Consider the following 144,179-nt stretch of genomic DNA (forward strand, 5'->3'; position numbering starts at 1 on the left):
CTTTTCCACAAAGATGCATTTTCTCTTAAATGTTTTCAAATAAATAGAAATTTAAAGGGTACATTTGTTAGGGAATTTGAGCGTGAAACCGAGTGTAGTTTGATCCCGATACAAAAAAAATTCGAGGTAAAAAACCCCGAAAAGTTGTTTTCAAGTTTTTGGCAGGTGGATGGGTTTGATTTATTGTCACGGGGTAGGAACTGTTACACAAAGGGATGGAGTTTTTTATGAAAATTTGTTTGGAGTTTTTATTTTAAACTGTAACGGAGGTTCGGAAAACATTACGGTTTTCTAGGGAAAACTTTTCTAAATAGTTGGAGAAAAACCCCGGAAAAAAAAAGGGTTTCTTTTTTAAACCTTTAAATGGAGGGTTAGAGGCGCAAAAATTAAATTTTTTGAAAAATTAAGCTTCCCCTACATATTGTAAAAATTTTTCAGAAAAACCTTTTAGTCCATTTTTCATCCCCTTTAAAAAAATTGGGTTTTTTTTGGGAAAAAGGGAACCCGCGGGTATTCACGGTATTTTAATGAAAAAAAAAATTCTATCTTTGGAAGATTTTTAAAATTTAAAAAACATGTTTAAAAATTTTTAATTGGAAAACATAAAGATATGGCAACATCTTATATTTTTAAGGAAAAGAAATGCACATAGTTTTAAAAGGGGTTTTCGCCCGAAGAAAATTTTTAGAAATTTTTTGAGTTTAGGGAGAACCCCAAATTTTTGCTGTTTTGGGAAAAAAAATTAACAAAAAGCATCCCAAATGGGGGCAATATACATGAATGTAAATTTGTTAAGATTTTTCAGTTAGGGAAGGGGCCCCAAATTTGGGAAACTTTTTAAAAATGTTTTATTTTTAAATTTATCTTTAATATAAAAAAGGGAACCTCCACTTTGGGGTCTTTTTTTACCCGGGTTTGAAGGGATTTATAAAACTTTTATATAGGCAATAGCAGCCCAGGCATTATACTAGTTTTTCCCAAATAAATTTCGTTTTAAATTTATACATTTTTCTACATAAAGCCCAAAAAAAATTCCCCACCCGGGCCCAAATTTTGACCTCAGGGTTTTTGGTAAAAGTTTTTTTTTTAGAATCACATTGTTTTCCACTTCCCAAAAAAACTAAAAATCTGGGCTTTTTTAAGCTACAAGGAAAAAATGCGTTTTTCCCGTAGAATTGGTTGGAAATTTACATATAAAACTTAAATTTTTTTTTCCCCATAACGATATTGAATAAGCTCCCCCTGGTGGTTCCAATATTACCCATTAGCCGATTTAATACTTTAAATTTTGTGTAGTTGTTTGGTACAGTTATGTTTGGTGCCCGAAAGGGTCTATAAGGGATTTTCCAAATTAAAGGAAATTCGTTTGGGTTTTTTTTATTTCGGTTTTTATAAACATAAAATGGGGTCAATACTGAAAAACCCTAGGCCTCAGTTTTTATCTTGTCTGATAGATTAGTCATTTTTACTTTTTTACAATTTTATGTAAAATGTTCCTATTTTCATTTGGGTTATTTCCCAAAAAAAGGAAAATTGTTTTGTTCGTAGATCTTCGTCATCTGGGAAAATTAAATTGGGTTTAAATTTGGGTCGGGGGAAACCCCGGGCCTTTTTTTGGGAAAATTTTATATTTTCCCCAGAATTTGAATACAATGACCTTTTTCGAAATTAATTTGGATTCCCAATGCAAGACATTCTTTTTTTTGTTTTCATAATGGAGATTGCACAGGGAGGTTCGAACTAATGATTTTTTTTTGTTTGTTTTGAAAATTTTTTTAAAAATTTTGCAAAACCACCATTTCTTTTAGTTTTTGTTTTGAATGCGAAAAGTGCGTTGCAGATGTGCGAGACTTTACATTTAAAATTGGGTTTTACTTTTAAAGTTTTAAAAAGTTTATTACTTAATATTACTTTTTTTTTGTTTGGGCTGTTTAAACCCCCTTTGAAATTTTGGGGGTTAAGTTCAATTGCTAGGGGCATCTTTTTTTTGTAAATGTGAAGCCAAAATTTATTGGGCTAAACCTTTTTTATTTTTCAACAGTTAAGGGCAAAGGGAAACTTCGGGAAAATCGGGGCAGTCCCCCCCATGGGTATTTATTTCTGTGGCCAATATATTAAACTGTTTACAAGGGGAAAATTTTGTATACATACTGTTTCTGTACTTTGGGAAACATTTAAACTTTTACTTTTTCCCTTTCATTTAAAAAAAGTTAAAAATGACCGATTAAAAATTTTAAAAAAAAATTTATAGCATTGTATATTATCTTTACTTTTTTGCAAATTGAACTATTTTTTTTTGCCCCATAAAAGGGTATTCCCAAATTTTCCAAGTTACCAAGTGCTCCCTTAAAAAACAGTAAATTTTTGGTAAATGAAATTACGGTGCAAAATTTAAAGTTGGGAAAAAGCATTGCAACATTTCAGGTCGTTGGAGGAAAACAAATTTTTTGGGAAAATCACTATTTCAGCGCCCCAAAAATGTATAGGAAATGAAAATCCCCTTTTCAATTATTTTAAGGGGCTTTCATTTAACACGACCCCGGGGGGTTAGCCCCCCATCCCCGCTTAACCGCCCGTGTAAATGGTAAATAAAAATTTTTTAATTTTTTTTTTTTTTTAAAAACTGGACAAAACCTTTTAATGTTTTTAAAACCAGTTACTACAAGAAAAAAAATTCCCCCATGAACGTTTTTAAAACAGATTTTTTTCTTATGGGAAATTTTTTAAAAAAAATTTAAATAATGTTTAAATCCCAGATATCCCACTTTTTTTCAGGGGGGGTTTAAAAACCTGGGGATTTTTTTTACCCCCCTTGGTATCTGTGATTTTTAACGAAAAATTTAAACATCTTTAAATTTTGAAAATTATCTTAAAAATAAAATCAAGTTAAGCTAAAGGTTATAACCAAGCAAAAGCTAAAAGCTATATGTTTTTAACCAAACCCCCCAAAGTATTTTTAAAAACTCGATTGCCCAAAACTTTGAACTAGCAAAACCATTCATTAACTTTATCAAAATTTAAATTTAAATCGGGCGAAAAATGGAAAAATGCGGTTTTGACAAGCAAAAAGAGTGCGGCTGATTTTGGCCCTCCCTTGGTTTAAGCAGGGGTATACTCATTTAACGGCGGGTTTTGGGGGTTTAAAATTATTGTGCAGAGAAATTGCTATAATTTCCCTTAAAAGCGCATCCCTCCAGTTTGGCCCCAAAATTTTTAAAAAAATTTAAAACTTAAAAAAAACCTTACTAAAATTTTGAAAAAGTAAACAAATTAAAGATTCAAGTGAAATTTATATAAATTTAAATCGTATTGCTTTAAATTTAAACTGTTTTTGTAGTATTTATCCCCTTTTTTCTACTGCTTTTAAAACCCAGTGGGGCTATTTATGCATTTTTTTGACCTTTTTGGTAATTTAGGGTGGATTTAAAGGGGTCCGATTTTTAATTTTGTAAAACTATCTTCTTTTGTTCATTTCATAATATTTTACCTTTAAACACATTTTAAAAATTTTTTCTTAAAAAAAAATAACGGGAAAGGGCGTGCTGCTTTAAAGAGACATTTTTTTATGAATGAAAACCTTGGGGAATATTGCAGTGAAAACGAAAGAAAGGGAAATGTATTTTTTTTAAAGCATTTAAAAAGGTAAAACATACAAAAACTTTCCGGCAATTTTTGGTTTTTGGGTTTGTTATGTAAAATTTGAACTGATTTTTCCACTGTGTAACTTTTCAAACTCTATACCCAAATTCCTGTAAAACGAAAATTTGGCCAGAAAAAAATGAAATAGCCCAAACCCAAAAGGTCAACGAAATGGAAAGCATAAAAAATAAATTGGCCGCATTTTGGTGTTAACACTCGTCTTTTTAAAATTAAAAAGGGTTAAGGGGAAAACTGTTTTCAAAATTAAAGGCCCTTTGTCTAACAACTGTCCCCAAATTTCATTTAAAAACAAAATTGTGCCCGCCCACGGAAAAAACCAACAAGGGGTTTGCGCCCAGTATGGTTTCCAAACCCAGCCGTGCGCCCGCGCAGTCTGATCGGGAAATTCCATGCTTATCGCATCATTTTTCTCAAACCTTGCTATGGGGTTTCCCAAAGCAAAAGCATAATCCTGATCAGACTGCGGGGTTTGCGCGGGGCTGGTCTGAACCCATGTTTGGTCCCCAAACCATTTATTTTGGGTTTTTGTCGTGACGGCTCAAATGCTCCCCCGATGACAAGTTTAAACGGGAATGGGGAAAGGACTAAAGTTATTTGCTTTTATGTGAAATTTTACAGCCGGGTTGAAAACACCTATATAAGAACCCCCCCCCATGTTTCTGAAGCATGTTTACAGTTTCCCCCTTAAAGAACCCAAAGTCCCGGGCCCGGAAATTAAAACATACGGGAAGAGGGTTTTAAGTGATTAAATTAGTATAGTAATTTTTCCCAAATTTTTTAAACAGTGCCCTATTAGGGCTCCTAATTGTTTTGCTTTTCAACCTATGTATTGTTGAAATTTTCATTTTGTTTGGGGAAAATACCAATTTTGCAAGAAAGAATTTTAAAAAAAAAGGGTGATCCCGGGAAACCTGGTTGGTACACTAGCATTCCCCTTCTAGGAATAGAAACAGTTTAAATAAACTAAAAAAGTATTTTAAAGGCAGAAAAGTCTCAAAACCCTTACTATGTTTTAAAAAAAATACTATTGAAGTTTTAAAAGGCTTTGACGGAGCTATCCGTGTTATAAACTGAACACTGGTTTTAAAAACCAATTTTTTTTCGTTTTAATTTTTTAATATAAGTTCAAAGTAAAAAATTGGGCATAATATTTGGCATAATTCGCCCCTCAAAAAAGCTTTTTGAAATTGGATATGGAAAATGACAGTATTTTTGGGGTAATATGAAACATATTTGATTTTTTGTCATTTTAGTGACCTTCAAAATTATCCTAAATTTACATGCTTTCACATTTTTTTGGGTAATAAAATTTTATTGATGGTTTTGAAAACCAAATGACATTTATAAATTCTTTTGTGACAAAAATTTTTGGTATCAGAGCCCTTTTTTTATGCTTGCAATACAAAAGTTCAAAAATTTGGTGAACATTTGTAAAAAAACTTTAAAAACCCCCCCGATTAAGTTTTTTCAATGATTTTAAAGGGTTTTGACCTTAACCTTTTTCCCTTGGTTTATATACGTAAATGGTTTTCTGATGGGTGGTAAAATTTCTAAAATTTGAAATTTAAAATCAATCCATTTTGCTCCGGACAAAATTTAAAGGCGCCCGCCCGGCCACCAGACATTTCCAAATTTAGGTGTTTCTGTTTGAATCATGCGTAAAAAAAGCTTGAAAATTGTGACATGTTTAAACGGGGTTTGAGTTAAGGGGTGGTGGACAAGTTTTAAAATTTAATTGAAGGGGTTTATGCAAACTGGAGGTTTAATAGGTTTGCGGGTTTGAAAGCCATAGAAAATAGACTTAAAAATTTTTAAAAAGGGGTTTGGAAAACCTAAACCCAAGGGGTTTTTAAAGGGCCAAAAGCAGGGGGGGGGGGGGGGGGCACTAGGAAAACCCCTCACATGAAAAATTTCGAACAAAATTTGCAAAAAAATAAAATGTATATACCTGGGGTTTAACTGTTTTAAAAGTTTCATTACTTCAGTATATTTGGAATTTCTCGGAGTTTAATTTCCGTGGGTCTTCTACATATTTTGACCTCTTGATCAGCTGTTTAAAATTTTTTTTCCCTTCTCGTGCATGCAGGGGGACGGCAAAAATTAAAAACCCAAAGGGAAACTTTAAAAATAACTGTTTTTTTTTAAATTACAAGTTTCAAATTTTTGGCAAATTTTTAAAAACCTCAAGGACCCGAGATTTTTTTATGAACTTTTTAAACTGACCTCCCTTATTGTACTTTAAAATTGAAGAAATGTTTTCAAATTAGAATTTTTTATAATTAAATTTTTTTCAAATTTTTTTGGGAAAATTAGTTTTCCAATTTTAAAAGGTGAAACAAAATAATCACATTTAGAAAGCTTTTGATTTTTCCCAAAATTTTCAGATTTTTTTTAGATCAAATTTTAATTTAAGCACGAAATTTAATTTTTTAGTTTTGTTACAAACCAACATATTTGCTTTTTTGGGACCAGCCAGGATCCAGACCAGCCGGGGAAATTTTCCGCCAGTCTAAATTTCAGGAACCATTTTTTCCTACCCTTTTTTCTTACTTGTATAGGGTTTAAGCGAACAGCTTTGGCCCTTTTGATCAGACTGCCGGGTTTCCCGCAGGCTTTTTCTGGTCATATTTTGGTTCGCAACCTTTTATTTTTTTGGTCATAACACGGCTGTTTTTTTTTTAGATTCTTAAAAGTTCTGATGTTGTTGGTTTCTAGGGTCTCCATGGCGGCAATGGTAAAATAGTTCCCTTTATTTTTCTGTTACAATTTTTTCAATGAAAAGGGTCGGATTTTGTTGACCTGTCAATTATGAGTACATTATAGCCTAATTTTAAACATTCGATTTCCCCCTTTGTTTTTGTCGTTTTTTTTTCGACATTACTTTGATTATAACTTTAAAAGTTTGGAAAACTCCCCCTTTGCTTTAACATCCGCAATAGCAGTCGGTTTTAAATGTACCAAATGTTGAAAGGTCCCAGGTTTTTATTCTTTTTATTGACATTATTTTTTCTTAATTTTTTACCATTTTTTTTATTTTTTTATTTTTAAGGTTTTTTATAATAAAATGGTCAAGGGGCTTTTTTAAAAATTTTCTACCAGGTTCGAAAAAACGGGAAACATGAATTTCACGTTTTTACGTGTTTTTATTGAAAAGCTTAATTTCCCAATGAAATTTTTAAAATTTAATTTTTAACAATGTTATTAATTTAAAAAAAAGTATAGTTTTTACATTAAAAGTGCCCAAAAACCCGTTTTTACCTAACCTAAAACCTAAAAAAATAGAAAGAAATATAACTTCAAATTTTAATTAAATTAAATTTTGAATAAGAAAATCTGGTCGATTTTTAAAAAAAGTAGGAAAATTTAAAGGGTTTATACCCCTATTTACCCTTTGGGACTATATAAAGGTCAGTAGAAATTTCCCCCCAGTATTTGGATTAAAAAGAGAAAAGTGAATCTCTAAAAACTCAAAACAGAAACATTTAAATAAATTTCAGGCTCGGTTTCTACCAAGTGCAAAATACGCCCCCACCCCCCAGCCGGGGTTTAGTAAAAATAAAATTTTAAAATAAATTTTAAAATGTTGAATTTGGAAAATCCGGAGATGTGTTTTATACGGCAGTTACGGGGTAAAATCTGAGGTTTCCACAAAAGGGTTTATACCTACAGGGAAGGGGACTGGAATTTTACATGTGTTAATTCCCCCTTCTGGTTAGGGCAACGAAATTTTTTCCCACCCCCCCAAGCAGTATATAATATCATCTACGTGTTGACCAGCTCCCGTATTTTTGGTAGTTTTACTTAAATTTTGACCAGTTGCAAATCTTTTTCTATAGTTTTTGTGAATATTTCTTGTATACTTACAGCACAGTTTGCCGAAACCCGCTGGGGGACAAACTTTTACATTACCCGTCAAAAAAAAATGGGTGTTCGAGTAAAATTTGAAAACTTCTATAGTTGCTGAAGTTTTTATGAAGTGCCGGGTTTGTCAAACAAAATTTGATACTTAGGTTTTGGGGGATGTGGTACACCTGAAAAAAAACATCAAAATACATAAAACATTTTTTCATTCCCCTTTTTCTATTTAAAAACCTTTAAAAAATATTTGTTTTTTTTTTGCCCTTTTGAAAATACTGGATCCGGAAACAACATTATTTTGGGCCCCCCTTTAACGAATGCAAAAACTTAAAAAAATTTTATTTACTTTTAAAAAACCCCAAAGTTGGGTTCGTCTCACCTGTGCTTCACATTCTAGACTTTTTTACAAAAATTTGCAAATTTTTTTTTTGTCAGGGGTTTGGTTTTGTGATTATGATGATTAAACGATGTATTGTAAAAAAAAGAGAATCAATAATCACATGTGGTTGCCTCATGAGGGCCAAATTTAAAGGGTTGGGGACAAGTTTTGTGGCAGACGGAAAAGACAGACGGAAAATGACAACTAGACTTGGTACTGACATTTCCCGTAAAGTTTGGATACACTTTTCAAACCCAATTTGTTTATGAGGGGGTGTCTGGGATCTGGGAACACAAAAGAAAAAAACCTTTTTTATCAAAAAGGGGCCCTAACTGGCAAAAATCATTTTCCGGAAAACCCCGGGAAAAATGCCGGGAAGGATTTGAGCCTTTCAGATCAATCGTAAAATTTTTATTGAAATTTTTTTAAGTGGGATAAAAAGAAATAGTCCCGGGCAAACTTTAAAAAAATTTAAAAAGATATGTTTTGTAAAACAAAGTATGCCCCCCATCAGCAAACCAATTATTCATGTGAAAAGGTAATTTTTGCATGGGCTTCTGGGCCCAGTGATAAAAATTTAAAAGGGTTATCAAATATCCCACTGGTCATTTTACCTTGACCTTTACCCTTTACCCAAAAAAAAATAGGGGTTTTTCTCTGGGGCAAACAAATCATCATACAAAGTTTTTAAGTTCTAGGCTAAGGTTTTTACTTTAATTTATCAGAAACCCTTTTTTCTTAAAAGGGCCCAAAGTGACCCGGGCCCTTTTACCCTTTACCCCAAAAACAAAAGGGGGCATTTGCTGGTAGATAATTTACCAGCCAAGTTTTAAATTCCCAGGCCCAAGGGGGTTTTTTTATTATTTTATCCGAAAACCCTTTTTTTAAAAATTTCAAGGTAAAGTGACCCTTTACCTTTTACCCCAAAATTTAAAAGAGGTATCTGCTGATCATGAAAAAATCACTATCCAAGGTTTTAAGTTTTCCCAGGGCCCAAGCTTTTTTATTTAAATTTATCCGAAACCCTTTTTACTTACAAAGTCAATGTTACCCTTTTTCCTTTGACCCCTTGACCCAAAAACAAAGGGGTTTATTTGCTGGTCATGGAAAATCACCCTGCCAAATTTTGAAGTTCCCAGGGCCCAAATGTTCTTTAGTTTTGAAACAGAAACCCTTTTTTCTTACAAGGGCAAAGGGACCCTTTACCTTTTACCCCTTTATCCCAAAAAAGAAAAGGGGGAATCGCTGGGCAAAAGACCCAAACACCATACCAAATTTTAAGTCCTAGGGGCCCAAGGGGTTTTTAATTTTTGATCGGAAAACTTTTTACCTACAAGGTCAAATTACCTTTCCTTTTACCCCCTTTAAACCCCAAAAACATAGGGGTATCTGCCCCGGGAAAGACCAAACCATAAACAAATTTTTAAGTTTTCCCAGGCCCAAGGGTTTTTAGTTTTTGTCGGGAAAAGCTTTTACCCCAAAAGGTTAAGTGACCCTTTTTCCTTTTACCCCCTTTACCCCAAAATCAAAGGGGCAAACTTCTGATCATGGACCAATCACCATACCAATTTAAGTTCCCAGGCCCAAGGTTTTTTTAGTTATTTATCGAAAATGTTTTTACCCAAAAGGTTAAAGTGACCTTGACCTTTGACCCCCTTTACCCCAAAAAACAATAGGGGGCATCTACTGATATGACCAATCCCCAATATCAAGGTTTGTTTTCCCAGGCCCAAGGGTTTTTCGTTTTGATGGAAACCGTTTTTTTCCACAAGGTAAAGTGACCCTTTCCTTTAACCCCCTTTAATCCAAAATTTAAAAGGGGGCACTAATGATAAAGCCAATCACCATATCAAAATTTTAAGTCCCCAGGGCCCAAGGGTTTTTTTTCGTTTTTATCGGAAAACCCTTTTTTTCCTACAAGGTCAAAGTGGGCCTTTTACCTTTGACCCCTTAACCCCCAAAACCAAAAGGGGTTTTGCTGGTCATAACCTCCCCCCAAGTTTGGAAATTTCCCAAAAACCCTTTTGGGTTCTTTTGTTTTTGATCGGAAACCGTTTTTCCAAGAGGGCAAAGTGGGCCCTTTACCCCCGACCCCTTTACCCCCCAAATTTTAGGGGGTCATTAAATTTATCATGACCAAACACCCTAAACCCAAATTTTTAAGTTCCCCAAAGGCCCTTTGGGTTCTTTTTTTATTGATCGGAAACGTTTTGGGTTCAAGGTCAATGTGGGCCTTGGGCCTTTTTACCCCTTTACCCCAAAATTGTTAGGGGGGCAAACTACTGACCCTGACCCAAACACCCTACCCAAATTTGAAGTTTCCCAGGCCTTTGGGGTTTTTAGTTTTGATCGGAAAAAAGTTTTTTTCTTTCAAGGAAGGGGACCCTTTACCTTTGACCCTTGACCCCAAAAACAATGGGGTCTTACTGATATTTACAAAAACCATACCCAAATTTGAAGTTCCCGGGGCCCTTTGGGTTTTTTAGTTATTTATCGGAAACTTTTTTTTTGCTTACAAGGTCAATGTGACCTTGACCTTTTACCCCCGCCCCAAATCAAAAGGGGTCATCCCACTGATTTATGAAAATTCCCATACCAATTTAAGTTTCCCAGGGCCTTTAAGGGTTTTTTAGTTATTGATCGGAAACCGTTTTTTTCTTTCCAAGGGCAATGTGATGACTTGACCCTTGAAAAAATTATTAAAGGGCCATAACTCTTACAAAAATCATTGAACCCGAAAATACTGACAATATGCACAACTAGACTAGGTACTGATCATTCCTGTAAAGTTTTGATGAAATTGCATCAGTAGTTTATGAGGAGTTGTCCGGACAGGTTTTGTGACGGACGGACGGACAGACAGACAGACGACGGAGAAGTGATCCCTATATGTCGCCACTACTCCGTAGAGGCGACACAAAAACCATGTTAAATGTAAACAGAAGATTGCAGTACATGATAATATAGAACTGCAAATAATGAAATGCCTGGTATGCATTTAGCTTCTATTTCTTACAATTTGGTTAACACCATTTAAAAGTACATGTAGTTATGTTATATGCAATATAATTATATGCATGAACCCATACCTTAATAAATTTACCAAATTAGCCAAGGTATGTTCGTACCAAATACGAAATAATCAGTCGAAAGCTATAAGCAAAAGCCAAAAATATACAAATTTGAGGAGTGGCAGATTTGATATAAACTTCAGGGACTCGTTTCTACACTCGAAGTACCGACCATATAAGGCAAGAAGTTCCCACCCACCAAATGTGAAAGACATTTAAGTAATAAGTCGAAATAAATCAATACTGAACATTTTCTATATCTGACCTTCAAATCATGAACTTATTGACCATATAATCTAGAGACTACCAATGGCACCACCTAAATATAAGGGCTGTACATAAAGTGTAAAAATACGTTTTTATCACCGTGACCTTTACTTTTGATCAAAGTAACCCAAATAGCCTTCCAAAATTAAAGTGACTCGCTCCACTGAGGTTTTTGACATGGGACTGGAAATATCTTCCAGTATTTGTAATAACCATTTGATGTAAGTTTAGGCCAATAATTGGTGTGAAAATTCAGATAATTTCCTCATTCCATTTTCCCAGTAGAATCATATTTATTGTGCTAAATAACAAATTGAAAAGCGTTATTATTATGTTTGTAATAAACCGATCACATCTTTCAACTTAAAAATGATTATAAAAGTTAATGTCTTATAAGAGTCATTGGCAAACAATACAATCCATCACAAATGTAGTAGTTTCATGTAAGTGAACATTTACATTAAAATAATGAAAGGGTCAATAAATGTTCATTTTTAATTTGTATGCGACTTAGGCTAATGGAACTTTTGTGCACAACATAATCTGAAAAATTTAGAAAAATAAATCCTTCAATACATGTAAATTCACTATGGCAAAGTGTAGTACAATGTCTGTCGGGTCTCATCGTGTTACCTACACGTTTGCCTTACAATGTCCGTTGATGAATGTTGCCCTCGTGTAGTAAAATGCTTTTCACCACACGAGATGTCGCCCGCCAATACCAAAAAAAAACACCTTTTTCTCAAACTTGCATAATAAAAAGTTCGGTTGGAGGAAGGAGGGGGGGGGGGTCGTATAACCAATGACCATATACACCACTTACCCTCCAGCAGTAATCAAGGAGAGGGCTGTACCAGTCGCACTTGTACCAGCATATGCACTACAGCTAACAACTTGCAGACTGTAAGAACCTGTAATGTAAAAAAACGGTTTATCAATTAAATATAATTAAGGTCTTTAGATTTACATTTCAGCACTGCAAATACATGTATATCAAGATTAGGATGTAATTTAACTACATTGAAGGACTAGATGTATATAACAGTTATATTTCAAAGTTCGCGCCATTTTTGTACCAGTGAAATAATCGTTTGTTTTACCAAGGATTACTAGTATAAGTATAAAGGTCAAGGTATTTTACCTCTGTAACTGCCCTGTTTGCTGCTATACATAGTTATACATGTAAACAGATCACATTCTGATTTACAAAGCATTTATATGTATTTTTTCACAACTTATTTTGCGATATTCACAATTTGAATTAATTTCAAAGTATTAGTTTACTGAAAAATAAACATCTACATGGCTTCTTGACCTTTGAAAGTGTGTTATTCTGAACTTGTAACAACTCATTGGTAAGGATGCAAACTGCATACAGACAATTTGACATCCACAAAGAAATACAAGAGCTTGTTGAACCGGGTGATGTTTCCCGAATAGGTCTTGGACACAAAAGTATACCTCTTGTTACAGTTTCAGAGTTATGTCCGGACAAAGTTCAAAGTGCAATAATTCCAAACGTGGACAAGGCAGAGTTACTGTTCTTTGTACAGCAGTTCTACTCAATGAGACCGACCTACAAAGTGTCTTGTATATATCTATTATACTTTCAGAACTATGTCCTGGAAAATGTTCAAAGGGTAAAAACTAACAAGTTGTTCATTAAATTTAGAAGTAAAGTTTATTCTATGAATTATATAATAGAATCAAAATTTTTATTGAGATATTTAATCTAATGGTAATAAGTGCGAATTTACGCAATGTTTGTATAACAAATTACGTTCTCAAAACATGTTATTGTTATACCATCTTTACAGCCGCAAAAGTTGTATGGTATCTTCAATGTTAATTTATTGACATGTTTTTGTCGAGTCTAAACGTAAAGTATCATTGAAACGCGTCAAGGAGACAACTGGAATAATGCTTAAGGTTTCTTACAAGGCTTGCAAGTAGGCTTGTTAAGGGAAGTGTGTAAGTTATATTCAAGAATTTAAAGGTAAAATTTAAAAATATACGGATTTAATTAAGTTTGCTCAATGCAGTTATTTTATAGTAGCGTGTGTATTATATATATATATATATATTACAGGTATCAAAGACCATCTCAGAATAAAGAGAATGTACATAAAGGCCACTTCCTACTAAAAAAAGCAATAAACTTTCGACCAATTTGTTTGTATTTTCCTTTGGTGGTTTTTGCAGATAGGTTTAATTATTTCTTTAATTAATTATTTCTTTAATTAATTATTTCTTTAATTACTTACTTGGATAAGATATTGTCCAGGTGACGTCGGCGCCAACAGTTACAGATGATGGACTTAGAGATGACGTCACAGAATATGTCGGTTGAGTAGAAGGGGTTGCATCAATGGACAAACTGAAATAAGGTAAAAACTATACAAGTTGACGCATAGGCATTCATGAGGAGACAAGTATATAATTGGATGTAGTCCCGTTGCTGGTCTTATAGTTAATGAGGTTTTACTGTACATGTATGAAGGTAATAAGTAGATTGAAGATGAAACAGACGGGCTTCATAACACTTCGCATAAAGAATTTTGTTACTTGCCTATGTCTAGTACAATTTATCTATCAGCAGTGTTTTAGACATACAAATGTAAATAATCGTCATACTAGAGATGTTCTGTTACCCTTCCTCCCGGACAATTCCTATCAATTATTTAACCCAAATCTTGACAAGACGATTCCACTGAGTTTTTTTTCCATGGAAGGTAATACACCTCTCCTGTTATTCTTAAAGGGTGGACAAGTCATGTAGATAATTTACTAGTATGGTGTTTATGCAATTGAAACCTACTTCTGTTGTGTTATTTTAAGAATTACTCCAAGGAAACAAGTAACTATTTTATATAAAGAATATTTGCAAAGTTCCAAGGGGTTAAAAACCCTTTGATAAATTTATCAATGAGTTGCAAGTTTATTTTATTCATCCCATTACTTTTTATACTTTCAAACATTTAATTCACAGTTAAAATAAAAAAATATTAAAAGAATTTAAATATTTACGGCAAAACGTATGGTGATCTAGTTTTTTTAATCAAGATTTTAACTTTCAGATGATGTCTGTTGCTATTTACCAGTAATTACTGGGGCATTTACGATGTTGATACTAAACCAATTATAACTTGTTTTGTCATTAAAATACTAATGAGGATGTATGATGGAGTTGTCAAAACCTTCCAGATTTAATTAAAGACAATTCAGAATTAAGTAAAGGCAATTCAAATTCTTGGGAGTTTTTTGAAAGCACAACGTATCTGTGATTCGAGTGTCCAAAATCATTCCATTGTACTACAGATTTAGCATCTGATGTCAAACTTGGTGTGGCATAGAATAATCTGAATAGTTTGACAAATCATTTTGTTGTATCATAGTAAGGAAAGGCTTGAGATGGCATGGCAATATCATATTATATATCAACATTTTTTTGTTATGTTATATTTGTTATGTTTTTGTAATGTTATGTTTTACTGTCGGCAGATAATGAAACTTGCCCTATTTCTTATTTAAATACACTGCTAATGATTATTTCTACTTCTATAAATATTGGTACTGCCCGTCAGCGGATTTTGTTTTACTGATATTCAAAGTTGAATGAATAACCCTGGATTATGAATGTAAAAAGAGAGGAATTAACACCACATCTGAAAACATGCCATTTTCATGAATTAAAAACTTGGGATGTTCTTGTAATTGTCTTGGACAAGTATTATATTGCAACATTTTCTGAAACTGAAAACTTGTATTGATTCAATTGAAGACTCGGATGACTGAAGGCTCGTAGTGGACGAAATGAGTTATTAATAACGTACTTACCTGGCTGTAAATGCATTTGTAATGGTATGGGCTACTCCAGTTGCAGCAATCTCGTTACATGTTATTTTAAACGCATTGACAGTTGTACCGCCATGTAGAGCGTTTGTTTCCATGTCTGCGTAGGAGCCATATGTGACCAGTATTTCCGAATCCTGCGAAAGGAAACCTTCAGATTTTCAAATTTACCATTTTATTTTCCTTTGATAATTAATATAATCACTTATTATATGGAACGCAATCTACATTTACCAATATATTTTTAAAAGCTTTATAACTTTTCCAGTTTTCTATTTGAAATACCCTGATGGAATCAACAAACTAGACCTGAACCCGACTTGATTGGACCTGACGTAACGACATTATGGACTTGTAACCAAAGTTACGATAATCGAATTTCAATTGTAGAAATTGTGTAAAAATCTGCAAATTGATTCTAAATTATTTATGATGCCGATTTTGCTTTCATATATTATGAGCTTGCCATACAACCAAATGCGCACTTTCTTGAAGTATACAGTATATTGGTAAGGCCAAGCGGTTCACAGATATGAGACTTCTTATGTGCCGCGTCACGACAAAACAAATGTAATGGGTTTGCGACCAGCATGGATCTAGACTAGCCTGCGCACACGCGCAGTCAGATCAGGATCCATGCTGTTCGCTTACAAACCCTTTTACAAGTAGTGAAACTGATAGCGAACAGCATGGATCTTGATCTGAAGGCACATTATGCCTCAGAAATACATATTGATCAAATTCTTTAGAAATGTTAAACATGTTTAATATCGTTATAAATGTTCATAATTGATTTAGAACATGCTAGATGTTTAACAGCAAAAGTAGAACCTGCATTGAATGTGCAGTAATGTCAAGTAAATGTAGAAATGTGTAAAAGTATTTCGACTTTCATATAAAACACGTACACGTATTCACTAATATTATCAACTGAAGAAAAGAAGCAAAGATAGTTCATCTTTATGGCAAATTTGTAATTTTTGGAAACTGCAACAAGATAGCAAAATAGAAAGACTGAAATATATCAGAAAAATAGTGTACATAATGTTACCTTATTACAACCAGTTATTGTCAGCGTGGTACTAGAAAGGCTTGTTGAACACGTTGTTGCACCTTGCTTGGCAAAAAAATTTGTTCCAGCAGTGAACCCAGTAACTGTTACGGTATTGTCTGGGTCACAGGAGTAAGCTGAAAAAATGTCAAATATAAAGATTTATGTTTCATGACAATTGTAATCTCACATTGCATGTGAAAATTGGCTGTGTTCAATGCAAGAATTATAATGCAGCTCGATTAGGATTTAAACCCTGAATCTTTGGTTAAGAATGTTCAGGTTTACGTCACTCATCGGGCATAACTAAATATCCCTTAAATTTTCTACCAATGTTCTTTACAGAGATAATTCCACTATGTATCACAGTAAAATGTAACTGTTAGTTAATGTGCATTATTGAGCAGGTAGCAGCTTAAAGCCTTCTTGTCGCAATACTGTATAAATTCTGCACTACAGGTAATAGATATGCGGCTGGAAAATCGTGCAAAAATATTATTCTACCGTGTAATTTGTGGTCTTAAGAATAGAAAATGATATTTTAATCAAATAGGAATGGTCTGGGTGTGAAATATTTGATATCTACCGGTCAATTTCATTCAGAGAAGTATCGCACGACATTAATGTGTGATAGCTTTGCAATTAGCTGATAAGGTCTGTGAGATGATACAGTAAGGAGTGTTTAAGTTTTAAATTATGATCAATCGCAACTTTTATCTTCAGATAAGTACATTTTGATGGAAAAAATCAAGATGATCCGATTAACTGTCAGATGATGTCATAGCACATTTTTTTTTACTTTTCATTTCTACGTCCTATATCATATTGTGCTTAAAGACGAGATTCAGAAGGTTGTTTCTTTATTTAAAGAAATAATACATTTATGTTGCTTTATTTTACTCTAATGATTTCGTAAAATCAATATTCAAGAATTACGTACGGATATCTAAAATCCTATCGAATTAAAAAGTACTAAAATTCCGTTGAATACAATTAAAATGATAACTTAGATATCTGCATGAATGAAAGTTTATAGTACGTCTTTTCCATAAAAATATACTGCAAAAATATATGAAAAAAAAGCTAGTACAGTAAGGCTGGAATCACAGACCTCTTATTTAAAGGCAAATGCTATTGCAGATGTGATTGACAACTTAAGCTTAAAAATATATTCTGGAGTTTTCATATACACATTGAAAAGTTCTTTTCAGAGTCGTTTTTAAGAGTTAATAAGAAAAAGGGGTTATAATGTCCGTCAGAAACATAATGAAACAGTTTTCACAAAGTCAAGGGCAATAAATCTGACAAAAGTGAAAACCCAAGGTGCACAACTTTACATGCTGAGCAACATTCCTGTAAAGTTTCATGACTAGGTCAAATACTTTGAGCTGCGACACAAGTTGAACATGGTAAATTTTTACTAAGTCAAGGGCAATAACTCTAAAAATACTAAATATATCCACAAGAAAATACCCAGGTACACAACTACAAAGCATGAAGAACAACATTTCTATAAAGTTGAACGACTTCAGGTCAAATAGAGACTGAACGGACGGGCGGAAGGAGGGACGGATGGACGGACGGACAAGGGTATATCTACATGTAAATGCCCCCTAAAGTGAGGGCACAAAAAGAGGTGTTTGATTATTCTAATAGTGTAATTACTTAATGTACTCTCCACACCCACTGAAACTGCCACTGTTAACAACAATGCTTGCAAAACCTGTCTAAGTGTCGCCATCATCTTGAAAAACAGTCCTGTGGGAAAAAAAGAATATCTTTTTCATAAATTACAGCAATTCAAAGCTTCCAATAATTCGTTTGTATATATTCCGTTTAGATTTTAGCATTGGAGGTAAATGGAGTCATAATGAGAACACCATATTCAGATGAAACACATCTACAAACCTCGAATATGAAATAATCTAAAATATATAGATTTACTGCTTAATGTTTATATTATTTCGGACTAGAGACATAAATATTTACAAAATACGTTGTAATTGTTTTGGTAGTAAACTCTCATTTTAAACAGCTTTCCTCGTCATTTTGGCAAAAAAAGTACATTGCCTAACCTCGGGAAATTTTGCGTCCTTAAATGTCTTAATAGGGAAAAATATTTGGTACCTTGAGTTGAGAATCCAAAGTATCTACATGTACTTATTTAATCAGGAATTTACTCAATCAGATCATTTACCTTTTTCTTTTAAACTGCGGTTTTGAATTTAAATAAAATTTATTGTCTTCATACTTATGTCAGAAGATCAGCCAATAAGTATGATAATGAAAGGCCTAAATCAGACAATGTATAAAAGTTGTATTTCTTAAACGAAAGTTTACACGGGTTTACCGAGCTTAATTAAATATTATTAAGGGAGATAATTCAAAATTCAAGCAAGGTAGATAGATTCTTTATTTCCTCCAGTTATGAAGAGCAGACACTGACTATATGTAAATAAACAAAAATCTGTTTGGCAAAATGACCAATCAACGCGTCGAACACATGGGAATTGAACTAGCCTTTTGAAAAATGGCTCAAGTCCTGGAAAGTATTCAATGTGCAATAATGAACTCCGCTGGGGAAGATACACGGACACGCGTTAAAGGCACATGTCTCAGGAATGTAAAAATAATTCGTTCTGTTGTAACGTTTTCATTTTATAAATAGTCGTTTCAGAGCATGTGAGCATGAAGAATGTCTGTAAATTACAAATTACCAAAATTTAAAACGTACGATGTAATATTTTGACTTCCATACAAAATACATAGTAAATCTTTATAATTGTACGAATTGCTGAAAGGCAACAGAAGCAAAAGGGGTTTTATTAAATGGAAACTATAACATAGTAAAAAGCTTTTGGGAAAAAAACAAGCGTTTTCGGGCATAATGGGTCTTTAAGACACGTCAGATGGCAATTTTACAGGTGGATATCGTGGACAAAAAGATAAGAAATTTACTCTTGTAAATGTAATTATAAATGTCAATTTATCCGATTTAAAACAAACAACTACTAAACAGTGTATTTTTTAGGAAACCAAATAACATAGTATTACTGTAATACACGATAGTAATGCCAAAGGACTTTCCTATATATCAATATAACCTGCTAAGGAAGGAAATCCTTTCGATGCAAATGGACGTAACGTATCCAAAATCAGGTGTAGGACTTCATGATATTTATGGACTGTCCGTAAACTTATGGATAGTCTAGAAATTTAAAGATAATTCAATCCATATAACATTAACAGATTCAATGTGAGATTTGCTGCGTTTAGTTTTACACTAGTCTAAAATCCGCAGTTTGACAAGTTTTATTGATTGTTTATATTTACAAAGCTAATGGGTCAGTTTCATCCGGGTATGATGATTTCGAAATTTGTTGAAAGTGAAACTTGAAAGTCATCAAATTGTTCTAAATCTTGCCAGACTGTTACTGTAATACATGTAATCATATAAAACGTAACGTTATTCATTTTAACAGGTGTTTGAGTTTTAATGTAACTTGCACCATTTCTTATCTCATGTCTGGAAAATTACAAAAATCTGTAAAATTATGGATTGTCCAAAAATTTACAGTCTGTCCGTAAATATGAAATCCTAGACCTGATAAAGAGGTGATAAACTTAAATTGTAGTGTTTTGATAACATACGGACTAGTTCTGGCTTCTATAACTTTACATGTCGCCTTTATTTTGACGTTCGTTGAAGCCTCTTAAACTACATATGAACATGAATATATAACAATCATTGCAAGTATTCCATTATAATCCTGCGAAAATTAAAAATACTAATTTCACAAAAAAACGTCCACGTTAAATAGAATATACTTAAAATTATTGTTTATTGCAGAGAAAATCGAACTTGGACCTTATTTTAATAGATATACGTATAAAGGTGTACTTGAATTCATGCCAAATACAATCAACAAAACTCATCAAAAACCAAACGTTTACAGACTAACAGACAACGCCACACCGTAATACGTCCCAAAATAGTATTCGGGCGAATAAAAAAAAACCATGCACAAACTCAACATTCTTTTCCTTAAAATTTAAAATGCATTTAAGAACGTTGAAAACAAGTTTCTTTTTACAATGTCGAGATCTGGCCTAACAAATAAAAGAAAAATGTACTTACTGCGTTTATGTCTCAAACTGAAACCGTCCTGAATGATTTGTGTATGTCGTACCCGGCGTATTTATACTGCCCGCCCAATACATGCACGATTTTCACGTGAAACATGCAGAATAATTGTTTAACTTGAAATAGGCAGTATAAAAGAAATGTTTTGTTAACAATTACATATCATATGTGCATGTCACAATAATCAGAGCGTGTATAGCAAATAACCTCAGAATTTAACATTGAAAACAGCCAATGTAAATCCCTACATACTATAAACCATTAGAAAAGAAAAAAGAAGAAAAAACAACAAATAGACGTTGCAGATGAATAGAACGATGGATGCAAGATCGTTTGAGTCATGTGATGATCGTTTTCGTCACGTGATGGTCGTTTTTGTCACGTGATGGGTTTTGAGATGTGATAATCGGTTGTTTCATGTGATGATCGTTTGTGCCACGTCATGGTCATTTGTGTCATGTTATGATCGTTTGTCGTTTTAGTCACGTGGTGAACGTTTGTGCCATTTGACAATCGTTTCTGTCATATAACGATCATGATTATCATTTATTATTTATTATTATTTATTTATTTTTATCATGTGACGATCGTTTGTGTCATGTGATGATCGTTTGTGTCATCGTGATGTTTGTTTGTGTGTCGTGTAATAATCGTTTGTGCCACGTGTCGATAGTTAACGTCCCATGATTGTCGTTTGTGCTATGTAATGATGCAGTGTCCGTAATTACAAATTCCTCAATTTCGTAAAAAATCTGAATTTAATTAATTCTCTTCCAAATTCAGGGCTAGAAACAGTTTTTGACGCGAGGCATTAAAGAGAGATCAAGTTTATCCGTTACAAGGTTATATATCCTAAATGGATTTGTCCATCTTTCAATGTGGACAAAACCAGCACTATTGTACCTGTATTTCCATTATAAACATTGTTGTAAAATAATCGTTATCAACGCAATGTAAAAGCCGGCAAAGATTGTTTTATTCATTTAATCTTCATGTTTTTTTACGTTAGTTATTCTCATTCTGATTATTTTGTTGTTGCTGTAAAAAACGGACGAGTTTCGCCTTGAAAACTAATAAAATAGCCACGGCCTTTCCAATGTGCTTGCAATTTTGCATGCTATTTTCGTGAGAATGGGTTTTGAAAGGCGGGAAAGGCTATCCAAATTGTTAACACATACATGTACACATATATGTACATGAAGCCCAGCTACCATGACTACTCAACGAATTTTGAGGCCCAGATGCCGTGATTAAATCACCGAATTGTCAGGCCCAGCTGTCGTGCCTAAATCACCTTATTGCGAGGCCCAGATACCGTAGTTAAATCACTGAAATGTGAAGCCGAGATATCGTGAGTAAAAAACCTAATTGTGAGGCCAAGCTACCGTTATTTAATCATTTAATTGTCAGGCCCAGTTGTCGTGACTAAGTCACCTTAATTTGAGGCCCTGCTACCGTAACTTAATCAGTTCTAAAGGAACTACGATTTCAGTAAAATATTTAGACATCCTTGTAACTAAATCGTTGCCAAGTGTACAAATATTGTGATTAATCCTAGATTTAGGCTCTTATGACTTACAAAAAAGCTGTACAAATAAAATGATTTGACTTAGATTAAGACTCTTTATATTACCAACAAAAATAATGGTGCACAAATAAAGTGATATAACCTAGATTAAGACTCTTTTTATTACCAATAAAATGTTATACCATTACAGTGATATAATCTAGATTTTTAGACTCTATATAACCAACAAAATGTTATACAAATAAAAAGATATTACATAGATTTTAGACTCTTTATATTGTCGCAGAGTTCAGTATTTCTGGTGGAACAGAAATAAACTCTGGGCGTAGGTTCGATATTTTGATTAATCCAAATAAAAAATGTCTAAAAAGATAAGAAAATAATTATACATCATATAAATACAATATACACAAAAAACAAAATACAATGAAATAACAGTATATACACAATCGACGCGGAATAAGTAATACAATTAATAAATCTTAATCATACGATTTCTTACAACAGCGTCTGTTATTCAATGTAAATTGTAACAAGTAAACAACAATGTAGTATACGTAGATCTTTTAAATAATATTCAACTTAAGAACGTCTGACCAGTTAAGAGTAAGCGGGACAGGAAAAGCAAACAGTGTGCAGGAGTTAAGAATATTTCAAAGAACCAATGAATATCTTTCTCACAAAGGAACATATACAACAAACAAAACAACTGAACAAGTACAACACAGAATGAGTGACCAGTGTTCACGATATTGCACGGGTGAGCTCGACAATGTACATCAGTGATGGAAATTGTCGAATTTCACCGACTCAATACATAAGGTAATCAAAGCACAGGAGGCGCTGAATTTGTTTGGGTCTCAATTTGTCAGAAAGGTGAAGGTTGTGAGATAATAAATCAATTTGTTTTGGTATAGTGCCACCAATGCTTTCCAGTGTTTTAACTTTAGTAAATTGGCTATAAGACTAATTGCAACAATGATAGTCAGTTCAATGTTTATTTGACTTAAACCATTAAAAAAACAAGAACGTGTACGTTAAACACAAATGCCCGGCTCCGATTCTTGTCAGTAGCAGTATTTCAAAAAATGTTTACTCATTCACTCAGTTATGGACAATAACATTGCCAAAAAATTGTAAACACAAGTTATATAGCTTGACAGAGTCATGGCATTTTGTAATTTTGAAATATATATGCTGCCAAGTCATTGCTATGACTTGTGAAGTGATAAATATTCAACTTTATCAAATATATATAAATGTAAGAAATCTATACTTGGCACCCTTGACCTTGACCCACTTACACCTATAGAATATCATGCAAGTTATCTTCCTACCAAATATGAAATACACCTGTCAATAAATAAAGGCTGTATGAGCAAAAATGTTAAAATCTATTTTGAGCATTGATGACCTTGATCAAACTGACCCCTAACTCCATCCAAAGGAAGAATACCATGCAAGTTATCTTCCAACCAAATATGAAATAAATCTGTCAATAAATAAAGGCTGTATGGGCAAAAGTGTAAAAATCTATTTTTAAGCACTTGTGACCTTGACCCAACTGACCCCTAACTCTATCCAAAGTAAGAATAACATGCAAGTTATCTTCCTACCAAATATGAAATATATCTGTCAATAAATAAAGGCTGTATGGGCAAAAGTGTAAAAATCTATTTTTAGCACTGGTGACCTTGACACACTGATCCCTAACTCAATCAAAAGGAAGAATACCGTGCAAGTTATCTTCCTACCAAATATGAAATACATCTGTCAATAAATAAAGCCTGTATGGACAAAAGTGTAAAAATCTATTTTTAGCACAAGTGACCTTGACCCACTGATCTCTACCCCAATCAAAAGGATGAATACCATGCAAGTTATCTTCCTACCAAATATGAAATATATCTGTCAATAAATAAAGGCTGTATGAGCAAAAGTGTAAAAATATATTTTAAGCACTGGTGACCTTGACCAAACTGACCACTTACTCCATCAAATTTTATGTTCCTATCAATTATAAATGACATCTGTATATAGGTTAATACACCTGTAAAAATGTAAAAATCTATTTTTAACATTAGTGACATTGACCTTGACCCAAATGACCCCTTACTATACCCAAAGAAGGAGGACCTCCTTTGGCATGTTTGTATTAAACATGAAAGACATCAACCAAAAAATTAAAGGCTGTATGAGCAAAAATGTTTAAATTTATTTTCTTAACAAGTGACCTTGACCTTGACCCTAGAGACCACTTACTCCACAAAAAAATAGAGGACCATTAAAGGTATCCACCTACCAAATATGCAAGATATCATTAAATAAATTAAGCAACTAAGAGAAATTTAAGATAAATCCAACTTGCCGGAATAGGTTAACCAGACAATGCCCTATTTTCAAAGTGGAAAAAGGGAAATAACTGAGGAATATGGATAACACAGTTATATAACTTAGCAATATCATGTACTTTGTATGGATAAGTAAGTGTGGAAATTATGAAGCCATTAGTATAGATAGAACTTAAGATATTTCAAACTTGCCGTTTTAGGTTAACCATTATTCATTTTCTAAGTGCTGAAAAGGGCAATAACTTGGTAAATATGGAAACCATAGTTATGTAACTTGACCAGATCATATACTTTGTATTGATTAGTAAGTGTGTAAACTAAGAAGCTATTGGCACAGGTAGAACTTAAGAAAAATCCAACTTGCCGTTCTAGGTTAACCTCGTACGGACAGACGGACGGACGGACAGACGGCCGGACGAACGGTTCAATTACTATATGCCCGGGTGGCATAAAAAAATGAGTTGCCTCAACCGGGATTCGAACTTCAGACCTCTCGATTCATAAGCGAGCGTGCAAACCCCTCGGCCACGGTGAAGTTATAATTATGTTAACGGCTTGAAGAAAACCGTATTATTCTAAATTAGGGTTTGTAACTCTTATTATTTCGATGCTAAACCTGTTGTTTAACACAGATGTAAAAAATCATGAAGCTTACTGAAAGCATGCATATCTATAAAGAATGAAACAATATTCGAAATCTTCGACCATTCGGGAACTACTTTGCTTAAAAATTAATGCGCCTGTCATTTGACAATCTTTACGCATTGATCTCCCCTGAATTTTTCGGTGTTAGTGTACATATAAAGGGAAGTAACAGCTTCAAAAAAGTGGACTACTTTAGGTATTTGCAATTAACAGCATAATGCACCATTATTTGTTTGGTCTGACGACCCAAACAAATAAAAACTTAACGCAACCGAATAAAAACACGCGTCCGCAAACTCCCCGCAGCGGTTACTTCCCCTGATCAGTTCACAAACAAATCCGTGTTATTTGTGCTGTGTAACACCGCACTTTGGGGTCTAACGCACTTTGGGGTCAAAATCGAGAAATTGACCCCAAAGTGCGTTAATATGCTACATATCAACGCACTTTGGGTTCCAGAGGTCTAAAGGTGTCATCTGAGCTCTGCTTAAATACTGAGTTCTGACTTATTTTCGATCTGCGACATTGAAATATTTGAGGTGGAGTTCAAGATGGCGGTTAATACTTTGATGATGCTTGAGTGATAAAAGTTTCATTAATTTTACCACTTGAAATATCTAAATAATTTCCATTTTTGGAATCGGCCCAGTCGTTTTCGGCCGCGCAAGTCTGGTTTCGGCCGACCCTTTTCGGCATATTTTTTTAAATTATATGTATCTTATATAATTATTTTTTTATTATTATATACTATTATATTAGTGTCTATTTGGAAAGGGCTGTTAATTGGTGATCAGTTATTTAAGAAATAATATATCCCAAACAGTGATTTTATCGCTCAATAACATCACTGTTTGGAGTTCGGATGCGAGGAATTATATCACGAGGGCGTAGCCCGAGTGATATAATGATGCGCATCCGAACGACAAGCAGTGATGTTATCAAGCGATAAAATCACTGATTTGGATATATTATTTCGATTCTAACACGACATCAACAAATAAATGTTGCCGTACTTGATAGTTAAGCAAAATTGCGCCTGATTTGTTTCCGTACTTATTTTCAGCGCGTCGGATTTTTAGTGGTTACGTCACGTGTTTAATGATTACGTCACATGTCTAAATATAGAACGTTAACCTGTGCATCTGTTGCATAATAACACACACTTTCTGTTCTTCTTTGTTCAATAGGGAAAAATGCGGGTCGTGTTAGAATATTCTATGAATATGCACCACTCAACCCCACCCCCTGAGAATAACGGGGAGGAGGGCATTTACTTTAAACCAAGCCGACCACTGGTAAAATCTTCGCCCTGTGGGGGATACTCAGATAATAACATTCCTACCTTATGCCCCGGAACAGCGCAAACGTCAAAACACGGTTCTTTTTTTAACCCACACACCCCCGGGGGCAAGGAATGTGGTTACAAATGACTGGTGTATTACAATAATGCACAATAAAAGATCTAAATAGGTCCTTATATTCCACTGATTTAGAAAAAATGCTTAAAGTTTCAAGGATTATTATGAAACTTGGGTCAATTCTTTAGCACATCCAGATAATGTGCAGAACTTATATGCCAGGTGTGCCGGCTCAATGTCGGGGTCACACCTACAGGTCAAAGGATTAAGACTTGAGTTTCATGTCCGCTCCTTATCTCCTAAACCCAATGAAGGATTTTCATGCACCTTGTGTCAAATGTTAACCACATCGAGACCATATGCAGAACCTTTCTTTGGGTTACCGCGGACTATATTTAAACACTAGAAAGTGTTATTTTTTTAAAACTCCAAAAATGAAAATGTTGGTATTTGCAAATGGCATTTGCAAATGGGGTACTGTAATTTACAGATGGCGAAGTGTTTGCAAATGGTGTTTTACAAATGGCGTAATTATCCAAACCTCCACTTAACATATCATCATATGCAAATATGTACGAAAAAACAAAAATACAAATGAACAAAAAACAATAAAATGTGTTACTTGTATGCAAAACTATAATAAAATATGTATGCAAAACTAAAAAAAAAATATGTATTCAAAACTAAAAAAAAAGTACGACAAACAAAAAACAAAACAAAAAAAATGTACGGAAAAAAAAGTATAAAAAAGGCAAACGTCACTTTTATGCCACAGTTCAAAATACTCTAGTACAGAAATTGTGTATTCCTAAAATTAAAAGATGCTGCGAAAAATATCCCGTTCTGTCAGTCATTTACTTTTGGTGCCATATTGAGCCCCATTTTAAATATGTTGGGAATGAAATAAAATGCAGTTAATATTTTTTTCCGAAGAACTATAAATATACTTTATTGCAATGTTCTGGTGAAACATCAAGTTTTTCGATCGGACTATAAATATATAGTGATTTTTACAAATACATTATTAAACTTATCAACATACTTAAGGGTTTTTGTAAGCTCCGTAACAACCGTTCGCCAGAAATCTTACATACTTCTTTAGAAAGAGCAAACATGAATTTTAAAATGTTAAAATAATGGTATCAGAGAAATGTAAGATGCTTGTTACCTGAATAAAGTAGCTATGAATGTGAAATTATTTGTCATAAAAGTAGTCAAAACAATGTAGTATTTGATTTCCATATAAAATACTAATTCACTATAACTGTACAAATCATTGCCAAAAAGCAACAGATGAAAAATATGGTTCAGGTAATTGGCCAATGTGTATTTTTTGGAAAATATATAAGAACATCAAAATAAAAAAAAAACTTTTAAGAAAAACAATTAAAAGCAAATTAGGCCTTTAAAACGTTATTTTTAACCCTCGGAGGATCGATACCCCACAATCCCCTCTATACCCCATTGAGAATTTTACATTATTCTGAAGCTCCCCTCTAAATGTGCGACTACTTCATTAGTTGATATTTAAGAACTGCCTGTACGGACTACTACTTAAAGCCGCATCTACACCTAGTCAAGTTTCTTATGTGTCACATTTAGCTAAATAAATGGCTATTTGGTTTAAACATATTTTATTCGATATATTTACATTATGATGAACAATATTTACACAATACATTTGGGATTGGGTAGAAAGCTATGAAAGCTTATGAGTGTCCTGTCCCAGTTTAAACAATTTACATATATACAGTTCATGGCATTATCACGCACAAAATTCATTTAGTTGAAAATATATCAAAGACATTTTCAAAAAATATGTATTTTGCAATTAATAAACACTAAATAAATGGTCATGAGAAAAAAAAAAGCAAAAGAAAAATGAAACAAAATGGAGGTGAAAAAATAAATTATTATATGACAGAGATTAATTTAGTTAGAAGTCGCCGTTTAATTTTCACCTAGGAATGTGCAATCGAAAAGACAACTGTTTATTAGCGGAGACAAAAGAATGTAATAAGAATCTTAATTGATAGTTATAAAGTACAATTATGCAATTACGAAAAAAAAAACAAAAAAAACAAACAAAAAAAAACAAAACTACCCGCTAATATTGATAAAAACATTGAGAAAGAAAAGAAGAGGTGGATGAACAATAATAAAGCAGTAGGAGTAAACAAAGATGCATAATATATTAACTATGTATGTTTAGATGTAACAAGTGTAAGTAAGGCTTGGGGTACGCGCTAAAAGCGCTTCGTTTCTCGGATGTATTTTTGAACAGCTGTGTAACACCGCACTTTGGGGTCAAACGCACTTTGGGGTCCGACCCCAGAGTGCGTTACGCACTTTGGGGTCCAATTTCGACTCCAAAGTGCGTTAAACAGGTACATATGCATTTTTTAACATCAGGCAAACGACCGCACTTTGGGGTCATAGAAAATTAATGTTCATTATGTTTTAAATAATATATTGTAGTCAAAGCGAATGGTAAACAAAAATCAAGTATTAAATAGACGCAAAACATGTGCCCTGGATTATAGTAGAATCAATAGGGATTTAAATGGTCTTGATTAGTAAGTGAAGAACTTTCACCAAATAAATCACCTAATAAAGAATCTGTTTCAATTATTTAGCTTAAAGTATTTTTTTCTCAAATTGTCCATTTGTTTTAAAAGAATGTACACCGTTCATTAACTCCATTGTGTTTAGCTAAATGGATTATTTTCCCGTTTTTTATTTACACATTTTATAGAAATATGATAGTCTTAGCATAGACAAAGGTATAAATTCTGGGCAATCGTAGTAAGACATTTCAGTAAACAATGTGCCTGATAATATGTTGAAAGAGCCATTTATTAAGCTAAATGTGACATATAAGAAAATTGACTAGGTGTAGATGCGGCTCTAAGTAGTAGTCCGTACAGGCAGTACTAAAAATATCAACTATTTAAGTAGTCGCACATTAAGAGCGGAGCTTCAGAATAATGTAAAATTCTTACTGGGGGTATAGAGGGGTATGTGGGTTATCGACCCCCCAGGGTTAAAAATAACGTTTTAAAGGCCTATTTTGCTTTTATTTGTTTTTCTTAAAAGCTTTTTATTTGATGTTTTTCTATATAATCCAAAAAAATACACATTGGCCAATTACCTGAACCATCTTTTTCATCTGTTGCTTTTTGGCAGTGATGAGTACAGTTATAGTGAATTTGTATTTTACATAAAAGTCAAATACTACAGTGTTTTGACTACTTTTATGACAAATAATTTCACATTTATTGCTACTTTATTCAGATAACAAGCATCTTACATTTCTCTGATACCATTATTTTAACTTTATAAAACTCATGTTTGATCTTTCTAAAGAAGTATGTAAGATTTCCCATTAAAAAAAGCCTCTTGCGAACGGTTGTAACGGAGCTTACAAAAACAATTAAGTTTGTTGATAAGCTTAATTATTTATTTGTAAAAATCACTATTTATAGTCCGATCGAAAAACTTGATGTTTCACCAGAACATTGCAATAGAGTATAATATTTCATTCCCAACATATTTAAAATGGGGCTCAATAAGGCACCAAAAGTTATCAAGTAAATGACTGACAGAACGGGACATTTTTCGCAACATCTTTTAATTTGAGGAATACACAATTTCTGTACTAGAGTATTTTGAACGGTGGCATAAAAGTGACATTTGCATTTTTTTTAAACATTTCTTTTGTTTTTCATACATATATTTTTTTTTGTCGTACATATTTTTTTTAATTGTGAAAACATACTTTTTTAATTTTGCATACATATCTCTTTTTAGTTTTGCATACATATTTGATTTTGGTTTTTTGTACATTTTTTTTTTCGTACATGATTTACATGACGCCATTTGCAAAGTAGAGGTTTGGATAATTACGCCATTTGTAAAACACCATTTTTAAACACTTTGCCATCTGTATGTGGTTAACATTTTACACAAGGTGCCTGAAAATCCTTTATTGGGTTTTGGAGATAAGGAGCGGACATGAAACCCAAGTCTTAATCCTTTGACCTGTAGGTGTGACTCCCGACCTTGAGCCGGCACACCTGGCATGTACGTTCTGCACATTATCTGGATGTGCTAAAGAATTGACTCAATTTTCATAAAAATCCTTCAAAGCTTTAAGCATTTTTTTAAGCATTTTTTCTAAATCAGTGGAATATAAAGACATTTTTAGATCTTTTATTGTGCACTTTTGTAATACACCAGTCATTGGTATCCATTGCTGCCGAGGGAGTGCGGGTTAAAACAGAATCGTGCTTTGATGTTTGCGCTGTTCCGGGCCATAAGGCAGGAATGCCCGGCCGAATATGCCACCGTAATTTTGTTATATGAACACAATTTTTAGATATTTCAAGTGGTAAAATTAATGAAACTTTTATCACTTAAGCATCATCAAATTTGACCGCCATCTTGAACTTCACCTCAAATATTTCAATGTCGCAGATCGAAAATAAGTCAGTACTCAGTATTTAAGCAGAACTCAGATGACACCTTTAGACATCTGGAACCCAAAGTGCGTTGATATGTAGCATATTAACGCACTTTGGGGTCAATTTCTCGATTTTGACCCCAAAGTGCGTTGGACCCCAAAGTGCGGTGCGAAGTTTAACGCACTTTGGGGTCGGACCCCAAAGTGCGTTTGACCCCAAAGTGCGGTGTTACACAGCTGTAAAGATAGATACATTAGACTCGTAAGATAAAGAAGTGTTTCCAGTAAGAAGGACATTTAAAGAAGGATTACAAAATTGGGAAATAGCCGTTATTAATTCTGGTCGAAGGTTAGTATATTTAGGGCATTCCAAGAAATAGTGATAAGCATTTTCTCTCGCACCACATTCGCAGAATGGAGATTCGATACTATTCTTTTCAAATAGATCGGCAGAAAGCGAACTGCAGTGAGTGCGTAATCTTGTGTGAAAAATTTGAAGTTTGCGATCACCAGAAAGAAAATAAGCAGGCACACTTGGCAAATCATTATTAAGAAGGCGCTTAAAAGAAGCTAAGGTTGAGGCAGTTTGCGTTTGAGGTTGAAGAGAATTAAAATCTCTGATAACAGAAGGCAAGAATGATTTATAGTAATAATCTGTATTTGTGTGAATATTCTGTGTGTCGTTTGAGTTCCGGAGTGGGTACCGATGCTCACTACCAACAGACGAAGGGACAAGGTCAGAGAGGTATTGAGGGGTAAGACTATTTTTCATTTTAAAGAAAAGAATCAATTTATGTTTGTAACGCCTTTTTTCCAAGGATTCCAACCCAACTTCTTTCATGAGTTTATCAATAGACACACGTTTAGTTGTTCCGGTAATTATAAGAATTATAATAATTTATAATAATAATGAGTGAGACTAAAAAAAGGATTGGAGCACCACACTAAATACCGTATTCCGGTATATACCGGGCAAGGCGCCTGAATCATAAAATGCTAAAATCTTGCCTTTTTACCCAACGGAATGAACTTTAATAGGTCTAATTCATCTTTTCTCACCGATTTATGTATGATAATGAATGAAAAATGTGAAAATCGGCAAAAAAAACGATATTTGTCTATGTTGTGATCATGATTTCTGCAAGCGTCTAAAGGTACTGCTCCAATCCTGTATTGAGTTAAATCCATAAATAATGTGCTTATGAGCAAAAACAACCATTTTCACAGATTTTTGGTTGCTGCAAAAATTTCATTTCTTCGTTTTGAATTTTTTATTCATTCATCTGTAAATGTCCTCAAAATGAATACACTAGGCAGTCACAGGAACAAAACTTTTCTCATTAAAAAGAATAAAATGGAGGTTTCCTAACTTGACCTACGTGGGTTCGGTTGGAGCGTTAAGATTTATAAATGTCGTTACAGTGTACTCTTGAAACGTTAAAGAACATCTCAAATGAATGATTTAGGTTCGTTTCAATCATACAATTCCCACAATATTTGTAATTGTAACTTGCTTGAGTATCCCTTTAACACGTTTAACACGTTCATACCGTTTTATGAAATGGGGAATATAACCCATAAAGACCTCCTGATGGTATCCCCAGTGATATTTTCTTATTTGTGTAATGTTTGTTCAACAAACAACAAAGTTTAGAAAACGACCTGTTGTAATCAGTAAATTAAAAAAAAAACCCAATCACTTCATTATTGTGGCTGATTTGGTACACCTTTGTGCGTCTAGTTGGCGCTAGCGACAACACGACAAAGTGCCAAACCACGCGTTTTCTGACTTTTGTCTTGTCGTCCTGTCGTCGCTTACAGGCCAAAACGCCAAACGGCGCGTTGTCGCACTGTCGTCCTGTCTCAAGCGAAGCACGCCAAACGGCGCGTTGTCGTGCAGCGCGTCATCGCGAATAAGCCTTGTCGCTTGGCTTATAAGCCAATCCTTCGATTTGAACCGAGCGACAATGTGACATTCCGACAACACGCCGCACAACAACGCGCCGTTTGGCGTGCATCGTTATCGACAGGACGACGAGCGCCAACTAGACGCACAAAAGCGTACTAAATCAGCCACCATACTTCAGCAACGTATCATCACTTGCGCCGGTAACACGGTGTGAAAATGTTCAGTTACTCAGCATTAAAAATGGAGATGCGGTATTACTTTTCTTACTTAAGTTTTTTTGCCAAGTTGGTAACATTACGCACGTCAGACAAAGCAATACATAAACTATCTGATTTCAAGATCTTTCAGTTAAGGAATTAATGGTTGACTTAGTAAAAGATTTTAAGTTTTCAACTTGTGGCACATGTAGCCCTAAAAATATTTGACCTTAAGTCAAAAGATTGACAAAACATTTTGTCAGTGTGGGGGCACCCGTGTCCTATGGTCACATTTCTAGTTCTTTAAAAAAATCCAAATTAAATGACGATATAAGAGATTCGGGAAGCAAGCAAACATTTCGCCTGTTTAGATGTGCATGTTCTATTTTTGCGTAATTCAAGAGTTTATTGGTGAAAATCATTTTTAATTCAAATACGGATGTTTGACTATGAAACAGTGGTACATATGTCACTACGTACTTTTGCAATTTGGCGACTTTTGGAATCAATAATATAATAATGTTGTATTTGTAATGCTGATAGTAAAGGGGCTTTTGTCGTATGGGCATTTATTAGCAACATTGTAAGTTCAAAGATTTAATTTAAACTGGGATTAATTATAAGGACTCTCATTTCATAATTTTCCTTCCCCAATTAGTATATTTGCCTTTTTCAAAAGAAACCATCCAATTTTACGTAAGTTAGAAATTCGTAACTATCATTGAAATAAATGTACAAAGTTAGATTAAGTATTGCTGACAGACAATATAACCCCTTCTTTTTCTTATGAACTCTCAAAAACGACTCTGAAAAGAACTTTTCAATGTGTATATGAAAACTCCAGAATATATTTTTAAGCTTAAGTTGTCCATCACATCTGCAATGTCATTTGCATTTAAATTAGAGGTCTGTGATTGGAGCCCTAATGTAGCTTTTTTATCATACAATTTTTGCAGTATATTTTTATGGAAATGACGTACTATCATCTTGTATGCATGTAGACACGATGTGGAGATATCTAATTTCTCATTTTTAATTGTATTCAACGGAATTTTAATACTTTAAATTCAATAGGATTTTAGATATCCGTACGTAATTCTTGAATATTGACTTTACGAAATCAATAGAGTAAAATAAAGCAACATAAATGGATTATCACTTTATATAATTATGTAAATATAAAAAGGAAGACACAACCTTCGGAATCTCGTCTTGAAACACAATATAATATAGGACGTAGAAATAACAAGTAAAAAAATTGTGCTATGACATCATCTGACAGTTAATCGGATCATCTCGATTTTTGTGCCCCCACTTTAGTGGCGGGCATTTAGATTTACCCCCTTCCGTCCGTCCCTTTTCTTTTGTGTCGCACGTAACTCGAAAAGTATTTGACCTAGTGTCCTGAACCTTTACAGGAATGTTGATCAGCATGTGTAGTTGTGCACCTGCGTATTTTCGTCTGCATTTATTTAGTATTTTTAGAGTTATTGCCCTTGACTTAGTAAAATTTTGCAATTTTCAACTTGTGTCGCATGTAACTCAAAGAATTTGACAGTCATGAAAGTTTACAAAAATGTTGGTCTGCATGCATGTGTACTTATTCACCTTGGGGTTTGCTTGTGGATTTATTCAGTATTTGTAGAGTTCTTGCCCTTTACTTAGTAAAAGATTTTTAGCTTTCAAAAAATATTTGACCTACAGTCATAAGATTGACGGAACAGTGGCGCGGTGGGGGCACCCGTGTCCTATGAACACATTTCTAGTTTCCATATAAATGTCCTTATGGAAGATAAAAGTTACGATTGATCCAAATTTAAAACTTAACCACTCCTTACTGTATCATCTTACAGACCTAATCAGCTTATTACAAAGCTATCAAACATTAATGTCGTGCGATACTACTCTGAATGAAATTGACAGGTAGATATTCAAATATTTTCACACCCAGACCCATTCATATTTGATAAAATTTGTATTTTCTTTCTTAAAAAGACCCACAAATTACCACGGTTATAATTATTTTTTTTTGCACGATTTTCCAGCCCCATACGACATTTACTGTAGAAATGGAATGCCAGAATCTTTATACAGTTTGGACAAGAATTTGCTTTTAAGTGCTACCTGCTCAATAATGCACATTTGACCGCGTCATTGACAAAACCAACAATAATGGTTTCGATCAGCATGGGATCCAAGACCATCCTTTGCGCCTCCGCGCAGTTTCTGAATTCAGGATCCATGCCGTTCGGCTTACAAACCCGGTATTACAATTAGAGAAAATGATAGCAAAAGGGCATTGAATCCGATCAGGACGCCGCGGAATGCGCAGGCTAGTTCTTGAAACCATGCTGGTTTCGAAACTCGAAAGAAAAACCGCATTTATTTTTGGTTTGTCTTTGGGCGCGGCAATTTTTAACAAAAACGGTTACTTTTTAAACCTGTGTTTACATGGGGAAGAAATTATGTAAAAGAAAAAATTTGGAATAAAAAATTTTTAAGGGCCGAAAGGGTGACATAAACCTGAACATTCTTAACCAAAGATTCCGGGTTTAAATCCTAATAGAACTGTATTATAATTCTTGCCTTGAACACAGCCAATTTTCACATGCAATGTGAGATTACAATTGTCATGAAACATAAATCTTTATATTTGACATTTTTTCAGCTTACTCCTGTGACCCAGACAATACCGTAACAGTTACTGGGTTCACTGCTGGAACAAATTTTTTTGCCAAGCAAGGTGCAACAACGTGTACCTCAACCCTTGATAGTGATAATACCACGCTAACAATAACAAATTGCAAAAAGGTAAATTTATTATGTACACTATTTTTCTGGGGTTATCCACGTTAAAGGCGCATTATGCCTCGGAATCGTTGTCATTTTTATTCCTTAATCTGTCGTTTTTATGCCCCGCCATGTAATGGCCGAGGCATATAGTGTTACCCTATTCCGTCCTTCCGTCATTCTGTCATTCCGTCATCATCAGTTTCCGTTCATTATCTTAGTAACGGTTGAACACATTCAACTCAAATTTGACATATGGATATGTCATGAGAAAATACAGGTCAAGTTTGAATTTGGTCATGGTTCGATGATTTTTGGCAGAGTAATGCCACTTTTACTTTAAAATAATATGAAATTTTCAGTTTCCGTTCATTATCTCCCCAACGGTACAACACATTCAACTCAAACTTGATATATGGATATGTCATGAGAAAATACAGGTCAAGTTCGAATTTGGTCATGACTCGATGGTTTTTGGCAGAGTTATGCCCCTTTTACTTTGAAAATAATATGAAATTTTCAGTTTCTGTTTATTATCTCCCCACCGGTACAACACATTCAACTAAAACTTGACATATGGATATGTTTTTGGAATGCCCAGGCCAAGTTCGAATTTGGTCATGGTTCAATGATTTTTGGCATTTCACTTTGAAAATAATATGAAATTTACAGTTTCTGTTCATTATCTACTCAACAGTGTTACATATTCAACTCAAATTTGACATATGGATATGTCAAAGGAATGGGCAGGTCAAGTTGGAATTTGGTCATAGTTCGATGATCCATGCTGGTCGCAAAGCCAGTTTTGTCGAGATGCGGCACATAAGAAGTCTCTGATCTGTGAACTGCTTGGTCTTACCAATATACTGTATACTCGGACAAGAGTTGCCTAAGAAAGTGCGCATTTGGTTGTATGGCAAGCTCATATATGAAAGCAAAATCGGCATCATAAATAATTTAGAATCAATTTGCAGATTTTTTACACAATGTTCTACAATTGAAATTCGATTATCGTAACTTTGGTTACAAGTCCATAATGTCGTTACGTCAGGTCCAATCAGGTCGGGTTCAGGTCTCGTTTGTTGATTCCATCAGGGTCTTTCAAATAGAAAACTGGACAAGTTAAAAAGCTTTTAAAAATATCTTGGTAAATGTAGATTGCGTTCCATATAATAAGTGATTATATTAATTATCAAAGGAAAATAAAATGGTAAATTTGAAAATCTGAAGGTTTCCTTTCGTAGGATTCGGAAATACTGGTCACATATGGCTCCTACGCAGACATGGAGACAAACGCTCTACATGGCGGTACAACTGTGAATGCGTTTAAAATAACATGTAACGAGATTGCTGCAACTGGTGTCAACCATACCATCACAAATGCATTTACAGCCAGGTAAGAATGTTACATTTACAGCCAGGTAAGAATGTTACATTTACAGCCAGGTAAGAGCCAGGTAAGAATGTTACATTTACAGCCAGGTAAGAATGTTATTAATTAACTCGTTAAGTCCACTTCAAGCCTTCAGTCGAGTCTTCAATTGAATTAATACAAGTTTTCAGTTTCAGAATATGTTGCAATATAATACTTGTCAAGACAATTACAAGAACATCCAAGTTTTTAATTCATGAAAATGACATGCTGTCAGATGTGTTGTGTTAATTCCCCTCTTTTTACATTCATAATCCAGGGTTATTCATTCAACTTTGAATATCAGTAAAACAAATTCCGCCGACGGGCAGTACAAATATTTGTAGAAGTAGAAATAATCATTGGCAGAGTATTTAAATATATAAGAAATAGGGCAAGTTTCATTATCAACATAACAAAAAAATGTTGATATATAGATATTGCTTTGTCATCTGAAGTCTTTCCTTACTATCTAGAACAAAATAATTTGTCAAACTATTTAGATTATTCTATGCCACACCAGGTTTGACATCTGATGCTAAATCTGTAGTACCATGGAATGATTTGGACACTCGAATCACAGATACGTTGTGCTTTCAAAAAACTTCAAGAATTTGAATTGCCTCTTTAATTAATTCTGGAAGGTTTTGACAAGTCCATCATACATCCTCATTAGTATGTTAATGACAAAACAAGTTATAATTTGTTTAGTATCAACATCGTAAATGCCCCAGTAATTACTGGTAAATAGCAACAGACATCATCTGAAAATTGAAATCTTGATTAAAAAAATCTAGATCATCATACGTTTTGCCGTAAATATTTAAATTCTTATGATCTTTTTTTTATTTTCACTGTTAATAATATATGTTTGAAAGTAAAAAAAGTAATGGGATTAATAAAATTTTTATGTAACCCCTTGGAACTTTACAAATTTTCTTTATATAAAATAGTTACTCGTTTCCTTGGAAGAGTAATTCTTAAAATTACACAACACGAGTAGGTTTCAATTACAGAAACACCATAATAGTAATTATCTACATGACTTGGAATTGTCCACCCTGTAAGAATAACAGGAGAGGTGTTTACCCCCAGGGAAAAAAACCCCGGGTAGAATCTCTTTATGTTTGGGGTTTTAAAAAATAATTGTAACCGATAAATCTCGGGGTTATAAACAATTTTTTAAAATTTTGGGTAGGGTTTTAATCACCCCGATAGATTAAGTATAACATAGGCAAGGATTTTTGCAAAGTGTTTAAAACCCCGTCGGGTTTCATTTTCCCATTACTTTTTTCCCTTCATACATGAAAACAGAAAAAACCTCTTTAACCTTTAAAGCCCAAAAAACACTACATCAAGTTATATATTTGTCTCGTCATGAATGCCTATGCATCAACTTGTATAGTTTTCACCTTAATTTCAGTCTGTCCATTGATGCAACCCCTTCTACTCAACCGACATATTCTGTGACGTCAACTCTAACTCCATCCTCTGTAACTGTTGGCGACCCCGTCACCTGGACAATATCTTATCCAAGTAAGTAATTAAAGAAATAATTAAACCTGTCGGCAAAAACCACCAAAGGGAAATACGAACAAATTGATCGAGAGTTTATTGCTTTTTTTTTCAATAAAAGGTCAGTAGGAAGTGGCCTTTATGTACATTGTCTTTATTCTGAGATGGTCTTTGATACCTGTATAATATATATACATGTATATATAATTATACACACTACTATAAAATAACTGCATTGAGCAAACTTAATTAAATCCGTATATTTTTTAAATTTTACCTTTAAATTCTTGAATATAACTTACACACTTGCCTTAACAACAAGCCTACTTGCAAGTCTTGTAAGAAACCTTAAGAAATTGTTCCAGTTGTCTCCCTTGACGCTTTTCAACGATACTTTACGTTTACACTTGACAAAAACATGTCAAATAAATTAACATTGAAGATACCGATACAACTTTTGCGACTGTAAAGATGGTGTAACAATAACATGTTTTAATAACGTAATTTGTTATACAAACATTGCGTAAATTCGCACTTATTACCATTAGATTAAATATCTCAATAAAATTTTTGATTCTATTATATAATTCATAGAATAACCTTTACTTCTAAATTTAATGAACAACTTGTTAGTGCACTTTGTTTATTTTTACCCTTTGAACATTTTCCAGGACATAGTTCTGAAAGTATAATAGATATATACAAGACACTTTGTAGGTCGGTCTCATTGAGTAGAACTGCTGTACAAAGAACAGTAACTCTGCCTTGTCCACGTTTGGAATTATTGCACTTTGAACTTTGTCCGGACATAACTCTGAAACTGTAACAAGAGGTATACTTTTGTGTCCAAGACCTATTCGGGAAACATCACCCGGTTCAACAAGCTCTTGTATTTTTTTGTGGATGTCAAATTGTCAGTATGCAGTTTGCATCCTTACCAATGAGTTGTTACAAGTTCAGAATAACACACCTTTCAAAGGTCAAGAAGCCATGTAGATGTTTATATTTCAGTAAACAAATACTTTGAAATTAATTCAAATTGTGAATATCGCAAAATAACTTGTGAAAAAATAGATATAAATGCTTTGTAAATCCGAGTGTGATCTGTTTACATGTATAACTATGTATAGCAGCAAACAGGGCAGTTACAGAGGTAAAATACCTTGACCTTTATACTTATACTAGTAATCCTTGGTAACACATACAAGAAACGATTATTTCACTGGTACAAAAATGGCGCGAACTTTGAAATACAACTGCTATATACATCTAGTCCTTCAATGTAGTTAAATTACATCCTAATCTTGATATACATGTATTTGCAGTGTTGAAATGTAAATCTAAAGACCTTAATTATATTTAATTGATAAACCGTTTTTTTACATTACAGGTGTTTACAGTCTGAAAATTGTTAGCTGTAGTGCATATGCTGGTACAAATGCGACTGGTACAGCCCTCTCTTTGATTTCTGCTGGAGGGTAAGTGGTGTATATGGTCATTGGTTATACGACCCCCCCCCTCCTTCCTCCAACCGAACTTTTTATTATGCAAGTTTGAGAAAAAGTTTTTTTATATATTGGTGGCGGGCGTCATCTCGTGTGGTGAAAAGCATTTTACTACACGAGGGCAACATTCATCAACGGACATTGTAAGTCAAACGTGTAGGTAACACGATGAGACCCGACAGACATTGTACTACACTTTAACGTAGTGAATTTACATGCATTGAAGGATTTATTTTTCTAAATTTTTCCGATTATGTTCTGCACAAAATTAAAGTTCCATTAGCCTAATTCGCATACAAATTAAAAATGAACATTTATTGACCCTTTCATTATTTTAAGTTAAATGTTCACTTACATGAAACCACTAAATTTGTGATGGATTGTATTGTTTGCCAATGACTCTAATAAGACATTAACTTTTATAATAATTTAAGTTGAAAGATGTGATCGGTTTATTACAAACATAATAACGCTTTTCAATTTATTTAGCACAATAAATAATTATGATTATACTGGGAAAATGGAAGGAGGAAATGATCTGAATTTTCACACCAATTATTGGCCTAAACTTGCATCAAATGGTAATTACAAATACTGGAAGATATTTCCAGTCCCATGCCAAAAACCTCAGTGGAGCGAGTCCCTTCAAGTTTAGAAGGCTATTTGGATTACTTTGATCAAAAGTAAAGGTCACTGTGCTAAAAACGGATTTTTACACTTGATGTACAGCCTCTATATTTAGATGGTGCCATGGGTAGTCTCTAGAGTATACGGTCAATAAGTTCCATGATTTGAAGGTCAACGGTATAGAAAATGTTTAGTTTTTATTTCGACGTTATTACTAGTCTGTCATATATGGTGGGAACTTGCCTTATATGGTCATTACTTTGAGTGTAGAAACGAGTTCCAGAAGTTTATATCAAATGTGGCGCTGCTCAAATTGCATATTTGGGCTTTTGCTTATATCTATCGCTGATTTTTTCCTTTAATTTGGTACAAAATCCCTTTGGTTTTTATTTGGTTTATTTTTTGTTTTTGGGGTAGGGGTCATGGTTTCCCTTAAAAAAAAATATTTTTTTAAAAGGGTTGTTAAAAAAAATTGAAAGGGAATTTTAGGCACTAAATTCCCCCATACCGGGAAATTTAATTTTTTTGCAGTTCTATGTTTAAGTGCTGCAATCATTCTTTTTAAAATTTCAGGGTTTTTTTTTTTAAATTTACATCGCTTTTTATCACCCCATTTAAGGTCATGACAAATTTTTGGAAAAAATTTCCCCTTTTCAAAGTCCCTAAAATTTGTAAAATCACGGGTTGAGACGAATGCAACTTAGGGAGCTTTTTAGTGAATAGATATTTTTAAGATATTTTGAAGTTCGTGTTCGGCGGCCAATGTTCGTTTTCCGGAGGCCAGTATTCTTCTAAAAGGCAAAAAAGACAAATACGTTTAAGGACTTTAACCCTATAGATAAAAGATGAATAAATGATTAATGTAAAATGTCTTATTCAGGTGTTCCTTATCCGAACAACTAGTATCAGACTTCAATGACAGCGGTTCATCTGCGGTAGCAACACTAGAAGCTTTCAAATTTTACTCGGTGAATCATGTATTCTTGACGTGTAATGTCAAAGTTTGTCCCGCAGCTGGTGCGGCAAACTGTGCTGTAAGTATACAAGAAGATATTCACATAACTGATATGTAAGAGATTTTCCCGGTCTAGAATTAAGTGAACTACCAAAATACAGAGCTGGATCAACTACGTAGATGATGATTATATACTGCTTGGAGGGTGGGGATACAATTCGTTGCCCTAACCAGAAGAGCATTAACACTTGTAACATCCAGTGTTCTTGCCTGCTGATGTATAAAGCATTTGTGGTACTCTCTTGATTTGACCGCCGTAACTGCCGTATGAACACATCTGCGGATGTTTCTAAATTCAAAATTTTACCATTTCATGTTATGTTCTTCTGCTTAAGCCCATGCTAGGGGTGTGGACGGTAGTTTGCTCTTGATAGTACCGAGCATGCAACCTTTCAATGTTTCCGTTTCGAGCTTTCTTTAGAATTATTTTTTCTATTTTGATTTCCAAAAAAACTGGTGGGAAATTTCCCAATTTTTGGGGGTAATTTGATTTTATTAAAAACCTGTCCAATTCGATACGGTCAATTGCATAGAAGCAATGAATGTAAATTCCGGTGGAGATGTACACAGTAAGATTATGATTAAAATCCACCTTCTTCTCTCCAAACAGTTTATAGGTGCCCAATAAGGTAAACACGGGTATATAATTTTAAAAATGTCCTACGTGTTGTAATATCAGAACAGCGTATATCCAGGTATTTTTCGTGATCATTTAATTAAGTTTTATCTTAACCAAATCCGTTGAAAGTTTATAGTTCTTTTCTATTAAAAAAGGGGTTTTCCCTTTTTGTAAATTACCCCCTATACTTTTTTTATATAACTTGTTCAAGAATTTAATTAAATTAAAAATTTCATTCGGATTTAAGATTCAATAGATGTTCATTTCAGTGCCGTAAAATACAATACAAACGCAACAATTCAGTGTTTCCCAGTTGTTTCGTATCTGTGTAGATAATTTTGAAAGCACTTGACCATTTTCATTATAATATACTTAAAAATAAAGAAATGAAAAATTAATTTTTTTGTCTAAAAATAAGTATAAAAATGTCAATAGAAGGGATCAAACCTCGGACCTTTCATACATTTGGTAATCACTTAACCGCCTGTGATATTGCGGATGTTATAAAGCTAATGGGAGTTTTCCAAACGTAATAGTTATAATCATATTAATTCTCGTAAAATAAACGACAAAACCAAAGTGGGATCGAATGTTTAAATAAGCGCTATAATGTACTCATAATTGACAGGTCAACAAAATCAGACTATACATTGAAATGAATTGTAACAGATAATGAGAAGGAAGCTGATTCTACCATTGCCGCCATTACAGACCTAGATCCAACAGCACATCGGAACTTTGCAAGAATCTAAAGAAAAATTAAGCCGTGTCATGACAAAACCAACATAATGGGTTTGCGACCAGCATGGATCCTGATCAGACTGCGCAGATGCGCAGGCTGATCTGAATCATGCTGGTCGCAAACGCACTATGTTGGTTTTGTCATGACACGGCTCATATGGGCTGGTCAAATATTATAGATCTAGTGAATCTGATTGTGCATAATCAATGCTTTCTAAATGTGATATATTTTGTGCACTTGTAACATTTGAAGACTCATTTCCAAAAATGAATCTTAACTAATAAATGTGCTACATTTTTATTAATCTTCTATTGAATCGTTGCTTCAATTTTAAATGCAAAAAAGGGGGTAGTTCAAAAAAATTTTATAAATTGGGGTCTCTGGCAATTGAAGTTTTTAAAAAATTTTTCCCCAAAAATTTTTTATTTTTGTAAATTTAAAAAAAAAACAGTTATTTTTAATGTTACATTTGGCTTTCTTTTCATATTTCTGCAGTCCTCTCATGCAAAAAGAAGGAAAAGAAATTGATTTCAGCTGATTTCAAAAGCGGTTAATGATGGTGGAAACGACGGAAATTACATCTCTCCCGAAGAAATTCATTTAACTTATACTGACATAACTGATCCCTTCAGAAAACGTGCCTAAATCAAGGGTAATGTATTTAATGCATAAAATTTTTATTCGAATTATTCTAATGAGGGTTATCTTAGTGCCCCACCCCCCACCCCCAAGCGTTGGCTTAACCCCTTGTGTTCAGTTTGCGTACCACATTTAACATATTTAAGTCTATTTACATATGGCTTTTAAACTGCACACTTATTAACCATCACGCCCCCAACCTATAAACCAGACGAGGTAACTTTAATCCGAGTTTTTTTGAAAAAGAAATTGTGCCCCTTTTTTTAAAAAATTAAAAAGTTACCCTTTAAGTTTGCCCCTACCACCCAGATTTTTTTTAAAAGGGGGAAACAACATTAAGGCAATTTGGGTTTTGGGGTTGCCCCACTTGTTTTCCCAATTTATAAAATCAACCTGTTAAAAATTCACATTTTTCCCAAACTTTTTTATACGCATGTTTCAAAAAAATGGTTACATATTTGGAAAAATATTCTGGGGGCCGGCGAAACCGGTGTTCAATTTTTCTCGGAGATATGGAAAAATTTTTAAAACAAAAATTATTGAAAACCCTTTTACCATTTTGAGAAGCCATGTCACGTACATAAACCAGGTATAGGGGTCAAGGTCAAACTTAGAGGTCATTGAAAAAACTTCATCGGGGATTTGGGAAAGTTTTTGCACAAAAAGTTCACCAATTTTGAGACTTGTAATTTCAAGCCCTTTAAACCAGGTCCCTGCTTTCCCCCAAAAATTAAGTCCACAAAAAATATTATGTCATTTGTGTTTTTAATCCATTCCCACAAATGTTTAAAGCATGTTAATTTAGGAAAAGATGATAAAATATTTCCCGATATGTTAGCATTTAAATTTCCCCGAAAATCTATTTTATATCCCCTATCCTTGTCAAAAAGCTTTGTGAAAGGGCCCCCAATTAAAAGCGCAATAATATTTATGCCTCAATTTTTTCCCTTTGAAAATTATATTAAAAAATTTAAAGATAAATTTCGAGTTAAAAAAACCGGGGTTCCCAAAATTTTTAAAAAAAAAGGATCCCCCTCCCTCCCAAAACCTTTTTAAAACTAAACAGATTTTGTATATTTTTAATTTATTTGTAAATTTTTTTAGATTTCTTGCCTGAAAATACTGTTTACTTCATTTAAGCTGTACTATTCCTAGAACAGGAAATACTATTGTACACAGCCATGTGTCACATTTTTTTGTAAAGTTCTTGCTTGCAAGTTGGTATTTCCAAATCAAAGTGAAGTTTCAACAATACATGGGTTGAAACGCAAGACACTTAGGAGAATAATAGGTCACTGTCTCAAACATTGATTTTTGGCCGAATTAGGGCCCATTTTTTATGCTCCCCGAAAAATTTGGGGGGAGCATATAGTCGCCGCCTTGTCCGTCCGTCCGCCCGTCTCCTTTTCTTGTCCGGGACATAACTTTGAAACAACAAGAGATATCAACATGAAACTTTGTAGGTAGATAGATCTCATTGAGTAGGTGTGCAGTGCACAAGAAACGTAACTCTGCCTTGCCTAACTTTTGAATTATCCCCCTTTGTTTATTTTCACACTTTGTCCAGGACATAACTCTAATATCAACATGAAAAATTTGTTTGGTAGGATAAAAACTCATTAAGTTTGGTTTCAGTGCAAAGAAAATGTAACAAATTTTCTTTCCCACTTTTTTGGGGTTAATTTTCCCTTTGTTCATTTTGAAAACTTTGAACTTTGTCCGGGGCTTACTCTAAAAATTTTAAAAAAATAAAAAACAAAAAAACCCTTTTTAAAAATAGGGAAAGGTCTCAAATTTGGGTTTGAAAATGCAGGCTTAAGAAATTTAATTTTCTTTTGCCTTGCCAATTTGGGGTTTTTGCCCTTTTTTTCATTTTTTTTTACTTTCCTGTGTTCAGAACCTTCTCGGGGAGCATCACCCGGTTCAACCGGTTCTTGTTGAACTTGGTAAAACAAGACTGAATAATGTGGAATTTTCTATAGAGTCGAGCACTTGTCGCACTGACAAATATTTATGCCCCACTAACCATATCAAAAGTATAAATAGCAGGCTTTTGTTTCTGTCTAGGAAGGTGTCAATTGGGATGTTACTAACTTCGAATCACTTAACCCGTCTTCTGTATGCTCATTTCCTGCCGGGGACTTTGGATTCTTTAAGAAGCTGTCTAGCATGCTTCAGGAATGGCACTGGTTCTATTTAGGTGTTTTCACCTTGCTGAAATTACACATTTAACTGCACCAACCGAGTCGTTCCTCAATTTTAGTTAAGCTTCGTCATCGTGTAGTCAGTTATTCAAACATTTGTTTTAACATAAAACTTTGGGTACAGTTGTTAAACAAAGGGCCATAATTCTGAAAGCAAGACAGTTTTGCCCCTTAACTTGTAAACTTTAACATACGAGTGTTTACACCACATGCGAGACGCTCTTATTTACGATTTTATGCCTTTCCATTTCAGTTGTACCTTTTGGATGGACTATTTCATTTTCTCTGGCATTTGCGTTGTACATGGAATTTGGTAATAGAGTTTGAATGTCTACACAGATGGAAACAAATTCATTATACATAACAGCTCCTTACCAAACTTGCCGGAATGTCTTGTATGTTAACTTATTAAAAGCTTGAGAAAATACATTTCTGTGCTTGTCGTTACACTGTCAATTTTCCCGAGGTAGCATTCATAAAACAAATTTCTCTCTATAACGAATTTATAGCAACGTGCTCTGCAACAAATTAAAAATTAAAAACCTCAAAAGCCTGCCCCGTTAACCCGAGTAACCCCCCTTGCCACCCAATGAAGACCAATATTCACCAACATTCTTTGCTTTGTCATTGACCTGCGTTATATTCCATTATTCACCAAGTATTAAAAAATTTCGCCTAAAGATTTTAATGGAATGGTTGTTCTAGTTGGCAACCCATTTTGAAAAAAAAATTAGGTGGTTATGGTTAAAACAAAGCTCTTTAGCTTTTGACTTGGTTATAAGCACTTGAGCTTGCTTGCTCTTTCCTAAAGATAATAACAAAATACAAAATGTACATATTTGTCAGTTTTCCGTTAAATATCACAGCTAGATACTTTGGGGATAGAACCTATCCCCAGGTTTGAACCACCCGTGTAAAAGGTCAATAAAAACCTTTAACACAGGTGGGACATCTGTATTAATCATTGATTACATTTTTAAACAATTTCCATAAGAATAAAAAAAATCGGTACATTAGTATCAAGAAAGTACTTTTTGGAGACTTGATGGTACATGGGATTTTCATTATTGTAGTGATTGTTTAAAAACAAATGATTAAGATGTCCAGTTTGTGAAAACATCAGATTTTTAATGACCATGTACAGTGGAGAATTTAAACCCGGGTGAAAAGTCTAAACCCCTTTAGTGGGCCCCGTGTTAAAAAAAGAAACCGCTAAGTTCATTTTAAATGGTCATGTCATTTCCCCTTTCATTGGGCCCCTAAAAAAGGCTCCCCCCAAAAAGGGGTAAGAAAATCGTTACCATCAAACCAGAATTTTCTTTAAACCGAATCTCTAAGGACCCGATAATATGTTTGTAATGCTTTACTGTTACAAGAGTATGCACTTGGTTACTTGGACATTCTGTATACTTATATGAGCAAAATAGAAGCAAATATGGTATCAATTTGCAAAATAATGTAATGCAAAGTTAAGTTCCAATGTTTGCCAAGTACAGTACATGCATACAAAATTCCTTTAAACAGTACACTTTTGTTTGCCACAGTATAAACGGCATATACTGCACGTTTGTACCAGCTTCCCTGACTTTAAACTGTTCCTAAATGCTAAACGGGTTGATCAATGAAATTGGCTTACACATACAAAGGAGATAACCTAGGAGATAACCTAGCAATTGATCAAATCGAAGGTGTAGTTGGCATGCCCCTACCGTTTACAAAAATTACTATTGAGTATATAAGTATATAACATTAACTGTTTGAAACATTAAGTCAAACCAATTTTTATATATATGTATAGATTGTAGTCACATCCACAATAGCAGTCGGGTTGAGTTAGTGCCTTTTATACTAGAAGTATGTGGTTGATCATTTAGACCTACTCTTTATTTTCGCAGTATAAGTTTTAGTGTCAGGTGCTTGCAAAAAAAATGTCTATACAAGGTTACGAGGCAACTTAAAAACAGTTTTGTCTCGATTGGTATTGCGTTTTAATGGCATTCAAATGGCATTTATTGATTTTTTTCCGAATAAAATTTTAACCCCTTTTTTTAACTTTTTGACTTCACTTAAAAAAAGTGCGTAAAAATATTAAAAAAAAAACGACCCTACAAAAACCCCTCAGTCTTTAATGTTGGGGAAAAAAACCAAAAAAAAAATTTCCCCGGAAAAAAGGAAAAGAAAACTCGTTTAAATTTTTAAAAGATTTTTTTTCCGTTTTTAAATTTACTTAAAGTTTAATGAAATTTAACCCTTTTTACATTTTGAACAGTTAAAAATAGAAAATTTTTAAAAAATTTGGGAATTTACTATTTTGTAATCAGAAAAATATCCAAAATGAAAACCAAAAAGGGTTTATTTTGATCCCATATATTTTATATTTCATCGAAAAAAAGGGGAAAAAACGGGGAAAGTTTTATAACTTGGATAGGGGCCTTGTAGCATCATTTTCTGCACCTATACATAACTAGTATCTACAAAACTACGTGTAGTTACTATTAATCATGGTTCTTTGGTCAATATTGGCCCACAACGGGGTAGCTTATTCAATAGTCATGTATGGGGAAAAACATTTAAGTCTTATATTGTGAAACTGCAACAGACTTCTACAGGAAAACGCATTGTCTTGTTACAAAGCCCAGAGTTTAGATATTTTGCATGTAGCAACAATGTGTATTCTACAAAATAAACATTTACCATAACCCTGAGGTCACAATTGGCCCTGGCCCGGGAATCTCTGATGCTTTATGTAGACAAATGTATAAGTATATGCATATAGTAAAACTTAAAAAATCTTCTTTTAAAGAACCCAAAGAGCTAGAGCTACGATATTTAGCATGAAACATTTTCTTATGGGTGTCTACCAAGTTTGTTCAAATAAAAGCCTTGGGGTCAAAATTGGCCCCGCCCCAGGGGGTCATTGATTTTCCCTATATACATATAGTAAAAACTTAAAAAAATCTTCTTTTAAAGAACCAAAAGAGCTAGAGCTAAGATATTTAGCATGAAACATGTTCTAATATATGTCTACCAAGTTTGTTCAAATAAGAGCCCTGGGGTCAAAATTGGCCCAGCCCCGGGGGACAATGATTTTCATTAAATGTGTATAGCAAAAACTTAAAAATCTTCTTCGAAAAAAAAATCCGAATAGCTAGAGTTTAGATATTAAGCATGAAACATCTTCTATTAAGTGTCTACAAAGAATGTTCAAATAAAAGCCCAGGGGTCAAAACTGGCCCTGCCCCAGGGGTGTCATTGTTTTTGAATATATATGTAAAGTAAAAACTTAAAAGATCTTCTTTTAAAAAACCCAACGACCTAGACCTTAGATGTTTAGCATGGAACATCTTCTAACGGGTGTCTACCAAGTTTTTTCGAATAAAAGCCCCGGGGTTTAAACTGGCCCCACTCCGGGGAGCCTATATACAGGTGAGCGACTAAAGGGTCATGATCTTCGAGCCATCATGGCCCTCTTGTTATTATTTACCCTGAGGTCCTCTTATCAGCAGGAAACCACTGTAATGAAAACAGTCGCTCTCACAAAAATACTAATACACACCATGACTTGAGACTTTCCTCTTGTATAAAAGCATTCCCTTTATACATTAAATTTTCAATATAGAAATCTTGAATAAAGTTATCAATTTTATTTATTTCATGGATTTTTTTTAATTATTTATATCTTTAACAAGAATGCAAGCATTTAATGGTTGAAAAACATAATATCACAGTGTATAGATTGTTTTAAAATCAATGAATTAATATTCTCTTTCAATCTTGAACATGAGGAATTGCCTCTTAAGTTATTTATTATTATGCAGAATGGCAAGAAATATGGATAAATGAATAAATATAGAAAATTCCGCTTTAGAGACAATAATATCTAATACGCATTCTGCCATTATGATTTTTATTTGTTTGGGTCGTCAGACCAAACAAATAATGGTAGCGAAATTTCAAAGTCTAATGCTGTTAATTGCAAATGCCGAAAGTAGTCCACATTTTTAAGCGGTTACTTCCCTTTATATGTACACTAACGCCGAAAAATTCAGATGAGATCACTGCGTAAACTTGGTCAAAGACAGGCACATTAATTTTCAAGCAAAATAATTCCCGAATGGTCGAAGATTTCTAATATTGTTTAATTGTATTTTCTGATCGAAAATAAGTAAATACAAAGCGGACATTCAATTACGACAAACCTAACAACAAGTAGTTCTCAAAACACTTTAAAACTAGCGATTAAAAAGAAAGAAATATTTTTATTTTGTTACAAGTATCCAACAAATTACAACGTATTCAAAGTTTAAAAATAGCGTTGGCTTATAGAATTGTCAATAAATGCACAATCACAATTTACGCGGATGAATATGATTTTATCAATGAAAATACTATTTTTAGCGATGTCGATTACCGAATACTACACAAACCGAGTAGTGGAATATATAGATTCTACATGTCGGACTGTTTGGACGAGAAGATTTTCGCTAAATTATTTACTTCAATTCTAAACAACAGGTTTATCCTGAACAAAATACCTCGAAATTAATAAGGATTACAAACCCGAAATGCAATGGAAGTTCTAAATTTAGAATGACTTGATGTTATTCAGACATTGATTGTATAACTTCTCCGTGGTGCAGGGGTAACGCGCTCGCTTAGTGTGCGAGGGGTCTGGACTTCAAATCACAGTCGAGGAAACTTTTTTTTAAAATTCTTTTTTAAGTGTCTTTGTTAAGGAAGTAGCCATGATATGCAAGGATAAAGTGTAGCTGTCGTAAAAAATGAACATAAATGATGTTTTGATGCAACTCTAGTTATGCAGAATTCCGTATGTATCAAACTCTAGTGCCTTGCAAAATGAATTATAATACATAAAAATAAACTTATACAGGAAAATACATACAGATATACAGTACGATTTAGATTGCAAAGATCAGAAAATACCACAGAACTTGCAGCCCTTTGATTCTTTATAAATATACATCCTTATAGTAAGCTCCAGGATTATTTACATCTGTGTTAAAAACAGTTAAAGTCGTTACAAGCCCTAATTTAGAATAATATGGTTTTCTTCAGGCCGTTCACATATAAATTCACCGTGGCTGAAGGGTTTTCGCGTTCGCTTAGGAAGCGAGAGGTCTGGAGTTCAAATCCCAGTAAAGCAACTCATTTTTTTCAAATTGTTTAAGTCAAATAAACATTGAATTGAATATCAGTGTTGCAATTAGTCTTATAGCCAATTTACTACAATTAAAACGCTGGAAAGCATTGGTGGCACTATACATATAATCTCACAACCTGTACCTTTCTTACATTCTGAGACCCAAACAAATTCAGCGCCTTCTGTGCTTTGATTTTGTATATTTGATCATACAAAAATTATGGTCGTTTATCTATATGACTAACTAACCTGAGTGCCAACGCCTGATGAATCCCAGGCTTATGTCTTACATGCATTTTGAGAAAACAAGAGAATTTCAATGCATACTTATAATCTGCAAAATTGACTGTTCTTTGTTATTTACCCTGAGGCCCTCTTATCAGCAGGAGAGTGGTAAAATGAAAACAGTCCCTCAATACACAGCATGACTTGAGATTTTTTCTCTTCAATAAAAGTATTTCCCTTATACATTAATTTTTTAATATTGAAATCATGAATAAAGTTATCAAATTTATTTATTTTATGGATAATATTTTAATTATTTATATCTTTAAAACATATGCAATCATTACACAGTTGAATACTAAATTATCACAGTATATTGATTTTTTTAAAATCAACGTATTAATATTCTCTTTCAATATTCAACATAAGGAATTATCTCTAAGTTATATTATTATAGAAATAATATTTTAGCTTAAGTATAAATCTCCTTGATTTGTTTGAGCTCATGAAAAAAAAACAGTTTATGATGTTACAAACTAAACTAAAGTCATTGTGAACTGAACTCGGCAGTAGTGATCCATTTAATTTAATGTGTTCTATGCATTGCATAATTTTGTTTCTGTTCTGCACCATGAATATCTAACTTTTCGAAAAACATAACATTTTGGCGGGAACAATCGCGTTACATGTACCTGCTCGGAAACATTTGTTCTCGGTCTCAACACTTGATCATGTCTATTTTAACTTCTGTAGCTTTTATATATTAAAAATCATAGACTACGCTCCTCCTAATACGCCAAATTAATATCGCCTTGCGCTCAACATCGAGACTTTCGCTCATTCTTTTGCCCTTTGGCTCCACTTCTTTCGAAAAATATCGATTTACATATTTTTAAAAAAATCTTTCAGGAGTAATTTATGTTGCACGAAGGACAAGTTCTTATTACGTAAGACACCTTTTCAAGAAATTCGAAAGGTATGGCGTTTCAATGGTTGGGAAGTTCAATATTCTACAAATCGTCGTTCGCATCGTCAGGGAGAAAAGTTCTCCCGGGCTTAATATAATTTTCTTTTTGTAACAGCTTAGATCATTGGAAGCCTAAATCAATTCTACACGGAACTACATTTTCCGTTTTTCGAAAAAATACAACTTAAATGAATAACAAGACAAAAACATAAACAACACTTACAATTAAGCGTTTAAATCGGCCTTCCGCTCTATCTCGGAAATGCCGTTCGCTCGTTTTACCGTACACCACAATTTTGAAGTGGAGCGACAGTTTGCCGGGCGTGCTTATGTCCACTCCGGTTTTGGTTTGGTGCCTTCTGGGTGCCCTGCTGTGGTGGCTTGGGTGTACATGTATCGGGGGCTGCCTCCTGTGAACGTTTCCTTTGCCTTGTTGATCTTTATTCTCGTTTTTTTTTACATATATTCACAATTTCACAGTAGATATATCATATACATACTAATGTATGTTGCACCACTGTGTTGATTACTCCGCCACTGCCCCTAGTCCTCTTAGGCTTGAGCAATAATTATAACGACTTTTATCTTGCTGAATAAGGAAGATAGGAGTACATTCTATATATGTGATTTGCAATGATTTATACAATTTTGCTATACTGTTTACTTTCTCCTTAAACTGGAAAGAGACAATTTTAAATACTTTTCTTTTCAATACACTTTTTAGGAGGAGGATCCAGGTTGTGGTTGATGTTACCAAGTTCGTATTTCCAAAAAGACTATCATTTCTTATTCATTTAAATTTGTCTTTAAACGGAGTCTGCAATTCTCTTGTCATTTTGTTGTGATTAATGCTTCCGAGGGATCACTTTGTTTCCAGATTTTTTATTGTAAGTACTTGTATTGTATTTTATGTTATATATACAGTCGGTTATAAAAGCTCTTAGAGTTTATCTCATATTGTGGATTATACCACGGATTTTAATTACAAAAATATTAAATATTGTAATATAAATCCGTGATTATACCAAGAGACTTACTTTCAATATTACGTGTCCTAAAGTTGTGCCTAAAATGATATCGATTAACTCTCACAATTTTTAGCGGTTTTCAACCGATTCCTAAATTAGTGTAATATCACCGTGCAGAAGCTTGATCAGTAATAACAAGCATCAGCGTGATTGACAACAAAATTGACAGCGGGAAATCTCGTGTGAAATTTTTACCAGCTAAGCACTGCATGTGATTGTTTTTGTATTTCTATTGAAAGTATTTTTTTATTTATTAATAATTGATATGGACCTCAAAATTTGTGTGATAATTCTGTTCCGGAAATTCATTTTGTCAGATCGTCCTTCAGCAATTTCGTACCCAGGAGAGGTGCTCTTTGTATGGAAAGATAATAATTTTTAAGCGTTTGGTGATCGGAAGTTTTTTTTACAAGTATAAAATCTACTGTATATAGAACAAATATGTACGAAAATGAAATCTATGCAGTACTCTACGAAAATAACATCTGAAAGGAAATAAAAGTTGTAAGAATATAATGTAGATTGATAATAATAGCCTGTGACAATAGGAGTCCTTTGATGTCCTTTACCTATTTTTTTAAAGTGGGCCGAGTTGACCCTTGCCGAGTTGGAATAGGGCCGAGCTGACTCGGGGGCCGAGTATGTTTTAGGGCCGAGCTGACCCGGATTCACTGATAAATACTTTTTAGCTTTGGAATATACGAATATTTACAGACATGTCAAACAGGTTGAAGAATTAGGTCACGCCATTATATCGATGCATTGTGAGAATCGCTCAGTTAGCCAAAGTTTGGGAAGCCTTAACCATCTTTATGTTAGCTATTTCAGTCAATTGGAAACATAGATGTCTGTTTTAAAATGTCAGCACACATTTAGGAACTTTTAACAGACAGTAAATGTACTTTTAATAAGAACACATTATTTATAAGACTATTTTTAGTATTTATTATCTACAACGTCTTACGGTAGTGGAAACATGTTTATGATCATTTTTACGGCACAAAAATAAATGCGAAAGATTTTCGTGACACTGTTGTAAATGTTAACAATCAGTAGGTGATGTATTTTGCAAAAAATCTAAAGATTTGTAAATAGATCGATACAATGAATAGCACGATACAATGGGGTTCCACTATACTGGCATGCGAGCAGTTCCCATACAGAAGCAGTACCCGTATTTTTCATTTAAACGCTTGATTTTTACTTGCATTCTTCAAAAATTCAATTCAAATCAAGCAGATACATAAACGAGACAAAATCTAAGTGTCAGTTTGGCAGTACGTATAAAAAGTCTCATTTTAAATCACTTTCACCTGTGCGTCGTCAAAACGTGACCTTGTTTTCTCTGGGGGATTCCGTCCTTGCGCGCATGCGCAAAAATACTTACACGTGAGGCTTGTTAAAGGTTTTTCCACTAATACCACCTGTCTACAGATAAGTAGGCAATGTGATGAAAACTTGTTTAATTATCAGAATTTTGACCAATATTATTATATAAAATAATTTTATGGCTTTGATGCGTAAAATATCATGCATACAAGCATGCTATTGCATGTGAATGCATTGGGATAACGGTACCGGGTAATAGATACCCGCGTTTAGTCTACGCTCTATTTCCTCTTAGATAATGGTCTGTTCAACAATTGTAAATGAAAAATAGGTCCGATATAATAAAATTGTATGATTATAATGGGTTAGATTTTATGTACGGGAACTACTTCTCTTCATACAAAATAATCAATAATTTCGGTACCCCATATGAGGCCTCATAAGTATGGGTTATTCTATGTTTAGAACATGATGAAATTTCCATGATTTGTGTGACGAGCCGAATATTGATGTGTAAAATTCAAACTTTGGTGAGTGAGCGTAATAAAAAATAATGTTTAAGTAACTATGATTTTTGTACGGGAACTGCTCGCTAAGGCTCCCACGTTTACAATTTTCTGTAAACGTTTACACGATTGCTAAGAACCAAAACGATACCGTTTAAACGGTGGTACTTCTATGTACTATACTACACCATGTATTCGAGTCGGCAAATGACATACTTTCTATTTTTAATACATAAAAATTATACAAATAAATAATGTCCAGGGCTCATCACGATTGTGTCGACACACATTTTCTGCATTGTGTCCCAATTTCGCTCTTTTGAAAGATCAAAGGAAAATCAACTTTACCAAAAATGTATTATGCCACAAGCGATTATTGCACGGTGATGCTGTTCGGAGGGTTGTAAACACCCATTTTCCATTTTTACTTTGGAATAAACCAATTGGAATTGATAAAAGCCGTGATTACAGGCAATGATTAAGATATTCCGTAAGACAATATGGTCATTTCGATTAAACGGTAAAAGAAATCGTAAATGTTTCGGAATGAAAATCGAAACGAATCCGTTTAAACGTTTAACCGTGGGAGCCTTACTGCTCGCATGCCAGTATACCAAAATAATTTTATGAATTTGATAAAAGTTATGAACCATGAAAATCTTATTTTCGTAGACGCCATTCTATACTATTTGGGATATTCACAAGTATTTGCCGCACAAACATTTGATATTTCATTGCAAAACATTTCATCCTTTATAATTTCATTAATACAAATCATTTAATTTTTATAACAACAAAAATACATTTTTAATACATTATATAAAAGATAAATCTTATTTTTGTAGGCCCGATAATATTTTGGCTTTACATGGCAATTTGAGCTATTTTCGGCTCAAACTTCAGTTTTTAATTTTTTTTATGCCCCTGGGCATATAGTAATTAAACCGTCCGTCCGTCTGTCTGTCCGTACCAGGTTAACCTAGAACAGCAAGTTGGATTTTTCTTAAGTTCTACCTGTACCAATGGCTTCATAATTTACACACTTACTAATCTATACAAAGTATATGATCTGGGCAAGTTACATAACTATGGCTTCCATTTGCACCAAGTTATGGCCCTTTTCAGCACTTAGAAAATGAATAATGGTTAACCTAAACCGGCAAGTTGGAAATATCTTAATAATATGTTCTATCTGAACTGATGGCTTAATAATTTTCACACTTACTTATCAATACAATGTACTTGATATTGCTAAGTTATATAAATGTGCCATCCATTTTCCCAGTAATTTCCCTTTTTATCACTTTGAAAATAGGGCCTTGTTTGGTTAACCTATTTGCCAAGTTGGATTTATCAAAAAATTTCACCTAATTACTTAATTTATTTAATAATATCTTTCATATTTGGTAGGTGGATACCTTAAACAGTCCTCTAATTTTTTGTGGCGTTAGGCATCTCTTGGTCAAGATCAAGGTCACTTGTGTAAAAATATAAATCTAAACATTTCTGCTCATACAGCCTTTATTTTTAAGTTAATGTCTTTCATGTAATGATGTTTATAATAGTCATACCAAGGGCAGGGCTGCATTACTGGTACTGGTACTGCAGTACTTACTGCAGCGATTTTGCAAGTACTGGTACTGATACTGAATTACTTTTACACAATTTTGCTACTACTGGTACTGGTACTGCATTACTGTCTTAAAAAGTAGTACTGCAACTGCATTACTAGGCAGTACTTTTGGTTTTGATAAAAATAGGATAAATTTTTCTCATAAAATAAAGCTGTAAATTACATTATTTTATTTTTGTGAAAAAGTAATATATCAAATAGGTATCCGGACAATTCCCCTCCCGGACGATTCCCCTCCCAGTAAATTTGAATGTTTTTTCACAACCCGGACATTTCCCCTCCCGTTATTTTTTTACGGCGGACAATTCCCCTCCCGTTCTTTTATCAACCCGGACAATTCCCCTTCCGTTCTTTTAACAACCCGAACAATTCCCCTTCCGTTCTTTTAACAACCCGGACAATTCCCCTCCCGCTGTTGTCAGAGCGGACAATTTCCCTCCCGTGGCTATTGAATATATATATTACATAATATTGTTTATTTGAAAGGTATATACATTTTTGCAGCGGCAAAACAATAAAAGAACAATTGATAAGAACAAAAAAAACAATTAAGCTGTAGATTCTTGCAAAGAATATTATATATTATGCACATGTTATAGTAAATTGAACTGTCATCTTAGAAAATCATATTCACCATATTGAATCAGTACATGAAGTCCTTACACAAAATATCAGTGATCATTTTGATTTTATATATGATTGAACACATTTGTAGGAATATTCTCCTTCATTTTTAATTGGTTTTGCAATCAAGGACACATTTAACTAAGGGCGGCAATGCTTAAAGATTTTTTATTGACAGTTTGTTTATCTTAAGCAGCGGCGGCAATGATTAAAGGCGGTATAATGTCACTTTTGTGAAATAATGATTGTTAAAAGTTCCGATCTTTAACAGTTTATTGTTAAGTAAGGCTCCCACGTTTACAATTTTTTGTAAACGTTTACACGACTGCTAAGAACCGAAACGATACCGTTTAAACGGTGGTACCTCTATGTATTATACACACCATGTATTTGAGTCGCCAAATGATGTCTTTCTTTCTATTTTTGATACATGTACAAATAAAGAATGTGCAAGGCTCATCACGATTGAGTCAGCACACATTTTTTGCATTGTAACCCCATTTTTTACCAAAAATGTATTATGTCACGAGCAATTTTGCACGGTAATGCTGTGTGGAGGGTTGTAAACACCCATTTTCCGTTTGTTTACTTTGGAATAAACCACTAGAATTGATAAAATCCATGATTACAGGCAATGATTAAGAAATTTTGTAAGACAATATGGTCATTTCGATTAAACGGTAAACAATATCGTAAACGTTTATGAATGAAAATCGAAACGAATCCGTTTAAACGTGTAATCGTGGGGGCCTTATTGTTAAGAGTAAAAACTGTCATCTTTAATAAGAATGGTTATAGTTTTTTGTATACGGAATGTGAAAAACGGGAGGGGAATTGTCCGCTCTGCTAAAAAATGGGAGGGGAATTGTCCGCTCTGCTAAATTAACGGGAGGGGAAAAGTCCGCTCTATTAAAATAACGGGAGGGGAAATGTCCGAGTTGTGAAAATAATATGGAACGGGAATCGTCCAGGAGGGGGATTGTCCGGGATTCGTTAACATAGTATTCATCATAAAAAAGCACCAAAGACTAAGTAAAAATTGAATTGAGAAAAACAGACTCGATAACTCTTTACCCTAAAATATTCTTATTAAAATATTTTATTACTTTGTATTTAGTAGTAAAAGAGCAAAATAATGACTAAATGATTGGTTCTATTCTAAATAATCCTATTTCAAGTGATTTTGTTAGCACCATAAAAAGTTGTTATTTTCTTTGTTTTAAATTCAACAGAGGTGTGAAGGTGTGAAAGGCAACAAAAGACTGTTGTGTTTTAAATGAAAGATGATTGCATTGTATTACAGTTGACTGTGTTTTAAATGAAAGATGATTGCATTGTATTACAGTTGACTGGTTACTAAACAATAAGATAGGACATGAATATATGTTGTAAATATTGTTTGTAAAAAGTATGTTAAAACTATAAAGTTGTAAAAATGTTATGTTAACTTTAAAGTAAAATTATGATTTTATTTCTTTGCTGAATAATATTTGCAGTTATTCGTTGACACTGTGTATCTATTCAAACTTTGATGATAGGGCTGGGGCGAGTATCCGAGTACTCGGATAATCACTAATCAAAGTGAAAAATCGAGTTTGAATATTCGTAAGCCCAGAGATCGTGGATCGCGATTTAATATTTTTATATACATTCACTGTTTCTCACACTCTTAAAATCGAGAAAAATACTATTTGAGTTTAAATTATATGATAATATGAAGTTTAACTAAATAAAATTTGCCGGTTAAAGACCACGTACCATGATGCTGAGCTAGGAAGTAATTGGTTTAAAAAAACAAAACAAAAATGCTCCTCCAAAGAATAAAAACATAAACCTATAGTTTATGTGTTTAATGTTTAGTATTGTTGGGGTTTTTTTTGGTTTTTTTTTTAAAATAAACATGTTTTTATAACTAATGTTCATGTTTTTATGGGTGTCTTGATAACAAAAGATTTGTGGTTCGATTTGTGAATCGTAAGTGCTGAATCGTGGTTCGGATCGGATCGTCACTTATCCGACGATCCACACCCCTATTTGATGAGTATATAAAAGTAATGGTACTGATACTTAATTACTTCACCAAAAAAGTACTGGTACTGCAGTACCGAGATAAAATCTAGTACTGGTACTGGTATTGGTACTGCATAATTTGCCAAGTACTGGTACTGGTACTTAAGTACTACACCCTTAGTACTGATGCAAGGTCCTTTTCCTTTAGTAAGGGGTCATTTGGGTCACCAATGTCAAAAATAGATTTTTTACACTTTTACAGGTGTATTAACCCAGGGTCTTTCAAATAGAATGGTCTGGAAACACGCTATGTAAACCCTTCTCGCTACAATGAAACATGTCTCGGCAGAACTCACTATAGTTTGCTGTATGCAAGTTATGTAAGTGTTCTATAAAAGGGTAAATATTAAATACAAAGAGCAGAAATGATAATTATACCCCCGCAATACCCCCGCACAACAAAGTTGTAAGGGGGGTATACTGGAATCAGCTTGTCCGTTCGTCCGGCTGTCCGTCCGTCCGGCCGTCGGTTTTTTCTTGTCCGCCCAATAACTTAAGATTCCTTTGACCTACAGTCTTCATATTTGGCATGGAGGTTAGTCATGATTAGTAGATGACCCCTATTGATTTTGAGGTCACCAGGTCAAAGGTCAAGGTCACAGGGGCCTTGACTTCAAAAAGCTTGTCCGCCCAATAACTTAAGATTCCTTTGACCTACAGTCGTCATATTTGGCATGGAGGTTAGTCATGATTAGTAGATGACCCCTATTGATTTTGAGGTCACCAGGTCAAAGGTCAAGGTCACAGGGGCCTTGACTTCAAAAAGCTTGTCCGCCCAATAACTTAAGATTCCTTTGACCCACAGTCTTCATATTTGGCATGGAGATTAATCATGATTAGTAGATGACCCCTATTGATTTTGAGGTCACCAGGTCAAAGGTCAAGGTCACAGGGGCTTTGACTTCAAAAAGGTTGTCTGCCCAATAACTTAAGATTCCTTTGACCCACAGTCTTCATATTTGGCATGGAGGCTAGTCATAATAAGTAGATGACCCCTATTGATTTTGAGGTCACAAGGTCAAAGGTCAAGGTCACAGGGGCCTTGACTTCAAAAAGCTTGTCCGCCCAATAACTTAAGATTCCTTTGACCCATAGTCTTCATATTTGGCATTGAGGTTAGTCATGATTAGTAGATGACCCCTATTGACTTTGAGGTCACCAGGTCAAAGGTCAAGATCACAGGGGCCTTGACTTCAAAAAGCTTGTCCGCCCAATAACTTAAGATTCCTTTGACCCACAGTCTTCATATTTGGCATGGAGACTAGTCATGATTAGTAGATGACCCCTATTGTTTTTGGGGTCACCAGGTCAAAGGTCAAGGTCACAGGGGCCTTGACTTCAAAAAGCTTGTCCGCCCAATAACTTAAGATTCCTTTGACCCACAGTCTTCATATTTGGAATGGAGGTTAGTCATGATTAGTAGATGACCCCTATTGATTTTGAGGTCACCAGGTCAAAGGTCAAGGTCACAGGGACTTTGACTTCAAAAAGTTTATCTGCCCAATAACTTTAGATTCCTTTGACCCACAGTCTTCATATTTGGCATGGATGTTGATCATGATTAGTAGATGACCCCTTTTGATTTTGAGGTCACTGGATCAAAGGTCAAGGTCATAGGGACTTTGACTTCAAAAAGTTTGCCACTTATTAACTTAAGATTCCTTTGACCCACAGTCTTCATATTTGGCATGGATGTTGATCATGACTATAAGGTGACCCCTATTGATTTTGAGGTCACTGGGTCAAAGGTCAAGGTCACAGGGACCTTGACAAAAAAAAAGCTTTTCTTCTCAATTGCTAAAGAATGTCCTGTCCGCAATGTATTGATTTTGACATTTTCACATTTGAAGCATGTAGAATACATAACTTAGCAATGCACTGGCTTAGTAACCTCAGATTTGGCAGGGAGGTTGTCCTTGAGCTCTAAATGGCCACTGTTGATTCTGACAAAGTGGTATGCGGGGGTATTCACGCCATGATAGTGGCAGTTCTAGTTTTAACTACAGTCATGATGTTGTTTAAAAATCTTTAAACTTTTGAAAAAAAGGATAAATATTTCAGGTAATAATGTTTTTTAAAGCCATATTTGTTAAAAGCATAGATTGCTTGTTCAGAATACTTGCCGATAAACAGCGCCATTTTGAAAATGAACCAAATAAAACATCAAATATTTGCAAATAACATCGTGAAATATTATAATATTTTTACATGATACAATTAAATAACATCTTTTCTCAGTAAAAATCAATTTCTATTTTGTCATTGAACAATGCATAAATTTTAAAAAATCTCATGAAACTCTGACCTATTTTCAAATATGAGCAGTAGATTTTTACCTTGACACCGGGAATGAAAAAATCCTAATTTCAGTGCAAATCTATAAAATTGTTACTTTTAAAGTAAAATCTGATAATATAATGTAGTATGAGTTAGTTTTTAGTAATTTTTTATTGATTTTACAAAACATTATCTTATAATTTGATTTTTGAATGGTGATGTGCTATGCCAGATCAACGGTCGGTCGATAACCCAATTACGTGACTCAACCGAGACAGCATTTTTTTGTAAAATTGGTCCGTCTCCAGACCATTCTATTTGAAAGACCCTGATTAACCTTATTCTATCGACAGACAAATGTCTTGTATATTTTGCAGGAACATAAAATTGAGGTATTCTCATTTGGATGGAGGTAGGGGTCAGTTGGGTCAAGGTCACCAGTGCTAAAAATAGATTTTTACACTTTTGCTCATACAGCCTTTGTTTATTGACATATTTGTATCATAACTGGCTTTGGATGGAGTTAGGGGTCAGTTGGGTCAAGGTCAACAGTGCTAAAAATAGATTTTTACACTTTTGCCCATACAACCTTTTATATATTGACAGATTTATTTCATATTTGGTGGGAAAATAAGTTGCATGATATTCTTCCTTTGGATGGAGTTAGGGGTCAGTTGGGTCAAGGTCACCAGTGCTAAAAATAGGTTTTTTTTACACTTTTGCCCATACAGCCTTTATTTTAAATATTGTTACTGACAAGAATCTGAGTGTTGCATTTGTGTTTAACAAACACATTCTTGTTTTTTTTCTGAAATTTTAATTTGCTGTAAAGTCATTCAAAGAATGCATAAATGTATAACTAACATTATTATTTTAACAGATTATTGCACTATTTCAAAAATAAATCTTATTTTAGTAGCCGCGATCTTATTTTCGCAAAAAAAGCTTATTTTCGGTATCAATCTATACCCCCCAAAAAAGGGAATTTTCAGTTTTATTAACATTCAATAAAAAGACTAAAAAACATGATTTTTTCAATCCTTTAAAATACATAAAACAACTAATTGAAATTAGACTTTTTATTAGTTAACAAGTTTATTAACTGAGTGCCTTCAGTTTGATTCAGTGTAATTTTATCTCCTTACTGTCATTATCAAACTCATTGATGACAGCATTCAGGTCATCAATGTTTAAGTGTCCATCATAACTGCATATTCTTAAAAATAATGTATAAGTTTTTTTTTCTGCGGGCTCCAAAGTCTGCGTTTTTTTCAAATTTTGACATGTTTTTATTTCTGCGGACTTTATTTCTGCAGTACATTCTTTGGACAAACGTGATTTAAATTCTGCGACTCGTCTTATCAAAGTCTAAGTCACATTACTCTACCTATTTTATTTGCATGTACACATTCGCATTTGTTTATCGTCGTCACCGCAAAACTGTATAATAATTACAAACAGTTATACTGTAAGCTTGCAAACAAATATAATGCACAACAATAGAAAGGAATGGCGTGTGAAAAATATACCCCAGTAGCATAATCAGTGTTAGTCGTTATAACTTAAACGAAACGGGTCATAAATGATAATGTAGGACAAATATCGTAGCAAGTTAGAGAAATATTCTTAATTTTTTTTCTGTAGTGTTGAAACTGACAGCAGAAAACGCAGAAATAAAAAAACACTTATAAGGTACATAGATTTAGATAAAAATAAATGAATATTGCACTTTTAATGATGATAAAATTTAAATTATCATTTGTAATAGTAAATGTCCAATCAAATCATCATATCAAACTATAATAAACTTTTTTCCCCCGATATCTCAATTAATCATTCATAATGATGCACCAAATATTTCATTTCTTTGTCTTATAATATAATAGTTATTTGATGTATTCAATATGTTCTGATTTTTACCCAATTTGTCTAAAACATTGTAAAAATTTCCAATTCTGGGGGTTGGGTCATGTTGCCAAAGTGCTAATACACAGGTCACATATTCAAGGAATACGCCCACGGAAGAGCCACGGATTAATTCCGGCATCGTCCGTAGCTACCCATACTGGTCAGTAGCTCTCCGTCTTGTAACCGTAATCAATCGTAGTAGTCCTTGTATATGCGTAGCGATCCTTGACAATTTTTGAACATGCACACAAATTTGCTACGGAAAAATCAACCGTAGCGTGTCCCTGCTAGTCCGTATTAAACCGTACTGATACGTACTCAGGTCCGTACGAAAACCATACTAGTCTGTAGTCAATCAACTTGTCTAGGATTTCCACGGTTTGGTACGGAGAACTACGTATTTGTACGGTTACCCTACGTATAAGCTACGGTTTTAATACAGATAAATACGGCATTGTCACGGAAAGCCACGATCGTAATACGTTGTGCTGCGGGGAGGCAAGGATTAGCACGGTCTTATACGGTTTATTGCGTTGCAACACGAAACGGTACGGAATGGTACGGTCCACCACTGTTCAGTACGGATGAATTAAGTATCATGTACTTTTTCAAGGGTATAAATACTACTTGTTAAAAACAGACATATTTGCGGGAACATTCAATAAATGATAATTGCAATTTACTGGCTGCAACTTTATATTGAAATGGCTCAGAATGCGGAGTCAGTGGTGGAGCTGCTTGATGACATGCATAGAAGTAAATTTATATTAATACCATACTACAATTCATAAGTAATAGAATAACATTCAATGTTACATATTTTAAAAACATTGGATCGTGAAATTGGAGTAAACGAAGTGCTCGTAAGCCTCGGACGCTGGCCCTTGAGTGATAATAAGATTGATTAACAAGCTTTTTACATATTTTTAAAACATAAACATTCACGATTATTAATGTAATTGTAAAATAAACAGCAACTCTTATAATTGAAAGAGAAGCAGTATTGATCAACATTTTTCATTAATGATTACTAGTCCATATCTAATCAGGTAAGAGAAGACAGACGAGTTGGTGGGCTATATAGAGATGGGCTTTTACAAAGACTGCTTCATGTTTAGTATGAAGCTCTCATGGACGAACTTGTTGAGGATCCAGCATTCTTCAAGAAATTCACTTTAATTAGACCTGATGTGTCTCGTGGGTCGGACGCGATTAGGCCGAATCCTCTTCGCCAATATCATTGAACTCTGCAATTCGTTTTTCTAGGTGTTCTTTTCTTGTGAGGCATTTTGAAAATGAGCAAGCAAGAGGTTGTGGACAGATGTATAAGGTCCGTATAGATCCGTGGCAATTCGTTCTTCTCCGTATCAATTTGTTCTTCTCCGTATCAGACCGTACTTATTCGTACTAACCCGTGCTTATACCGTAGCAGACCGTAGTGTATCCGTAGTGCGTCTGTCCTGATTCGTGACGCTCTGTATCAAACCTTGTCGGTCCGTAACAATCCGTGTCTCTCCGGGGGCTTTTGGTGGTAAATCAGTCGGACTCTGTGCTCATACCGTTGTGTGTCCGTACTGGAACCGTAGCGGACTACGGAATTTCACATTTCTGTAGTAATCCGTGAATGATTAGACCGTAGCTCTTCTGTGGCATTATGCCTGAATATGTGACCGGGGCATAAGACAAAAACTCTTAACTCTAACAGTTAGTGAAATAATATACCAGTGTTGTTTTTTTGTTCAGTTATTATTATTGAAATTACAAAGAGTAAAAGCCATGGTCAAATTGCCCATTCTTCATATTGTGTTATTAAACTATTAATTGAGCCGCGTCATGACAAAACCAACATAATGGGTTTGCGACCAGCATGGATCCAGACCAACCTGCCCATCCGCGCAGTCTGATCAGGATCAATGCTGTTCGCTTACAACCCCTATTACAAGTAGAGAAACTGATAGCGAACAGCAGGGATCCTGATCAGACTGCGCGGATGCACAGGCTGGTCTGGATCCATGCTGGTCGCAAACCTATTATGTTGGTTTTGTCGTGACACGGCTCAATTACGTTTTTTATTTGCAGGCAGCTATGACGACTGGTGATATATCCAACAATATTAGGAAGATGAGATCTAGACTGAAAGAAATAAAATACAGTGACACCTTTGATGTCAATTTGTAAGTTTTTACTTCTCCCTACGTGTTAACAGTGATTTATATCACAAGTTTCAAAACAACCTGTGCTTTTCTGAAGAAGAAAATATAGAATGATTAATCCAAAAAGGGGGAAAACCTGAAATCATATTTCCAACAACTGAGAATTGAATATACCCACATTTTTTTTTTGTGTATAAAAAAATCAATTTCAGTTGAATTTATCATGTATGGTACACTAAAGGGACAGCTTTCAGTGAATTAAATTTATCACCTAGCTCCTTTTAAGTCATGATTCTTGTGAAGAATATGTACAGGGCATTTTATGGGGAAATTTATAACATTTTTAGGGGAAAATATACCTATTTTGGGCTAGGGAAAGCTGCTATTATTCAGCTGTAAAATATAAAAGGTAAAAACACTTGTGCTATATCGAGCTAACATGTGACTGATCAGAAGATCTACACCGGTCTACTCAGATATTTCGGACCTTTGTCTGTCAAAGGGCTGTCATTGATGGAACATTTATATATATATTTTATATATCGAGAGACAAATATCGAAGATATATTAGTATCAATATATCAACTTTGACAGTAGATACAAAGAAAAACATTTGGATATGTGTTATAAATTTGGATCATGGTGTAATGCATGCTTGTATAAGACATTACAAATACTACAAATTAACAGACAGTTTGTGTTTTGTGTGTAATTTTTGTGACTGACATTTGAAAACAGAGTTTATAATTTAGGTTAGCTAAGAAAACTGGAAAAAAGTGACTTCACTTATTAGGCAAATTAGAGAGGTATATTTAATAACAGAAATAAGTAAAATTTTAGCTTGTATCGATATTGTGTGTTTGATATTGTATCGGATGATGAATATCAATGATATATTGATATTGCAATATTTAATGACAACCCTAGTCTGTGATGGCATCTGGATTTACTTGAAGTCATAGTTTTGTCTGTGTTACCTGCTTTTGAATTTTCCATTTGGTATATGTTGATGGATATTGTGTCATGTTCCCAATATGAAAAAATGTGTTTTCACAATTTCAATGTGAAAAATCCTATCTCAAGGAACAAAAAATACAATACGGAAGTATTATGGTTACATTTAACTGCACTGTGCCATAGAAAATTGTAATTTTGTTTTTCAAATAGTAAAGTGTGCCTATGAGTTTAATTAACCAAATATTTGATTTCTTTATCTTATCTGGTTATACCATATGTTGTAAGTTTTTCCCAATTAGTCTAAAATATCTCTAAAATTCCCAATTCTGGGGGGGTCATGTTCTTAGTGCTTAGAAAAAGGGCTTTGTATGTATATGTACTTTCAAATTTCTGCAGACTAGCTGAGGGACAACCGGCTGCCTATCTCCCAATCTACCACTACGCCTTCACCAACTATAGTCAACCATTAGCTCAGCTTATTCTTGACAAAGGTATTGAGCTCTTTGGAAAATCTGATGCTAGATTTATGGAAGCAGTGTATAAAGTGAGTATTTTCTTATTAACATCTAATTATTAATTACTCTACTCTTATTAGACTCTTGACAGGTTATAATTATATATGGGCCAGCATAAATGTTTTTCTCTACAAACATCAGTCTGTTCATGTTTATTGTAATGATAAAAAAAGTAAATGGCTTTATTATGATCAAGTGACTGTGATACATTTTTATTTCCTAGATCATAATCTTCTTATCAGAAACACTAACACAGTCTAGTGACTGTGATAAATTTTCATTATTCTGATCATATCTTTTTATCACAGAAACACTAACACAGTCTAAAATTGTTTGATTCTGCTTCTCTATAAAATGTCAAACTACATATCATATTTTTTTTCTTTCATGTTTATTTCAGATATTGAGAGACGTTTTTGTATACAAGCCACCAATTACAAAAGAACAGTTTTTTGCGAAAGGATTTGCGGAAAGGAAAGTTATCATGTGTGCCGACATACTACAGCTTGTGAAACAAAAACACAAAGAGTTAAAACCAGCGCCACCTAAAACAGCTATGAAGGTAATTCTTTATCTTGATTTTGTTTGTAAATTATTGCCAGTAACAAATCAGTAGCAAATAACCATTTCAAACTATCAATGTTCATATTTACAAAATTAGTTGAAAATGGATTAGACTTGATTTTATTTGGCTGATGAATTCTCTCCTGAGAGAAATTGTCTTCTTTGAGCATTTAAATTTGTAGTACAAAATAAGAAATTCATCGGAAAAAAATAACACTGTTAATGAGTTTAAAACTTGTGCCTTGTGGGTTGAAATCATGAATTGATGAAGTTGAAATTGTGAATTTGTGAAGATAAACCAGAGAATTCAAGAAGTTGAAATTTGTCACCACTGGTCAGGTCTTTTGTAGAAATATCCACATTTGCTGATCTGTATCTTATGGTATCTGTATCTTATGGTGTAAGAATATTTTTAAAATAAATTCAACAGGAAGAATAATTATAATATACTGTTTTTCAGACAAGTGTAAGACCGAAGTCAGCTGCTGAGACAAAGGCGTTACCTCTAGGTAATATATAAAATAATTGCTATAGATGTGTATAGAGGTTTTTATACCTATAAAACAGGCTTAGCTATCGGACCTTTCCCTGGTGTCAAATAATTAAATTTTTCCCATCTACAAGAACTAATTCTAAAACCTCCAAATTAAGGCTTAAAACATTTTTTTTTTACCACACATTGTGTTTTATACAGTAATAGAGTTTGAGGTGAACAAGTGATGTTTAAAGTGGATTGGTCTACAAATAAACAAATTTTCCGCAAGTATTTCAAATATTGCCAAGAACAACAGAAATGTCTCTATTGGATATTCTAAAGAAATAGTTTTTGAGAAAAAAAAAGATGCTGATAGAGTTCTAAGTGATTTAATACAAACTTTATGATGATAATTTTTTGTCCTAGAACAATTTAGTATACATGTATATAGAGGATATTGAATGAGTAATAACTTTATTGAACTATTTGAATAAAGTTGTGTTACGTGCGCCTCTGGCGAGTTCAATAAATTCAGTAATGAACTTACACAAATTTAATACTCTATTTATTATATATCTGAAAGAAAGACTGTTTAAAGTGAAAAAGAGTCATTTTTAGCTCGACTTTTCTATGAAAAGGGGAGCTATCCTACTCGCCCCGGCGTCGGCGTCGGCGTCGGCGTTAGCGTTAGCGTTGGCGTCACACCTTGGTTAAGTTTTTCGTACCACCCCACTTTATTTCAGAAGTATTACAAGTATGGCTTTGAAACTTACCATACTTGTTCACCATCATAACCTCCATCTACAGACAAGAGTACATAACTCTGTCAAGGTTTTTGACAGAATTATGGCCCTTTTTTGACTTAGAAAGTGTATTGAGCTTGGTTAAGTTTTTTGTACCACCTCACTTTATTTCAAAACCATTGGAGGTATTGCTTTGAAACTGACCATACTTGTTTACCATCACGACCTTCATCAACAGACAAGAGGACATAACTCTGTCAAGGTTTTTGACAGAATTATGCCCCTTTTTGACTTAGAAAATACATTGAATATGGGTAAAATCCACTTATTGCCTTAACCCTTTGAGATATTGCTTTGAAACTTTTAATGCTATTTCACATCATTACCCCCATCTGTACGCAAGAGAAGGTAACTCTGTCAAGGATTTGTTTTAAAAATTAAGGCCTTTTATCGACTTAGAATCTTGGTTAAGTTTTTTTGTACCACCTCACTTTATTTTCAAAACCATTGGAGGTATTGCTTTGAAACTGACCATACTTGTTTACCATCACGACCTTCATCAACAGACAAGAGGACATAACTCTGTCAAGGTTTTTGACAGAATTATGCCCCTTTTTGACTTAGAAAATACATTGAATATGGGTAAAATCCACTTATTGCCTTAACCCTTTGAGATATTGCTTTGAAACTTTTAATGCTATTTCACATCATTACCCCCATCTGTACGCAAGAGAAGGTAACTCTGTCAAGGATTTGTTTTAAAAATTAAGGCCTTTTATCAACTTAGAATCTTGGTTAAGTTTTTAGTACCAGTCCACTTTTTGACTGAACTGTTTGAGATATTAATTTGAAAGTTGGAATACTTGTTTACAATCATGATTCCCAAACATGTCCAGGAGAAGGTAATTCTGTCAAAGATTTTATTTGAATTATGGCCCTTAACTGTCAATGTTTTGTATTATAGGCAAGCACTAAAAAAGTCGAGCGCGCTGTCTTACGGACAGCTCTTGTTCATTGGCCTATAGTATAATGCTAATATTTAGGGCATTTTAACGCTATGTTTATATAATGCATATGGTGTCACCTTAATATTTTTGAAAAGCCGTGCAATACCATTTTTACAGAGTCGCAAAAGCGTAGATGAATTTAGATATGTAATATTGGATCATATATCTCACTTTACCAACAACATCCTGGATCCGTATATAATTTTTCTGCAGTTACTTGTCATATCTGGTAGTTAATTATATTTATGGTATTACAGACCTTCCATTATGGACCAACTCACTTTAAAACAACTATTTATTTTCATGTATTTTACAGCAGTTCCAAAGACAAAGCTAGAAACAAGAAGACCTGAACCAGTCCGTCATTTATCATCGGCCATCAGTCATCCACATCCGGTCAGACATGTTGCGAGACGTGGTAGGTATTTAGGCAAAAAGGTTACCTAAGATTTGCTTATAATTTATTAACACTTTAAAGATTTTAGCAAATCACTGGTATTTATTTTACCCCATTTATCTCCCCTTAAACACTTTGAAAATATGAGTGGTTATTTTTTACTGGTTTATCTCCCCGTTTTATACCCTATGATACAAATTTAATTTTGTTGATATGTATTGGCTAATCTGGAGGCATGCAACTTTAATTGGCAAGTTAGATATTTTATAACTTTATTATAAAGCAATGACATATTTTTTTCTCAATGAAAAGATCGAAAGGTTGGTCATGACTTTGACAAAGTTGAATACTATGTTGAAATTTTTTCTTGAGCAAATCTTGCATTCCATAATGAATAAATTAACTTTTTTTGACAAATTGTTAAACCCTAGGAGTCATGGTAGTTAAAATGAATGGTTACCCATTTCTATCCCCCTGGGCCTGGCATAGTGGTAGGAGTTGGGAGGTACATGGTATGCAAACAAAAGGTGTCTCATTAAGTCAGAAATGTTTGGCCCTCTCATTAGGGGTGACACTATAAAAAACAAGACCTTTACCTTACAGTATGGGATAATATGTGTTTTATGAATGTATCATATAAATATTGTTGATATGGAGTTGTCTTCTCTTATTTCATGTAGAGTCAACAGAGTCGTCGGCGTCTTCAGATCATAGCGACTCTGTTCCCCGACCAATTCTCTCCGTCCATAATGGGACCGCGAAGTTGATGAATAAACATGTCAGCATACAGTCACCAAGGGAGGTAAACCATATCTCACCAAGACAAGGTTCATTACCACAGGGCTTACCACAGGGCGGACCACAGTGGCAGTTTGAAGATACGCCAGAAGATCTTGATGATGTCAAGTCACATTTTATGACTCCGAGCGTCAAGAAAGTGTGCACAAGATCAATAGAAATGGTCACCATGCCTCAAGGTAATATAGAAACTGATTCATGAATAGTAAGACAATCATTTTAATACATTCCTAGAGGGATATTTTGGTTATGTACCTTCTACCAAGTCACAATATGATGTGTATTTTGATTTGATATACATAGAGGGTATTTCTGGGGTGGCTGGATAAATTTTCAATCCTTGAGAAATTTCTCAGTGACAATTTGTCATTTGCTTCAGAAATCTGGTATTAAAAGTAGTCGGTAACATAAGGAGATATTGATCAGTAAGTTATTTAGGAAAGTCAGTTGAGAAGACACACGGTCAAGTTATGAAAAATTGTCTTAAAATTGGTGTAAAGCAAAACAAACAAGGTATCAATGTATGATCACATTTAGTGATCAGGACAGAAAAAAAAATCAATTTTGATGCTTTTAAGCTTGACTGTACGAAGTATATGGAGAGCTGTCCTACTCGCCCGGGTGTCCGCTTAAAGTTTTGGTGCAGTAAAATGTTTTTCACTATAACTTTTTCATTTTTTCAGGTATCAACTTCAAACTTTAGATATATGTTCCTTATCATCAACCACATCTTATGTGATAAAGTGCATAACTTTAGCTTCAATATTTTCAGATTTATCTCCCCTTGAACTGAGAATTTTCCTTAAAAAAATACTATTTTTAGCTCTCCTGTCACAAAGTGACAGGGTGAGCTTTTGTGATCGCTTTTCGTCCGGCGTCCGTCCGGCGTCCGTCCGTCCGTAAACTTTTACTTTAAATGACATCTCCTCATTAACCACTAAGCCAATTTCATCCAAACTTCACAGGAATGTTCCTTTGGTGGTCACCTTTAAAAGTTGTTCAAAGAATTTAATTCCATGCAAAACTCTGGTTGCCATGGCAACCGAAAGAAAAAACTTTAAATATCTTCTTTTAAAAAAACATAAGAGCTAGAGCTTAGATATTTGGCATGAAACATCTTCTAGTGAGTGTCTACCAAGTTTGTTCAAATAAAAGCCCTGGGGTCAAAATTGGCCCCGCCCCGGGGGGTCATTGATTTTCCCTATATGCATATAGTAAAAACTTAAAAAATCTTCTTTTAAAGAACCCAAAGAGCTAGAGCTAAGATATTTAGCATGAAACATGTTCTAATGGGTGTCTACCAAGTTTGTTCAAATAAAAGCCCTGGGGTGAAAATTGGCCCCGCCCTGGGGGTCATTGATTTTTCCTATATGCATATAGTAAAAACTTAAAAAATCTTCTTTTAAAGAACTCAAAGAGCTAGAGCTTTGATATTTGGCATTAAACATCTTCTAGTGAGTGTCTACCAAGTTTGTTCAAATAAAAGCCCTGGGGTGAAAATTGGCCCTGCCCCGGGGGTTCATTGATTTTCCCTATATGCATATAGTAAAAACTTAAAAAATCTTCTTTTAAAGAACCCAAAGAGCTAGAGCTAAGATATTTAGCATGAAACATGTTCTAATGGGTGTCTACCAAGTTTGTTCAAATAAAAGCCCTGGGGTGAAAATTGGCCCCGCCCCGGGGGTCATTGATTTTCCCTATATGCATATAGTAAAAACTTAAAAATCTTCTTTTAAAGAACTCAAAGAGCTAGAGCTTAGATATTTGGCATGAAACATCTTCTAGTGTGTGTCTACCAAGTTTGTTCAAATAAAAGCCCTGGGGTCAAAATTGGCCCCGCCCCGTGGGGGTCATTGATTTTCCCTTATATGCATATAGTAAAAACTTAAAAAATCTTCTTTTAAAGAACCCAAAGAGCTAGAGCTAAGATATTTAGCATGAAACATGTTCTAATGGGTGTCTACCAAGTTTGTTCAAATAAAAGCCCTGGGGTGAAAATTGGCCCCGCCCCGGGGGTCATTGATTTTCCCTATATGCATATAGTAAAAACTTAAAAATCTTCTTTTAAAGAACTTTAAGAGCTAGAGCTTAGATATTTGGCATGAAACATCTTCTAGTGTGTGTCTACCAAGTTTGTTCAAATAAAAGCCCTGGGGTCAAAATTGGCCCCGCCCCGGGGGGTCATTGATTTTCCCTATATGCATATAGTAAAAACTTAAAAAATCTTCTTTTAAAGAACCCAAAGAGCTAGAGCTAAGATATTTAGCATGAAACATGTTCTAATGGGTGTCTACCAAGTTTGTTCAAATAAAAGCCCTGGGGTGAAAATTGGCCCCGCCCCGGGGGGTCATTGATTTTCCCAATATGCATATAGTAAAAACTTAAAAAATCTTCTTTTAAAGAACTCAAAGAGCTATGGCTAAGATATTGAGCATCAAACATGTTCTAATAGGTGTCTACCAAGTTTGTTCAAATACAAGCCCAGGGGTCAAAATTGGCCCCGCCCCGGGGGTCATTGATTTTCTTTATATGTGTTTAACAAAAACTTTAAATCTTCTTTGAAAAAACCCAAATAGCTAGAGTTTAGATATTAAGCATGAAACATTTTCTAGTAAGTGTCTACAAAGTTTGTTCAAATAAAAGCCCTGGGGTCAAAACTGGCCCGGCCCCAGGGGTGTCATTGTTTTGAACTATATGTGTATAGTAAAAACTTAAAAAAAATCTTTTTTTAAAAAGCCCAATGAGCTAGAGCTTAAATGTTTAGCATGAAACATCTTCTTATGGGTGTCTACCAAGTTTGTGCAAATAAAAGCCCTTGGGTTAAATTGGCTCTGCAACGTTGGGGGGGGAGGGGGGGGGTTGGGGGTCCTATATACAGGTGAGCGACCTCAGGGCCATCATGGCCCTCTTGTTCACTTTTACTTCTTTATTTTTAAGGGATCAACTTCATACTTCAAATATATGTTCCTTATCATCAACCACATGTCATGTGACAAGGTTCATAACTCTAGCACCAATATTGCAAGAATTATCTCCCCCATGAACTTGAACTTTTTTTACTTGAAAAATGTTTTTTTTTTACTATAACTTTTTTTGTTTTAAAGGTACCTACGTCAAACTTCAAATACTTATTACTTATCATCAATTCCATCTTATGTGACAAGGTTCATAACTCTTTAAGCAACACTTTCAGATTTATCTCTCTTTGAACTTAGGATTTTCTTTAAGAAATATTATAACTTCTTTACTTTTTAAGGTATCTACTTCAAACTTCAAATATATATTTCATATCATTACACACATGTTGTGTGACAAGGTTCATAACTTTAGTGTGACTATTTCCAGAATTGTTCCCCCTTGAACATGGAATTTATGTTAACAAATGTTATTTTATTACTATAGCTTAATACATAATTATACATAAGTTATTTTTCTTTCATAGTTTTGTCTTCCTTACTGTGTCCAGTATTTTATTAGTGGAGTTTCGCTGTCTCCTGTGACAGCCCTTGTTTTTCTCAACTGGAAACTCATTAGTTACATTTCCAAAATCAGTAGAAAATAGATTATATTTGATTTTACTTGGCAGGTGATTATGACGATTTAGACAGAGATACCAGTATTGTAGAGATTCAGGCTCGCACCAGGGACTCCCTGTTACAATCACCTGTGTCTACCTCAAATCTTGACATCACCAGTCTGTATCAGGTAAATTTAGTGTTTCTTTCTCCCCATTAACTCTTTGTCTTCAGATTTTTTTGTTATGAATTTCCCTTGCTTTGAATTTGATCAGTCCATTCTCAGTTTATGGGGTTTTAGTATCAAAATACAAGAAATTGAGATACTAATAGTATAGAGACTGGTGAGACTACAGGCTGGTCTGGGTCTGTACTGGTGGCATATTGAAGATTAAGGTGAATCACTTGGTTCGACCAGGATTAAGTGTTAATTTGAACAATGTGTGAACTGGCCAAGCTTTGTGCATCTCATTTAATTCCAGTAGTTTAATTAAGGGTTAAACAAGTCATTTTTTATTTTCCCATTTTGATACTTAGACAGAAACAATGTCATTATTACTTAAAATTTAAAAGAGAAACTGACAAAGAAGAATTTTGATATATTATAGATAAATGTATATCAGCTGTTGGATTCTACATGTGAGAAAGCTATCCAGCTACCTTATGGAACATCAGTGGTTCTAGTCAGGTGCCCAATTGTGCCTGAAACAAGGTGAAAAATGTTTCAAATGTCATAGACACATAGACTCAATTTGCTAATGTGAATTTTTATGCCCCGCCATAAAATGGCTGGGTATATAGTGTTACCCTGTTCTGTCATTCCGTCCTGTCATTCCGTCATCATCAGTTTCCGTTCATTATCTTAGTAACGGTTGAACACATTCAACTCAAATTTGACATATGGATATAGCATGCGAAAATACAGGTCAAGCTCGAATTTGGTCATGGTCCGATGATTTTGGCAAAGTTATTCCCCTTGATAAAATTTTCAGTTTCTGTTCATTATCTCCCCAACAGGTGTACACATTCAACTCAAATTTGACATATGGATACAGTGTTTTTTTTTCACCAAAATATTCGGCGAAATTCTCCCCATTCCCCCCTCAAAAAAGTATGTTTTTTTCCCCCCTCAAAGCTGAAATTTCCCCCTATAATATTGCAGCCCAAATTTGCCTGCAATGAATATCATTTTTTTGCAACTAACTGCCGAAAAATGCTTTATTTTATGCCTGTAAGACTTACTGTTAAGCAAGGTTTTTCATATAGGTAAGGGTAGCTACTCCTGGTATCCCAACAAGTTTATCATGTGACACATCAATATTTTAGATCCGTATAAAAATCCCCTCCTATTGCATTTTTCCCCCTCCAATGGGCACCGACCCCCTTCCCCCAAAAGTGAAAAAAAACACTGGGATAAGTCAAAGGAATGCGCAAATCAAGATCGAATTTGGTCATGGTTCAATGATTTTTGGCAGAGTTATGCCTCTTTCACTTTGAAAATAATATGAAATTTTCAGTTTTCGTTCATTATCTTCCCAACGGTATTACACATTCTACTCAATATGGCATAATTATGGATACGTCAAAGGAATGTGCAGGTCAAGTTTGAATTTGGTCATGGTTCAATGATTTTTGGCAGAGTTATGTCTCTTTCACTTTGAAAATAATATGAAATTTTCAGTTTCCGTTCATTATCTCCCCAACGGTATTACACTTTCAACTCAAATTTGACATATGGATACGTCAAAGGAATGCACAGCTCAAATTTGGTCATGGTTTGATGATTTTTGGCAGAGTTATCCCCCTTTCACTATGAAAATAATGTGAAATTTTTAGTTTCTGTTTTTTATCTCCCCAACGGTATTTCACATTCAACTCAAATTTAATAAATGGATATGTTGAAGGAATGTGCAGGTCAATTTTGTATTTGGTTATGGTTCGATGATGTTTGGCAGAGTTATGCCCCTTTCACTTTGAAAAAAAGGAAATTTTCAATATCCGTTTATTATCTCCCAAATAGTTGTACATATTCAACTCAAATTTAATATATGGATATGTCATAAGAAAACTCTGGTCAAGTTGGAATTTGGTCATGGTTTGATGATAGCTGACAGAGTTATCCCTCTTGAACTTTGAAAAAAATCAGAAATTTTTAGTTTCCGTTTATTATCTCCCCAATGATTGTACACATTGAACATAAATTTGACATATAGATACATCTGAGGAATAAGCAAATCATGTTCGAATTTGGTTGTGGTTCAATGATTTTGGACAAAGTTATCTCTCTTGAAGGTTAGAAAAGTTTTGAATTTTCAGTTTCAGCACTCATACTTTTGTGTAATGTATGTAGTCATTATTTTGGCTACAAAAATGCAATATGCAATTTACAAAAGGTTAACACTGAATAGTTTCAGTACCTTGAACTTTGTATAAAAATGCAAACAAATTTGGAACTAAATATTGTGACATCTGAAATTTTGGCTGCATGCGGTGGCATCTGTGTTGTGACGACAAAAAAAAAAAAAATAAGACGTGAAAAATACAGAAAATTATACCTGTTTCTTTTGCAGACAGTTGAGGCTTTATCAAGTCAGGTGATGATGATTGCTCGGAACCAGCAGGCTGGGGGTAATGTTGCGACCGATGGGAAATTAGATGAAGCTGTATCCAAAATAGAAAATCTCACTGCAAGGCTGCTTCTATTGGAAAACAGAATGTCCATCATTGAGGCCAAGGTAAGATTGTGAAAATTTAACTTGTTACCTGCTGAATTTGTGTAATAGATTTGCTCACATTTGAATTTGGAACAGGTCTCCACCAATAACATGTGTACAATTATCAGATCATTTGCTCTCTCTGTATCCCAATGATAATCAATTTTATTGAATCAATTGACCCTTAATTGAAAAGCGTTGCAATGCTTTTTACTCAAATTGGCCCTAAAAATGCATAAAAAATTGATTATCATTTTAGTATGGCACATATTATCTATTACAAAGTTTTCTATTAAGTGTGTCAGTTGATTTATGAAAGAATTTCAAGTTTTATGATGTAAGGCTATGAGACCTCAGTGGAGTTCTTTTAATATTGTAATAACATTAATTGTAGATGGACACTATACAAGTGTCTACCAACTCAGTGAATTCACATTCCACTTCCAACCATGTTACATTAGTCAACAACCAGTCAAATATGCGACCTTCTCATGCAAAACCAACAGGGAACCAGTCATCACCAGAAAAGCAACCTTCAAAACAGTCTTTTCCAGCCAGACAACCTACAAACCAGTCAAAACCTGATTATCCTCTTAAAGAAAACAGCTATCTGCAGCCGGAAGTGAAACCTGTATCACAAGACATTTTACAGTCTGATATGTTAAATGAAAAGTATGTTTTCACAAGAGATAGGGGTCAAGGAGACAACAAAATGGACCAGTCAAACATAGACCAGACTGGACTTTTCTCAGGACCAGGCAATTCTTTTGGTATAGTTAAATTAACATTATTATATTGTAGCATAAATAAATATATTTTAGCTTGACTATTCGATAATAATAAGTAGGGCTATTGTAGTCACCTGAGCGTCGGCGTAACCACTTATGTTAAAGTTTTTGTAATACCTCAAATATTTTCAAAGTCCATTGACATATGGCTTTTAAACTTTGCACACTTACAAGTCATCATGACCCCAACCTGTAGACAGGAGGAGGTAACTCTATGAAGCATTTTGACAGAATTATGCCCCTTTTTCGACCTAGAATTTACGTTTAATTTTTTGTAATACCTCAAATATTTCCAAAGTCCATTGACATATAGCTATGAAACTTTGCACACTTGTACACCATCATGTCCTCAACCTGTAGACAGGAGGAGGGAACTATTTCAAGATTTTTGACAGAATTATGCTCCTTTTTCAACTTAGAATTTATGCTAAAGTTTTTGTAATACCTCAAATATTTTCAAAGTCCATTGACATGTGGCTTTGAAACTTTGCACACTTGTTCACCATCATGACTGGAGGAGGGAACTCTTTCAAGCTTTTTGTCAGAACTATGCCCCTTTTTCAACTTTGAATTTATGTTAAAGTTTTCATACCACCTCAGATATTTTTCATATTCTATTGACATCTGGCTTTGAAACAAGTTGAATTTTTTTACTTTTCTTTGAGAGCATAATAGGACTCTCTCCAAGGCCTATAACTGTATTTTGAATTCATAGAAAAATTTTGCCCCTTTGTTAACTTAGACAATTTTACATTATCAAAGCTCTTTTACAATCAAGCACTAAGAATAGTCAAGCATTGCTGTCCTCCCGCTCTTGTTTTAAATTAACTCTTTTTTGGGGGGTGGGGTGGGGGGGGGTAAAATTTTGAGATTTAATCTGCAAACATTCTTAAAAGTTCATAATGCCCAAGAAATTATTTCGTTTTAATTTCTCAAAAAACTGTATTTTTGATATTTTGTTACAGTTTCCAAAAATATACTTTTCTATACATTACCGGGTAACTATCTTTTGCACCTTAAGCTCTGTTGGCAATTAGTATAATTAAAGGGAATTAGTATTTTGTGTTTTGCTACCTTTACTTCACATAACTGCATGTTCAGTGCTACCGTTTCTGTTGTAAAACATCTAACACAAGCTCTGAAACCATTTTATAACATTATTAAACACATGTTTAAAGAACTAAAAGCTATGGATTTCTGACGCATAATGTGCCTTTAAATGGACTTTTCCAGTTTCTATTTTTGTAGTTTCCAATATCAATTTGGGAATGTGATAATAAGTACAATACAGGAATATATTTGGACTGGTACTCAGGCCAATATGATTTCTTCAGCTACAAGTTTGGTCTGGTCCAGATATATTCCTGTATTGTATAGTTGAATGTAAAGTAACCTATAAATCTTGAACAAGAAGTGATGGTCCATCAACAGATACTTATTCCTTTCTATAGATCTGAGCTTCTCTCTTTGGTATATATTTTATACATATCTCTATTAAAGGGAAGAAAAATTTCTTTTGTATGTTTATTGTAATATTTTCAGCTGAAGAGCTACGAGCAATGGGTGTCAGCCAGAAAGGCCAGATTAAAGAAACCACAGATTTTTCATTAAACTACTCTCCTATACGAAGAGTCAATAATGGTATAGTAGGGTCAACCATGTCCGCCAATGAGGATACTTTCGCTTTAGAAACAGAGGACGACGCTCGACGGGCTAGTACACCAACATTTGGCGGAACATTTTATGGAGAAAATTCTTTACAATGCGACATTTCACATGTGGAGATTAAAGATACTGTGTCGAGAATTCATAATATGTAAGTGACAACTTGAGATTTTGTAACAAAAGGTATCTTTCTGTATAATATGGTTAAATTATAGATACTTCAGCTTAAGTATATAAGAAATTTATGAGACTATGATTTATTAAAAATTATCATACCACCAGTTAGGTTTTGTTTGCAGCTTAATTTCTCATTAACTGTTAAAGGTATTCACACATACTGATGAGTGGATAATTCTGCGTGTCAAAAAGTTATCGTATTTAAAATTCCATACTTTTCATGTCAGGAATCTTGGAAGAGTAGAATTTAATGACAAGTTGGTTGATATTTATGCTAATGGAAATTTTAGCGATTTTCACAAATTCATGAAATTGGCCAATACAGTTCGACCTAGATTATGCGACAACCCTTTATTCGAATACCCTGCATTATCTGATTTTAATTGGCGGTCTTGTTTTTGTCTCTTTATAAATCAATATAAAAACAAGCGTTTTTAAAAAATTATCCGAATACCTCCTATTTTTCGATGTAAAATTTCGGTCCCGATTATACAATTATGAAAGAATTTCACACCTATTTTTTTCGAAGCCAGGCTAATTGGCACAGATCCACTCTCTGATCGTTCTACTTGTTAAAGACTTTCAACAGTCATGTGTGGATTTAGACAATCATGATAATTACCCTTTGCATGTTCTTTAATCAACTGAAATTACAGAAAATAAAAATCTATCTACTGTTTCCGATGTTGTTACTGTTATTGCTTGAAGATGACAGCTGTAATTTTTGTATTTTTTAAATATTCGTCAAAACATCCAAAAGATTTGTTTCATTAATTGTAACGCTACCTTAACCACTTATACAGTACCTCTGAGGAAACAATAAATAACTCTGGCATGGATTATATACCGAGCTACATGTATATCTCTTAGCTTAGCTCTTGTTTTAAGCACAGAGAAAGATTGCAAATTTTGGCAAGTCATTTTCTCAAGATAAAATCAGAAATATATTCATATGAGTACTGTGGCTATTTACTTCTAGATCATTGTTTTATACTTTGTCATAGAAAGCAATGGGAACTGTAAAATATGGTTTTAACTATGCATTATTTCAGGATAAAGTAAGCAATAGGTCATGTAAGGGGCCAAGTGGTTAATGTCTTTGAGATTTCAAATCATTTGTCTGTCACTGCAGTGCCTTCTTTCATGTGAGAAACTATCCAGCTAGCTTACTTAAGGTTAGTGGTTCTACTCAGGTGTCAGTTTGCGCCTGAAATAATGCACTGAGGAGCACCTTAGGTCTTCTCCACCAGTAAAGCTGGAAAGTTGCCATATGACCAATACCATGTTGGTGTGACATAAAACCAAACCCCCAAAAAATGTAATGTAAGATAAGAACTTAAAGAGACTCTTTGGTCCTCAGTGGAGTTCCTTTAATTATTTCAGGATAAAGAAAATAATAGATCATGTTAGATATTGCTATAAATGATTTCAGGATAAAATTAACAATAGGTCATGTAAGGTATGGATTATAATTTTTTTCAGGATGAAAGAAACAACAAAGATGATGAAAGAACAAGCTGTAGTGCACCCAGTTCAGAGAGGAGCTGAACAGCCTGATGTTGTGCAGCCACCAGAGGTCGACAGTATCAACTGAAATAGTGTTACTATTTACAAAATATTTTGTTATAACACAATTTAGTGCTGTAAAATAAAAATGCCAGTGCTGTAATCAAAGCTATAATAAACAAATCAGCACAGTGATTAAACAAATAAGTTCCAAGTAATATGAACATAATAATGCTGCAATGGAAACAAACCAGTGTTGTAAATTGAACATGACAATGTTGTAATATAACCTAACCAGTGCTGTGATATTAGCAAAGCACAGCTCTAAAGTAAACAATTCAGTGCTGTAAATAACTAACCAGTGTTATAATATAGACAAACTTATTTAGCAAATTTAGCATGAAAATTAAACTCATCAGTGCTATAATTTAAACATATCATTGTTGTAATATAGACACATTAGTGCTGTTATATAGACACATTAGTGCTGTAATATAGACACATTAGTGCTGTAATATAGACACATTAGTGCTGTAATATAGACACATCGGTGCTGTAATATGGACACATCGGTGCTGTAATATGGACACATCGGTGCTTTAATATAGACACATTAGTGCTGTTATATAGACACATTAGTGCTGTAATATAGACACATTAGTGCTGTAATATAGACACATCGGTGCTTTAATATAGACACATTAGTGCTGTAATATGGACACATCGGTGCTGTAATATAGACACATCGGTGCTGTTATATAGACACATTAGTGCTGTAATATAGACACATTAGTGCTGTAATATAGACACATTAGTGCTGTAATATGGACACATCGGTGCTGTAATATAGACACATTAGTGCTGTAATATGGACACATCGGTGCTGTTATATAGACACATCGGTGCTGTTATATAGACACATTAGTGATGTAATATAGACACATTAGTGCTGTAATATAGACACATCAGTGCTGTAATATGGACACATCGGTGCTGTAATGTAGACACATTAGTGCTGTAATATAGACACATTAGTGCTGTAATATAGACACATTAGTGCTGTAATATGGACACATCGGTGCTGTAATATAGACACATTAGTGCTGTAATATAGACACATTAGTGCTGTAATATAGACACATTAGTGCTGTAATATAGACACATTAGTGCTGTAATATAGACACATTAGTGCTGTAATATGGACACATCGGTGCTGTAATATAGACACATTAGTGCTGTAATATAGACACATCAGTGCTGTAATATAGACACATTAGTGCTGTAATATAGACACATTAGTGCTGTAATATAGACACATTAGTGCTGTAATATAGACACATTAGTGCTGTAATATAGACACATTAGTGCTGTAATATAGACACATTAGTGCTGTAATATAGACACATTAGTGCTGTAATATAGACACATCAGTGCTGTAATATGGACACATCGGTGCTGTAATATGGACACATCGGTGCTGTAATATAGACACATTAGTGCTGTAATATAGACACATTAGTGCTGTAATATAGACACAACAGTACTGAAATATTTACCCTTTTTTAAGGTTTAGAATTTTGTGATTAAGAAAGTTATACTATAAATCTTGTTTTGGAAAGGGAAGAACTCATGTAAAACAAAGTTTTGGTTATATATTTTGTGAAGAATTGATGTTAACTGTTATGGGAACAAAGTTTTTTATCCAGGAGGATTTGAAATACACTTTATTTAGCTTTATATGCAAGTTATAAAAGTCTGCAGAGAGGAAAAAATGTGATGGTCAAAGCGAAATACTATAGACTGATAGTGTAAAATCAGGACCCTGTCTTATGCGGGGGTCCATCTTACATCTGAGTAATTTTGGTAAATATCACCAACACTGTGATACAATCAATTTAACAGCAGATGTCATGAAGAACTGTCTAAAAAAATTATGTAATTAGGTAATTTCAAATGATGTATGAGTTTTGAGCTTGGTTAATAGATACCACCAGTGTGTGTGTCACATCAGTTGAATACACAGAATTATATATATATATATATATAAATTTTTTTTTGTACTTATTTGTTAAGTTATGTAATATATGTAGATGTATGATGATACTGCTTTTGTTGTTTGTGTATACTGTAAAGATGATGATGATTTGCGATTGATGATGTTGATGATAACATCAGGATTAGAAAAAAATCATTTGTATCTAAGGGAGGCAACTCTCACACAATATCTATTTAGTCCAGTCAGAGTGATTGTTACTGAGTATGATGTGTCTTGAATAAAATGTATGTAATTTTTGATCGGTCAAATCTTAAATTTTTGGTTGAGATTGGATTGGAAAGGTTTGTTAATCATTACAGTTTTGTTATTCTTTTCTGGTTAGTCACTTTTTTGGCAAAAAAAAAAGACGTAATTTAAGACTGACATGTAAACCTTTGAAAGTCTGAAGAAAATAAAATGATATCTTTGCATGATATCTTTGCATGATTACTTCCTTTTGTGTAAATTCATTTTAAACTTCTGTTTATCAACTTCAACCATAACAGAGCTAGATATTGTAGTTTGTAAGTTTAAACATATTTATTTAAGCTTGATTGTGTAACAAGTTTTTGCAAATTAATTTAATTAATATCACTTTAGAGTTGGATCCTGGAACTTAGCAGTACTGGTGTCATATAAAAAAACATGTCCAAAGAAGGGCTTGAACCTATGATTCCTGGATTGAGAGGAAGATAACCACTAGGCCACCACTGCCCTTCTGATTGTATATAAAATGAACTTGTCCAACTTCTATTCTGAACAGATGCAATTTTCAATTGAACATTCAAAATAAGATTTGACTGAACAGACCATGATCAGACAGCATTGATGCGTCAGCTGATCTTATTCTACACTGATTGCAGGAATAATTTGAGTTGCCACCAGCTGGCTCTAGTATTACATAGTACCATCAACAATAGCCAATAAACTATGTGTTGAAGTCTTCATCGGCTTTCTTATAAAGAGTTGATTAGCTTAATTTTGATGCAAAATTGAACCTTATTTTATTCAATCTATGTCTGTTTTTAGAACTAATCTGTACTTGCATCAAGTATGTACCATTTTATTTCAGTGTGTTATTGTTCATCTGTATTGCTATTCAGAAATTAGAAGAGTCATGAAAAAGGAGTCATAAGTCAAGATTCTGTCTTTGAAATTTAAAATTGTCTCAGTTTTGGTCTTAAGACTGATTTCAGACTTTGGACTTTCTAAACACAGCTCGGTTTATTTGTAAAGTATTATGATTTAATGCATTGCTAAATGTGATAATGAATAATATTTATGTGATGAATAATTTTTTGTTACACATCACTGTTTTCTATTTGGAAGTGCCTGCTTAAATTCTCTAAGCCATATAGTTTGTTGTATTTTATTGTCTAAGGTTGTTGTACTGTTATTTTTTCATAAAAATATAGATTATTGTTGAACCATATATTTGAATACTTTATGTAGTAGATAATTTATCTTGTTATTTAAATTTCATATGCCATTTTGTATTACATGTGTAATAAACATTTTAAAATATATGAAGGTTTTGATAGTGAACGTTTTTCTATAGTTGTCTTAATTTGATATATGTTTGTCAGGGACATGAAGATACAGGTACGTTTCTGTTATCTATAAACGTTTATCTGGAATTGTGTATACATATACATGTATGTACGTCATGTATATCCTGAAAATATAAATGATTCCATTTCAGTGTATTCTTAATGTACAAATGAATTGTGATAAGATTAATTAGCTAATTGATTAATAATCAATCGCATGACGGTGTATAATACATGTATATTGTAAATGTTCAGGCAAAAATCGCAATTCTCAGCCACTGAAATATTATAAACTTTGCGTGAATCAGCATTCGAGACGGACGCCAACTTGGCTTGTGTTATCTCCCTTGATTAATAAGACATGCTCGTCATAGTTGTCTCCCTGTACACCGTTTTACACGTTTAAAAAATATTTTTCCTTCTCAATAAATTTCTGTATGCTATATTTTCTGATATTTTAGCGGTGAAATGAATATACAAATGGTCAAGTTTGATAAATAACCGGTTGTCTATAATTTGAATTGCACATAGACGTTTTAAAACCCGTTTAATCCAAAACGTTCTCTAATAAACATTAGAAATGGTCATAAATGTACCTTAATATGAAATACACCTCTTTATTCAGAATAGAAAATTATATTTGCTGCAAAATTTAGGCAAAGACTGAAGATTTTCTTTTCTCACAATTGCTGAAAAAAAGATGCAGGTCCAGGACTTTTAATCAGATGGGTCTTAAATAAACAATTTGGCTGTTCAATGACTTTACCCGAGTGGTCTAAAAAAAAACGTTGTATTGATAAATTCAGGTTTTTGTTTAATTAACTTAGGCTCGTATCGAAATATCAGAAGCGTCGCACTCTATTCTGAATTTCGTATATCCTGAATCCCTACTCGCTCCACTAAATTTTTGACAGACCAGTCTTAATACCTGTAATATGTGACGAGGCATCATGCTAATTTATCTCTCTTTTATACCTAATACTGTAAATGACCACCTCCTAATTCAAGGCAAGATCAGTCCATCATATATGTACAGGGATTTGTGATTACAATGTTTTAGAACAGAGTACGTGTATTATTGTTGCTCTGCGTTTGACTTCTGAGAATACGAGCTTCCAGATTGTTCTACGTGTAAAAAATCGTTCAATTCTTAGAAGTACCTGTTCGAAATTTGAACTTGGTGGGAAACTATCGTATCTACTTGTTTATCTATAATTAAATACAGTCAGCTCACACCGAGGTGTAGTAATATTGGCAGGCATGCATTCTGTTCAAGGAATCATTCTGGAATCAATTATGATATGAACATTATATTTGTATCTTTTGTTTTACCTGAACTAGACGTTTGTAAGTGTTCAGCGTGTAGTCGGTGATATTGTTCGAATCTGGAACAATTTTCCCACAATAATTGATCAGTCATAACTCTGTGTTAAGAACACAGGAATTCTCGGGAACTTATCTTACATTCCCATGCAGAGTTATTGAACGGCGATAGGTATTTTTATAACACTGTGTTCATTCATACCTCTATCAGAGTCTTTCAAAATCAGGGTTTTTCAAAAAGAATTTCTATTTGAAAGATTATTCCAAAATGACATTAAAAGAAGTGAAGAATTACTATCGTATAAACATATATATGAAATTTCTTGTTTCTAATTACAGGCAAGTATAGACTATTTCTTAAAGCATCTTATATGTATACATTTGTTGTGATTAAAGTTGGCTTTATACTTTAATTATTAATATATGTCATTTCTGATTAAGTGGTCAAGGCCACTGACATCAAACCGCTGTTGGTGTCAGTCCCGCATTATATAAAAGATTGTAAAAATATAAATTATATCAAGATTTTCGCGTATAATTATCAAAAACAATATAACCTTTTGATAACATCCAGTTTTTTAATAATAATAATTCCAGTTTTTTAATAATAATAATAATAATAGTACTGTTAAAGTGAAAAGTTTACAAAGAATGAGATCATGATGAGAGGGGGGAAAAAGCAACAATAAGCACTAGTACACATCTAACAGTCGGGCAAAGTCGAAAAAAACAAACTAGCTCCTCGCCTGCTCTAAATACACACTTTACGGGAAAAGATACGAGTTATAAGAAATATTGGCACACATAATAAGAAGAATTATATGCTATGTGTATTCTGTAATTGATTACTGATCAGACGACCCTCGATTATTACGTCATCGCGCGTTTCGACAGATTGCGCGCGACGGGCGGCGCGTTTATTGAGACAATTGTGAAGATTATATCGTGTATATGGAAACGTACTCGCGTAATCATGGCTGATTTGGATAGATAATTATTTTCAGATTGCCTCACCACATGTGGTTACCTATGGAATGATGTCTTAGTACCCATCCAAAAATGCAACATGTACATGCGGGTGGGAATATTTGCGCATATCATTAATTATTATTCATGAATAAATCAATAAAATTATAATGCATAGGCCTAATGTCCCAGTTTTTATATTTTTATTTCTATATATTTGTCCAATAATTTTTACTTTAACTAGCAAGAAGGCAAGCTTTTGTCTGCGTATTCAGAATTAAAAGATACACTTTGCTCAAATTTGACATTAGAAAATATTGATAATTGCTACAAAGTCTCTTAGTACATATAAAATGAAAATATAATTTTTTTTTGAATTCACACATAGAGGATATGTTATGTTTACAATTCTGCGCACTTTAGGGGTCACAATATGAATATATTGTCATTATAAACCGGCTTTTTTAAAGAATTTACCAAATTTACTTGACCCATAATATGGAACGCAGCTTCCCATACATAGTTTTTTCAATCTTTTTAACAAATCAGACATATTTAATAAGAATTTCATAGATTTCAATACATTTCTGTGATTAGAATATTTTATTTAAGGATATGCATAGTAAACCTTTAATTACAACAACAATAAAAAAAATAATAAGGAGAAGAAGAAGAACGACGACGACAACAACAACAACAGCAACAACTACAAAATCATCATCAAAAACAACAACACTGATGTTATGTTTAAGAAGCAATTCTTTGAGAGTGATTTTATGTTCTAAATGGATACAAGTTCTCAGATAAACTGGGACTTAAAATGTATTCTTTTGTTCCAGAGATAAAAGAGCTTTACCTATCAATTACATTCTTTTTGTCTTATCAAATTGTTTGTTTGTTCTCAACTTTACAATTAGATAACACAGATCATTATCTGAATATTTCTTCAACTGGAATTCTCGTTCCGCACAACGATGTTTTTGATATACTTTAAGATTGTTTTATTTTGTATAGCCCCGCCTAAATATTTATGCAGGGATTTTAGTTGATGAAACTAGAGCGCAATATTCCCATTAGATCACACATATATACACAAAAATGCAAGGAAAACTCGTGCAAAGAGCATTAACTGTATGATTACCACTCAATGTCATGTTGATGTTACAGATTACAGGCATGGTGCCGTAATACCGTAAACTCTCGCGAGAGTGAAAGTTTACCGTGCAAATTAGATAAAAAAAACATTGGTTATAAGAGTTGTTTGACATATTTCGGGTTCAACGGCAGTTAGTAATTAAAATAAAATGCACACTTTGTAACCTTGGAATAGGCGATGAATTTCATTACTTACGCGTATTATCTACCGTAGAATTACTATACTTGAACAACAACACCACCACCACCAACAAAAACAACAACAAAAATGGAAAAAATCATTCTAAATCTGAATTTTCAAAACTGGGTCATATTCTTATTATTTTGTTTTATTTTAGATGTAAGGGATTATCTTTAAGAAATTTTCCATTGTTATTACACACATAACATACGAAACGGTTCATAATCTGGCGTTTATTTCAGAGTATACCAATCTGAATGTAATTATGCAAAAATGTTACGTTTCTCAAACATCCAAATGATAATAAGATTTACTTCTCAGGTGTTTCATATACCTCCCCCGTTGTTAAAACGTAGAGTTTTAATGTTAAATGTTATATTAAACTAAATCTATTCATCGATGCCTTTCATTCAAAATCATTTTCATAACCCTGGCAACTATAGACCCTTTAATAATCCCAAATCACATTGATATGCTTACGTAGAAATCGCCTTAAACATATAATAATGTATCACATTTCCTACCCAGTAACTGATGAAAGAAATATGCTAGTACAAATTTAGAAAACTGTTTGTGGTTTTTACAGTCATGGGGTTTACTAGCTGTATATGCATACATAAATACACGTATTTGAAAAGTTGTGCTCGAATAAAGAATGAAATAAACGAAAACGAATAAAAGTCCATTGTAGTTGATTATTATTATTATTATTATTATCATCTTTCGGTCGTCATATCCGGAATCATCTTAGTTTTCCTGTCAGATAAAAAAGTTTATTTTTGTAGGAATCATTGTAATTTCATAGAATATGTATATACTCATTATATAGTTATTGAATTTCACCGGATTGGATGAGAAAATAATAGTTTTGTCATATATTATCTCCTTCGTGTCAATCTGAACTGACACTAAAATACAAGACTATTTTGATATTACCAAGACATACGTGACGACTACACTGTTTCAATTTGAAAAACAAATTGTTGACGGTTAGTTCTACTTGTAATGCGCAATATGATATATTTAGGAATATTTACGCTACGTCAAAAAGTATGTCAAAAGCTTTTCGACATTGACCTAGTTATAATATGTCTATGGATTAAGACAGAACATCTTGGCAAAATGGCTTATCAACAAAAAATAAGTCTTACAGCGTGGGAGATTATTTTCCTTTGTCGATATACAATTGTTAAAGACATATTTTGCCCTGATAGCACTCGACTGAAGGTGCCGATCGTTAATTGATCTACGCAGATAAATGTTGTAAGTAATATGTGTACGCTAACACAGAGTCGTTCACATATGTTTTCTCCCCTAGTTTTCTCTCATCACCATTCTTTTTTTTTTATCTTACAGGGCTTTGTTTACTGTATACTACTTTTTGGATGTTAATGCGTGAATTCATTGCAAAATTCAAACATTATGTTTCAAAAAGGCGGAAAACCCCCTGTGATATCTTTGTTTTAATTCTTTTTAAAATAATTTTTAAAATTTATGTCTGTTCGAGAGTTTATTGTCAATAAACCTTTGTCTTATACATTGTAAAGGATGCCAATACAAAATTGTTTCTGCAAATAATGTCACAAAAAGTGGCAATATGAAAATCATACAATAAATTCTAATGTCAGATTTATAATTCTGTTTTCCACGACGTTAGACATATAAAGCATTTTAAAACACGACTGCCTCTATAATGCATTCTGCATACATCATTCGTATATATGTTTTTTATTTCAATTAATTCTTTTTTTAAAGTAGCATTATTTTTTTTGCCTTGCCAACATGTATTTGATACATTTTGAGATTCTTGCACTGTTTAAAATACATGTCTATACCATTTTTAAAGACTGATTGAATTTGTTTTTGTTACGAAGTGATTTTTTTTGTTCTTCAAATAAACTCTTTGAAGAGTTTTTTTTTCAATCACGAAGCATATTTTTGATTGTGAATCATTCAATTCGTAATCAATTGTTAAAGAAAGTTAAAAAAATAAGTTTTCGGCACTACCCGTCTCTTTCCTGTTAAGTTACAATTATGAATGAGAGACAAAACTTACCGATATTTATTTATTTTTATTTTACTCATATTCATTTTTCATTTATTATTGACCCTGGTCATACTATTCTTCAATTTGAATTGATTTTCGACGAAAAATAATGGATCTTAGCCAAAAGGGCGGAGACATCAATCAGAACTTACAGCAATAAAAGAATGTTTTTTATTTTGCGTATTCTTTTTAAGAATGCATTCTGTAGTAAAACATTAATTGTGAAATAAGATAGGACATAAAAAAATCTGTGTATATCTCTTTTAAAAATAAATTAAATCAACATTCTTGCTATGTAACCATGGCCTTCAGTCAATTCTTTGTTTTCTTCAAAATTTCCCAAAAATGATAGAAAAACAACACTATCTAGATTAAGAGATGAACGAGTACATGTATATTAAAATCATAGCAAGGTAAATCTTATAAAATTGTTCTATATGGAATGGTTATTTATTTAGTTAGTTTAAAATGTGTACGATTGAAAACAAGTCCCAGTGGTTACATATTTCGTGTTGACAGTAAAGGCACACATATGTAAAATATATTTGTATATGCAATTGTATTCGCTCTTAACAAAGTATAATTAGATATAAAATTTCAAAGAAAAAAATAGACGTGTTAAGTTTTTTCCTATAAATTAGCATGATATAAATTGTTTTTGTTTAGATGTCATTGGTGTATCACATTATTCTAGAAATAAACAAACTGCCTCGTTTACACATATTCATGAACGCTATCATTCTTGTCTCCAAGCAACGCAAAAATAGTTCCACTTCCGGTTAGGCGATTTCACTGATCAAGGAACCACAGGGTTCCTATCTGCAATCGATGTCTTTATCACAGACCCCTTACGCATATGATTATCATTAATTAAGTATTGTAATATGTTAATTCTATGATTATTAACCGCGTCTGGGACACTTAACATGGTGCGAAGATCGCGTAACCACATAATCTGATAAGCGCAGAACAGATGTTCCAGCCACCACCCCCGCCACGGGTAATGGTTTGCGCCAATTATAAGAAGAGGTAAAAAGGCAAGTTTTCCAAGGAAATTTCGGATATTACCTAAGCTTTCAGTTGGATCATAACGTGTTACTTAGTCTCTCCAACAAGACAAAATGGTAAGTGCACTTTGTTTCTACTTTAAAAATTTTCTTGTGCATTCGGCTGTTAGTTTATAGAGTTCTAGTAAAACGTTATATTATTATAGAATTCGAAAACATTATATGGCTAAAATGTTTATCATTAGATATGAAACTGTAGAATAAGCATGCGCAAATAAAATGTAAGCATTTCTTTTGATCTGATGAATGCATTTTTATTTCGGATAAAAAGTCTGAAAAGTTTGACGTGTTGTACAGTGTAGTTTACTCTGGTTTCCTAGTTTAGTAAACAGATCTTTAATACTTGCATTAATGCTCGTGTAATTTAGAAACATTGTGATTTTACAGAGCAATGTTTTCAGAGTCATAGGTTTTACAGTATTTACAAGTCTAATGACACGTTTCCTAAATGTTTGGCTCGAATGAAATAATCGAAAACGAATAAAAGGATTATTTGTCTTACAATTCGAATGTGTATCATTTAAAGTCGTCATATTCGGAACTATTTTGTTTTTTCCTGTCAGATAGATATCTATTCATTGAATTATCAGAAAATTTATGGGATCGACAGGCTCTGAGAACAATTTTTAGTTTGCCATTTGTGTTTTTTGTTACATCATATCATTCATTTATCTTTCTTTGTCCGTTTTCAGAGCGGTTTATCTGAAGGTGAAATTGAAGGTAAGCACCGTGTGACCCCATATTCCTAACCTAGGGGCTATTTTTCATACCCTGACTTCATCTCATAGATTTCATTCTCTTGCACTCTGGCACCAAAACGTCAATTCTTTGACGCCATAACAAAGTTCCTTCTAACATAATGTCTTTGAAAATTCTACCCACCTTTCATTACATGTTAGTCATCACTCCTAACTTTTATCTAAACATCTGGTGTGTTTATTCGCTGATATACTATCGCATGCAAAGATTTATTTACCTACATTCTTCTGCTGTTTTTTGTTTCGTCTGCAATGCATATTTTGCAAATTGTGGTTTACCTTGCTGAGAAAAAGTTTTATCTGCGGTGCTTTATAATGTAATGCTAGAATAAGTGTTGTTTTTTTACCTCATTTCAGCGAACTTAAACCAGTTTCCTCCGATTTTATTCCGGACTTGTTCTAAAATTATAGAAGTAAAATAATTATGATATCATGTTCTCAAAACTATTAAGTAATTAACTCACAACTTAAAACAGTAAATACATATTTTCCTATACATGCGGCTTACTGAGATACTGAATAATAAAATGTTGCGCGATAACTTTAAGGTCATTCTAATTGTGCCACAACAGGGAAAGTTTAAAGTCGGGATAGAATAATGTATATCTTTATACAAAAAATCATAAAAAATGATAGAACTAAATTAGATGTTGAAAGGATAGAACTAAAATAAGTACATGTATAGTAATGAGTGCTGGGCGCAATTTATCATTGTTTTAACGCATTTCTGTTTAGTGCTCATATTTTAGTGTTTTTCTTCCCTTTTTCTCTCTCTTCAATCCGGGTATATTTAAGTGTCTGTATAAAATAATGATACCGTTTAACATCTTCTAGAACACATTCCTAAATGTGATCCTCATGAAACTGTAAGTTGTTGTTTGGCACGTGTTCAAAACGTTCTGTAAATACTTCTGCTGTTTCGTACCTGCATACATGTACAGCGGCGAGAAAGTCATGTTTTTTCTCGGGATAAACATATCCATTCTGCGTCACAAGACACAAAAATCTGTGTGAAAATTCTCTTGCCAACATGTTGATATGTATACGAAAATAAATTTACTTCTTCGACAGCTCGCGTAGAATGCATGACCGACTTAGTTTATCATGTAACTCGTGCATTGTAAAACATCAGATACGAAAACATGAGAAATGGCAGTGTCAAACGTTAAAAGATTAATAGTTTCAAAGTTTACACGATGCAGTATTAAGAATTCACCTGTCTGTAAAATATTAACTTCAAGAAAAAGAAAATTTGCAATGAATCTTAGGCTTCATTTTTTTCTTTTTTCAAATTTCATATGTACGTCACTATAACATTAAACATAAACTTTCGTTTCTGAATTATTATCTGACAGTATTAAGTCTAAATGACTTTTTCATGTTTAAATGCAGCTCCAAGTAAAGTTAAGATTAATTTTCATTTCAAAATATTACATGCATCAGTCTGGGAGCGATAAAGCTCTGTTCTTCAAATCCGTATAATCTTAAAATTTTATTTTGACATTATCAAAATCTATTGAATAATTGCAATACATAAACATTTTCAAATTCTATTGAAATGCACGTTGTGAACTATTGAAATCTGTGAAGAATGATAAATAAATTTGAGTGGGAAAATGGGATATTATTAGGTCAGACAGATATATCTACAGAAATCGATATATAACATGTAGTTGGTAGAATATTGGATAGCAATCATGTTCTGATTTACGTATTAATAATATTCCGCAGATTTTCGTTGTTGCCGTATGATAAGTACAAGTTTTTACCTATCGTTGCTATGGTAACAATAACTTTGTTAATGAGCAACACGTGTGCGTTATTATAGCTCAAGGAGGTAAACATATGATGGATTGTAATCAGAAACCTCCGCAGCGCGTGCGCCCTGCCAGTAAGGCTTATCAGTTATGTGTTGTGCGCCATATTTGGCAATGTCAATGGCGATGTATGTCGGGGGCGGTATAATAAATACACAGGTAGCTTATATCATAACAGTGTGCGTAGCAATACACAGGTAAATGAAACGTCATAATGTGTTCTACTCGAAAAAAGTAAACCTTACAGAAGTACAGATTAATTGAGCTAGAATCAATTAGATTCGCAAAATACTTAACAAAATATCCGAGACAGATCTAAATAAAACATTGCTATAACATAGCTGCACTTGTTTATTTAGATCAAGATACGTTGATGACATAGCTTTAAACCAAACTCTTTGGTCTGAATGGCTTAATTCTTTTTATGTACGCAATTTTATTATCTAAAAGATAAACTGATAAATTATTGACAATTAACATTTCTCTGAAGTCTTAGTTCATTTATTCAGTGACATTTTTTTGCAAAGTTTGAAGCCGTTCGATTGATAAATATTTTGATACAAAATAGTGATCATGTTTTTAATTTTTTATATCAATATTAATTACCATTTTTGAATCGAAAAAAAGAAAATAAATAAATGGATAAATACTATGAATGCTTGATATCAATGTTAAGTTAATTTAAAAATATTTGAATTTGAAGAAAAAGACTAAGACAAAGACAAAAAAAAACAACAACAAAAAACAACAACAACAACAAACAAACAAAAATAAATTAAATCTAAACCAATGACTTTTCGTATATAATTTGAAATTTCGTATACTAACTTTGAAGTATCTTTGAATTTTAAATATTGACTTTGACTTTTGGACATTTAATGTAACTTTTAATAATTTTGAATATTTTGACTTTGATTTTTGAATGTTATCTTTGAATTTCGATTTATGCAATCAAATCTAAACTTTGAATTTAATGCATTAATTTTGAATATCAAATACTTACCTTATTACTTTAACTTTCAGTTTGTTAACCTTGACTTTATGTTAACTAATCATATCGGAGTGTTTCGAAATAAAATCAATTGAACTTCAAATATTACTTTCGAAATGCAATAATTATCATTATTATCGAACTTTGCACCTAGAACTGGCAGTATAGTCTTTGAAGTTTAAACAATGATATTTTGTTTTTAAATTAGTTTAATAATTCCACGTTTTATGTTGTACAATTTGTTTTGTAAAAATCAATATTAGATAGTAAATATTAAATTGGAATTTAAAAATGAGTAAAAAAATAAAAAAATAAATAAATAAAAATAAATAAGTAAATTATATTAAGTACAATAAAACGATCTAATAGAATGAACGCATAAAATTCAGAAAAAGGAAAACATTTATTTGCATATTTATAATCTTAAAATATAAAACATTATCCAGAAAAAAGTAAAGGAATGCCTTATAGAATAAACACAGATTAAGAAAGGCTACTTATAATAAACACAAAATTAAAATAGCAACCGTATATAAGTTTGTATGGTAAAAAAACGAAAGGTAAAGTGCACTATAAACTGTTATTGTAAAACGCGCGATAACTTTCAAAGCACAGTTTTTGCGTTGATGCATAAGTTAGCATGCTTGTTTTTGTAGACTCCATATCAGATCATCTTCTGCTGATACCAGTTACGCTTTCTGTTTCCTGCATCTTTTTTCTGCGTACATTTGTTATCAGACACTTTCGAATGTACATCTGTTTACGTACTGAAGCAATTTTAGATGTGCAGAAAAGTACACTGTTTTGCAGCGAATTTGATTTTATTAACTTTCACAAGACTAACATCATAAGATCTAAAGATATTAAGCACCAAATCGATGAAAAATGATGTTTCTGAGTATTTGTATTTGGTTCGTAGCATCGTAACTGTATACTTTACAATTTATTAAAATAGATCAAAAGAACTAGATAAAACATTTCGTTAAGAACTTAATTGAATGATAATCGTGCTCTTGTTTGTTTTTTCTGTGTGGTTCTTAGCATAGTTACTTTACATTGCAGACGTCCGTCAGTCCATTTTTATTATTTATTGAACATAGAATAAAACATTCCGTTTAGCACTAAATCGATTGAAAACTGTACTTTTGACTATTATTTTTTTGTGTGTTTGGTACTTAGCATAGTTACTTTACATTGCAGATGCCCGTGAGGTGTTCGACCTCTTCGATTTCTGGGATGGTCGTGACGGTGAGGTAGATGCCTTCAAATTAGGAGATCTCCTCAGATGTTTGGGACACAACCCAACCAACGCTATTGTATCAAAGCACGGCGGTACCGAAAAGATGGGTAAGCATTTTTACAATATTTTTTTTGTACATTCCTCATATTAATTTGTATATAGGGCATTGTGTTTTGTGTTGAACCATTGACATTGCAACATCGTTGTGCTATGGATTTGACCAGCTTTGAATTCGGAACAGTCCATTGTTAATATTGGGGATTAAAGTATCAAAATACTATTAAAACTTTTCAGCCATTTACTGTAAAATCATTATTATTCGTTGGGCAGTTAAAATGCTCATTAACTTCATCACATATTGTGAAAGTATAAAAAATGATACACTTTTTACTGGATTAATTAATAGTTAATAGTATGCACTCAAATTATAGTCAATTCAAAATCATAAGCGACGCATCAGTTACAAGTAAAGACTTTAAATGTTATTTCATGTCATATTATGGTAACGTTATTAAAAAACATAAAAGAATGTTTTCAACACAACGTAAATGGTTCCGGCTTTCAAACATAGAAGCATCACTTAACTACTGCCTCACTTAACTACTGCCAACAAATAAACTCACTTTTATAAGTATATACCCGTGAATTTCGGTTACCTGATGGAGACAACTTTATACATATCTACATGCCATGAATTAACCTCTTTATTTTTATTTCAACAGGAGAGAAATCATACAAATTTGAAGAGTTCATTCCATTGTACAAAGAATTGATGAATGAGAAGGATACAGGAACTTTCGCTGACTTCATGGAAGCTTTCAAGACCTTCGACAGAGAAGGCCAGGGTTTCATTTCCGGCGCTGAACTTAGACATCTTCTCACATCCCTCGGTAAGTTTGAATGTCGAATGTCGCAGTGGCCCTGCAATGGTTACACTGTGGTCTCTATCAAGTCTAAGTGATGGCGGATGCCTTTAATTAGACTAAATCTCCACTTATTGTCTTCTTTATGGTTAGCAATGTGAACATAGCAGTGTTTTATGATACGGACACTTTCAAAGTCAGCTTATTCCTTTATTTTGAATATTTTTAATTCAGTATTATATTGCCTACGTCTACACATCTATTTAACTTGTATATGTTAATTTAAGATATAAGATAGCATAACTTTAAAGATATTATACCATATCAAACATTATGCATTTTGTTTATGATAAATGTCGATGTGCACTAAATACTAGTAATGCTTCAATAATGTTAGCATTGACAGCGAGGCGTATCCTTTACTTTTGTCGGTAATTGAACAAGAAAATAATATTGTTATGCTTTCAAGTTACAATTATCAATGATAATTATACATTTTAGGTGAGAAATTGACCGACATGGAATGCGATGATATCTTGAGATATATTGACCTCACTGAAGATTTGGAGGGCAACGTCAAATATGAAGGTAAGTTGTAACACATCTTTAATAAAAGCATTCCACCAAAAGCAATAGGTATAATTAGCATTATATGGCATTATCTCTTTATAATTGACCAACATTGCGGCATTCTGAGATATGATGTTCAAATGTAATTATATCTACACGATAACAGATGTCATTTTTGGCAGTACCGCAAACAAGGGAACTGAAATTTAAATGTGATTTCACTTTAACATAAAGCAAAGGTTTCACGCAATTAGAAACTAAAACCTGAATTATTTTAACTTAATTTTTTTATATCTACTCACCATTTAATTCATTGTCGTAAGTTGTCCACATTTGATAACACACTTTTTTCTTTTTCTTTCAGAGTGCATCAACAAAGTGATGGCTGGACCCAACTAAGTAAAAAAGACAAACAAACAAAAACTTTTTATAAAATCTACACATCCAAGAAATCATCTTTCATTTTAGTAACATGTCAAAATTCCAGTGTAAAAAGGCATTCGGGTGATAACACCTAGACACAATTCGTAATTTCGTAAAAAGGCGACCCCAGAACTAGGAGCTCCTACAATGTCAAGGACGGACTTACATGTCACGTGACCCAACTGAAGATAAAAATAGTAACATCCAGACAATTTCTTTAAAAATAGAATTTTAGCCTCGTTTTGAAGATCTGTGTAAATTCAACTTTTGTAAATCCGTTCTTGCAACACAATGTTTATAAAGGCCGCAATTTGCCGTGTGTAATTGTTTATATTTGTTGATTTACTGTTATTTATTTTAACATTTAAAACATCTTTAACCGGTACCGGTTACAGCTGAGAGTTATAATCACGTGACGTGTTGTCACGTGGTGTTATACTGAGACTGTGATTGGTGAATGAATGTTGATCGAGAAAAGAAACGAGGAAAACATCAAAATATGGGTATCCCTTAAAAATCCTCGGTGTGCAATATAGCAGTGATTAAAAATTTATTTAATAATATATTTTCCCAAACTAAGAATTGGAGTTTGTTATATATATCTTTCCCCTTTTCCTATCAGGTATACGTGTATTTAAATCCTTTTTCTATAAGAGCAATGCGTTATAAATTTGAGTGTGTTTTATACCATACCAAGAAATTATACAACATGGAAACTGTAGTCTGAAGATTAAAAAATTGTGTCGGTAAAGAGCTCGACTCTTCAGACAATTTTAAAATCTGGCACAACTGTGAAAAGATTGAAAAAAAATGGCTGATACTGAATTCAAACGAACATTGCAGTCGTCAAAGTCTGTCTGCATGCCTGGGAGTAGCTTTACGATGTATTCGTTATTTGTGAATAAACCCATTTTTACATTTTATTTTAATTATTAGAATTAATTATTTTAATAGGTAGCATAGTATACTCAGTTCAAATACATGTACTTCGAAATAAGAAGAAAGTAGAGAAGTACAACACGTCGACACCAAAGCTGGTTAAAAATATTTATTCTTTATCGGTTTCGGTTCTATCGAACCTTGGAATACTTATACAAAACTTATCTCTTATGAATGTATGGCAACCATTTGTTTGGCCCCTTTTATGTCCCCGAAGGATGGCATACAGTTTTATAATTATAGTAACCTTGTCTGTCTTATGTGGCTGCAGGAACAAAAGGTAACTGTAATTTTTCCTCGATGCCCATTGTTGCATATGAACTTGCTTTTGCAAATCTTTTTTCAATATTATGGTTTAAAAAGCAATATAGAGAACAACTGAGCAGTCACATTTATAAATATCCTCGTCTTTCTATATGTCTGACCTTTTTGCCCGGGTCAAAGATTTGTCATTCATAAATAAAAATTGAAGGAAATGTCGGAAAAAAGAGAGAAGAAAAGAAAATGTGATCGAGAAAAGTCGATGTTACGATGATAAAAAGTCGAAATTACGATGGTGAAAAGTCAAAACAACGAAACAACGATAGTGAAACGTCGAAAGTATGATGGCGAAAACACGAAATTATATCGAGTTATTTCGACTTTTCATCATTGTACCTTCGACTTATGACGATTATTGATTCTTTCTTTCTCGACATTTCACCATTACAATTTCGTGTTTTCGTTATTTCGATGTAACGGATCACTATATGAAACGGACTGGCACAGATGGATGTTAAGACGCGTTTTGTCTATTCAAGCTTAAGTGTACAAATTTGATTCGTTTTGCATGTGGTCAAATAAAAATGGCGTTAGCTTAATGTTTTAATATATTATATTTTTTTCTCTTCATAAAAATGTCAAGAATGACTGTTGTCAATCCGCTAGGTACCTAACAAGGCTCTCGGCGTCAAGTTTAGTATTAAACACTTTGCAAAGGCTATGGATATCTTTTTCATCGGATTTAGGGTAAATATTTAAAGTTATGACAAGGTTCATTTCATTAATAATTCATTACAATTTATTACCACAAAAACAACACACTTTATTTTGTATATCTCGTACATTTAACTGTCATTAATATCATTTTCTCTAACAAATTTTGAAGGAAGTTCACAGTTTAAACATAATAAAAACGTCATTGTCTGAAAACTAGGACACCGAACGTTATTAGTCAACCAAAATTATGAAGGAAAATATTTTTGTACTTTCAAGTGAGCAATAAATCATAATATATTGTTAAAGAAACTCAGCTGTTTTGTTGACTTCGTGTCACTAGATGTAGTAAAATACTAGTACCACACAGGACTGACTGTATTGATTTAAACAATTTAATTTTATACTAGATCACAAACTGGGGGGAAAGACACTAATATGTTATTCTTTTGGGATGTCTGCGGAGAAACAATTCATCATTTAAACGGGTTGCCAAAACCAATATTTAATTTTAAGTTTTAAAGTAAATTAAAAATAAACAGCCATTCAATAAAAAGAAATAAGTAAACAATGCCTGGAATTGTCTACACGTTACTTTCTGACTATTCAAATCCCTTACAATGCAGACGTTGAATCTACAATAAATTTACAGTTTCGAAATTTATACTAATTCTAGAAACGGTTCGTATTAGAGATAGTTAACGTTTTAATCATTGTGGCGTGGCGTATTTAATAGTGATCCATTTTAGTATAAAAAGAATTTCTGACTTTGTTAATAAATATCTTTTTATAATAACGCATGTGTGTAATGTATGTAAATGATAATTAGAAATTTTATTTTTGCGCATATTTTGTCGATTGTAATGCTTTGCAAAGAACGGGCCTAGGGTTACATTTTGTATATCAAAATGTTTCGATACCATAGCATATAACAGGCATTTAAAAGCAAGATAAAAGTAAACAGTGCCAGGAATTGTCTACACGATATTTTGTATATTCGATCAAATCCCTGACTATACAGAAGGTAGATCTACATTATATTTACAGTTTCAAAATGTATACTAAATCAAGAAACGGTTCGTATTGATGATACACAAGTAAGATAAGTTAATATTTTAATCATTAAGGCGTATCAAGTATTGATTTCTCTTGACATAAAGAATTTCTTTAATTGTTTATATTTTGTATAAAGACAAAACACCATGGCGATGTACGTATTTGATATTTTGGAATTTTATTTTTGCGCAAAATATGTCACCTGTAATGCTTTTCAATAAACAGACCTAGGGTTATATTTTATATAAGGAAATGTCTCGATACCGTAGTATATAAGATAACGTCAGAACATTTTCTACGATATCAACTGCTCGACTTTGTTATTTTGATATTCAAATCATTGAACTGAACAAGTCAGATGTCAATCTACTATAGGTTACTTAAGCCCTGAAAGGTGTGTAGAATGATCGACATATGAAGATATTTGCTGTCTGACATTTATATTCTATGAACATTTTGAATAAGCATGTCTGGCGCTTTTATGTAAAAAATGAAAAGGGCGATCCCCTGCAAGCAATGTAAACAATATTATATTAGAAATACAATCTCGGTTTGATTGAGTCTGTTCATGAGAGAAAATGTAAATGTGCAACATCTGTCACGCCCCCTTACACCGGCTTTAGCGATATTAAATCTTTGAAAGCGGTATTCAATCTCCAAAAGTCCATTGTCCTGAAGGATAAGAAACTTGTCATTAACGTATACATTTTCCCCAAACATTGTTATAATGCAATGATTTATATTTAAAGCGAAATATTTAATATAATTGTAGGGATAACTGTATGCTTTAACTTTTACAAAAACAAAAACTTTGTAGATTAAACTGAATGCTCCAGACTGACTTATCTTTTTGACATGCTGGTCCATGCCACAAAAAGAAAAGAAGAAAAAAATAGAAAAAAAACCTGTAACGAATATAAATTAAGGAATGTCACTTCCAGACAGGTTAACTAGGCATGTAAGAATGTCGTCTGGAGCAGAAACTTGTCTTATCCACGCCTTTTTACCATGTAGAAAATTAAGTTTGAATAAGTATGTCTGACAAGCTCATTTTGTTTGAAGTCTTTGAGCGAACTTGTCACGTAAAGTATGTACTTTTCGATTTCGCTGACAAGTCCCTTTTCCCTTCCTAAGTATATACATTTTCTTAGAGTAATAACCGTCTTACTTCAGTTCATACGAGACAAAATATTTTTGAATTATAGAAATCTTGTTTTTTAAACATATTTATTGGTCCACGACATTTTGTAAAAAAACAGAACAAAAACGTACCTAGATCAGACTAGCAGAATATTGTTTTTAACATTCAAAAGCAACACATTTATTTGGCATAGAGCTCACACAGAAAAATCTTGATTTTAACATTTAAAAGCAACACATTTATTTGGCATAGAAAATCACACAGAAGTATTAATTTAATTGTATGTTGCGGAAATATCATTGTTTGAATCATTTGCCCAAATCATAATGGAGGATAATGGAGGTTAACTTTCTCTATACTGACGCCCTCCCGAGATCGAGTATTAATTATGTTTGTCCTGCTTTCAAATTTAATAACATTTCATTGTCTAATTCCATAAACATGGTTTGGGAATGCAGCAGCCGAATGAGTTCTTGTCCAGTAGTGTTTAATGTTTCTGTTTCACTTAAGATTGTACATGACCCACTTTTCCTAGTTTGTAATAAATTTCTAGATGACAAAATCTATGACTTTAATGAACGGAACAGATATTTTATTTGAGACTTGTACAAAATGTCTTGAAACATGTCTGTTTTTTATTACAATATACGTTAACTGGAACATGCTGTTTTATTCCCAACTGTCATTAAAATTTCATATTTTTCTTTATTAAATATAAATCAAGCAATGGGGGTAACAATCGAGTAGTGGCAATCATCTACATTGAAATGAAAAAGTTCATACTTTTCACCGGAAGGAAAGTAAATCTTCATCAAAAATCAATTTGAAATATCTGTAATGGATACGAGTAAGAATTTTTTAAGTGTCAGTTGATATTAACACATGCTTTCTTTTTTTTCAGATCTAAGGTATTATCGTATGTTCCCGCTATTTTTTTCTGTTGTTTCTGATATGCGGAATTTAATATTTTTTCCTCCCTTTCTCGTCCACGTTACCGGCTTTCTTAGAGAACTAACCATAAATAACACATTTCCCCTATAAGATACATGTTTACCTCAAGTGAAATCAATTGCCACGGAGACATATCACCATGCCAGGGGATAAAGCCAGCGACCCCTCCGAATATTAATCCGCTGTTCTCCCTATTGAGCTAGGAGGTCGGACGTTCCAATGTTAAAATGTTAAAACAATATCTCCGCTGAGGCGGGACAATATAAATTTCAGGGACAAAAATTCACTATACCTGCCATGTGACAATTTTCCATGTTATAACATAAATTATTGAAACAGGTCTAACGTAGAATGTTATTATATACAAACTAAGATCACAGATGTCTGTCAAGAAATGGTCAGATCAGTTTATAAAGCAACTTCAACGCCAACAATTCGCCTTTTCCATAAAAAAATGTTGTTGACAGCTCAGAAAATCGAAGGACAATATTTTAGCTGCTTCCTTTGATCAAGAAGGTTGCTGACATTTAAATTTATTAACCTTTTGAATAAGTATGTCTGAAGCGTGTAAATGAAGTTCATTTTCTTAATGAATATGACAAAAACTTGTCACGAACGTATATATTTTCACGTTGCTTCCACACAAGAATGATATATGTCATTTAGAGATAAAAATACAACGATTTTTTGGATGCTTTAAACTTCACGAAATATTTCTTGTTTGAACTGACTTAGATTTCAAGCTTAATATTTGTCCATAAAACACCTATTCTATAGAGAATATAAAATTAGATAAAGACATGGAGTTGAATTGACTAGTGTATGTATATCTGTGATAAAGATATGCCACTAACAAATAGGTTTACATTATAAGCTTGTATTATAAGAATGTCGTCTGCGTTCTTGTTGGTCAATCTTGTCACGAAAAGTAGTATTTTTTGATTTCACTGGCAAGAAGTTTTTTTTTCTTCTTTTGCATGTTAAATTAATAGACTCGCCAAATCGTAGTATATTTGAATAGTCATATCATGTAAATGCCCGTCTTAACTGCGATTGATAAATAAACAAAAGTTTTTTTAAGTTATCTAGCTTAGAAAATATTTATAATATCTACGCATTAAGTCAAACCTTTCCTAAACAGACAGATAGTGTATTGATTTTAACTTCGCAATAAAAACAAATTACTTTCACATTGAAAATTACACAGAAGAAATAGTAAAGTATTAATCTAATGGTATGTCTACGGAAATATCAATGAATATTTGCCCAAACCAATATTTTATAATACACCTTGAAAAGCCTTGTCTGTATACCTTGTCAAAGATAATGGAGGAATAATTACTATGGACAATTTTTGTGAATACCGGCGCCTTTCTGAGTTCGAGTATTAGCTTTGTCTTCTTTTCAATTTGCCAAAAAGCATCTTCTTATTTGAATTATGGCTGGGTACAATGCAAATATTTGTCTGATCTATTATAAAAGATCAAGCTTTGTTGGAGGTCTTGCCCACTATAGTGTTTAATGATTCTGATTAACAAATATACACGATTTATATTTCCTAGTGTGTGTTTGTATTCTAATGCTTAATGAGAGCCCGTTCAGGCACTGAAAGTACGGACCCAAGACATGTTACCATTCATGTCCCTAATTAAAGGTTATAATATGCCGAGAAGTGACCTATAAATTTTGAACAAGTCTTTTTTTGTGATGTTTACTATTTTAATGCAGGGGGCATTGAGACCATTATATGCATCATGGATAAAATTAAGGTATTGCTGCCAAAATAATGATCATATAATTTGGACGGGCTTGGCTATCTGATATGCTTATGCAACTTGGATTGGTACCTGACACATGTATTCCCGTATGTATGGCCAACATGCAAGAGCATTCTTTCCAGTTTTTCATTCACGAATTTTGCATGACAATTTAGTCAAAATAAATAATATACATGTAATAAATTTCCTAGATTGTTATAAATTTTCCAATGACAAGTATTATGGGTACAGTAATGAACATGTAAATAATTTCTTTTGTTTATTACAATATATGTTAACTTGAACATGCTGTGTAATTCCCAAAAGCCATTAAAATTTCATATTTTTCTATATTAGTTATAAATCAAGCAATGGGGGTGATAATCGAGTAGGAGAAAAGTCATCTACATTGACATGAAAGGTCACACCATTTACCAAAAAGGAATAAAAAGACTGCTTCAAGAAATCAATTGAAATTACCGTTCATGATTCCGAGTTCGGAAAATATCAGTATCTGTTTGAATTTATATAAGAATTTCTTTTTTGTCATTATTGCATTTAGCCCTCACTTTTAAAACTTTTATTTGTAGAAATATAATATTATCTTTTCGCTCCATTTTATGGAATGCACGGTAAGGTTTTTGAACATGCAAGTTAAGCAATTGAAATTTAAAGACAGAAAACAAACATCAGTTTATAATGTGTTTATAAGCTATTTTTAATGTAAAATTGTTTGACATAAGTTTTAGCCATTTTCTGTATTTTTGTTTCTGTTTGACATACTGATACAAACGTCAAAACGAAAAAATATTATTAACCAACTTTTGTCCTATAAGTAATGAAGTATATACTATGCAGTTATCATATGACGAAATTATGTTGACGAAGCTTTATCAAGGAAAGGAAATACGCAATTAAGCATTTTGTTTCGAATCTATACTAGTAAATTATGACATAAATTTAATGTTCAGATAAATTATTTAACCTAATGTTTAATATCATTTAATGTTAAGAAATATAAAAAGAAATGGAACGTTTTGATGTATTATTTAATTGAAAGTGCAAGTAAACAGCAACATATCATTTGTACAGAAACTAGATTGCTCGGCATATGTAGAAATGTGCTTTCCTGCACAATATATCTAAAAGCAATAAAACACTTCTGTATCAGATTACAACAAAAATTTTTATGAACGATTTCTTGTTTTGATCTACATTGAATACATATTTAGTAAAATTCGTTTTCTTCAGTTGTATCCATTGTGTTATGCACTTACGTTTATAGTTCCCTTTTGGGTACATTATGTTCCGAGATAATGTAGATGCTCTGCTCATGAGCGATGATCTCCCTTGTCTATATGTAGTCTCATATTATATAAATATGTTTTTCGGAAAATAAAGATAAATAATGTTTAAATAAACGCACAAACCTGTAAACATCTTAGTTATATTTGACAAGAAATTAAACTCTAAATGTCGTTTCCTTGGACGTTCTTTTATTTAAACATTAGAATGGCAAATGTTTCAGATACATGTACTTGTGAATAAGCCTGGTGATTTGTGTATTCTTTTAAGAGTAGAATATTTTTTCTATACATTTGTGATTTTCAATTATTGTTCAATGGCCATTAAAAAGTCAATTCTTTTGAATTTTACCACTAATTTATTCCAGATTGACAATAACAAAATGAGCATTATGTAACTTTTACTATTTGTGTCAATCTTAATTTAAATATCCATTTGCAGTTCAGGTCGGATACTTCTTTTGCTGATTGCACGATCAAAATAAATTGTTCTTGATTTTTTTGTTATAAATCAATCATTTAGAGTAAAAGTACAGAAGTAAAAAGTATAATTACCTCGTTACTGATTATGACACAAATATAGGGTTAAAACATCAATAATAAAAATAAAATCAAGCAGTAATCTGTTGAGCAAGCTAATTCATTGTGTCATTAAGCGATTGCACACAACCATATAAAATAAACATTCGAATTATTTCAGTATGTTCTTTTTTGCTCGGATGCTTTCCTTATATCAGAAGCTTTTACAGAGAATCAAATCATTTATAACGAACTGTATGTTTACTATCACCTTTCATTTCTGATTTAAATATATAACTCACCGGAGTTTGTGATTTCATTTTATTATTAAAAGAAAATACTGAATAAATTCGAAAGTTTATTTTATATTGAAACTAACATCTTGTACAGAATGTTTTTTTTATAAAACAAAGCCTTCATAAAGGAGAAATACCTTTCATCTGCAACTATATGTTAAGTTTGAGCATGATTTACATAGATAATATTAGTCTTAAACTTTCGGACATGTTTAACTAACATTAATCATGACAATTTTTCTCCACCATCCAGACTATAAGCTACATTCAAAAGTAAAGAAATAAAGTTGTAGCCAACGTGTACCTGTACAAAGAAAAGAAAGATTCATCAGTTACTAAAGCTGCTTTATATTTGGCTTATAAAAATGTCGTCTGAAGTAACTGATTAATGTCATACCTTTTTCTATGTGAAAAGTGTGTATGTCAATTGCTAATTAGGGGCTCCTTATGTTAAAGGAACTCCATTAAGGTTCAAAAATCTAATATCATTAAAAAAATCTTTTTACACAGATTAGCTGGGGCACGTAATACAGGAAGACATGTAAAAAATAATTCAGAAACACACTAAAAAATAAACTGAAAAGCGTGTTTTCTGTTATTTTGATACAATTTCAGTTAAAAGCGTTTAAACGCTTTTCAATTTTAGGTCAAATGGTACATTAATCTCGAAAACCTATTCCTAGTCCGTCATATAAAAATCGCAGTGTCGTCCCTTTAATAAAACATTTATGTTATATGTTTTAACAACCCTCCAATATAGATAGGACTCTTTAAAGAGCATGAGACTTTTCCCCTTTTTAACCATGTTTGTCAAGATACCTAGTTATTGATAAATGTCTAAAAAATATAATTATTTTATAGGATACAAGGGTGATTAAGAATCTAATGAATTAAGTATCACTTTATTAAAGCTTAATCATTTTTTCTGTTATATTAATCATCATCAACGGCGATTGATAAACAATAAATTGACGTTTATTATAACCCCAAAGTTCCACAAGGATCTGAATAACACTTTTAGAAACTTTTATTCAAATATCAAAGAATATTTAACTTCATAAAACTGATAAATGTTTAGCAGCCCATTTAAGGTCTCGGCCCAGTGATTTTAAGTGTTTTTTGTTCTATAGTAAATTAGTCACATTAGAGGCTTAATTCTCAATTCCAGTGTTTTTGATGAATTATATACTGTTTCAACTTTAAACATCAATACTGTCTAAGTCAAACGAGCCACGAAATATAATATCTTAGCTATCATCTTTTTCTAAAAATTTCATTCTGTTTTAACACTGTTTAAATTCGCCACTTTGAAAACTCCCGACTGCTGGTGGGAAACATTTTTAACCCTTCCGCCAACAAATGAGTTCCTGAAAAATACACAAAAAACAACTTTTAATGTCATCCTATAACACACAAAAACTACACACATGGAATAAATACACTTTAATTATGACCAATCAGACTAGAGAAAACTTAAATTGTGCCACTTCAAAAATTAAAAGAACTACTTTCTAGACTACAATGGAATGGGTCTAATTCCGAACCGGAGTGAGACCTTAACGTCTCTGGGATTTTAATATCCAAATACAAGAATTGAGCTACCAACATTATAGAGTCTGTTTAAAGTATTCGTATTTAAATGCTGGCTTTAAGTTCCAGACGTGAATGTGGCAAAGTGAAACCACTCTCTAATGGTTAAATAAACTCATTTATTTTGTTGAATTTTTCACAGTGTCATGTCTTATAAAATTGCTCGCAGGACAGACTGTATTGATTTAAAATAATACAATTGAATTTGATACTTAATAAAATACGAAATATACAGACACAAGAAAAGTATACAGATAGATCAAACATACCACGTGTTGTATGTAAGCGGACCAACACAATAAACATGTTATTAAACACAATAGTCTTAAAGCAATCGGACAAAAAGTTGAGAAAAAAACACCAAACACCACCAACAGCACAAGCACAAATACCCTTGAACAAGAACATGAATACTAGAGACGATAATGCACTGAATGTGCTCACAGTTTCAAAATTGTACCACAGATTGATTTACTACTTAATGGACACATTTAAAAGGTTTCGTTTGATAGCTGTTTCTTTTTGTTTTCCTAAATACATCTGCGACATTATTGAACTTTATACAAATGTAAAAATTGAGACAATAATCTGAACCAATAGAACTTGGTCTTTATTTTTAATAAAGACCCCATTTTTAACTTGAGACAAAACACTGCTGGCATCAGCGACCATTTAAAACACTGAACTAATTTAGAGTTAATCGTCTGAGAACAAAATAATAATCCAGTATTGATGCGTATCAATATGCAAAATATTTTCAAATAAATAACATTTCAGCAAATTAGTCAGTTTAAAAAATGTGCTTAAACATGTTACTTCTCAAGAAATACTCAACTGTTTTGATATTCATTTTGTCAACCGCAATGGTGTTTTGTTAGTCAAATAATGTTAAGGACTGGATAAGCATCATTTCATGTTAACTTGTTCTTGCTAAACTATATATTTACCTATTTACACAAGTAAAACAACCATTTATTTTGAAAATAATTGTAATAAACCATCTATTTTTTATTTTATCATTGTGTAACGTTTTGCGTTTTCCTCAAATTAAACTCGAGGCTCGTCCAATATGGTTCCCTCTATTGTGTACATACCTACATCGTGCAGAGCAATATTGAACCTTTAATTATTGTTATATTACTTTGTTACTTTGTAAGTGACATTATCGTAGACATATCAACTTGATTCAAAAATTATGTATGGATTTTACACAGGCCGAGATATACACTACCGTTTGCACTACATTAATCAGCTTATTTTTCTTTTAAGTAATGCCCAACATCTAATCGTGGTTAAAAAGTGTAACATAATTTGTCAAAACCTATTTTATGTATATAAAATACGGACTAGCTATAGACTACATTGTTATCAATTACTTTAGTCTGTCTTATAAAGTTCAAACAGTTATTGCCAAAGTAAATTATAGGCATCTTCACGTAAGAAAGTTGTAAAAAATTCAGCCCATATAAATGTTGTCTGCACACATTAATCTTTCGCATTTGGAAACACTTCCAATTAAAGGGAGACGATTCTAGATTATACCTGCTGAAGAACGTTAATATACTATTTGTGACGATGTGTGTGATGAATTTCATTTTTTCATGGTTTCAAAATATACATGGATTATAATATTACATATTATATATAATATATAATATATTTACTAAATATACTTAGATTTATACAGAAATTAACATTGTATGTTTAAATCAATGACTTATATATTATGGTTTCTCCCGTGTAACGGAAAGAGGTCAGACAATATTTTATTAATACGTTGCAAATAAACAAACACTATTTTATTTCATACTAAACCACACTACAGAAGCAAAGACAAACGGTAACTTTTCTTGGCAATAAGAACAACAACCGTAAACGATTACGAGGTTGACAACAACAATAACAACACTCAATCTTTTGAAATATTAAGTTCATCAATCTCAACTTGAAAAGGAAAAAATAACATATAAAGTTACGGATAAAAAAGCTATGCATATGAAAATCTTATATTCTTAAGCTCTTTTGCATTATAAATATATTAATATCGAAACAATGGAACGGAAAATAAAATAGCAAGGTAAAAGTTAATACAGCTCGATAAGTAATATCTAGCCACGTCCATAAAAGGTAAAGGATATACTGATTTAGATTATTGAATATGATTAATATTTATCTGTGATCTATGTAATGCCATATTATACCAATTCATTGAGTTTCTGACTGTACAGCTCTATCAATTTCATTTTTATTTTGTTGTTTTCTATTTATTGATATAACGAAGAAAGTCGAGCAACCTTGATTATGTTGAGCGGACTCCAAAATGTCTTAAAATTCTTCAAATTGTCGCTGTATGTTTCAAAATTCTGGAACACAGAAGATATAATTCCATATATCATTGTGTATAAACGGAATCACTTTATCATTTACTGCAAACCTTTGTAATTACATTTGTATTGGTTATTGTGAATGTGATAACAAGCACGTTTTAATTCCAATCACTGTATCGTATATTGAAAGCTTAAAATTGTCAACTTGTTGTTTAATTGCGATCACTAGAAGTGTATGTGCATCTACACCGTTTTGTGCTTTATACATTTTCATATCTGCTTTGATGGAAAAACTTATCTTTTTAATATGTTTGCCGTGTTTTTATGGCAAAAAGTTATATCATAAATGATCGAACATAAAATGCTACGTTATATAAAATATGACCTAGACTAAATGACTTCAATCAATAACTTTTTTCTTTATTGTATAAAGATAAGAAATATAGTTGTTGCCTAAGTAAGTTGTAGGCAAACATCACAGAGTAAATAGAAAGATAAGAAAATGGCATCACTTTTGTAAAATAATTTAAATCAGGCCTATATAAATGTCATCTGCATACATTAATCTTTCGCACGTTTTCACTCTGTTTGGAATAAATATGTCTGTTACTTGTAAATTTATTTTTCAACCTTCCTGATAAATGCTTGCATATACAAACAATAAACATCACACTGAAGTATATCGTTATTTGAATAAAATTACGAAAGAGGTAAATATGATTTGATATGACAAAAGGGGTAATATACATGTCAATAAATGTTTTAGTTCGGATAATTTTCATCAATCGTGCGCATATGCAATAAAATAGAGGGACAAGTCTACTTTCTTCTATTAATTTATTTGAAATATAATAAAATGTTGAGAATAATAGTATTGGTTATAATGACACTAGAATATAAACAACTAAATGTAATGTAATTTAACTGAACTTATTAAGTCATACAAACGTCTTATTGTTATCAAGGGAGTTTGTGATCATAATATAGAAACTGTGCCGGCATTTTAACTATTTATTCTGGGTTCCCCTGTGCAACATATAATATAAATTCGCCCGCAGGACAGACGCAATTGCTTTAAACCACTAAACAAAAACAATTAAATATCACAACTAATATTACAGAATCAAGACGAGTTATACTTATTTCTTGTTTTATTTCCTCAAAACAACGACAATAACAACAATAACAACAATAAAATTTTGATTGTATTCTAAATCCAAATTTTGATTGTATTGCAAATCCAAATATCATCTCTTCTACTTATTCAATATTTCAAAAATATTTTCAAAATAATATATAGTCTAATATATAGTAATAAATCCTATGGTTTTAAAAAGCAGTTTATGTCATCGGATCTGATCCCTTTTTCAGCAATGTATTGTGTTATTCATTATTTTATGTAAATTTTGTTTGTGCAAAATATTTGAAATAAAATATGTTTAAACTAATGCCAATATTCAATATATACTATTATTGAACGAAGTGAATTTTTAAATTATATAACATCAAAACAACAGTCCATTTGTGATACCCTTTCTCATTTTCTAATTGCAACTAATTTTGTGGGTGAGAAGTAATAACTGTTTTAAAAAATGAAAGAAATAAGAAAGAACAACCTCAGAATCCATTACTTTATACTCATATTTTGCATTACTCAGCACCAATAAAATTATACCATGATATGTCATGCCTTTAATTTGCGATTATGAAGCATTTTGTTCTCGTTTTTCTAATTCTATATAAAGTCGTTTGAATAACCATTTTGCACTTACATTGGTATTATGTGTTTTTTATTATTACGAACATGTAAAAATTGTCAAAATTTAAAGTGATAGAATGCCAGAATAAAAGTTAACGTAAGTTCATTAGTATAGTCTGTCTGACAGTAAAAGATGTACGATACACTCACATATAATTTTGAGTTATATGTAATATTATATCAGATTATTGAATTAGTCTTTACTGACAATATACAACTCTAACGTTTACACTTGGATCATCAATGATGAAAACGTGAACCAGACAAACTAATTTCATTATCTAAATAAAACGTGTTTCTTTTTATGGAAAATTTAATGCAGATTCTAATGTATCAACACTAGAATTTGAGGCTGTCCACTTTTACAATATCTCACATGAACAGACTCAATCTAACCAATCAATCAAAACGGAGTAAAAGTTGTAAAACTTTGTCCGTTCTTTACCTTAGTGTTGTAATTTTTTCTGGTCCTTCAAAATCATATATTCAAGCACGTTTATGTTGAAATTTGAATATCGGTTAAGGAGGTGTTAGGGGACGTAAGGGATGTTGCAAATTTACGTTATTTCTCATCTCATGAACAGACTCTATCAAAATAAGTCTGCAATTTTCATTGTATAATGGTGTTGTTTTCGTGGCTTCCGAGGGATCGCCCTTTTTCCAGATTTTTTATACTTCTCAACAGCAGGCGTCAAATGTAGTATGGCAGCTATAAAACGTTGCCCGTACTCCACTTCAGTCTTATAATATTTTTCTTGTCCTTCAAGCACGTTTTTGTTGAAATGTGAATACCGCTTCAGTTTGTGCTAGGTGGTGTGAAAGATATTGCACTTCTATAATATCTCTTATATACATACTCAATCAAAACCGAGTCTGCAATTTTCATATAATACTGGTATTGTTGTTTTTCATTTCATTACTTCCGTTTTACCATGTTACAATATGTTTGGTAATTTATTTGTCGAAAGGGCCAAACGTTAAAGAATTTCCAAAAAGAGGATATCACTTCACTAGAGGGCCATTAAACATCACTAAATACCCAAAAGAGCTGAACATTTCAGACTCAGTTTTATTATTCTGTTCATGAGAGATATCGAAAAATCCAACAACTCTCTCGTCCTCTAGCTTCGGCACTTTTGAATTTAAATAATTGTAAAGATATTTGCAAATCCATATATATACATGGGTTGCCAAATATCTCATTTTTAATATGCATATTAAAAACAATCATTAATCACTTAAGTCTACTCCATAGCCATTCTTTTAATATAATGTAGACGTTCTTATTTCATTTTTCTTTTTAATTTCTGGCTCCTTCAATTGTGGTATATTCTGTTTACGAATGTCTAGAACTGACAGTTTTGGAAGTGAAACTTATTGTTGGTTTTTTCGTACTAAACCTAACGGGCAACAGTGAAAATAACTTTCTGCCACCAAACATTTTTGATAGCGGTTATGCAAAAGGAAAAAAAATAAAGAATTTTTTTTTAATAGAAAGGTACAAAATTAATGTTTTGACTGACAGGTATGCAAAACCTTTCAACAAAATGCAAAAGTCTTTCAAAATTTACTTTGTAACTTTCTAGATAAAATGAAAACCTGAGGGAACGTCTATAAAAAGCAAAATTAAAAGTAAAAAATGGCGGATGGTACAGAAAAATACAAGCTACACTTCACACAATTCTTACCCTAAGCCTCTAATTAATCATAGATAATGATGCAATTTTAATTGATTAGCCTCTTCTATCTACTAAGAATAAATCGTTATTGGAAGTAAAATATTTTTACTCAAGATGTTGTTATACTATAACAAACTCTAACTAATGAGATAATAAATAAGTACCAATGTATATGAAGATTTAAGTTTGAACGAAATCCGCTATATTCTATATTCCTTTATAGGAATTAAAGAAAATGACATATTAGTTATAAATTGAAATATGATGGACTATGATATAAATTTGACATGCTTTTGTTTTAAACAGAGAAAAATTATATTTCTAGGAAAGTAATTTAAATCATAAATGTCGAAAGTTTGCATTAAATAGAAAACGTTCGATGAGAGAAAACATGAATTTGATTCACCTACATGTTCTTTCATACGAATTGCTTATGCGGTCAAAATAAATTTTGAATGCCATGCTTTAATGTCATTACCATTACATGTATTTTAATGCTTAAATATTCTTAAGCATGCTTTGATTGTAGTTAGTAAATGACAACGTCAACCCCCCATGAACGGGTTTGATAAAGTCAAAGGTACAATGGTAAAAATACGATATAACGATGAAATTTCACCAACGTGGTTTCGTTATTTCGACTTTTTATCATTTCGTTGTTTCGAGGTGTGTGTGTGTGTGTGTGTGCGTGCGTGCGTGCGCGCGCGCGCGTGTGTGTGTGTGTATGTGTGCGTGCGTGCGTGCGTGCGTGTGTGTGTGTGTATGTGTGTGGTTGTTTGTCGCGATGGCTCTAACAGACTCGTATGAAATTAAAAAAAAACTCAATATAAGATGCCCAAAGACGTCATCTTAAAGGGAGACACAGGCAAAATTTTCATATTTAGATTTTAATTTTCTATGCAATATTCTATAAATGCCATCGAAATGAATAGACTAAGCAGTCTAGGGAATAAAATTTTCTCCATACAAAGAAAAAAATGTTGGTTACCTAACCTGACCCACGCGGGTCAGGTTAGATCATTTAGATTTCACCATAGTTATCACAGTGAACTATAAAACCGTAAAATAATCCGTCAAATGAGCAACTTAGGCTTGTTTTAATCTTACAATATCCACAATATTTGTTTTTTTTTTTAACTTCGAGGGATTGTAATTGTCAAATGACTTGTTTTAAAACTACTTGTTAGTTCTGTCTGCGTCGTTATTTCGTACAATATATGTAGACTTATTTACTTTTAAACTCACATTTTAAAGTATAAATACAGAAAAAAAACATGCTGGTACTTTTAATCACTTTTAAAAACTTCATTTTAGCGTAAGTTAAGTAAATATGGTAAATTTAATATTTTGTCATATATTTGCCTGAGTAGGGTAAAAATTTGATTCCATTTGCATGCTGTTAAGTACAAATGGCGTTAGCTTAATGTTTTGATTCATACATAAGGGTAATTGTTATCAAATAGCTAGGTACCTAACATGGATCGTAAATACTTGGCGTCAAAATTTGGTATTAAGCATTTTAAAAAAGGCTATGTAGAACTTGCTCATCGAGTTTAGGGTTTAGGTTAATTTTCAAAGTTACGACGAGGTTCATTTCATTAATAATTCAAAACAATATATTACCACAAAAACAACACGCTGTTTTTTGTATGTCTCGTACATTTAACTGTCATTATTATCATTTTCTCTTACAAAATTTTGTATGAAGTTCACAGTTTAAACAGAACGGCCACCGAACTTTATTAGTCAACATAAAAACATGAAGGAAAAGATGTTGTTTTTTGTTCAAGTGAGCAATAAATCAAAATAGATCTATATTGTAAAGGAAAATCAGCTGTTTTGTTGACTTCGTTCACGAATCCCTGGTGTCACTAATTGTAGTAAACTACCTCACAGGACAGACTGTATTGATTTAAACCACGAAATAAAAAACAATTTAATTTTATACTAGATCACAAACTGGAGGGAAAGACACTAATATATTATTCTTTTGGGATGTCTGCGGAGAAACAATTCATCATTAAAACGGGTTGCCAAAACCAATATTTAATGTTAAGTTTTAAAGTAAATTACAATAAATAACCATTTTATAATATATAAACAAATATGGAAAAATGATCGGGTTCGCAATACATGTATAACGGTATGTTTATAGCAGATATTTTTTCAAAAAAATGTAGTACATGTGCATTAATTCCATAACATGAATATGAATGATGTAAATAAACACATTTCAATATATTTTAAAAGAGTGGTTTTTTGTAAGACTTAAGTTCACCAAGTACAGAATCATCACCCCCTATAACCATCAAAGTACATGTAATCTTATTCATCGATCTCTTTTTTATCTGTTTTATTTGTAATAGAATTGTAAGGAAACACCTTTCATAAGATTTTAAATATGGGTTCGCCTCCACGTTGTGTTAACATGATTTTATTGCTAACTAAGATATATGTATTTTTGCTAACTTAGTAATCAAGATCACAACCAAGTAATTGTTCCATCGAACTCAACTTAAGATTACCAAGTTTTCTTCATTTGACAAAAGTTCAGATTAATTCTAGGCAGTAGCCACGCAAGTGATAAAGACAAGTTTATTCGAGTATAATTGAATTTCACAAAAGTGTAAATAGTGTAACATAACTATAATTATATTAAATAATAATATAAGATAATAAGATAAAATCTTAAAATCTGTTTGATTTCTTTATAAAAATAAAAATAGTTTTGTATCCCAAGATTAATAGCATTCTTTATTAAAAATCTAATCTTTTGGTAGTTTGGAATGTCCTTAATTGTAAAGTTACATGTAAACTGGGAATATGAAATATACTTTCGGGAATAAATATGTTTAAACCAAACTGGAAACTGCTTCAAGTCTAGTATATATTTTAAACGTTAATGTTTTGTCGAAAATGTAAATGTTTGTATATAAAGGTAAATTTAATATGAATTCCAGTTCATTTTTGATTGTAATAAACATTCTTTAATTTCATTTATCACAATCGAAATACAATCAATTACTTACTTTTAGTTTTGAAAAAGGCATTTTATTATTGTATGGGCTATCTATCAGGCAAAAGAGTGAGTATATAGTAATATTCATATATCATTTATCATATCTGACAAGTAAATCTTTTTTCAAAATAAAATGGTCTAATACGTTAAACACCATAAGGACTAAATACTTATCAATTTGATTTTAGATCGGAAATTAAGTAAAATTAAGCCACAGTAAAGAATATAATCAAACTTCCTTAGGCGGATATAAAGAATAGATAAGAATCACATTTTACTACTTATATAACGGTAGACGTTTACTTGTTTAAAATTTATCTGTCACACATATTCATGATTTCATTTACTTTGACTTTTTATTTCACTGATAAGATTGTTTTGCTCTCTATATGGACAAACGAAACGTGTATTTGTAACATATAGTGTAATGATAGTTTATGCAACAGGCTTTTCTTTTTGTAATGTGGAATCGAGAGACGGCAAACATGTCCTAAATTCATAAAATTAGATTTAAAACAATGAGTATGGTCATATATATATATATATATATCATTTAACAGATGACAACTTTAAAAAGTGAAAAACGAACAATATACATTAAAGTGTCAGCGTGTAACTGACCACTAACAAAACACAATATTAATTTTTACCAAATTTAAATCAAAGATTTGCAGTATATGAAGATTTGAATATGATTAACAATCAAATAACTGAATTGGCATTAGATATATTCAGAGATATTTGGATTTTACTATTCTAAAATCATATAAGGTTTGGAAAAAGTTGACTTAAAAGTGGATTACGATTGGCCGAGAATGATCACGTGTGTTAAGAGATGAATAATGAAAGTATCGAGAAAAAATACTGATAACCTGTCGGGTCATGTTTTACTGCTACCAATACATTATAATTCATTTCACACTACAACATTAACTTTAAAACACGATTATTACTTAACAGAGGTCATTAATAATTGCGATTAAAGTCAAATTTGACCATTGCCTATGGGAACGGAAGATTGTAATTATCACTGCTATCAATAAACAGGCTCAGTAAAACATTTTCAGTTTTGCTGTTTAAAGGCGTTATATCAGGTTTCCACGTTATCTATAAAAAATATACAGTACAATTTGTTGGACTTATATTAATATTGCCTGGAAATTATATGTAACAATGTTCCCATGCAGAAAATCCAGCTTTATTAAGTGTGTCTGAATGATTTTCATTCTGTTGAAAAGTTTTGCAAGATTGCCAAGCAAAACATTTGTATATTTTATGTCTTTGAAAAAATTCTTCAGACACCTTTTTTTTTATTAATATAATTGCTATCAAAGGTTTTCGTGGTGGTTGAGGGTTATTTCTTTGTTAAGGCTTTGAATGTAAGAACATGAATTTTTTACTTTCAGAAAAACAACTAAGATGTTTTAATAGTGAGGAACAACATTAATGCAAATACTGTCAGCTTTTATATTTGTATAATAAAAACTGATAATAGAACGGCGATATTACAACCAAAAAAGAATTAGAGAAAAAGTTAATAAATTGCTTGCGTATTTTTTTTCTAATCCGATATCAAAGTTAATGTATGTGACAAAACCAATTAATTTAATGATTGTATATTTTGATCGAATATATTATATTTAAGATATTTACAATAAATATACTAAAGCAAAAAGTAACGGTAATAGAGGGCGTTAGAAATTTTCACTACCTCACTTAAACAGACTTAATAAAAGTGAATCTTCAATTTTAAACCTTCATTTTTTGTCTCTTTGGCATTTTGTTGTTGTTGCTGTTGTTTTATTGGGGGGAGGGGGTTGCTGCAGTTTAAATGATTAAATTCGAGTGATATCCTCTTTCCATATTTCCATATTATAAGTTAAAGACAAGTCTTGCGTCGAGGACACTTGCTAAAAATGCATTTATTCTGTCCCATACAATTGTATAATGCACTGAGTAGACAGACTCTCTATCTAGCAATGATACAAACAACAGTATTAACATAGATATTCCAAAAAGAATCACGTTATACATAGATCGGGAATCAGTTTGTCTGGCTCACTTTTTCATCAATGATGATCTCGTTGTAAACGTTGGAGTGGTATATTGTCAGTAAAGACTAACTTGGTATAATATGACGCTATATAGATCATTGATAAATATTTATGATATTCAACAATATTCAACAGTACATCCTTCATCTTTTACAGAGACGACTGGATCTTACTTACCAACTTGCTTTCTCTTTTTATTTTTTTTTCTATTCAATTTTGACGATATTTACATTATACATGATCGGAAAGGACTTACAAAGTGAATGTTTATTTGCAAAAAAATCGTTCACAACTTAGTATGCTAATCCAAACGACTTTAGATTAAAAGAAAATGTTTCATAAATCGCAAATTAAAGGCATGACATAGCATGCTATTCTTTTACAAACTTTAAAGTACGGGTATAAAGCATCGCAAGATGTGTAGAAGTTTGTGGTGATTTACATTTGAAGAAAAGATGTAGCTAAACATGGTAATTCCATGTATTAAGAAGACAGAATATATTAAAAGTTGTTGTTGTTGTTTTCGAGGAGACAAAACAAGAAAAAAAATACCTGTGTTTGCCCCTGCCATGTGATTTAATATAAATTTCAATGGCTTTTGTCTAATAGTTAAAATCATTTGTGTTTGTCCTATGAGACAAGGAAACTCCTAATAAATAGGTAAATGTCGGTGCAGTTTCTATATTTTGATCACATCTCCCATGATACATTTTTCCAGTGTTATTATGCTTTTATTGTCAATATTCAATATATTTTCCAAATAAATTTTTAAAAGATTACAGTAGACTAGTTCTCCCTTGCGGCGTTTAGTTTCATATTTTTGCACATGAATGCTTTTTTTTTGATTCGGAGAATTGTCAACAATTTGGCTCATGTGCAAATATAAGAAACTAAACGTATTATTTTGTTTACTTAATATGATGAAAGACGTTTTACGTCATATTTAATAATATGGACTAAGGATCATTGTCTTTTGGGTACTAATGAAAAGTAAAGTTTTATTTTGTTAAAGTGACATTATGCTCATATTTTTATAGTCAAGTTGAGCTGAATTGACTTTTTATTTCAAAAGATTGACTGTTAAAATAGTGTTCGACCAACAGTTTATTTTGGAAAATGTTTATGATAAAATTTAAAATCTGCTTAAAATATAAAAAGACTGCCCCACTCTTTTTATTACTGTACGTTTCAGGTAAGTTCTAATTGATATTTATAGAAATTACGTTTCGATCCAAGGGTTATTTATTGTTATATAAGTAAATTATTAAATTAAAAGGAATTATGGCTATATAAAAATTATTTTGATTTTCACCTGTTCACTCACTGTATACCCTTGTATGAGCATAATGTCACTTTAACTTATGATATAGAAACTTTTACTTGATATACTAATGATATGGAGCAAATGAACGTTTTATTTTATATACTAATGCTATGAAAGTTTTTATTTCAAATACTTATAAAGAACGTTTTACTTACTTACTTATCATATGAAATGTCACGTAAAAGTTCATTTATGAAAAACATAATGTACTATTTATTTTTTAGAGAACATACAAAATAACGATATAACTACGTTTCTAAAATTACGACAATTTTTACAGAAAATACGTCATTAGTATTATATTCCTTTCTATTTAATAATTCAAAAGATTGACAAAGGTACACGATCAATGTCATTTTATAGTAAGTTAGTGAAAAATAACAATTAATTCAATAGTTATTGAATGTCTTGTTAAAAAAAGTTCTATAATTATAAAGATTTACAAAAATGAATAAGAAAAACACTTATGTGACATCGGCTATGGAAATAATAGCTGTTTTGTTAAGACGGAAATTATCTTAAACGATATAGATATCAACAATGTTTTATTACCATTGCCCTCGGTTTTCCCTAAGTTCATTTATTTTTTCCTCTTTGATTTGACATTTCGTTTTTTAAAACACGTTCATAATCATTATAATTTTATTATATATTGTCTCGAGTTTTAGGTATTATAATAATAGGTTGTAAATTGCATAAACAATTACCGCTTGTCTAAATCTTTAAGTACGCACAAACATTTGTTTCAGATGTAATTTTTACTAGAATAAATTAAATGTAAAATAACATATTTTGATTTATGAGCTTTACTGATCAAGATTATAATGTCATCAACACAGATACATGACTCTGTTTAGTCTTTACAAAGAGTGTTAAAAGCTCAATTTGTAGGTTTTATTAATGTTTTGGCTGTATATGAATTTAGGTAGAAAATGCTTTTTAAAATGCTGTTTGTGGCGATGGTTTAAGTCTGTTGTTTGATAAAGTGATTATAATTGTCTGTTTTGTTTATGTTATTATTATTGTGGTTGTTGTTGTTTTGTTGTTGAAAATCAAGTTCTTTTAAAACACGTCTCATTTTAATCTAAAGAAATACCATGCTCGGAAACTTGGATTGTCATAAATATTCTTTATTTGCCCTTCATATTTTTTTCTGAATTTCATTTCCAGCTTGTGTTGAAATACACTGACTGTCTCATCTCTTCATCAGAGTTGATATCTTTCAAGACTTAACCCATAACTTGCAAGAACCGAAAGTGATTAGTGCTGTATTCTCTGAATAACTCGATATTTTTATTTAAATATTGGAACTCTTTAATGTGAAATTATGCTGTTTTAATTCTCTCTTTTTTGTGAAGTAGAATGCAAAATTAAAAAATTATTCTGGCAAAACGTAAAAGTTAGACCTAACTGGGCATAATGTCACTTTGTAACTTCGAAAATATGTTCTAAATGTAAGACAGAACAAATGCAGCAGGCTTAAGTTTAGTATCTTGAAATGACGTTTTTGTTTCTAGCAATGTCTTCTTAGTAAAATAACAACAAATATGAACAATGCCGATACATTATTTTACAAAATGTTGAATGTGAAATTAAATTATTATGATATTTATTTCTAAATTTCAACATTTTCTTTACAAATGTCTACAATTCCGCTGTCGAATGGCTTTAGTTTTCTTAGGTGTTCCAAAATATTAAATTAAATTTTATGTTACAAGAACGGTTTCAAATGCTTTCTATGTACTATATAACAGACGAAACTTAAATTGTTGCAAAATAATGATATGTAAAATATGAAAGACGTGATTGTAATTTGTAAATAAGTAGGGCAGGTGAACAATTATGAATTTTTGCTCCATCGACGGTTTTTTACAGCTTATTTAGCTTCTTTATGTTTATCTTATTAACAAATTCAACTTAACCGTCGTGTAAGTCAAATAAATTTCACTCTAGAATTATTTTGAAGTAAATATTGTTGCACCATCTTGTTTTGAACAATTCATTACAAATGTGCCAATAATTCAAAGCCTTTGATTTCGCATTATCAAACATTTTACAGTACAATTTTCGGCGTAGCAATATCACGTGACCTTGACGTCATTTTTGGCATCATTTCAAAGGCAAATATTGCTCGATTCGAACAAGATAATAGACCTAAGTATATATATTTCATTTCTGTACCAATTTCTTTTGGATATGCACCAGTCTACGGGGAAAAAATGTAAGATTGCCACAGAACTTTTGATCTTCTTCAGTATATGAGCCGTTTTATCAACACCTTATGTAACTTGAAAGTTGTTTGTATAGGAGCGGATTTCAGTTGCAAGCTATTTCTTTTGATTGCATAATCTGATCTACGCCTTTATTAAAAAAATCAGGATTACATCAACCGGGAGTACGAAAGGCAAAATCCTACCTAAATTTATTTATATTATTATTATTAATGGCGCAAAACTTACCCATTTCAATTGTCAATTCTGGCACCAGTTCCAAGTCGAAGAATTCGGACTTAAATGTAAAGCAGATTTAAGAATTGGTTGCAAATGCATAAACGCTGGGATGACCCTCTCGCATCTCCTAAGTATATGTCGTTCTTGAAAGTTAGTTATGTTTTACTTAAGATGTTGCTTTGCAATAAAACATTCTAAGTGAATGAGATAATAAAAAAGATGTGAAATATAAGATTACAACCACCATTTATACAAGTCTAAACAAGTATACGTGTGCCGTTATTAAGTAGTAAAATGTCATTGTTATCTATTCTTTATATTCGGCTTAGGACGTTTGATTATATACTTTACTATTGCAACAACTTAATTTCCGATCTATTCTGTATCATATTTTATATTCCAGACAATCTAATTTTAAAAAGGTATTTTCTGTCTCAGATATGATTAATGATAAATTACTTTATACTCGCCTGATGGATATTCCAAGCAATAATAAAATATTTTATTTATCTTTTGCATATTCAAAGAGAATAAATGTACAAAAATATACAATTGATCTTTAAAAGACGTAGGCGAAATATGAAATTGTTTGAAGTAAGCTTATTTTCAATACTTATCTGTTTAGAATAAATTGCAGCCACTAAATCATCTTGCTAAGTATTTTATATTAATAAAAAGCTTTTTACTTGGCCAACTTATATTATAACAATTCACCTGAACAAAATCCGCTATATTCCCATAATCTAATAACGAAAATAACATATAAGTTATCAATTGAAATTCGGTGGGCTGTGATATAAGTTTGCATATACTATTAATAATTCTTTTCGCATGTGGTAAAGTAAAAATGGCGTTTAATAAATGTTTTTATCTATCCATTTTTCTCTTGATAAAATGGTAAAGAGGTAATTGTCAATCAGGTACCTGACAATGCTCTGAAATGATCTGCATCAAGTTTGGCATTAAGTTTTTTGTAAAGTTATGACAAGGTTTATTTCTTTAATAATATATTACAATACATTGTCCCCAAAATAACACGTTTTTTGTATATCTCGTACATTTAACTGTTTGAAAGAAGTTCACAGTTTAAACAGAATGAAAGAAATATTGTCTGAACTTTATTATTCAATCTTAAATCATGTAGAGAAGATTGTTTTCCAAGTTAACAATAAATCAACATATATTGTTTAAAAAACTCTTGTTTTGTTGACTTTGTTCACGAATTCCTGGTGTCACTAACTGTAAATTTTTTATTGTGATTTGAAAAATGGAAACAATGCCAGGAATTGTCTATTCAAAAACCTGACAGTGCAGAAGTTGGATCTACATTATATTTACAGTTTCCTGTGTATACTAAATCTAGAAACGGTTGTTATTGATTTTGAATTAAGAAAAGTTAACATTTTAATCATTTGAGGCGTATCTAGTAATGATTTCTCTTGACATAAAGAACCTCTGATTTTATTCATATTTTTTCAACGGCAAAACACCCTGACGATGTATGTATTTGATATCAATTAATTTTATTTTTGCACATAATATGTCTCCTGTAATGCTTTACAATACACGAGCCTATGTTACATTTTAGATACTATAGTTTATAAGTGTGTTAAAAAGTAAAATAAAAATCATGTAATCAACTTTGTAATTTCTTTACTATCAGAAACGATATATTTTTGAGTCAGCAATATATCTTTTAACAATGTGTTCAAACAAAACAAAATTCAATCTAAGATTTTTATAACAGTCAAAACAATATACATTGTTTTAGATACATTTTACTTATCTTTCTTGCCAATGACTTTCAATGATTTCCAGTTATATTTCAAGAGCAGTTTTGCATGTAAAAGAATAATTGCCACTTATGAATCTTATTAAAACGTTAATGAATGTGCTAATCCCATGTCATTCTGTTGATTTGTAATGATTCATCAAAGTATATCTGGATGTAAACACCTGATAAAACCTATATATAAACAAGCAAATTCGTTGAATTTATATCCCCCGCCGAGTACTGGTTATTATTAACACAACAACTGAAGACATAAGGCTTTATTTATATATTAATCATGGCATAAACAGTAATATTCTTTGAACTTGATAAATATTCAGGGAAATAACAGAGCCATAACTTTGTGTTAAATAGTAAAATCTGGAAATGCCAATGAGATGTATGCATACTACATAACTAATCAAGGGCCATAAATCTGAGTTATAAGTATCTGACTGGAACAAGGCGACTATATGCACATCTCCTCTTAGTATCCCATAAAGTATCATTGAATTCCAGCCGGTGGTAGCAGGGAAGTAGCGAGGAAACAAATATTTTCCTATATGGATACTGCATAACTAATCAAGGGCCATAACTCTGAGTTAAAGTGTCTGACCGGAACAAGCCGATGATATGCGCATCTCCTCTTGGTATTGAAGGTTCCCATAAAGTTTTGTTGAATTCCAGCCAGTAGTTGCAGAGAAGCAGTGCGGAAACGATTTTTACTATATATGCATACTACATAACTAATCAAGGACCATAACTCTGAGTTGAAGGGTCTGACCGGAACAAGCCGACGATATGCGCATCTCCTCTTGATATTGATGATTCCCATAAAGTTTCGTTGAATTCCAGCCAGTAGTTGCAGAGAACTACTCCGGAAATGATTTTTACTCCATATGCATATTGCATAACTAATCAAGGGCCATAACTCTGAGTTAAAGTGTCTGACCCGAACAAGCCGACGACATGCGCATCTCCTCTTGGTATTGAAGGTTCCAAAAAGTTTCGTTGAATTCCAGCCAGTAGTTGCAGAGAAGTAGCGCGGAAACGATTTTTACTCCATATGCATACTGCATAACTAATCAAGGGCCATAACTCTGAGTTAAAATGTCTGACCGGAACAAGCCGATGATATGCGCATCTCCTCTTGGTATTGATGATTCCCATAAAGTTTCGTTGAATTCCAGCCAGTAGTTGCAGAGAAGTAGCGCGGAAACGATTTTTACTCTATATGCATACTACATAACTAATCAAGGGCAATAACTCTGAGTTAAAGTGTCTGACCGGAACAAGCCGACGATATGCGCATCTCCTCTTGATATTGATGGTTCCCATAAAGTTTCGTTGAATTCCAGCCAGTAGTTGCAGAGAACTACTCCGGAAACGAAATTCGGACGGACGGATGGACGGACGGACGGACGGAAGGACGGACAACGCCAAAACTATATCCCCCTCCCGATTCCATCGGCGGGGGATAAAAATACAGGGAATCAAAGTAGTTTAAGGTTGCAATAAGACAAATAAAATAAGATAACACAACCTCTGTATCAAAATTGATCTTTTTTATTTTATAGAGCTCTCTCTGTATCCTCATCAATATTGTCTGGCAAGTCCAAATAAAGTTTGAAGACATTTATATACTCCTACGCTTTAATGTGGCAGTGCGTGTGTAGAACTTTATTAAACTTTGTCTGTTATTTCTTAATCATACATATATATTTCTACACAATATTTTTAATTATCTAAAGATTTTATAAATTCTTTGAAATTCCTTAACGGTTTAAACTTACGTATAAGTACATGTACATACAGGAATTGTATTTTATATATTACTCGAGATCTACTGCTAATTAATACAAAGTATACCTTTTTATTTATTAACTTATTTATCTATCTATATTTTAACAAACAGTACATTTTTGTCAATAATATCTAATTGATATTAACTGGCCTTTTTAAGTGCTTATGCTGCAATAAAACTGCACATGCAAGAATAAAAAATCCTTGCATATAACATGGTAAAATGTTATAATTCGCAATATAACGGAACATAATGGAAGATGTATTTCCGAAAACTTGTAGTACAAGTCAGGTGTATTTTTTAATTACATGGATGTGAAAGACGTAAATATGTATAAACACAATTAAAATATATTGAAACTGTGGTACTTTCTGCAAGTCATTTTAGGTTCACGAAATAAAAACCCGTAAGTATATAAAATACGGTATAGACTGGATACTTATCAAATTGACTTTAGATCGGAAATTAAGTTGTTGCCATAGTAAAATATATAATCAAACTTCCTAAGGCGAATATGAAGAATAGATAAGAATGACATATTAGTACTTTTTAACGGTAGACGTAAGAGTTATATAAACTTTTATCTTTCATATGTTTATTCATTATCTCATTTACGTTCACTGATAAGATATAACTTTGCTCTCTACAATACGTGTATTGACGTGTATAAAGTAAAGCTAGTTAATGTCACAGGCATAGATTGTAATGATGTGGATTCGATTCATAAAATTGGGTTTGAATCCATATTGCTGGTCATCCCATTATCATATGATACATACACATAGATATTCCAAAAGAAACCACGTAATAAATATAATTTGGGAATCAGTTTATTAAATGGCAAATTTAAGGCATTACATATCCTGATTTATCACTACACTGACATTTAGACAGGATACGTCGATACCGATATCATATTGAAGATTATTGACCGAGTTACACGCGGTTTTACACAGATTAAGTAGCATAAAATACACTTTAATCAGAAAGTGTGTGTCATTTAGACCAAACGAAGAAAGTTGTTATCAGAGCCGTCATTAAGTACCTCTGAAAGAAAGGGATATCCCCAAGGAAATCCATGAAGACTTCATGGATACACCTGGGAAGGAGTGCCCTTCCTATAGCACTGTGAAAAATTGGCTGCTGAATTTAAGAGGGGCAGGGAGAGCATTGGAGATGATGAACGGCCTGGGAGACCAAAAGAGCCCACCAACGATTAAACTGCCGTGGCTGTGCACGATCTGGTCATGTGCGACACAAGGTGAGACCTGCGAAGCATTGCTAGGGAAGTGGGTATAAGCTTTGGTTCAGTTAGACAGACTGATGTCTATGGCATGTCAAAGGTTTCCGCTAGATGGGTTCCTTATACAGTTGACTGACGACCAGAAATGGACCAGGCTTGACATTTCAAGATACCTTTTGTCTCGCTACGAGGATGAACCTGATTTTATTAAACGAATCGTAAATCAGGATGAAAGATGGTCTGTCACTTCGAACCAGAAACCAAAAAACAGAGCATGCAGTGGAAGCACCCTGGCTTACCCCTCCGAAGAAATTCAAGAGGTTGCCATCAGCAGGGAAGATAATGGCTTTAATTTTTGGAATAGTCAGAGGGTAATCATGATTGACTATCTTGAGCAAGGTCGTGCCATAAACGGTACGTACTATGCAGGGCGGTTATTTTGAAAAGTAAGACCATTAGTTTGGCTCTCTGACTACCGGAAGTACATCGGGCTAAGAACGTCTTGATCAATCCCCGTAGAAAATTTCTTGTCACCGCTTAACGCCAACAAAATCAGTTGAAATTAAGAACTGGACTATACACTGTATTATAAACTGAAAAAAAAATCATGACAAATAAGTTCTATAAACAAATGCATTATTGTTTCCAATGTAACGTAATATTAAATGAGCTTCGTTCACTCCATGCTATGAATTTAAATTGTTTTTGTTAAATGGTTAAAATAATTTGTGTTTATCCTATGAGACAGGGGAACCAACAAAAGATATAGTAAAATGTCGACACAGTTTATATATTTTGATCATATCTCCCATGATACATTTGTAACAATAAGACGTATGGAGAACTTGTAAAGTTAAGGAGAAAGTCGTTAATTATTTTGTTCTCTACATTCAATATAATAATAAATTTCAAATGAATATTAAAAAAATACAGTGGCCTTATTCTCCCTAGTTTTAGTTTCATATTGTGTTCATGAGCTAAATTATGTAACATTCTATTCACAAGTACATTGCTCCTTTTTGTTAAATGCAAATGAATATTTTACCTCTTTAGTCAATTTAATTACAAAACACTTAATCTATATATCTTAATGTTTGTACCTGTAAACATTTATCAGGGTGATTGAAATTTACAAGTACATTGTATCAGACATACTCATTCCGAATATAAAGAAATCGTGCGAAAAATTGAAGTATGCAAACGACATTTGTATAAGCGGATATAAACCTTTTTTTACAGAAATGTTGCGACTTTCTTATATATGTATTTACTCCGTGAAGTTAGCTTATAATTTACTTTCTTACTTTTTCAACAGCTGATTATTTTCTATCTTAATAAAATAATGTAAAGGTAATAAATGACAATTTAGTGTACACCATATCTTATACACCAGAACATTTAATTTCTCGCTATAAGATCCAATCATTAATCACCTTTCACCGTGTATACATGACAAACGTTATTGAAAAAATAGAGTTTTCCTTTGAAGAAGATACATAACGTTATATAGCACCAAATGGTAAACGTTGAAAAGGTTTCTTGGGCGGCCTTAAATCCATAGATTAATTTTTTGGATCGTGATTAAAATCATAAGAAAAAAACCTCATTTGATGGAATTGCTTGTGAAGAAAGTATAATTGTGTATAAACTAAATAACATTTAAAAATATATTAACTGAATAGTTTGTAATGGAACGTATTATTCTGTACATAGATGGTAAAGAACGTTTTATTTTGTATGCTAATGATATGTAACTTTTAATTTCGTATACTATATGAAACCAAAAAAAACCTTTAGTTTGTGTGCTAAAGCAATGTGACGTTTTCTTTTGTTAACTAATTTAATGTAACGTTTCATTTTGTATACTAATGAAATGTAATGTTTTCTATTATATACTAATGAAATGTAATGTTTTCTTTTGTATTCTAATGAAATGTAACGTTTTCTATTGTATACTTATGAAATGTAACGTTTTCCATGTATACTTATGAAATGTAACGTTTCCTTTTGTATACTAATGAAATGTAACGTTTCTTTTATATACTAATGAAATGTAACGTTTTCTCTTGTATACTAATGAAATGTAACGTTTTCTTTTGTATACTTATGAAATGTAACGTTTCCTTTTGTATACTAATAAAATGTAACGTTTTCTTTTATATACTAATGAAATGTAACGTTTTCTATTGTATACTTATGAAATGTAACGTTTCCTTTTGTATACTAATGAAATGTAACGTTTCTTTTATATACTATAGCAATGTGACGTTTTCTCTTGTATACTAATGAAATGTAACGTTTTCTATTGTATACTTATGAAATGTAACGTTTCCTTTTGTATACTAATGAAATGTAACGTTTTCTTTTATATACTAATGAAATGTAACGTTTTCTCTTGTATACTAATGAAATGTAACGTTTTCTATTGTATACTTATGAAATGTAACGTTTCCTTTTGTATACTAATGAAATGTAACGTTTTCTTTTATATACTAATGAAATGTAACGTTTTCTCTTGTATACTAATGAAATGTAACGTTTTCTTTTGTATTCTAATGCAATGTAACGTTTTTTTTTGTAAACTAATCAAATGCAACGTGTTCTATTGTATACTGATGAAAAGTAACGTTTTCTTTCGTATGCTTATGGAATGAAACGTGTTTGTGTACTTTTGGCAATTAACATTTTATTTTTTTAAATAATGATATTAAATGTTTAATCTTGTATTCTAGTAGCAGGAACTAAGGAACCTTGTCTTTTGTGTACTGATGAAATGTTACGTTTTATACCTTTTTGTAAACTTACGATATATTGTACTATAAAGACTAACGATATGGAACTATGGAATGTTTTATTTTATATACTAATGCTTTGGAAATTTTATTTTAAATTCGTATGATATAGAACGTTTTAGTTTGTTTACTTATGATATGAAAGTTCACGTAAAAGTTCATTGATGTTCTATTGCTATTTAAGAGAACATTCGTATTTGTATCTAAATGTCTAACATCACGATAAATGATACGAGGAAAACGCCATTACAATTATTTCACTATCGTTTTGATAAATCAAAACATTAACAAAGCTTTATATTAATAGTTTGACAATCAATATCATTTTGTAGTAGGTTAGTGAATATGTTTTGTTTAGACCATTCATTTATATGTGACAGGGATAAATAAATTACTATCTGTAAAATGTGTAGTACTCATGTTGAAAACGAATATCATTTTTTACTCTGTTGTCCTATTTACAGAGAGTTGAGTAAAAGATATTGTATAAACTATTCCTTTCCTACTCTAAATAAATTTTATTTTCTTTTGTCAAGAAAAAATTTAAGAAAAATAAGAAATGTTGCAAAATTTACTTCATGTGCTATGAAATTATGAGCAGAATTTCTTGCAAATATGGCTGCTCCTTAAAATATCTGTTTAAAGTACTTTCAAGTTATAGAAATATTGTTAAAATAATCGTTTGATGTATATATGTTTTTGTATGTTATATTTATATTGTATATATTTCTGTTGTCTTGGCCATTATGAAAGTTATTGTAAATGGCCAAAGGCATTTTCTCATGCCGATTTAGCCAAAAAAAACTGTAATAAACTGTACTATAATATCTAGGTTTTGGTGAATTAAAGGTCTATTGGGCCGTTTACTTCAATACCTCTGATTTTTTTGTATATTTATAATATGTTGCTTATGTCAGTTTATTTAGAAATCATCTGCAGTTATACCGCTTCGGTCAATGATAAAGTCGTGTGACTTATTGGCTGTTTGTGTACGGATCAATAAGATTAATTGAACGATCAGGTAAAACATTATTGGATTATTTTTCGAACTTAATACGCAAACTCGCGTTATTATTGCAATAAAGTAACGAGTATCATAACTGTTTGATCTTATATATATTTTTGGTATTATTGGCGCAATAATTTGTCGTCTGCAGACATACAACTGATTTGTCAACCACTTTTTAAATATTATTTGAATAATGATGTCTGATAACTGAAGCTCATAATGAAGACAAATTGATGCAATTTTTGTCAAAATATTTATGTTCTTTGTCTCCCAAAGTTTTTAAAACACATACAGCTATATGTTGAGTGAAAGTATCCCGTTTGTAAGTTTATATGTAGAAATGCTTACATGTTTTTACATCAATTATAATTAAAAGTATTCGAAATTCAGACATATGGTTGATACACAATTCTATTGAAGAGATTATAATGGGAACAAAGTTCCCATTGAAAAAGGGAACACAGTGACAAAAATGTAGGTTTATTTTTATTGAACCCCTTCATGGTGTGACGTTTGTCATATACATGCTCAAATCATTGGCAACAACATTATGACAAAATTGAATTTTAATTTGCCATAAAGATTCTGATGATGGAACAAATTTGCCTATTGTTTTCAATAAAAATATTCTAACATCGAAAGGTTTCAGTTAAATATTAAATGCAAAAGTTTGATTTATATTTTAATATTTTCTCCGTTTAAAACAATAAATTGGCTTTCTTATCTTAATCACACAGCTGTCGCCAGTCAGTCTTTATGTTATTAATCTTTTTTTCTATCTTTCCGCCTCTCCATTTGAAATCAAAATAACGACTAGCTTAGCTCTTCATATAATCGTATAGTTATAAAAAAGATTTTTATCCAAATATTAAAACGAAAATATTTTATCTTTATCATATTTAATCAGAACATAGTTATAAATCATTCCGATATAGAAATGTTTTAAATAAATTACAATGTATATCAGAACTCATATTGACCCTTTAGTTTTTTGTTTAGGGATGTTGATGTCTGTACCTAAACTGACGAAAAAATATAGTGTACAAATAATTAGCACTTCCAGTTAAAAGAAATCCGATCTGGCATATTTTGTTGCATTAATTTAAATAAAACGACTTGCCTAAGTGATTCATCATCTAATGATTTGTACAACATCTAATTAGTATTACAATTAAAATAATACATCGTGATAAATGAAAATAAGATACCAAGATAAGAAAATAACATTTACATGTTGATTAATTTCATGTGTAATGTCAAAATATTAGTTTCCTTATAGAAATTATGTATATTGACTCTACACATTGCCTATTTAATCACAATCAAGTTATTAATTGTTTTTGTCTTCAAATAGTACATGCCAAGTAGTACATGTACGAGTATATGCAAATTGATATAATATACATCGGATTTCAATTTATATATTTTCTAACATGTTATCTTCGTTATTTGCTTGAAGGGAATATTGTGGATTTTGTTCAGGTTCATTATTTATGCCTGAATTGTTATAATGTAAGATGGTCCAGTAAAAGGTATTTATTAATATGACGTTATGTATTTTGAAATACTTAGCCAAAACTTGACATAAGATGAAACGTGATTTTCTTGCTTTTTAGCTCACCTGAGCATGCTCAGGGTGAGCTTTTAGGATCGATGATTGTCCGTCGTCCGTCGTCCGTTCACATTTTGTTGTTAACACTCTAGCGGTCGCATTTTTGCCTCAATCATCATCAAACTTGGTCAGGATGCTTCTCTAGTTGATAACTCGGATGAGTTCGAACATGGGTCATCTCGGATGAAAAACTAGGTCACAAGAGCTAAAAATAGAAAAACCTTGTTAACACTCTAGAGGTCACATTTTTGCCTCAATCATCATCAAACTTGGTCAGGATGTTTGTCAAGGTGATAGCTCGGATGAGTTCGAACATTGGTCATCTCGGATGAAAAAGTAGGTCACCGGAGCTAAAAATAGAAAAACCTTGTTAACACTCCAGCGGTCACATTTATGCCTCAATCATCATTAAACTTGGTCAGGATGCTTATCTAGTTGATAGCTAGGATGAGTTCGAACATGGGTCATCTCGGATGAAAAAGTAGGTCACAAGAGCTAAAAATAGAAAAACCTTGTTAACACTCTAGCGGTCACAATTTTGCATCAATCATCATCAAACTTGGTCAGGATGTTTGTCTAGGTGATAGCTTGAATGAGTTCGAACATGGATCATCTCGAATGAAAAAGTAGGTCACCGGAGCTAAAAATAGAAAAACCTTGTTAACACTCTAGCGGTCATATTTTGGCATCAATCATCATCAAACTTTGTCGGGAAGCTTGTCTAGGTGATAGCTCAGATGAGTTCGAACATGGGTCATCTCTGATGAAAAAGTAGGTCACTGGAGCTAAAAATACAAAAACCTTGTTAACACTCTAGTGATCGCATTTTTGCATCAATCATCATCAAACTTGGTCAAGATGCTTGTCTAGGTAATAGCTTGGATGAGTTCGAACATGGGTCATCTCGGATTGAAAAAGTAGGTCACCGAGGCTAAAAATAGAAAAACTTTGTTAACACTCTAGCGGTCACATTTTTGCCTCAATCATCATCAAACTTGGTCAGGATGCTTGTCTAGGGGATAGCTTGCATGAGTTTGAACATGGGTCATCTCAGATGAAAAACTAGGTCACCGGAGCTTAAAATAGAAAAACCTTGTTTACACTCCAGCGGTCACATTTTTGCCTCAATCATCATCAAACTTGGTTAGGATGCTTATCTATTTGATAGCTCGGATGAGTTCGAACATGGGTCATCTCAGATGAAAAAGTAGGTCACAAGATCTAAAAATAGAAAAACCTTGTTAACATTCTAGCGGTCACAATTTTGCCTCAATCATCATCAAACTTGGTTAGGATGTTTGTCTAGTTGATAGCTCGGATGAGTTCGAATATTGGTCATCTCGGATGAAAAACTAGGTCACAGGAGCTAAAAATAGAAAAATATTGTTAACACATATTAATATCCTGTAAATTGGTCTTAAAGTTTGTTTTAGAAAACGATAAAATAAATTTTGGAAGACTTTCATTTTGTTGAAGGGTTTAGCAATATCATCATGCGAAACAAAGAAGAAAATTTTTTTGTATAATTGCAATCAAATAGTACGGTAAGAAATGTAAGTTTTACTTCCAAAAGACAAATATGCTTAAAAATTGCGGAACAACATCATGCCAAAAAACATTTGTAAAAATAATATTTTCCGAATTTACACAAAAAGTACATTTAAAAAAGATACTCGGCCGAAGTAAAAGTGGTTGACTTGAATATGTTAGTTCTTAGTTTTCCTTGCAAAGTCATATAGAAATGTTGGCAAAGCTTGCATAACAATGACTTAATAATTTCTGGTAGTGTTATTAATCTTGAAAAATTGAACACCTTTAGATATATATGTTTCTTAAAAAACCTGTTGATCACAATTTCTAACACCATTATCCACGCAGTCGGTATGCATATATTTTTATTAAATACTTGTCATGATTGATATGCAAATATACATAAAAATTATAAACATTATATCCATTGAACACATCAATAATATATAATATAGTGTAATATACTAGTCAGTTATTGAACATCATAAACTTAGGGTCCTTGATAAATTCTTATATTATTCATGTTATTTTGAACAACAATCAAAACTCAGATCTACTGCAAAATAAACTATTGCGTAAAATAAACTGTTCACTTGAAAATGGAAAGAGATCTGAATGCAGTGTAAAATGTTTTTTGGGAGGAAGTATTGTAAAAAAGAACTTGAATGTATGAGTAATTTAACCAGAAAAAAAGAAGTATCCTGTACATTTTATTTTAGAACTAACCTTTACATTTTATTTATATAATGGCTAAAATTATCCTTTGTATGTTAGTTTAGAACTTCTTAGAATGAAAAGAACTATCCTTACATTTTAATCTAGAAAAGTCAATGGATTTCCCAGATTTCATTTTGTAATTTTAACATGACCAATGAAAACTTTCCTTATAATCAGTTCTTCACTGTAAATTTTACAGGAAATCAAACTGATTTTCGACCGGCCTTCGGTATTAATATGGCGACATTATAACAGAAAAGATATGGAGCAGACTTTTATGAGTGACGCATTTCTTGCTATTCTTCATCTCAAAAGCAAGTTACATGGCAAACCCATGTATTTTCATGAACTTTCAGGTATATAATATTCTATATCTTTACAATTATTCTAAATAAAAAATTGCCGTTGCTAAAGGGTGAGCAATTTGTAAGATCTTTCATTTTCTCTCATGAACAGAATTGATAAAACCTAGTCTGGAGTTTTCAGCTACAGTACTGTATTATGTTTCCTTTTTGTTGTTTTATAGCCCTAGAGTTTTGTTTTCTTCAAAAATTATATAACGTTTGTCCTTTCGTCAAATAAATAATGAAACATATTGTAACCGAGTAAAACAGAAGCAATAACATGAAAAACAACAGTATTATATGAGAATAAGGTTTTGATTGAGTCTTTTTATGACAGATAATAAAAAAGTGCACCGTCTCTCACGCCCCCTAGCACCGGCTTATGCGGTATTCAAATTTCATAACAAAAAATTAATTTAATTAATGATTCCGCAGTACTAAACAATATTACAACATTAAAGTTAAGTACGGGACAATGCTTTGCAGCTGTCACACTGCACATGACATCTGCTGTTGTGATGTATAAAAATCTGTTAAAAAGGTGATCCCTTGGGAGCGATAAAAACACCAATATTAGATGATATAATTTGAAAAATTGCAGACAAGGTTTGATTGAGTCTGTTCATGAGAAATAATGTTAAACTGTAACATCACTCACGCAAAATTAATTTTAAACACAAACGATCTTATGTACTTGTACAAAGCATAGAATGGACAGACTCTCAGTCTAGTGTTGATACCATAAAATCTGCATTTCCATAGATATTATAAAAGGAAACATTTTTACATAGATTGGGGATGAATTTGTCTGGCTCATGTTTTCATAATTTAAGATCTAATTGTAAACGTTGGAGTTGTATATTGTCAGTAAAGACTAACTCAATAACTGGGTAAAATGTGACGTTATATAGTTCATTGATATACATGGTATATCAAATTTTATGAAGATGAATGTATTGTACATCTTTTACAGTCGCGATAGATTTTACAAATGAATTAACGTTTATCCTGGCATGCTTTCCCTTTTAATTGTTCCGATGATATTAGGTTCACAATAAAAATATAATATAAATGCTACTGCAAAATTATATGCTCTTTCAAACGACATTATATAGGATATTAAAAAAGAAAAAAAAAAGATTCCTAAGTCGCAATTAAAGGCATAAAATATTATGGTATAAATTTTCTTCCAGGGGGTTAGAATGCTAAATATAGATGGCTTCACATGGTTTGTTTTCTTAAAAAGCGACTTTCCTTCCATTAAATACATGCACATATGTAATTGAAACAAAAATACAAAGTTCAAAAATTTAATATAAAAAAATACATTAAAAGTAACCTCTTTCATTTTTTGAAACATTTATTGCTTCACAACCACAAAATCAGTTGAAACTGAAACTAGAAACTGAAAAAAGTTATCACAAAGCGACTGTTGTTTTAATTTCACTTGATTTAAAAATGCCCTTCGTTCAATACATTGTATATTAAATATTGGCGTTAATTAAAAAATATTTTATTTTAAAAATATGCACCCTCATAGTTAACATACAGTAATGAATTACACAATACAATGCTGAAAAAAGGACTAGATCCGAAACATAAAGTGCTTAAAAAGACCATTTCCTAACATATGATTTATACAGATTTTTAAAGATGTTTGAAATATTTAATAAGTAGGAAAGATAATATTGGGATTGGCAATACTATAAAAAATTTGGTTGTTTTTATTTTTGTTGTGTCTTGTCGAAGATACAAACCGAATAAGTGTAACTTCTGTTTATTTAGTATGCTATAAGATTGTTTCTGTTTAGTGGTTAAAAGGAGTTGCGTCTATCCTGTGAGAGAATTTATATTATATGTTGCACAGGGGAACCCAGCATAAATAGTTAAAATGCCGGCACAGTGTCTATATTATGATCACAAACTCCCTTGATAACAATAAGACATTTGTGTGACTTAATAAGTTCAGTAAAAGTACATTACATTTAGTTGTTTATATTCTAGTGTCATTATAACCAATACTATTGTTCTCAACATTTTATTATATTTCAAATGAATATATTAAATGATTTAAGAAATACCCATAGGGACATTTCAACTTTATGAACTTTATTGAAATATCCCCATCAGTCTTTCGTAGAATATAGTAGAATTGTGTTACCTCATTTTTTAGCTCATGAGCACGATTGTTGAAAGTTCTCAGACGACATTTATATGGGCCTGATAAAAATTATTATACAAAAGTGATGCAATTTTCTTATCTTTCTATTTACTACGTATGAGCCTATAATTCACTTTGGCAACAACTTGATTTCTTAACTTTATAAGATAGAGAAAAATAATTGATAACAGTACAGTCTAGGTTGTATTTTATATACATAAAACATCATTTCTCGATATAGCTTGGCACTGTCTGACTATTTATATTGAATCTTTAAACCACGATTAGATGTAAAACATTACTTAAAAGAAAAATTTCTGCTGAAGTATACATGAATGGTAAATAATTTTTAAGTTTCTCTCGGGCTGTCTAAAATCCATACATTAATTGTCTACATTGTAATTACAAGATAATGCCTCAATTGATTGGGAAAAAAAATGCAAACTTAAATGATAGGTTTTGTCTCATCAAACACGTAAGTACAAAATATAACAAAGCCATATAAAAATAATTATAGGTTCAAATATTGTTCTGTGCATTACTATAATATATCTAGACACAGTTTGAGATACCATAGGTTTGGACGAGCGTCCAGATTATTTTTAGGAAACGCAAAATGTAACTTAATAATGAAATGATAAAAATCATTTATTACAATCATTTTGACAATAATTTGTTGTTATTTGTTTATGCAATTTGATAATAAAGAAATAATAAAATAACAATAATAATATTAAAAATTAAAATATTTAAAAAAAAGAAAAAGAAAACATTGGGATTGGCAATACTATAAAAAATTTGGTTGTTTTTATTTTTGTTGTGTCTTGTCGAAGATACAAACCGAATAAGTGTAACTTTTCTTTGCTTCTGTTTATTTAGTATGCTATAAGATTGTTTCTGTTTAGTGGTTAAAAGGAGTTGCGTCTATCCTGTGAGAGAATTTATATCATATGTTTTACAGGGGAACCCAACATTAATAGTTAAAATACCGGCACAGTGTCTATATTATGATTACAAACTCCCTTGATAACAATAAGACGTTTGTATGACTTAATAAGTTCAGTTAAATTACATTACATTTAGTTGTTTATATTCTAGTGTCATTATAACCAATACTATTGTTCTCAACATCTAATTATATTTCTAATGAATATATTAAATGATTTTACGAAATACCGATGGGGACATTTCAACTTTATGAATTCCCGATTTTATTTCCGTGATTTTACAATATAAACATCATGAATTCACGTTTTCAACATAAAAGTTGAAATTGTGATTTCACGACAAGATGAAATTTTGAATTCACAATGATGAAATGTTGAAATATCCCCATCGGTATTTCGTATAATATAGTAGAATTGTGTTTCCTCATTTTTGCACATTTGCACGATTGTTGAAAGTACTCCAGACCAAGCAATAGTATTGTAATCACATGTATATTGCTCAATTCGTCAAATCAATTGAATATTTTACTTTTTTGTATTTTTTTAATTACAATACACTTTTAAAATTCTTTGCACATGTAAACTTTTATCAGGAAAGTTGAAAAAATATATTTTACAAGTTACAGACATATTTATTCCAAACAGAGAGAAAGTGTGCGATTGATTAATGTATGCAGACGACATTTATATGGGCCTGATAAAAATTATTATACAAACGTGATTTTCTTATCTTTCTATTTACTGCGTATGAGCCTATAATTCATTTTGGCAACAACTAGATTTCTTAACTTTATAAGATAGAGAAAGATAATTGATAACAGTACAGTCTTGGTTGTATTTTTGTATACATAAAATATCATTTCTAGCTATAGCTAGGCACTGTCTGACTATTTATATTGAATCTTTAAATCACGATTAGATGTAAGACATTACTTAAAAGAAAATTTTCTGCTGAAGCACACATGAATGGTTAATAATTTTTTAGTTTCTCTCGGGCTGTCTTAAATCCATACATGAATTGCTTACTTTGTAATTATACTTACACGATAATGACTCAATTGATTGGGGAATAATGTAAAGTTAAATATTAGATTTTGTCTCATCAAACACGTAAGTAAAAATATAACAAAGCCATATAAAAATAATTATGTGTTCAAATATCGTTCTATGCATTACTAGAATATATCTAGACACAGTTGGAGAAACCATGGGATTGGACGAGCGTCCAGATTGTTTTGAGGAAACGCAAAGTGTTACTTAATAATGAAATGATAAAAATCATTTATTACAATCATTTTGACAATAATTTGTTGTTATTTCTTTATGCAATTTGATAATATAGAAATAATAAAATAACAATAATAATGTTAAAAGTTAAACTATTTAAAAAGAAAAGAAAAGAAAACATGAAAACATGCTTATGCAACTTCACATCCATTGCCCAACAAAATACCATTGCATTTGCCAAAATGTATGTTAGAATTGTGCTCTTTGCCTTGGGTGTTTTTTTTTCATAATAAGGATGTTTAAGCACATTTTTAAAACTTACTTGTAATTTCACATTTCACATACAACTGGATTATTCTTTTGTTTTCAGACGATTCACTCTAAATTATTTCAATGTTACCGCTAATACATGCAATGTTTTTGTCTCAAGTAGAAAGTGGAGTATAAAGAAGACCAAGTCCTTTTAGTCCAGAGTATTGACTCAATTTCTAAATTTATATCAAGTTCAATAATAATGTCCCAGATGTATTTAAGGAAATAAGGCAACAAATAGTAATCATATTAAATGTTCCTATTATCTAGTTAGTAAATCAATCGGTGGTACAATTATATTACATTATACTAAGTAGCTTTTTTTAGATTTAGAGTATTTCTTGTAATTTGTTTCCATACATTATTTATGTTTTTAATTTTTTACCTTATACAATTAACAAAATGACTTTTAGAACAAAATGTTTTAAGTATTTATGCTAACATTTTTTAAATCTTATATTAAGGCATGAATGCTAAGTATACTCCCTTTTTGCAGAATCAAAAATGGCACATCCTTTCCAACACATTAATCATTCAACAATTAACTTGTTTATGATTTATTTTAGTTTTATTTGATGTATTATTGATCGTTCATTATGAAGTGTTTTCTTTTGAAATCTGCATATCAAAATTTCATTTATATGATCATATTTTATACACTAATTCTGTGCCTGCAGTAAATCCGTAGGCGCATCATGCCAGTACCATGAGGTAAAATACCTTTTAGGAATGCAAGGTTTAAAAAGCACTCTGTTAGTAACTTAACATTATTCATATACTTCAAAACCGAGTAGCAATTAGTACTGTTGTCAACTTGCTTAATGACTATTCAGGTACATGTATATACATATTAGTATGTTCTTTTGCATTGCAAGCTGTTTCGTGAAAGAGCATAATTCATCTTAGCGACTTCTTGTTACGTGATATTGTAAATAAAAATTCTGATACGAAAGTTTATGACTGGAGACTGGACCTCCAACAAATTCATAAAAACGTGATATTACGATCTTGGTAGTAAAAAGACACGAAAGTGTAACAAATATATGCGACATTTTCGTAATAATAATAACTGTGTGATATTTTTTGTATTATTTATATTCTTCTGTGATATACCGTAGATGATAAATCATAAATTATTAATGTGAACCTTATTTCAGAATTTGATTTCATTTCGATGTTAATCTTGTAAAATATTTTAGATCTAACAAAGATGTTATAAAACAATGAAAGAATTTTATTCTATTTTCTACTATTCCCATATTACAAGGTTAAGATTCACGTCAGTCTCTCTAATCAAGCTGCATGTTATGAAAAGACAATGGAATTGAAAATTTGGCTTTGCAAGTGGTTGCCATTTTGTTTGATCATTACAAATATGCCATTGCTGTTAGCAATTTACATAAGTTGTATCTTTTAGTTCGTGTCATGATAACATTATGACCAAAGAAAAAAGGTTGCCTAAAAATACTGGAATTAAATTATACAAACAGAAGATTTGAAATGCTTAGTGCAAGTACATGCACTTCATTCTGTTTGCATGATAGAAGCTTTATATAAAATAGTCACCAGATCTAAACATCACACCTGAGGGCTGAATTGAACAGGCATGTAAGAAAGCAACCAGAAGCCTCTTGCAATTTGCTGGAACTCGAGCAAGCCCTTGTTCAGGAATGGAAGACTATGAGACAGAGCTGTTCACGTTGTTATAGCCAATTAGGAGGACATACAAAGTGTAAGAACTGGTTAACATACAGATTCAGTGGGAATCCGAGACTTTTCATTTTGTTATGATCTTTACAGTCATTCTGTGATTTTTATATTGCAGTAGCATATGTGTTTTGTTTTTCTCTTTATTTTCTTATCAATGAATTGTAAATATAATTCTAAGTAGTAAGTATGATATGTTTAAATGTATATATTTTTCAATATATTATCTTTGTTTCTTGATTTTAGGGAATATAATGTATTTTGTCCAGGTTCATTGATTATGCCTGAACGGTTATAATGTAAGATGACCCAGTAAAAACCATTTATTAATATGACGTCATGTATTTTATAATACTAAGCCAATAATTGACATAAAATGAAACGTAATTTTATAGATACAAGAAAAACGAACTTGCATACTTTGATGCATTAATTTGAAATAAACGACATGCCCAAGTGATTCATCATGTAATAATTGCACAAAATCTTATTAGTATCAGAACTAAAATTATTAATAAAGATCAAATAAATTGATAAATAACCTCTCCAGAAATAATACAACGTGATGCATGAAAATAAGATACCAAGTTAAGAAAATAACATTTATATACTGATTAATTTCATAAATATTCTAATGTGTAATGTCAAATGATTAATTTCTTTATAGAAATATATATTGGTTATACACATTGCCTTTTTTGTCACAATCAAGTTACAAATTATTTTTCCCTTCAAATAGTACATATAAAAATAATAAAATAGTACATGTATATGAAAATTTATATAATAGGCATCAGATTTAAATTTATATATTTTTCAATAAATTATCTTCGTTACTTGCTTTAAGGGAATATAATGCATTTTGTCCAAGTTCATTGATTATGCCTGAACTGTTATAATGTAAGATGACCCAGTAAAAGCTATTTATTAATATGACGTCATGTATTCTGAAACACTAAGCCAATAATTGACATAAAATGAAACGTAATTTTATTGCTATATTTTAAAGATCAATTATATTTTTTGTATACTTATCCTTTTTGAATATACAAAAGATAAATAAAGCATTTTATTTCTACACGGAAAAATCTATCTGACAAGCAAAAGTAATTTATTACTAATCATATTTGAAATATAAACAAAAAATTGTTTTCAAAAATAAGATGGTCTGAAATATATGATACGATAAAGAATAGATCGGAATTTAAGTTGTTGCAATAGTAAAGTATCTAATTTAACGTCCAGAGGCGAATACAAAGAATAGATAAGAACAACATTATTCAACTTTTTAACTGTAGACGCATACTTGTTTCGACTTTTGCAAACTTTAATCTTTTACATTCTTATTTATATCTTTATTTACTTAGGTTTGTTAA

The 144,179-nt window shown here is 32.3% G+C and overlaps 4 protein-coding genes across 7 annotated transcripts; 3 read left to right on the top strand and 1 right to left on the bottom strand.

Moving 5' to 3' along the window:
• Positions 1-7,666: 7,666 nt before the first annotated feature.
• On the bottom strand, positions 7,667-20,343 carry LOC132755273 (uncharacterized). Its single transcript, XM_060746114.1, has 7 exons — positions 20,277-20,343; positions 17,804-17,896; positions 16,139-16,275; positions 15,073-15,224; positions 13,500-13,612; positions 12,059-12,146; positions 7,667-7,691 (listed from the first exon to the last, which is right to left on the bottom strand). Exons 2-7 carry the CDS (start codon positions 17,880-17,882, stop codon positions 7,667-7,669), a joined length of 594 nt encoding a protein of 197 aa, XP_060602097.1. The 5' UTR covers positions 17,883-17,896; positions 20,277-20,343.
• Positions 20,344-31,262: 10,919 nt separating this feature from the next.
• LOC132755274 (uncharacterized) lies at positions 31,263-42,972 on the top strand. The gene is made up of 7 exons (XM_060746115.1): positions 31,263-31,371; positions 35,401-35,543; positions 36,767-36,918; positions 38,357-38,469; positions 39,839-39,926; positions 41,461-41,614; positions 42,843-42,972. The coding sequence occupies exons 1-7, from the start codon at positions 31,263-31,265 to the stop codon at positions 42,885-42,887; spliced, it is 804 nt and encodes a 267-aa protein (XP_060602098.1). The 3' UTR covers positions 42,888-42,972.
• Positions 42,973-53,289: 10,317 nt separating this feature from the next.
• LOC132755267 (uncharacterized) lies at positions 53,290-81,986 on the top strand. Of its 4 annotated transcripts, none has more exons than XM_060746108.1 (12): positions 53,290-53,391; positions 65,607-65,701; positions 67,034-67,181; positions 67,553-67,714; positions 68,177-68,225; positions 70,261-70,359; positions 71,019-71,315; positions 74,723-74,841; positions 77,222-77,386; positions 77,760-78,135; positions 79,696-79,969; positions 81,478-81,986. In XM_060746108.1, exons 2-12 carry the CDS (start codon positions 65,613-65,615, stop codon positions 81,587-81,589), a joined length of 1,890 nt encoding a protein of 629 aa, XP_060602091.1. In that variant the 5' UTR covers positions 53,290-53,391; positions 65,607-65,612; the 3' UTR covers positions 81,590-81,986. The 4 variants fall into 4 exon arrangements, with proteins under 4 accessions (XP_060602091.1, XP_060602088.1, XP_060602089.1 ...); XM_060746105.1 differs by having other exon boundaries at positions 70,258-70,359; positions 81,478-81,985; XM_060746106.1 differs by having other exon boundaries at positions 53,299-53,391; positions 65,611-65,701; positions 70,258-70,359; positions 81,478-81,985.
• A 9,764-nt stretch (positions 81,987-91,750) lies between these two features.
• On the top strand, positions 91,751-99,069 carry LOC132755269 (myosin, essential light chain, adductor muscle-like). Its single transcript, XM_060746109.1, has 6 exons — positions 91,751-91,882; positions 92,518-92,545; positions 96,592-96,738; positions 97,354-97,521; positions 97,996-98,082; positions 98,429-99,069. Exons 1-6 carry the CDS (start codon positions 91,880-91,882, stop codon positions 98,461-98,463), a joined length of 468 nt encoding a protein of 155 aa, XP_060602092.1. The 5' UTR covers positions 91,751-91,879; the 3' UTR covers positions 98,464-99,069.
• Positions 99,070-144,179: the final 45,110 nt, after the last annotated feature.

Source organism: Ruditapes philippinarum, unplaced genomic scaffold (assembly GCF_026571515.1).
Source record: "Ruditapes philippinarum isolate M1 unplaced genomic scaffold, ASM2657151v2 ctg6396_1_1_1_1, whole genome shotgun sequence".
NCBI classification, from domain to species: domain Eukaryota; kingdom Metazoa; phylum Mollusca; class Bivalvia; order Venerida; family Veneridae; genus Ruditapes; species Ruditapes philippinarum.

Coding starts and splice junctions, on each gene's coding strand:
- LOC132755273 (XM_060746114.1), bottom strand. CDS start 17,882: ATGATGGCGACACTTAGACAGGTTTTGCAAGCATTGTTGTTAACAGTG. Junction 15,225..16,138: donor CAATAACTGGTTGTAATAAG/GTAACATTATGT, acceptor TTCCTTTCGCAG/GATTCGGAAATACTGGTCAC. Junction 13,613..15,072: donor ACAAATGCATTTACAGCCAG/GTAAGTACGTTA, acceptor ACCTTATTTCAG/TTTGTCCATTGATGCAACCC.
- LOC132755274 (XM_060746115.1), top strand. CDS start 31,263: ATGATTTATAGTAATAATCTGTATTTGTGTGAATATTCTGTGTGTCGT. Junction 36,919..38,356: donor ACAAATGCATTTACAGCCAG/GTAAGAATGTTA, acceptor CCTTAATTTCAG/TCTGTCCATTGATGCAACCC. Junction 41,615..42,842: donor CTGGTGCGGCAAACTGTGCT/GTAAGTATACAA, acceptor CATAATTGACAG/GTCAACAAAATCAGACTATA.
- LOC132755267 (XM_060746105.1), top strand. CDS start 65,613: ATGACGACTGGTGATATATCCAACAATATTAGGAAGATGAGATCTAGA. Junction 70,360..71,018: donor CAGACATGTTGCGAGACGTG/GTAGGTATTTAG, acceptor TATTTCATGTAG/AGTCAACAGAGTCGTCGGCG. Junction 79,970..81,477: donor GTGTCGAGAATTCATAATAT/GTAAGTGACAAC, acceptor AATTTTTTTCAG/GATGAAAGAAACAACAAAGA.
- LOC132755269 (XM_060746109.1), top strand. Junction 92,546..96,591: donor ATCTGAAGGTGAAATTGAAG/GTAAGCACCGTG, acceptor TTTACATTGCAG/ATGCCCGTGAGGTGTTCGAC. Junction 97,522..97,995: donor ACATCTTCTCACATCCCTCG/GTAAGTTTGAAT, acceptor TATACATTTTAG/GTGAGAAATTGACCGACATG.